The sequence below is a fragment of the Arachis ipaensis genome, chromosome B10, assembly GCF_059453495.1.
Source record: "Arachis ipaensis isolate K30076 ecotype BB chromosome B10, ASM5945349v1, whole genome shotgun sequence".
Classification (NCBI taxonomy): domain Eukaryota; kingdom Viridiplantae; phylum Streptophyta; class Magnoliopsida; order Fabales; family Fabaceae; genus Arachis; species Arachis ipaensis.
The window spans coordinates 122791620-122935798 of record NC_142435.1 but is presented as its reverse complement, the minus strand read 5'-3'; the positions used below and the strand labels follow the sequence as shown (position 1 = coordinate 122935798).

At 35.7% G+C, this 144179-nt stretch overlaps 3 protein-coding genes, 4 non-coding genes and 2 pseudogenes across 7 annotated transcripts; 3 read left to right on the top strand and 6 right to left on the bottom strand.

Annotated features, from left to right (window-relative positions):
• Nucleotides 1–11334: 11334 nt before the first annotated feature.
• Nucleotides 11335–11438, bottom strand: LOC148581560 (small nucleolar RNA R71). Its single transcript, XR_015895487.1, has one exon. It is a non-coding gene; the product is annotated as a small nucleolar RNA R71 (small nucleolar RNA).
• A 10006-nt stretch (nucleotides 11439–21444) lies between these two features.
• LOC148581559 (uncharacterized) lies at nucleotides 21445–27033 on the bottom strand (annotated as a pseudogene).
• A 754-nt stretch (nucleotides 27034–27787) lies between these two features.
• SDF2 (stromal cell-derived factor 2-like protein precursor) lies at nucleotides 27788–30566 on the top strand. The gene is made up of 6 exons (XM_016326043.3): nucleotides 27788–28209; nucleotides 28343–28489; nucleotides 28770–28910; nucleotides 29477–29526; nucleotides 29612–29741; nucleotides 30135–30566. Exons 1-6 carry the CDS (start codon nucleotides 28093–28095, stop codon nucleotides 30216–30218), a joined length of 669 nt encoding a protein of 222 aa, XP_016181529.1. The 5' UTR covers nucleotides 27788–28092; the 3' UTR covers nucleotides 30219–30566.
• A 29252-nt stretch (nucleotides 30567–59818) lies between these two features.
• LOC107624051 (U-box domain-containing protein 45) lies at nucleotides 59819–61888 on the bottom strand. Its single transcript, XM_021113147.2, has 2 exons — nucleotides 61152–61888; nucleotides 59819–60914 (listed from the first exon to the last, which is right to left on the bottom strand). The coding sequence occupies exons 1-2, from the start codon at nucleotides 61727–61729 to the stop codon at nucleotides 59969–59971; spliced, it is 1524 nt and encodes a 507-aa protein (XP_020968806.1). The 5' UTR covers nucleotides 61730–61888; the 3' UTR covers nucleotides 59819–59968.
• A 20569-nt stretch (nucleotides 61889–82457) lies between these two features.
• CLPB4 (casein lytic proteinase B4) lies at nucleotides 82458–88219 on the bottom strand. Its single transcript, XM_016325070.3, has 10 exons — nucleotides 87729–88219; nucleotides 87164–87382; nucleotides 86854–87091; nucleotides 86491–86686; nucleotides 86226–86280; nucleotides 85558–85708; nucleotides 84831–85139; nucleotides 84308–84573; nucleotides 83299–84228; nucleotides 82458–83157 (listed from the first exon to the last, which is right to left on the bottom strand). The coding sequence occupies exons 1-10, from the start codon at nucleotides 87987–87989 to the stop codon at nucleotides 82846–82848; spliced, it is 2937 nt and encodes a 978-aa protein (XP_016180556.1). The 5' UTR covers nucleotides 87990–88219; the 3' UTR covers nucleotides 82458–82845.
• A 25902-nt stretch (nucleotides 88220–114121) lies between these two features.
• LOC148581558 (small nucleolar RNA R71) lies at nucleotides 114122–114212 on the top strand (annotated as a pseudogene).
• A 4191-nt stretch (nucleotides 114213–118403) lies between these two features.
• LOC148581557 (small nucleolar RNA R71) lies at nucleotides 118404–118510 on the top strand. Its single transcript, XR_015897930.1, has one exon. It is a non-coding gene; the product is annotated as a small nucleolar RNA R71 (small nucleolar RNA).
• A 6042-nt stretch (nucleotides 118511–124552) lies between these two features.
• LOC148581556 (small nucleolar RNA R71) lies at nucleotides 124553–124656 on the bottom strand. The gene has a single exon (XR_015896429.1). It is a non-coding gene; the product is annotated as a small nucleolar RNA R71 (small nucleolar RNA).
• Nucleotides 124657–139073: 14417 nt separating this feature from the next.
• LOC148581555 (small nucleolar RNA R71) lies at nucleotides 139074–139181 on the bottom strand. The gene has a single exon (XR_015895648.1). It is a non-coding gene; the product is annotated as a small nucleolar RNA R71 (small nucleolar RNA).
• Between the last annotated feature and the right edge of the window lie 4998 nt (nucleotides 139182–144179).

The following is a 144179-nucleotide window of genomic DNA, read 5'->3' as shown; positions in this document are numbered from 1 at the left end:
GGTGGTTTGATCAGTATTGAGTTTAAGATCTCCTTGATGATGTCGTCCTGTTTGGTGTTATACTGAGTATATGATTCATATCGAGGTGTTAATTTTAAAGGTCTTCTTGTTGTCCCGAGCTTTATCGTCTTCTTTGAGTTGCGACTTGTCCGCTTTCCGAGCTTGGCAGAGTTCTTCGATATCGATTTGACCTTTTGCTTTTTCACGAAATTCAGCAAGAGTCTTTAGTTTGGCGACTGCAATGGCCTCTTGGAACTTGCCTGGTCGAAGGCCGCTTTTGAGAGCATGTAGGTGGACTTCAGGGTGGAGGTCTGGAATGCTCATGGCCACCTTTGTGAAACGGGTCATGTAGTCTTTCAAAATTTCATGATGGCCTTGCTTGATTGTGTTCAGATAATCCGAGTCATGCAGGTAGATAGCAGATCCAGCAAAATGATCCTCAAAGAGCTTGGCTAGTTCCTGAAACCGAGAAATAAAACCTGCTGGCAAAGCACAAAACCAATCAAGTGCAGGACCGTCTAAATAGGAAGAAAAGCAACGACATAAGACAGGATCGGAAGCACTGTTAACGATCATTATTGATCAGAATTTTTTGAGGTATTTGTTTGGGTCTCCTAACCCGTCATAAGGAGTTAGAGTCATTGGTAGGATAAACCTCAGCGGCAGTTCAAAGTTCATCACATCCGGCGTGAATGGTCCTACAGAGTTGTCGGGCTCCTTATTCTCGTCTTCTGGTCGGGCCTCTTCATTTTGCGGAGGACGAGTTTCTTGTGCCTGAACAGTTTCGGAAACATGGGATGGGCCAGATTGGTTCTCCTCATCTTCCAGTTGTCCGTGACAACCATTATTATTTTCGATTCAAGTATTATTCAACTCGGCAATTTGCTCAGCCATTCTCTGATTTTCTTCTGTCATGCGCTGGTTTGCCTCTGCCATTCGTTGATTGGCTTGTTGTAGTTCGGTCACCATCCGGAAAAGCTCGGACGGGGAAGGTGGATGTGCGTCAGCCATAGATAAAGGTGGTGGTATTAGGGCTGAACAAAGGGAAGGGTTTTATATTGTTTTCGGCCCCATAGTAGGTGCCGATTGTTCTTACTTGACTTTTATGTATAGCTCGGCCACATTGAACTCTGTCACCGAGCTCCTGAATGTTCCACTTCGAGCTTATTCTTGAGAGAAGGAGTACTTCGGCGTGGGACAAACAACAAAGGAGGGGAGGTACCTGCAAAAGGTACTCCGATGCTTAAGTCAGTACTTGTGTGTGATATTTTTCAAGGAAAAGGAATATTTCACATACCTCAGACGAGTTTCCTTGTTTTCTTTTATAGTCGTCCGAAGTATCCATAATTTGTCCGTTACCGAATTTATAGGAATGAAGTTTTAAGGATCATAATGTCTTGATCTAATTAATTGTGATTCTAATTGCCGACCTATAACATATAAGCCGAGCTTTTCGTAACCGATTTGTAACAGTTATATCAAATCCTTTTGTAGAAGAATTATTGTAATCAGTGAACTCTGCTTTTGTTATGTTTGAATTCTTTTGTGGTTGAATATTATTATCCGAATTGGGGCACACATAGTGTAATCTTTCAATGGATTTGATTTGTAGGTTAGTGATGTAGGAAACAAGTTTGAACTTATTTTTAAATTTTGAGTTTTTGGTTATCATATAAATGACATATAAGCTTATAGATCGTTCAATTTTTATTTGAAGTAATAGATGACGTTGAAGCCGTTTTCACCATATTGGAAAAAATGGTTTGATGATTAATGTATTTTGAGATAATGAATTTGTTCGGAAAAAGAAAACTCATAGTTGCCGATTGGTTTCATAATTACCAATGTTTTGGTAAATAGGACTTGGTTATTTTGGAAACCAAATTAAAATTGTATCACTTAATGGATAAAGTTTTATTGTTTTTGAATGTTCATCATTTTGATTGAGAACTAGAGGAGTCATAATGTATTGTTGATAATCATAAGTCGGATTTAGAAATGTAATAAGATTTATTTGACCTTTAGTTACAAAGGTGCAGGTAGGCATGTCTCGTTAAAACCTTTCCAAAAAAAATATTTTTTTTGGAAAAAATTTTGTGAGTAGAAAAAAGAGTACAAACATACCCTTGTCTTTTAGCTATAATAATGCTTTAAAGAGGAAACATTCCAGGTATTTGGTAAGACTATACCATCTAAATGTTGAAGAGAGCATGCTCCATGGCCAAGTATTTCAATAACTCGGAATGGACCTTCCCACTTAGCTGCTAATTTTTCATGAGATGAAGGTTGTCTTACTTGTTCGGTTCTTCGGAGTACAAGGTCATTTTTTTGAAATGATCGAAGATAGACCTTTTGATTATATCGCTGAGCTATATTATGTTGCATTGCTCGGTGCCAAAGGGTGGCTATATCTCGGACTTCTTCAATTGAATCTAAATCTAGCAATTGAACCTCTGAATGTGAGCGATGATCGGTGATTTGAGTGTGTAACAACGATTGAGAGATCTCCAAGGGGATCCTGGCGTCGGACTTAGAGACCAAGTGAAAGGGAGTTTATTTATTGGTAGAATGTATAGTGGTATTGTATCTCCAAAGAATTTTTGGGATTAATTGTGCCCACAATCCCTTAGCCTCATATAGTTTCTTTTTTAAAGCGTGTAAGATGACTTTGTTTGCTCCTTCAGCTAATCCATTAGTTTGTGGATGTTCTACCAAAAAGAAATATAAATGTATCTTTAAGTTATGTAAAAAGTAGGTAAAATTATGATCGACAAACTGACAAGCATTGTCAATGATAACCTGTTGAGTTATACCAAATCTGCATATAATATTTTTTCAAACAAATGAAACCATTTGTTGAGATGTAATGTTAGCTAATAGTTGCACTTCAATCCATTTTAAGAAATAATCAATGACAACTACTAAAAATTTGATCTGACCTGGTGCAATTGAGAAAGGGCCGATGATATCAATTTCCCATTAGTAAAAAGGCTAACTTACTTCCGAATTGTGTAGGAGATCGGCTGGCATATGTATTATTGGAGCATGCTTTTGGCAATTTGTGCAAGTCTTCACTTTTTGGAAACACTCTTTTTCTAAGCTCAACCTGAAGAATCCTGTGAGGAGTATTTTGGAAGACAAACTCTGAGCTCTAACCTGTGTACTGCAAATGCCTTCATGGGCTTCTAGTAGAGCAAGGTTGGCTTTAGATCTATTCAAGCATTTTAAAAGTGGGCAAGTATAACCTTGTCTATATAGGGTGTTATTTAACATTGTAAAGAAAGAAGATTGTCATCGAAACTTTTTTAAATCATCAACTTCTGGTGGTCTAGTTCTAGTTTTTAAATATTGGATATAAGGCCATCGCCAATCAAGAACCTGATCAATACTTAAGACATCGGTGAGATGTATGCTTGGTGTTACTAAAGTAGATTGCAATAAGGTAGTAGTATGTGATTGCGTGCTCGCTAGCTTAGATAAAATATTAGCTCTATAATTTTGTTCCCTTGGGATATGATGAATTTCAAATTTTAAAAAGTGAGAGATAAGGGTTTTGACAATATCAAAATATTTTATCAGCAAAGGGGTCTTTGACTTGGAATAATCGATTTACCTGCTGAACTACTAATAAAGAATCACAATGTACCTTAAGTTCAAAAATTTGTAGGTCTATTGCTAACCTTAAGCCAACAATGAGCACTTCATACTCAACTTAATTGTTGCTTGCTTTGAATGAGAAATGTAGAGAGTGTTCCAAGACAATCCATTTTCATCTTCAAGGAGGATTCCATCTCCACATTGTTGTGGGTTAGACGTACCATCAACATAAAGGGTCCATTCAATGTAGGGATCCTCGGGATGAGGAGTTGTAAACTCGATGATGAAGTCTGCTAGGTATTGGGATTTGATGGATCCTCGACTTTGATATCGAATGTCAAACTCAGAGAGCTCAGCAAACCACTTAATAAGTCGGCCGGCCAACTCTGGTTTAGTCAGTACTTGTTGTAATGGTTGTTCAGTCCGAACATTAATGACATGACTTTGGAAGTAAGGTCGGAGTCACCTAACTGAGAATACCAAAGCCAGGGTGAGCTTTTATATCTTCGAATAATGAAGCTTGCGATGTTGTAATGATTTACTGACAAAGTATACAGGCTTTTGGATTTTATTCTTTTATGTAACAAGAACAGAACTAATAGCCCAATTAGTGATGGATAAATAAAGATAAAGTTCCTCCCTATATTCAAGTTTTTTTAAAATTTAGGGTTTTGAAATAATAGTTTTGAGGTTTGAAAAAGCTTTTTCTCATTAATCATCCCAATTAAAATTATTTTTCTTTTTCAATGATTGGAAAAAATAAAAAGATTTAGAACCTAAGTAAGGTAGAAATCTTGATAAAACAGCAAGTCTCCCTGTTAATTGTTGGACCTCCTTTATTGTACGAGGGATCTTCATCTCTAACACAACTTGAAAAACTAAAGATCAAACAAGGAAAACTAAAGATTTTTCTTATTCGAAAATGCACAAGAAAAACAAGAAAAGACACAAAACAAGAAAAACTAAAGATCAAACAAGGAAAATAAATAAGAACAACTTGAAGATCAAGAAAGAACTAAGAACATGTAATTCGAAAAATTGAAAGAAAAATAAAGGCATGCAATTGACACCAAACTTAAAACATGAAACTAAACTCAGACAGAAGACTAAATTATGAGGTTATTGGTTTTTATTTATTTATTAAAAATTTCGTAAAGAAATTCAGAAAAATAAAACAAGGATTTTAAAAATTTTAACAAGAACAATAATAAAAGACTCAAAGACAAATCACAGATAATAAAGAAAAATAAAAATTTTTGAAAGTTTTTTGAAAAGAAAATAAAAGACTCAAATTTAGTGACTCTAAACCAACCAAAAAGGTAAATTCTTCATAATCTAAGCAACAAGATGAACCGTCAGTTGTCCAAACTCGAACAATCCCCGGCAACGGGGCCAAAAACTTGGTACACGGAATTGCAATCACACCTTTGCAACTCCGCACAACTAACCAGCAAGTGCACTGGGTCGTCCAAGTAATACCTTACATGAGTAAGGGTCGATCCCACAGAGATTGTCGGCTTGAAGCAAGCTATGGTTATCTTGTAAATCTTAGTCAGGAGATTAGTGATCAAAATGATTTTTGTTTATGAAAAGTAAATAATATGAATTGAATGTTACTTGTGATTCAGTAATGAGGAACAGGTTGAGGTTTCGGAGATGCTCTGTCGTCTGAATCTCTGCTTTCCTACTGTCTTCTTCTCCAAACACGCATGACTTCCTTCAATGGCAAGCTGTATGTTGGTGGATCACCGTTGTCAATGGCTACCATCCGTCCTCTCGGATGAAAAATACCAGGCACGGTTTTTGTACAGCTAATAAACTGTTGGATCTCTCGTCTCGGATGAAAAATACCAGGTACAGCTACCGCACGGCTAATCATCTGTTGGTTCTCACTTGTGTTGGAATAGGATCTCTTTATCCTTTTGCACACTGTCACTGTGCCCAACATTCGTGAATTTGAAGCTCGTCACAGTCATCCCATTCCAGATCCTACTCAAAAGACCACAGACAAGGTTTAGACTTTTCGAATCTCAGGAATGCTGCCAATTGGTTCTAGCCTCTACCACGAAGGTTCTAATCTCACGGATTCGAATGCTCTGTTGTCAGGAGATGCAAGTCAAACTCATGAATTAGAAACCCAAGAGATACGCACTCAAGCTGTCGCCCAATGACTATGTTGAGCTCAAATAGAATGGAAGTGGTTGTCAAGCACGCGTTCATAAATTTGAGAATGATGATGAGTGTCACGGATCATCATATTCTTTATATTGAAGTACGAGTGAGTATCTTAGAACAGAATCAAGCGTGATCGAATAGAAAATAATAGTAATTGCATTAATCCATTGAGACACAGTAGAGCTCCTCACACCCACCTATGGGGTTTAGAGACTCATGCCGTAGAAGATACAATATGAAATGTAAAATGTCATGAGTTTCTAAATGTATCTCTAAAAGTAGTTTTTATACTAAACTAGTAACTTAGGGTTACATAAAATGAGTAACTAGGTGTAGATAGTGCAGAATTCCACTTCTAGGGCCCACTTGATGAGTGTTTGGGCTGAGCTTTCAAGCTTCCACGTGCATATGCCTCATATTGGAGTTAAACGCCACCCTGGGTGCCAAAATGGGCATTTAACGCCAAAAATTATGCCAGTTCTGGTGTTTTACGCCAGAAAGTTTTTGGCTAGCTTTTAACGCCAGTTTGGGCTATTGAATCTCAAGCAAAGTATGGACTATTATATATTGCTGGAAAGCCCAAGATGTCTACTTTCCAACGCAATTGAGAGCGCGCCAATTAGGCTTCTGTAGCTCCAGAAAACCATTTAGAGTACAGGAGGGTCAGAATCCAACAGCATCTGCAGTCCTTTCTCAACCTCTGAATCAGATTTTTGCTCAGGTCCCTCAATTTCAGCCAGAACATACCTGAAATTACAAAAAAACACACAAACTCATAGTAACGCCCAGAAATGTGATTTTTGAATAAAAACTAATAAAAATATAATGAAAAGTAACTAAAATATACTAAAAACTACCTAAAAACAATGCCAAAAGGGTATAAATTATCCGCTCATCACTAATCAAGTTGTAAACCTGATTTTAGGTATGAAGCCGGAATCAATGAGTTTTTTTTGTCTCTTCTATGGATGCTTGTTTTTTATCCATACCAAGGTTGCGCTTTTTCCGTGCTATAGGTCGGATGGATGAATTTAACGCCAGCTTGTGAGAAATAATAGAGAAATCGATGCTGGGCATATCTACAGGGGTCCACACAAATAAATTTGCATTTTGTTGAAAAATTTGTTGGAGTGTATCCTTCTTATGTTCCTTCAGAGTTGTACTTACATAAGTGAACTTGTTTGGATCGTTAGTTAAAGAGATCTTTTGTATGTCCTCTGTTAGGGTAGGTCGATCTTGTAGCTCGGCTCGTGGATTAACTCAGCTAATGATGGGAGATCAAGAAAGTTGTGGACAATATTTATTTGTGCACCTATAGCTCAGTTTGAAGCAGGTGTTTTTAAATTGATGTTGTAGCAATGCCGAGCTTCATGATGATCACTGTGAATAGTTGCAATAAGGTTGTCCTACACATGAAACTTAACACACAAATGAATTATGAATTATAGCATCAAACTTATTCAGAAAAGGCGGCCAAGTATTAAGTTATAAGGACTAAAATAGTCAACCACAAGGTATTGAATATCCAAAGTTTTGGTTAGAGAATTCTCACCTAGTGTGATTTGTAACCACACAGATCTTAAAACTGGTACACGTTCACCTGAAAACCTTACTAAGTCTCCAATAGATGGTTGCAATATTTAATTGCTCAACTTCATTTTCTGAAATGTAGAGTAGAAAATGACATCGACGCTACTCCCGGTATCTATCAATACCTTATAGACTATTAGATCCCCAGTTGAATAGAGATTACAAATGGGTCATCTAAGTTGATTTCATTTGTATTGAAGTCGGATGGTTTGAACATCATTTATGAAAAGTTGGGAAGAGGTTAAGGATTGTTAATGGTACCTTCCACGGAGAGCATAGCTCGGTAGGTTCATTTACGACCAGAGCTCGTAATTCTACCATTAGCAAAGCCCCCAGATATACAGTTAATGACGCCTCGGTGTTGATTAGGTTGAGCATTAGTTGTTTTTTCCTTGTCGTAAGAAAATTGTCCGACAGAGCAATGGTTAGCTGAATATACTGTGCACTTTTGAATATGGCCGCCGATATATTTATCCAAATATCCCTGCCGAGCTAATCGTTTTAGCAGGGCTTTGGCAACAACACACTCGTCAGTAGTGTGTCCGTGTTTTTCGTGAAAAGCATAATATTTCGACTTATCTATGTTCTTCAGATCTTGATAGATCCCAGCCTTCCGAGGAAGTTTAATGAGTTTTGCATTCAAGATTTCTTTAATTATCCCCTCCCTTTTGGTGTTGAATTGTGTGTAAGAATTATAACAAGATGTTAACCGAAAGGATTTCTTGTTGTCTCGAGCATTATCATCATCTTTATTATTTTGGCCTTTCTCTGACTTTCAAACTTCGTGTAGCTCTTCAATCTCCATCTGACCTTTAGCTTTCTCTCAAAACTCGGTTAATGTCCTTAGCTTGGCCACAGTTATGACTTCTTGAAACTTTTCTGGGAAACGTTTGCTCTTAATATCATGTAGGTGCACCTCTAGGTGGAGGTTTGGGATGCTCATTGCTACCTTAGTGAATTGAGTAACGTATTCCCTAAGGCTTTCATGTTGTCCCTACTTGATTGTGTTTAAATAATTGGACCCATGTAAAATATATGGAAGAGGTAGCTAACTAATCTTCAAATAACTTGGCTATCTTGAAAGCGTGAAATAGAATCTGCAGGCAAAGAAGAAAAGCAATCAAGTGCAAGGCCGTCAAAAAAAGTAGGAAAATAACGATATAAAATAGGTCAGAAGCACTGTTTACTATCATTATGGAACGAAATTTTTTGACATATTTTTTTGGATCACCCAAGTCATCATAAGGGGATAGATTCATTGGTAATAAAAAATTTTTAGGCAATTGAAAATTTATGACATTTGCCGTGAATGGTCCAACTGTGTTGTCCAATTCATCGTCTTCATTGGCTGGTTGATTTGCTTCTGGTTGCTGAGTTTCAGAAATATGTGTTGGATCAGAATTGGCTTCCTCATTATTTGGTTATTTGTTGTAATCATCATTATTAGCTATCCTCCATGCATTGATTAGCTTGCTGTAATTCTGTTACCATTCGAAGAAGTTTGGATGGCGTGGGAGGAGGTTGTTCAACCATGAACAAATCTGAAAATTTTGGGGCCTAAAGAGAAAGGGTTTTTTCTGGGCCCCACGGTGGGCACCAATTGTTCTTGAGGGTTGACTGTGATATAGTTCGTCCTCCAACGATTGTTTGCAAGCTTTCCGTCTGGACGAGTTATACCTTAACACCAAGAGAACAAGGAGGTGAGCACCTACAAAAGGTACTACAACGCTCAAGTTAGTGAATGAATAATAAGCTTTGTATTCTAGTATTTCTTAAATCAACCTCTTACCTTTTGTTTTTGCTTATCCCTTTTATAACAGGGATAGGCGTTTTGTGGTTACCGAGTTATACTAGTAACGTATGAAGATATATGGTAACGTTTTGATATTTTTATGATATTAGTAGCCAACTTATAACGTTTATAGCTGACTTTATATTTATGTAACCGATTTATAACAGACATATCAAAAAAAATTTTACAGAAAACTAACTTAGGAATGTGTCTTAGGAAGTCGCTGAGATATGAGAATTGTGTGAGTGTGTTTTAGAAGAGAATTTCTAACCCTTTCAATCTTCACTTGATATATATATATATATATATATATACACGCAATCTTTATTTAACATGTAATCTTAGCCGTTATCAAAGTTAACAACTATTCGCGTCAACCTCATTTACTTCTCTCGACTTTGACCATACCCGAACTTGACATTTTCTGAATCATGACTTCAATAAAAGTCAAGGCTATAATATCGACCATGTAACAAAATGCCCCCTTTTACTACAACCTATACTTGAAGTGCATTTAGGTTTTAAAGATGCCCCATGATATATGAAGCTATAGAGTCTAGAGTGTTTTTTCCTCTCCCTGTTAGTATTTTCTTGAGGTGTAAGACTTTACTAGCCTGGGTGTCAACTAGAGGCTTTTTGAATGGGACAGGACTTATGGTGTCATATGTTTATAAGAGTCTATACTATATATATGTAAGGTAATATACTAAAAGAGTCTAAGTCTGGGTTAATACGCCTTACGTTTGTATGAATGGTGTAACTTTTAACTTCTTAATGTATGTATGAAGCCGTTGCAACATTATGTGATATATTTGGTTGTTATACGTTGCTATGTACATTGAATGAATGCCTGATCATCATCTTCTTTATGTAAGCCGCAAAACTAAACAAATACTACTAATCACTAACGTGCACATTCATAGTCAGTGTGATAGGCTCAATAATATATGAATTAAATAAAGTCTAGAGTCCATAGGTTGACAGATTAATAAATCCCGGCAATTAGGTTAAATTCTTATGAATTGTGTGGTTTTATAAATCAGAAACGTTCTTCAACTCTTTTCTTGATTAATTGACTAAGGGATTAATTTTTAATGAGATTAAAGAGAAATTAAATCACCAAGGGATTGGAGGTTGATTACTAACGGTTTGTCATAAAAGTATTTTTACATAATCAAGGTGGAAAGTAAAAAGTATTAATCCAAAAGCTTTAACATCTCCAAAGCCTTAACTCTTTTATTCATATTATTTCTCATATCTACTATTTTCTTACGCTTGCCTTTATTTAATTCCTGTTTATGCTTAAAGACTTTCAAAACCCTAATTTCCTAGTCTGACTAGATTAATCGATTAATTTTTCTTGCTTAATCCGTTAATCCTCGTGGGATCGACCCTCACTCACCTGAGGTTAATACTTGATTCAACCTAGTGCACTTGTCGGTGTTTTGTGGATTGTGAAATCTACCATCAAGTTTTTGGCGCCGTTGTTGCGGATTAATTGTGGTTAACAAACTATCGATCAATCTATTACCTAGATTAGACCTTTTAATTTTTATTACTATTTTTGTTTTTATTTCCCCCTGGGAAGTACTGTGAAGAGAGTTCCAATTTAATTTTCTTGTTGTTTTTGCCTATACAGAATAACAGGAATAGAGAACCACTTCAGTATGATCTTGAGATTGAAAGAATCTTCGGCAGCAGAGACAACAAGTTAGAAATCAAAGAGTTGAAGAAGAGACTGAAGAAGTGGTTGAGGAAGAATTCCCTGAGCCACAAATGGCAGAGAATGTGAATAATAATGTCGACACACCAAGGAGGATTCTCAAATCATACATTAATCCTAATCCAGATAGTTGTGGAAGCAGTATCATTGCACCTACTGTCCGAGCCAACAATTTTGAATTGAAGCCGCAGCTTGTCACATTGGTTCAACAAAACTGCCAATTCAGTGGAAGCCCACAGAAGGATCCAAATTTGTTTATTTCCAACTTTTTACAAATTTGTGATACGGTCAAGACAAATGGCGTCTCGGCTGAAGTCTATCGTCTGTTTCTCTTCCCTTTTGCTGTAAGGGATTGGGCTAAGCAGTGGTTAGAAAATCAGCGGAAGGAGAGTATAGCTACATGGAGGATTTGGTCACTAAGTTTCTAAACAAATTCTTCCCACCTCAGAGGCTCACCAAGCTCAAAAATGATGTTAAGACCTTCAGACAGCAAAAAGGAGAATCCCTATATGAAGCTTGGGAGAGGTTTAAAGAGATGCTCAGAAAATGCCCTGATGATATGTTTGCTAACTGGGTCCAGCTTTAAATTTTTTATGATGGGATCACCCTCACCTCATGGATAGCACTGGACACTTCGGCTGGAGGATCTTTGTTTATGAAGAAAACTACTAAAGAAGCACAAGAATTGATTGAGATGGTGGCCAATAATCAATATCTCTACTCATCTAAAAGATCATCAAAGAAAGGAGTTAAAGAGTTAGGTGCTTTGGATATACTCTTAGCTTAGAATAAAATTATGTCCCAGCAAATAAATACAATTACTCAGCTCCTAAGAGGAATACAAGTGTCGGCAGTGAGCTCTCAAGAGAATTCCTATGGTGTAAGTAATGGATTCTCTCAAAGTGAAGGCATAGAGTATTATGGACAATCGTCTCTAAGTGAATTACATGGACAACCCCTCAAGATACCCTCAGAATGACCCTTACTCCAACACCTTCAATCCAGGATGGAGGAACCACCCAAATTTTGGATGAAAAAACCAGAACCAAAGACCTACCTCGTTTAACAACACCCACCAACCCCATCAATTCAATAACACCCAACAGAATACCTTCAGCTATCACAACACCAGTAACCCTTCTTTGAATTATTCCCATCAATCACTATCCAACTCACAACCAGCCCAGCAAAATATCCAAAGGCTTTCTAATCTTGAGCTTGTCCTAGAAAAATTATCTTAAAGCACGCTAGCATTCATGGAAGAAACCAGAAGCTTTAAGGAGGAAACGAGAACTAATTTCAAGAATTAAGATACTTCAATTAGGAATTTAGAGGTGCAAATAGGCCAGATTACTCAACAATTGGAAAAGGCCACAAATGTACTTCCCAGTGACACCGTTGCAAATCCACGGGAGGAGTGCAAAGCTATTTACATGAGAAGTGAAAAGGTGGTAGGAGATGAAAAGAAGGAAGAAACCAAGAAGGTTCACTATTGGGGTAAGAAAGGAAGCTCCAGAGGATATTAATCTTCAAGAAGAACATGTACAGCCTACTCTCCAGCAACCTATTCAAGCCACATAAACCCTACCAAAAGAGAGAATCCCAGTGCCTGAGTACGTACCAAGAATTCCATATCCTCAAAGGCTCCAAAGGGAAAATACGTAGAAGCAATATTCTAAATTCTTGAAGATATTCAAGACTTTGCACATCAACATCCCATTCATAGAAGCTTTTGAAAAAATTCCCTTATATGCCAAATGTGTGAAGGATTTGTTGTCCGGGAAGAAATCCTTAAAGGGAGGCCAAACAGTGGTGATGACCAAGGAGTGCAGTGCCATTATTCAAAGAAACTTGCCAACAAAGAAGAAAGATCCAGGGAGTTTTCAAATTCCTTTCACTATTGGCAATACTACCTTTAACAGAGCTTTATGTGATTTAGGGGCAAGTATTAATCTAATACATTTATCTGTGATGAAGAGGTTACAAATTCAAGAGTTGAAACCCACCAAAATAGTTCTACAAATGATAGACAAATCAATCAAGCATGCACATGGAGTGGTTGAAAATGTCTTGGTCAAAGTGGAAAAATTCTTTCTTCCAGTGGATTTTGTCATTCTTGATACGGAGGAAGATGAGCATGCCTCAATCATTCTAGGAAGATCTTTCTTAGCAACTGGAAGAGCCCTTATTGATGTTGAAAAGGGTGAGTTAATGCTGAGGGTGCATGATGAATATCAAGTCTTTCATGTTTTCAAAACTAAGCATCATTCAAGTGATCAAGAGGATTTTATGAAGGTTGAAGCCAAGGATCTAAACTTGCAAGAAGAACCTAATGAATCACTTCCAAAGATCCTACCTTCATGCCCAAGCAAAATAGAAGAAAAGAAGGAGGTAGGGGAAGCTGGAAATTCAATTGAAATTAACAAGAGCTTGCAACTGAAGCCTCCCTTTGCAATCAACAAACCTCCTGACACCAACCTTAAGTTTGGTGTTGGGTGTACATCAAATACAGCGGAGGCCCCAAAGAAGAAAGTTTCTAGAGGGTGGAGGAACAAGAAGATTCCTACTGAAGACTTTTTACCCGGAGACAAAGTAGTTCTATCTCATCACCCACTATTGCCATACACAGTGAGTAGAGTTCTCTCCTTTGAGCATCTTGAGCTAACATATGATGACATAGGAAGGAAATTAAAGGTGAGAGGGGAAAGAGGTGAAGCACTATCAACCTCAACCTTAGCAAGGAATAACCGTCAAGCTAGTGATGTTAAAGAAGCGCTTGTTGGGAGGCAACCCAACATTTGGTATCTCTTTTCATTCGCATATTTTTGTTTTTCTTTACTGAATTCTTAGCAATTATCTGTTTTACATTATGCATAAACACTAAAAAGAAGTTTGGTGCAAGAGATTCAACTATAGACACATGATTTCCCATTAAGTTTGTATTGGTGATGCCCCTAACGTTGTACGCGAAGGCACTGCATACTACGCCAAAGAGGAGTTGTACGTACGCATGCATGCGTGTGTACGCAAAGCTAGGAATTTTGGGAAAGTGTGCATACGCACAAGCCTGTGCGCATACACAGAAAGCCCTCACGTACAACGTGGGAACTTCACGTATAATGTGAAAAAGGGGCTCGCTCCTAGGATTCTAATTTTGGTAAAGTGTGCGTAGGCATAGAAATTTTTCCACTATAACATGGAGGATCTCACTTACTGCGTAAAAGCTAAAGGTTTAATTTTATGCAAGTGTGCGTATGCACACACCTCTGTGTATGCACAAAAAGCAATTCACGCATAATGTGAATTTTCTCACGTATAACATGACAGTGGTAACTTGTTTCAGGGAACAAATTTAAAATCACATATAACGTGAACTATGTCAAGTAGTACTTTAAGGCATAAAATCATAGCTACTTCTTTCACTTAGCCCTACTGTACCATGTTCCACCTGAGCCACCATCCAATCCTCATATCTACACGTACGCTTGTGCTTAAGATCATTATTCTCACACCACATCCAAACCTAAGTTTGGTGTGGTGGTATTCATGCATGCAAGATAAAGGGCTACACCTCACTCTCTTCCTACTGCATCTCATGCATAAGTCCTTCATTCTATTTCATCTTATCATACTTCTTTATCTGGTGTTTCATAATTTTTTTCCAACAATAACTATCGCTTAAGCTTGTTTGTAGATGCAGTATTTGTAACTACTCAGGAATTTAGGAAATCTTGACAAGCTCCATCATCAAGACTATTGTTCCTATCAGGGTTGCATATATGTTCATGGAGTAAGTTTGGTGTGCTACACCAAATTCATATACCACTGGATACTTGGCCTAGTTCACATAGATGGCACCACACCAAGTTTGGTGTTGCCACATTCACCATGTAAACACAGTAACAGCCTCATTATCTTATTTTATTTGGGCTTACTTTTCATTATGTTATGATTTGGATTCTTTTAATTGAATAAGCATATGCATTAATTGAATTATTTCACTTGATAAACCTGCTCCATCACCATTATTTTTTCTTTTCTTTGATGCTTGAGGACAAGCAATTGTTCTAAGTTTGGTGTTAGAGGCTATGCTCTACATAGCCTAAAAGTTGATGAAGAAGATGATGATGAAAAGAAAGATAGTGAGAATTAAGGTTGTTTCTCTCTTTTTTAATAATATGCATGCGTATCAATTTTTTTTATCTTATATAATGCATTTAAGGCTTCTAATGGTCAAGTACATATTTTCACTTGTACATCACAACCCACAATTATAATTGTTCTTGCTTCTGAATATGAGTAATTAATCATGTGTTGAGAGGTTTAATAAAAGAATAGGGAATGATCATAAAAGAGCATGAAAATTTGAGTTTGGGAAACCAAATGAACTAAAAGTGTTCAACATTATTTGAGCCACATTGCTTGAAGCTTTAGTCTAGAGGACTATTATGGAATCTTTATATTTGATAAAACCTTGAAGAACCAACAATATAAGAGATAATAAGCAAGAAAAATGGGTTATAAGGGAAACCAAAGGCTCTGAGTACCATTGACTAAGGAAACTGAAAGAAAATAAGCTCAAATAGCATCCTATTCAAGTGCTTATGGTGCTTATATATCAAGCTAAAGGGATGAAGAACAAAGCATTTAGAAGTCACGGTTAGACTCATGGTGCAAAGCACTCCTCTAAAATGAGAAATCCAAAGGCTCTGAGCACCAATGGTGGGGAAGAATGAAAAGAAAAAATAAGCTCAAAGAGCTCCCCAACTATGTGCTTGTGGTATTTGTGTATCAAGCCAAAAGTTTGAAAACAAAATAATTAGAGTCACGGCTAGGCTCAAGGTGCAAAGCACCCAATGAACTTAAATGAGGGAAAGATAGTAAACAAGCTTGCTTCAAGGTGATGATTCAAGAAAGCGTTCCATAATCTAATCTAGATAGAAGCCTTGAAAGATTTTAGTCAATTGTATTGAACTGTGCATAAGTGAAACGGTTGTCCAGAATCATTTAGATTGCAATCTTTTATTCCTGTATCATAAGGTTAAGAATTTTTTATTAAGCCATGATTCTTTGGTCGCTTGAGGACAAGCAAGGTTTTAAGTTTGGTGTTGTGATGCATGCGCATCTTTAGTGTTTTTTCCTCTTGTTTTCAAGTGATTTATTGAGAATTTATGCTAATTAATCAAGGAATTTGAGATTTGAATGAATATTACTTTGATTAGTTGAATTGATTGATTACAAGAAGCTTCAGAAGAAAAACACAAAGAAACAGAATGGAAAGCATGCATACAGAGGGCTTTCTGGAAAAGAATAGAAGATGGAAACAGAAAGCCCCCTAGAACAGAAAGCTCTGGAAAGCAAAAAAGGGATCTTGGGCGTTGTACGTAAACAAGAGGGAAAATACTACATGAAAGGAGAAAAAGGAAGTGTGCGTATGCACAACCTGTGCGTACGCACAACTGACTATTATTAAACATTTCACGTAGTACATAGGCAATTTCACGTACTACGCAGAAGATGCGCGTACACACATGCATGCATACTGGTGCACGAAATTGTGATCACACTTTTCACAACTCCGCACAACTAACCAGCAAGTGCACTGGGTCATCCAAGTAATACCTTACGTGAGTAAGGGTCGATCCCACGGAGATTGTCGGCTTGAAGCAAGCTATGGTTATCTTATAAATCTTAGTCAGGAGATTAATAATAAAATGATTTTATTTATGAAAAGTAAATAACATAAAATAGATGGTACTTGTGATTCAATAATAAGGAACAGGTTGAGGTTCCGGAGATGCTCTGTCGTCTGAATCTCTGCATTCCTACTGTCTTCTTCTCCAAACATGCATGGCTTCCTTCAATGGCAAGCTGTATGATCCTCTCGGATGATATGGAAAGCCCAAGATGTCTACTTTCCAACGCAATTTAGAGAGCGCCAATTGGGCTTCTGTAGCTCCAAAAAATCCATTTCGAGTGCAGGAGGGTCAGAATCCAACAGCATCTGTAGTCCTTTCTCAGCCTCTGAATCAGATTTTTGCTCAGGTCCCTCAATTTCAGCCAGAAAATATCTGAAATTATAGAAAAACATACAAACTCATAGTAAAGCACAGAAATGTGATTTTTGAATAAAAACTAATAAAAATATAATAAGAAGTAACTAAATATACTAAAAACTACCTAAAAAACAATGCCAAAAAGGGTATAAATTATCCGCTCATCACATACGCACAGGTTGGATTTCAAGTAATACGTGGAGTTTCTCACGTACTACGTTAGATCAAGCATCTTAAGGAAATTGGCTCACGTACAATGGAGCTACTTCTCGTTGTACGTGAGCCCATAAATGAAACTCCAGTATCACTCTCTCAAGTCACGTATAACGTCGAACAACCCACGTATTACGTGGGCCTCACTGCCCCTTCCAAAACCTCAATTTAAGATTTTCTGTTCTTCAAAATTTTAACTCTTGCGGATCATTCACAATTAATGCTAACAGTTATTAAAGATCACAAGCAATCAAGAAAGATATCTTCTCAGTGGAGAATAATTTGAAAAAGATTTTATTCTGTTTTAGATTTTAATTTTTTTTTTAAATTTTAATTTGATTCAACTTTAGCTGAAATTAAAAAGAAAGATAAGATAACAAAATTTTAAAAATCAAAGAAAAAGATAAGATAAAGATTAAAGATAAAAATATAAACAAAAAAATTAAATTAAATGAAAAGATAACAATGAGACACCAAACTTAAAAATTTTGAAATTAAACAACAAGAATTTTAAAAAATTAAAAGGAAAAATACTAAAAGACACCAAACTTAAAAATTTTGAAATCAAAGACACTAATTTTCGAAAAATTAAAAAGAAAAAACACTAAAGGAGACCAAACTTAAAGATTTTGAAACCAAATAAGGAAAAACACAAAGAAAAATTCGAACACAAAGAAAGAAAAACAAGAACAATTTTCAAAGATTCAAGAAAAGAAACAAAAACCAAAGGGACACCAAACTTAAGACTTGACACAAGACTCAAACAAAAGAAAAAGATGACTAAAGATAAATTTTTGAAAAAGATTTTTTATTTAAAAAGTTTTCAAAAATTAACAAGAAAAGAAATTAAAAGAAAACTAGTAAAAAGTACCTGTTCTAAGGAGCAAGACAACCGTTAGTTTGTCAATCTCGAACAATCCCCAGCAACGGTACAAAAAACTTGGTGCGCAAAAATAAAACTCGCACAACTGAACCGACAAGTGTACCAGGTCGTCCAAGTAATATCTCAGGTAAGTGAGGATCGATTCCACGAGGATTGCCGGATTGAGCAAGCAGTGGTTATCATGCAGATCTTAGTCAGGCGAATAGAAAGTTGATTGTTGTTGTTGTAGGCGCATAAACAAAATAATGACGAAAGCAATAAAGAATTGATGTAGAAACAATAGTAAGAAATCAGTTAAGGCCTCGGAGATGCTTGTTCTTCCGGATTAGTACTTCTTACTAACTACTTTAACAATGAGTGATTCATTCAATGGCAAGGCTATAAGTGATTAAGCCAGGGGTAGTGGTCATTAATTTCCTCTGATCTAAACCAAACGCCCGAACAGGTCGGTCAATCTGGACGAGGGTGAAGCTTACGCAATTCAATCTCTGATGATCCTACTCAAAACGCTACAAACAAGGTCAAATCTTCTGGATCAGAGAATGAAGCTCTATGATTCTAGCCTTGACGCCACAGGGACCTCAATTACCCATGACTAACGAGATTTCATGTCACGTATCCCAATTAGCCCAAATAACTTGTTGGAACTTGTGATGTACTCTCAAGATGTAGCTCGATGCTATCTGGGTCAGGACTCGTAAAGAACTTATGTAGAATAAGGGGTCATACTTTCGTTTCACCTCAGCATAAAGATGAAGAGCGAGAATACATCATAGAATTGAATCAAACATATATTAAAGTAGAAAAGTAATGATATCAATCCATAGGAATGAGCAAAGCTCCTATCCTTAACTTAGGAGGTTTAGTTGCTCATGTTTTACAAAGAAGGTGCAAAGTACTATGTCTGTGCTTCTCCCCTCCTAGGAGACATAATCCTCAAGAGGAAGGAAGTTCCTTATTTATAGTAAATAGTAGACCTAAAAGATGTTAATTTAAATTTAAAAGTTACAAAAATATGACTAAGTAAGCTAAGGGGTGCTAAAATCCACTTTAGGGCCCATTTGGAGTGATTTGGGCTGAAGACTGGCATTCAACTTGGATTCTGGCACTGAACTTCGCTGGTCCTGCTCCCTGGCTGGCGTTGAACGCCAGTTTGGGCATTCAACTTGGGAGGTTGGTCCTGTTTGGGCGTTGAGGAGTAAGTTGGGCGTTCAACTCCCATTTTGGACAGTCCTTTCCAAAGAAAAGTATAGACTATTATCTATTGCTGGAAAGTCCTGGAAGTTGTCTTTCCAACACCGTTAAGAACGCATCAATTGGACCTCTATAGCTCCAGAAATGCTTATTTGAATGTTAGGAGGTCAGGACTTGACAGCATCTGCTATCCTTTCTTCAAAGTAGCATCCAAAATGTGAATTTTGCACTAAAACCTACTAAAACATAATAAAACTCAACAAAATATAACTAAAACACTAAGAAAATAGTACCAAAAAGGGTATAAAATATCCACTCATCAGCGAGTTAGTTAAGAATTAGAATTGACAAGTTTATTATTTAGACTAAAGATAAACTATCAATTCAAAGGGGCATATATTACTCGAGCAACATAGTTTCTGTGGTTGATGTGCAAAAACCGATCACAAATTGAAGGGCGTTAAGAGGGAGACTGTCGAAGGAGAAATCAAAGAAGAATTTTAAAATCCATGAAATTGGGCACGAACAGTTTTTTGGTGAATCTGGTGAGCAAGTGACGTGTCACAAAGTGATTGGGAATCAAGGTTGGAAATTCTTTCCAGAAACACACTCTAACAAACTCTCACATCCTAGTGACTTTTTGAGACGTTTGTCCTGAGTTAGTTTCTGTAGGATTTCTTCTCTTTCCTTCATCTTTACCAATTCTATATTTACATTCATATAATTTACTTTTTTTGCAAAGTTAATTTTATTTTTCTAGTACTTTAAATTCTTCATTTTTATCTTTGATACTTTTGAATTTCTATGAAAGTTCTTTATTTTTACTTTTGTAACACTTTAAGATCATGTGAAGTATTCTTTATGTTAAGTTATTTTTCTTTTTTGTTTTAAGTAAAGTTGATTCGTTTTATCTCATTAGTTTTTTTTTTTTTGTGACTTTTTATCTCATTAGTTATTTTTTGTAAAAGTTTTTTTTCTTTATTATTGACAAAATAAAGATTTTGATGCACATAAAACTGATATTCATAATGAGGAGTAGATTTCATTTTTAAATATTAAATTTCAAATCACTTGAATTATTCACAATCATCAAAATTATTTTGACATTTTAATTTGTTAATAATCCACATAAGAGTAATATATACCCACATCTAGGTTCTCTTACCTTTTTTCTACTCTTGGCCTCACTTCTCTGTACCTTTGATGAACTTATAGACTTATAGTCTTGTCTTTTGTATCTTCTATCTCTCCTTTTGAATCATTAGATTTTTCACTCTCCAAATTTTCTTTTTAATAAACCATATTTCACTTTGCTAGCAATGACTTTCCACCACTTTTAGAGAATTTTAACTTAGAAGCCGCCGTGTTTGGAATTTCTTTCTTATAAATTAAAATATTTTCATCATTAAAATATGAAAATTCTATGGCAAGTGATAAAATAGATATCGAATTTTGCTTCAACTTGCACATTTTAAATAGTTATTTAAATATTGTTAAGAAGAATCAGATTAAATGACCAAATTATTTGTTAAATATAAAAAAAATTATTTGTAAAATAACATAATACTTATCGTTTTTATCTTTAAAAATTATTTTTATTAACAATATAAATTTTTAGATACCATTTTAATTATGGATTTAGTTTTGATACACTGACACAGTTGTGCAATCACATCAATTTTTTTAGATAACTGTTTACACGGTCAATGTAAAAGATATTTATTTTTGTTGATATAGCATTACATAATTAGATGCACATGTAAAATTACTTTATACTAAAATATTACGTAATTAAATACACATGTAAAATTACTTTACTTTACACTGACAGTGTATCAAAATTAAATTCTTTAATTATTTACCCTACTTTTAGTAACGACTACTCCTTTTGGATCATACACACACACGATATATGACTCAGCTCGTAGACTCGTACGAGTTTACCTGTAATAAATTTTTTATAAAAAATATATATAATGTATAATATATATATATATATATATATATATATATTTACTCAAATATAGGCATTCAAATTTAACAATTTTAACATCAAAACACATAATAAATTAACATAATACTATAATTATAACAAGTATTCTAGACCACACATTCAAATCCTTCACAAGTAAGCATCTAGTTCAACATAAAACACACAATCAAAGTTTCATATAACACAACCAAAAAACAAAAGAAAACAACAAAGCAACAATTAAATGTTCTAATAAAGTAAACGTCTAAAGCTGAAATCCTCCAATATCTTCATCTTCCATGGCATCAACATCATTATCTTTACCATCTTCATCAGAAACATCATTTCTTTCAGATTCAGGTTCGACACGGCCAACAAAATCATCATCATTCACATGTTCATCTTCTTCCTCCATTAAATTTTGTTGTGGATCCCCAATGAACTCATTCCCACCTCCCTCACCCATATTGAATTCATTACTATTCATACTCGGAATAGAAAATTCATTACTATTTGGATCATCATTAGTATTTTCATTTGTTGGTAAGTGAGAATGCTCAACACTTTCAACAAGATTCTCATTAACATCTTCAGTTATCCACTCATCATCAGAATGCACTGCATTAAATTCAAGTTTCGGAATTTTTCTAATTTGCTTGCCCTTTAATTTCAAATTATACATAACATACACTAAATCATTCATTTTCTTTTGATGCAACCGATTTCTTCTCTTTGTATGAACCTAAAAACATATAATACCATTAGTTAATAAATTATAAATATACAATAATTAAAATTGAAATAAATAAAGAATAGTTCTAGGAATCACCATTTCAAATGCACTCCAATTACGCTCACAACCAGATGAACTACAAGTTAAGCTTAGAACTTGGATAACAAACTTCTTTAATTCTAGACAACTATCTCTATAAAAGTCCCACAACTGCAGGTAGCATGGTCTTCCTACTACTTTTTGCAGTTTCATTGCCAAAGAAGCCTCTAGCATAATGAAAGTCAGGAAGTTGTAGACCAATCTTTTTTCTTTCTTCCTGGTTAGAAACCAATTTTTTCAAACAACTATATAGACCAATCTTAATGTCAGCATCATCAACCATGAAATTATGATCATAGTGATAATGATTAATGAGGATTAAAATAATACGCAGCAACATGCAATGGCCTATGGAATTGGCTTTTCCACCTTCCATCAATAATTTTCCATATAGGTTCATAACTAAAAATAACAATGCAAATGAATAAGAATTAAAAAATAAAATAGATAATTGAATATAATAAGAAAACATGGTAACATGATACATTGATAATCAAATATTAAAACCTTTAATTAGTCAAGATTACCTCTTTTTAACATAACTAAAGTTAGTCTTAATTATTTCTTTGGCTTTTCTCATACCTTTAAATATGAAACCCATGGCTGGTTTTTCATCTGAATCTACCAAGCGAAGGACTGTAATGAGAGGAACAGCAGCCAAGGTAGTGAACTCGTAGTTTTTACCTTGACTCGAAAAGTTAGTTCAAAATCGTAAGTCATTGAATCATAAGAGAGAACGTAAACATGACTCGTAAAATATAAAATTAAAATTATAAAAAATCTGATAACACAAATCTACAAGTCAAAAGTCACAATTCATAACAAAGCTCAATAACTAATTACTTTGTGCATTATACCATAATATAAAATTTTCAATCATCTTTCATAGAGTATCCCTTCACTTTGTAGCATAAGTATTTAGTTTCTGAAATTTTTTTTAGAAGCAATAGTATTTAATAGTAGCTGGTTTATCAGTATGTACAAAAATGATCATATGAGGACAAATTCCCAGAAAGGGAAAGATCTTGGACAAAAAATGAAAATTCAACACTGCACATCTCTGAGTACAAAATAAAATCATGTGATGGTGATAGTGTTTATGGCAAGTTTTCCTTGCTAAGGTAATGCATGATGAATCTTCATCTTATGTTGCTTCATATGGTTGAGTTTATTGCAATGCTTAATTAGATTAATTCATCATTAACTTTGAAGCTTAGTTGATGAACGCTTTGTTGCATAGTTCCAAAAGCAAGATAACAAACTCCCCATGCCTTCACGTGCTGCACTGCTTTTTCTTCTTTGTATAACTTTAATAAACTCATCAGCACTCAAGTTTCCATCCCGGTTAGCATAAAAAACATGAAAAATTATGTCAGCAACTGCATCTGTAATAGTGATGCCACATACCAGTGATGCTGCTCTCTGAAAATCAGATTTTGTCAACTCTCCACTAATTTTCCCATAGTTGAATATGGCTAGGGAGAAGAATTCCAACTGCTTGCACAATTCTGCAAAGGCTTCAAACTCTTGAAAAGTGATTTTTATGTTTCTGAGATACGAATCATCGTTCATTTTCTCCACCTTATCCAACAGTTTATTTATATGATTGATATCAGTAGCTGCAACCAAGGAAAGTGCGAAATCTTTGGCTGAAATTATTCCTTTTCTGTTGTAGTCATAGTAAGCAAACTATGTCCAATGCCATGATAATAAATTAACAATTCAAGTTTTCAGCTAAATAAAATTCAACAAAAAAATTTAACCTGCAAAGAAGTAAAGAACAGCTTTATCGTGACTTGTGAACACAAACCAGTAAAATGAACAATCACTGAACAAGGGAGGCGAACCAGATTTAAGGCTTATCTAAAATCACTAAACAGGGGAGGCGAAAAGCGTAGTAGGCAGCAACAACCAACCATGAACACCGATAGTCAATGACACAGAGCATCAGCAATACTAAGTCAGCAACCTTCCAATGCAGTCACAGTTGCAATCAGAGAGAGCCAGAAAGGCAGAGATACACTCACAGGGGCACCGCGACAAGCCTTAGGTGTCACAGTAACACAATTTTTCTTCTCCGATTTGGTGATTTTAGAATTCAGAGGGAGTTCAGAGTTTAGAGGGAGGAAAAGTGATAAATTGAATGAGGTGAAAATTGAAAAGACAGTTATAGATTAAGGAAAAATTGTTAGGCTAAACGATTCAAGAAGAATTTGTAGGGACATTTACCTTCTTCACTTCAGATTGGGCTCTAAGGTTTGAATTGGTTGCAATTTGGGACAAAAAACCCGCTTCTGAAGCTTTCTTGAAACTGGAACGCAACCTCGCTGGAAAACTCGCGATTCTAGCGTTTGAGCGTGTTTCCTCGGCGATTCAACACGGAGTTGCTTCCTGGAAGATGAGAAGCATAAACGAGATGGGAGGGAGAAACAAAATCGCAGAATCATGCGATTCTACAAGTAGAATCGCGATTTTAACTACTTTGGCAGCAGCCTTAAGGCATATGACAATATTCTTCCATATCCTACTATCCAAGGCCATGTTTTGGACTCTTATTCCTTCAGGCATTAATACAATCTTAGTTGTCTTCCAAGCATCAGAAGTAAACATAGTCATCAATGGTCCTTTATTATCATGAAGACAAGTGGGAGTCAAATAGGCAGTGGCAAATCTTATGGCACCTGGTCGAATCAAGTCCTTTTCCTTTGTAAAATTCCTCAGCATGCTAATGAGCATACTCCTGGAGTAGATAAAACTGGTGATTTTTCTTCCCTTTTTTATAGTTGTTTCATGCACCTTTAACTTCTTTTCAAAATCTTCCAATATCAAATCAATGCAGTGCGTAGCACATGGTGTCCAGTACAAAGTTTTTCTAGTCTCCATTAATTTTTCTCCAGTAACCTTATAATTAGCAGCATTGTCTGTAACAATTTGGACCATATTCTCTTCGCCAACAAATTCTACAGCATCTTCTAGCATTTTGACAACTTTATCCGTTGTTTTTGATATGTCAGAAGTGTCCAATAAATAAAGGAAAACTATTCCTTTAGGCTTGTTCACCAAAAAAATTACAAATACTATGCTTTTTTTATCTGTCCATCCATCCGACATGATTGAACAACCAGTTCTCTTCCACTCTACCTTAAATTCTGTAAGTATTTCATCAGCATTGGTCACTGCTTTCTTTAATTGGGTTTCTCTTAACTCATGGTAAGAAGGGGGTTTGTAGCCGATTCCATATATCCCAACCATCTCACAAAACTTTAAAAACTCAGGATTCTTAATAACATTGAAAGAAATAGCACTTGTATAGAAAAATATAGCACATGGTTGATCACATCGTTCCTTTAGATCCTTCTTCATCATTTGATTTATTGTTGATTGAACTTGAGCCCCTTTTTCTTTTGTGACAAAGTTGCGAATATCTTTCCCCTTTTATTGAGAATTGTCCTTCTCCTTTTCTATTTGCTTAGGATAATCCTCATCGTCACCTAATCTTCTCTTTTTCAATGATGCTTTTTTAGCCTCCACACAAACTTTCAACATCACAGCCTTAACTTCTTCAGGTAATGAAGCACAAAGCTCTGAATCCTCTTTAGTACTGGCAAGATGATGCTTGAACCTATGAATTCCTCCCTTTATAGTCTTTGAGCAATAATTACACTTCACTTTTTTACCATTGCCTTGAACATCAATCCCATGTTTTCATCCTATATCACTTCTATTTTCAGTTGCATTTTTTCTCCTAGAAACAGTAGGTCTAGGAATACTAGGAACTGAAGACCCTGCCTCTAAACCAACAGTCTCAGACATTTTGTATTTTTGTCTCTAAATCAACAAATCAACAAACCAAATAATTAATTTAGCAAAGTTATCCACTTATCTTTATCCATCTCTAAATAATAATTAAAAATTATTTTAGAGTTATCCACTAAAATACAGAGTTTCAGATTCAGTTGCAAAGTTATCAAAGTTGATAAATAATAAATTCAAATTTCAGATTTCAATTGCCAAGTTATCCACTAGATTACTATCAAAGTTAATAAATTCATAACCAACACTAACAAGTAACAACTACAAATTACAAGAAGCTGCTATTAAGAACAAACTAAACTAATACTAACATTTCAGAGTTTCAATATTTCATATATTCAGATTTATTAACAAAAAATAACTAACTAAATAACTAACAGTCTAAGTGTTTAACACTAACATCTAACAACTAACAAGTCCAGAACCAATCAACCTATTATCTATTGATATCAGTAGTTTAGAAAAAATAATTAAGCCACACATTTTAGTTTTTTTGATACATTATTAACTTATTAAAGCATCAGTTTAATTTTTTTCCATCAAATTTCAATAACCAATTCTGTGTATGACTTTTTAATCCATATTTCATCATTTATGACACTAGAATTTAAACTAAAAAAAATTTAAAAAGTTAATATCAGAACCAAAATGGCAAAATTCATACCAAAATTATTGATATTTAAATTTGTTTAAAAAAATTACTTTGGAGAAGGAAACTCGGGCAGAACCGAAAAAGAAGAGAGGCAGCTCAGACAACCGGAATGGCGATCGAAACCCCTTGCCGAAGTGAAGCAGAAGTAGATCGGCAGTGCATAAGAAAGAGCCGCAGAACAGAGGCGAGGAACGCAGACCAAAGGCGAGGAACAACGTGCCATGAAGCGTCGAGTTCTCCGGTGTGGGGAAGAATGAGGCATCGAGAAACCTTCATCGTCAGCCTTCACCTTCACCGAGGAAGTGAGGAGTGGACATGAACGATGGTGGCGGCGATGTACCACGAGGAAGAAGATGGCGGGGGATCCGTTCGGCCTCCGACGTGGCGGCGCAGACAACGGTAGATGGCGGTGCAGACAATGGTGAAAAAGAACGATGAGCTTGGAGAAGAGAGTGTTAGCGCCGTTTGGGATTAGGGTTACCTTACATGAATGACGCCATTTCTCTCTCTCTTTTTTTTTTGGGGCCCAAAACGACGCCATTTTGGCGAAAATGGGCACCCAAATCAAATTCGTTGACTCGCCCTCAAACACGCGAGTTTGACCGAGTTTACCCGAATCTATCCAAAAACGAGTTTGTGTCCGAATTAACTCAATTTTACTACCTAAACTCGTAAACTTGTACAAGTTTAAGGACAACAATGACTGGGATGCTTATCAAGCATCTTTTCACCGCTCAACAACTTAATCACACTCGAGTCACACTTCTGATTCTCGCCTTCCCTACCAGATTAGCTCTTTCAAAGGCTCATTTTGTCTATTGAACCTGTTTTATGATTTCTGTATTTGGTTGATTGGGTCTTCTATAATTGTCTCCATGAACTTCTTTATTGCGCCATCCTCAAATCCTCCCGCAGGTAGTGAAATAGATATCTTTCCACCCTATGTTTTTATTTTGCCCCAATTGTTTCCTGAAATTATTGAAACCCAGGGGGAAGTGGGACACTGTTCCTGAAACGATGTGACACTGGGCCATGTCATGAGTTTTTCCTCTCTATGAGACGATAACCTGCATACAATGTCTCACTGGGCCCTAATAAAAATTCAGTCCAATATTGACCTGAACTGGGAAAAAATTTCTTCGGTCCAATAAGAGAAAAAAAGCATGTGTACCCCTTTCAGGCGTCAGTCCCCGTTATTTGGCCAGATATATCCAACCACTGATTTGGTTCCACGTATTGTGACCAGCCACGTGTTCAATATTAATTGGGCAAAGACATGTCACAACTCACAAAGCGTAATAGTGTGGAAGTCAAGCACAGCGTGTTAGAAGTGGTTAGTTAATAGTTAGTGACTTGGCGTTTGTAAGTCGTTCGTAAAAGAAAGCAAATCTAACGTGAAGAGTCTTCGAACCCCAGTTTCCGGTAACAGCTTTGAACCGTGGCTTCCTCAGGGACCGTCTCTCGCAGAAAACCACCTTCTTCTTCTTCTTCTTCCCAAACACCCGGGTCGACCCGAATCGTGTATAGAGAACCGGGTAGGCATTCGGAGTCCGAATTGCCGATCTGGCAGCGGAACTGGTTCATAGCTTTGCTGTTCCTCATGGCTTTGGGATTCTTCGGCCTCGCTCTCTTCCTCTTCCTTACCCTCGATTATGACGTCGGTGCTTCTCCATCCGCTTCCGCTTCCGCCTCTGCTGCCTCCTCGGAAGGCGTCGAGGTTCCATTTCTTTTTTCTTTTCTCGATTTCGTTGTTTGGAGAAGTGAACCTGTGATTAGGGTTAGGGATAGGGATGGGGATTTTGTTGATTGATTTTTTGACAATAGCTGCTCGATTTGGGGGGATCGTACAGGTGCACATCACTTATGGATCGGTTATAAAGCTTATGCACGAGAAGACCAAGTTTCGTTTGCATTCCCATGATGTTCCGTATGGTTCTGGCAGTGGACAACAATCGGTTACTGGTTTTCCCAATGTTGATGATTCCAATAGTTACTGGGTATGAAATTCCTTTCTTGCCTTCTACTAGTTTATTTTTTATTTTTCTATAAATAAGAAAATTGGTTTGATTAACTGGTGTGTGATGGTGTTGTGTTTTGAATATTGTGTCATGGGCAGTATCCGATGTATGATTATAGCTTAATAAGGACAAAGCAGTAACTAATAACTATTGTAGATTACTATGAGCTGAATTGTTAGGTTATAATAGACTTTGAAGCTTTACGGCATTTGGTCTTGACTCTTGAGACTTTAGCTGAGGTATGTGCATTGTTTTTCAGATTGTTAGACCTGAGCCAGGAACTTCTGCTAAACAAGGTGACACCATTAAAAGTGGTACAATCATTAGATTGCAGCACATGAGGACCAGGAAGTGGCTGCACAGCCATTTGCATGCTTCCCCAATATCAGGCAATCTCGAGGTATGTGGATGTTTTTCTGTGTGGTGTTGTATTTGCCTTGTCCATTTTATTGTTAATTGATTGATAATAACTGAATGAGGACGATTCAATTGCAATCTATTGATCCGTTCTAATTGATATACCTCCATCGCAGTCTGCGATTTTGGTTTCTGTTGTGCTTGTTAGGATTGAGGCTGGACTTGTTTTTATTTTGATTGTTTCACTTCTTTCCCCCCAACTTACAAGGGATCATGTACCTCATTTATGCACCAGGACATTGGTTATTTCCGTTATTAATTCCCTTTGGGATGCTATTTGTTCTTCAAAATTCAAATCAACGCTGACTGATATATGATTCATTGAAAGATTTATCGGGATTATCAGTTAGTGAATGCACATGTTCATTGCCTCACCTGCATCACTTAACTCTATCTAATAAACAAGCTTTAGTCCATTAATTTTGTGATTTTTTTAGTAAATCTTATTATGTTATGACTGGCATTTCCAAGAGTTATTTGCCTTTTCAATCCTTTTAGATTTGTTAGCACAAATGGATATCTGACTTTAACTTTCTGAATTGAAAATAGGTGAGTTGCTTTGGAGGAGAGTCTGAGTCTGACACTGGGGACTATTGGAGGTGAGCAACAATGAAAGTTATTATAATTTTTACATCTCAATATTTTGTTAGGTTCATAACATTATATTGGCTTCATTTTTATTAGGCTTTTTATAGAAGGAAGTGGGAAGACATGGAAACAAGATCAGAGGATCAGGCTTCAGCATGTGGACACCGGAGGCTATCTACATAGTCATGATAAGAAATACTCTCGGATTGCTGGAGGGCAGCAAGAGGTAAGAATTGGCATAGAATTTGAAAATATCCTATTCTCCTTTAATGAACTATTTTATTGATTTATTTATATGTTTATAATAATTTTTTTTGTATGGAAATTTTAGGACAGGCTAGGTAGAGAAAATCGAGAATTTTATGTGAAATCAGAAAAGTGAATTAAATACATAAACCATGAAATCATAATGAGATTTAAATCATAAAATTTTCTGACCTAGTAGAAATTTTGTAAATTGATTGATTCATTTAAAATTGTAATATCAAAAATTTTAAAAGTTAAATCAAGATTCTAGCTACCTTATGCCTTCAGCTAGTTATATATATTGATTACTAAATCGACTTTGGTTATCATTTGTTCTTATTTTCTTATGTAATGTGTTGTAAACTTGTACTAGGTTTGTGGTTTACGTGAAAAACGTGCGGACAATGTCTGGTTGGCAGCTGAAGGCGTCTACCTTCCTGTTACTGAAAGCAAATGAAGTTGATTACATTGATGCTATGTCGAACAGCACAATGGACTGCTGAAATTTTAGCTGCCAGCATTGGTTCAGATGTTAGATAGATGTAGGGAATAGGCTGTCTATTGAATCTAAAAATGAGGGGGGTGAAGTGAACGATTTTAGGATGATATGACCATATGATAGTAATACTTTGTCATTGGTTCACTTGTTATGCGATGTCCTAAGAGAACGGCAATTAACAGCAATTACTTTAATTTTCAAGTGAGTTTACAATTTTACTGATCAAATGAAACATTTGCTTGAACTGTTGAATTTAATTTAGTGATCCTATATAAATGTCACTTGTCATGTTTTTTGTTCTCTTAATTAAGTTCGAATGTATTTTTTACGTTCTATTTTTCTAACAATGATAGGGTGTTGCCTTGTTTTTATATAACATTAAGTTTGATAGGATACTAATATGTACGAAATACAAACTATTTTGAGTTCAACAAAAAATTTTCTATTTTGTGTGGTTAATATTATGCCATGAGGTTTTTGAAATTGTTAGTATTCGGTTTGCTATTGGGATTTTGAGGATGGTTGTAATACTTTTAGTCTTCTATTTTTGGCATGCATGCTCTTAGTCTTAGGCATATTATTCTCAAGAAATCCCAACCTTTTTGGTGTAATTGGATCGGAAAGTTAGCTGAATAGTTGATATGAATGACAGACAAATTTCCATATTTAAAGTTAGAAAATGAAAAACGTTTGGAAATATATGAATGGGTAAAGTACTGTTTTGATCTCTAACGTTTAGGGTGAATTTTATTTTGGTCTCTAATATTTTAATCATTCTATTTTTATTTCTAAACTTTTAAAATGGTATCAATATTATTCCACCATCAAATTTTTTACTAATATTTAACGAAATTGATGTACTATTAATAATATTGTTGTTAAAGCTATTATATGATATTTATTAATATTATTTTTCAATAAATACAGATAGTATATAACAATATAATAAATATAAACTAATTAGTTAGTTATTAAAATAAAAAAGATTTACTTTAATATAAAAATAAAATTAAAAAAATTATAAAAACATACTAAAATTTTATATACTTATTTAATAATAATCAGATTATAATTTGTTAAAACTTGATTGTTTTTAAAATATTAGTGAAGATATATATTTTAAATTTTAATTTTAGGTTTTTGATTATTTTATATTTTTTATTTATATGAGACCGATTTTGCCAATTCAACTAGTAACTCATCAGTTGAACTAATAAACCAATAAATTCGTAATTTAATCGGTTTGATTGTTGGTTCGGTTCTAACAACTATGTCCAAGAGCGATTCTTGATTATACTGTAGATTATTTTTTCCGCTATTAAAATTTATGCTAAATAAAAAAATCCTCCTTTTCCACTTTTTACCCATATTTTTTAGTTATTTTGTGTAATTTTTTTCTTCCTTCCTCAGACTTATTTTTTTTCTCTTTCTTTCTTTTTTTTTTTAAGATAATTTTTCTTCATATTTTATATATTCATACAAAATTTTTATATTATTTCGGTATTATTTCTCTATTGTTTTCCAAATTTTTAAGTATTGGTTATTATTTTTACCTGATCCAATACACCCACCAATCCGATTCGGCCCTTTAGTGCGACTTCGACCTTACCATACTAAACGAGCCCCATATTTGAGTCTCTAAACTCGCATTTGACCCAACTTAAAAAGCAATTTGCGAGTTATATGGGATTCAACTAGAGTTGTACACAGATCGGATCAGATATAACATATAATTCTATCCGATCTGCACTGCACTCATTAAATCGGATCGGATACGATATCTGCCTTTTTTAAATTGGATCTGTTCCGGTCCGATTCGCATACTTGTGGATTGGATTAGATCGGATATAGGGTATATTGTCCTAATTCAAAAAAATAACTTAAGGCCCTGTTTGGCTATTTTTACAAAAAAATGTCCAGATAATCTATTTTTTCACCTGTTTAAGCCTATTTACTCCTAAAATATTATCAATAAAAGTTCTCTTGAATAACAAAAAAAAAATAATAACGCAAGATCTAAGTTTAATTATTCTGAGTTGAAGTATAACATAAAAAATTAAAAACAAGATATCATAAACTATGCTATTTATATGAGACGTGCGGATATGCAGATTGCGGAGAAGAAAATAGATCGGATGCGGATAATTACCGCAGATATGCGGATATTATTTGATTCATGTGCAGCCCTAGACTCAACCTCCTACCATGAAATAGGAGTGACAACACTACCCGAATTTGCAGATACCCACTCTATCCCTATCCACTCGGGGCAAATAATTACCGGGACGGGTTTTCTACGGGGCGGGGTCTTGGGTGGGCAGGACGAAGTCGGATATATATATAATGTATGTAATATATGTAAAATAGTTAGTAAAATGATTAATAATATTATATCATATTTAAGTTTTTACTTTAATTTATGTTATGTGTGTGATAATGGTTATATAAATTTTGATATTTAACTCTATTTGTCGGATTTTAATAATTATAGGAGCAGATAGGCACGGGACGGGTTAAGGTTCAGCTTTTTACTACCCGCGGATAGGAGTGGAACGGATTTTATACGAGTTATTGTAGAGCGGAGCGAAGTCGGGTAGGCAAAAACCCGCCCCTACCATGAAGAAATAATCTTTCCAATTCCCAACTATAAAGGAGGTAATTGTTGCACCACGACTTGTGATGGAATCTCTTATCCAATAAGTTTCTCAAATACTCCTGTGTTCAAGTAATTTTTTGCTCCAAATTAATTTTGCTCTACTAAATTGGCGAAAGTTAGTGCACTCCAAAAAGAGTAAAGAAATGCAACACTCCTTAAAGGTTAACTTGCTATCAAAGGTTATCAAATAAATTGATTTTATTATTATTATTATTATTATTATGTCATGGCTTGAACGAACGAGCTGACACAGACAAAAAAAAAAACAAAAAGAAAAAAATTTCAGCCTTTCATTCAACACGATCCGAGACAGAACGACTATTACACCAGCGAAAAACTCAGCTGAACTTGATAAAACTCCTCTATTATTCCATAGTTGCTGATATGATATCTTCAAACATTTTTATTGTTGGCGGCGGCACTTCGACGATCGTTCTGGCTGGCAACAAATTTGGAGGCTCTTGAACCCACTACCTTCTGCTTCTGACCTTCCAAGCGTGAGAAATCATTGCCACCGAAGAGGAAGACGCATCTATCCATTGCCGCTACTGCTTTGCTAACTCCAAGCACAAAACCGATCTTCGAGAAGAACTCCTGTCTCCTCGAAGATGCATGGCCGCACTGATTCTCAGATGACGACACCCATGGCCAGCAGACTCCGTTAGACCTCCGCCGGCAACAAAGGGACACCTCGATTCGCCAAGAATTTTTCACCACTCTCCCCTAAATTGGAATGGTCGCTAAGAAACTTAGTTTGATGTGTGGGAGTCTCTGCCGCTATGTTTGGTCCTCTGAGTCTCTCTAATTTTATCTCTCTTGTTGGTTGGCTAAATTACCCGCTGCTATTTGATATTATTAGTTGTGAATGTTCGAAGTAATGAGATTCTAGCGATTGTATATGAGTTTGGTGTCATATATTTATTTATTTTAGATTTTAATCCAATATCTAAAACCTGTAAAAATAATCTAAAACTTATAAAAAAATTGTTAACATTATTAATAAGTTATTTTTTAAATTCAAACCGTTCATATAAAATATAATAATAAAAAGTTAAGATTTAATAAATTAACAAAGAGTGTAATACTCTAAACTTAATAAAAAGTGTTTAAGGATGATTCCTAAAATACCTACTAACTTTAGTAGTTGAAGTACTTTGTAGATATCTTCAATTGTTTTTAATTTTAGAGCTTTGAAGTTTGCACCATCGTCACTTCAGTCCAATCTCCATCATCAGATTGGAAAACAACCTTGGAACAGTTATTACAAATTTGTGTTGGAATAAGATTGACTGATTGAGGCGGAAAAAAAAAAGACATAATTACAAAAACATTTCTTTAGTGATATTTCTCTAAACCATAAACCCTTATGCAGTTTTATGAGCAACAGAAGTACAATATCCATTGTACGGTATTAGCAAACAAAATAATTTAGTTACCATTGCATAATCACATTGCATTTTACATTAACCCTTGATGGCCCCTGCCTCTTTATTGCACTTTGCACGAATCTTTAATGAATTGGTCCATCGGCACATGCTAAATGTCCAAAATATGCTCAATGATTCTATATACAAAAAGAATTAACTAGTTGCGTGTTTAATCTGAAACTTTCAATGATGTAGTTTTATTCGATAGAGCAATCTCAACTAGATTATGTCAAGCTACTACCTACTTTCATAAATTTCTATTTAGTGTAAAGTTTATTATTATTACTAACGTTTAATTATTGTTAATATATATAATTTTATCAAATTTTTAATTAAATTTACACAAATTAAAAAGTTTATGATTGAACTTCTATGCTAATTAAAAATTTATAATTAGATCATTATTATTTTTTACTTTTTTAAAAAATATAATAATCTTGAAATATTTACTTTTAGAATATTTCTTAATTCATCTTATATCAAACACTTAAACGAATATTTTAAAGAAATTGTATTTTTTGTAAAAACAAATAGTTAGAAGAATCTAAATGAATTTTCTTTTCTAATATAAAAAAAATAATTTTTGGATTTTCAAACTAGAAAAACCTAATTAAAAATAGGATTTAACTAATTTATGTCCTAAAGAAGAATTTTAAATATATAATAGGGTAAAATACTAAATTGGTCCCTTATATTTGGGTGTAATTCTATTTTGGTCCTTAAGGTTTAAAATGTCTTATTCGAATCCAAAAAAGTTTCATTTAACTTCAATATAATCTCACCGTGAGGTCAAAACTAAATAATTAACAGAATGTCCTACATGACGGCAGTATAAGAACAAAGTCAATAATTTGGAGAACAAATATAAGCTTCAGAAACACAAAATCAATCATGAATGCATTAATATATTTATTTATCATTCTCCTTAGTTCTATAGAAAATATTTCATTTAAATTGTAAGAAGAATTTTAAATAAATATATTGATGCATCCCGGTTGATTTTGTGTATCTGGAGCTTGTACTTGTTCTCTAGATTATCGACCTTGTTTTTGTACTGCTGTCATGTAAGATATTTCGTTAACGGAAATATTTGGTAATCAAAGAAAATCAGTCAAAAATAGCCATAACTTGCCTTATTTAGCATTCATTAATTGTCGCGACAATTAATGAATGCTAAATAAGGCAAGTTCTGGCTTTTTTTTTATTTCCCTAACATTACCCTTTCGTTAATTATTTAACTTTGACCTCATGGTAGGACTACATTGAAGTTAAATGAAACTTTTTTTAAATTTAAATAAGACATTTTAAATCTTAAAAACTAAAATAGAATTACGTGCAAATATAGAACCAATTTAATATTTTAGCCTATATAATAACAGAAACTTTTTAATTCTTTTGATGTATTCAATGTATTGAATACGTTAAAAAATTAATATTTATAATAACTTTTATAGAATATTTCTTTATATGGTATGTTTATCAAAATAAATAACTTAACTAATTTATAATTATATTTAATTAATTTTATTTATTTTTAATTTATAATATTTGATATTAATTGATTCTCACCCCAAATTAAAATTCTAAATGATACGTGGGAGAAATAGAGGCGGAGATCACGGAACTTTCAACAATCCCGATTCTTAGTATATGAAAAAATTTATAAAATATATAAAAGAACATTCATTTAGTATGAAAAAGAAACATTTTGTAGAAAAAATATCCTAATGCCTAGCATAAGCACCATCCACGTAGATATTTTAAATTCATCCAAAGGCATTTAGCTGGTTTTTGGCTGATATCCTCTTAGTTCCTAGCACTGTTGAAATCCTAAATATGATAAAACTATAATTTCGTAAAGAATAAATGAATAATTAAGTCTATTATTAATACATAAAAACTGAACTCTTGTAATAAGAGCACCTATAATGGTGAGTTTCTCTTTTACTTTTTTCTGACACATAGGAACTCTAACCATTGGAGGAGAGAAGGAATGAGTTTCCGCACGGGTCTCAAGGTGAGGGAGTCCCTCTAAACAGGAACTCAAGTTAACCAATAATAACTTGCCATTTGGCAAGTTATTTTTAAAAAATAATAATATAAAATCTGAAATAATTAAATAATTATATTAAATAATGAAATAATAATTAAATTAGTAATAATTATAATAAAAAATTATATTAAATAATTATATTTTTATTTAATTAATAATTTATATTAATTATTTAAAAATAATTAATTAGAGTAAATAATTAAATTTTTATTTAATTAATAATTTATATTAATTATTTATATCATAATTAATATTGAATATTATTTATATTATTATATTAAATTATAATTAATTAAATTTACTTACATTAAAAAATAAATTTAATTTTTACACCTTACAAAATAATTCTTAGTTGAGTTAGTTATTTTTATTTTTAAAATTTAAAATGCTAACGATATTATTAAAATTAGCAATTGTAAACACAAAACTATAAATTAGTGTAATCTCGAAGTATATATTGTGTATTATTATTATATATGAATTTATTTAATATTAATATCTTTTAATAGTGAATTATTTTTAAATTTATAAATTTAAATAATATTATTAAAAAAATCAATTACATTAATTTTAAGTATTTTAATTAATTAATTAAGTGAGACCACAACAGAGACTAAAGTTAGTTCCTCCTAATGGAGAAGAGAGAGATGCTTTGAGTTCCTATTTACCGTTTATAAGGCAAAAGCTGATGTGGAGTTACTTTTTATGACATGTAGATCATAAATAAGGACTGAGATGAGTTCCCTACTGGAGATGGTCTAATTTCACTCATCCAGCATTGTACTGTGTTAGTAAAGCTTTCTCTAACGTCAGAGCCATACGCAAGTAAGCAAGATGGAGATTTCATATTGAACCAATGATCCTCTTTAATCTTTATTGGGAATGAAATGCCTTTATAATTTTGGAAGCAAAAGGGGATCACGTTCAAGCCATTTAATTATGTTCATTATTAAGCGAGGTCTTTTTATGGCAAGTGGCTTTTCTTATTCACATTTCACACGACTGAATATTGATCCCTGATTTGTGTATTATCATTATGTTGAATCTATTTTATCACTTAAACAATTCAAGACTTAGCAGGCTCGAAAGGAAATTGGACAAATTTTGAGAAGGAGATTCGGTGCCCAACATTGTAGGAGCATTTTCTCGAAAATTTAAAAGGTTAGGTAAAAATAGATTAACGATTTTGATATTTTGTGCCACAGATATATACTTGTTAACAATGGTTTTAACTTTTAATGTCCACCAAAGTGCACATGCAGAATTTCCAATATTATGATATGAATGCATTATGGTAGTAAAGCATCATGTGGTGATTATGTAAAATACAACATGATTTATGGGTGGGTCTGTGCTGCTTTAACTCTATGGTGTATATCTTTAAATTGACAAAACAAGGCTATGCAACATACTTAGTGTAGGATCTATAGCTAAAAGACTGAAATGGAATATGGCAGCATGGTCCTTCCCTAAGAGCATCTCCAATGCATCAATTTTTCAAGTTTTCATTTCCTCTTTTTCTGACACAATAGAGTTTCAACTGTTGGAGAGAAAGAGAATAGCGTTTCTGACCTTTCGGATCTAGCGCTCTAATACCATGTCATAATACCATTCATTCCAAAAGCTTCAGCTGATGGAAAAAGATAACATTAATAATTATATCTCTAATACTTCCTAAACCTCCATTGTACACATTGTATAAATATTTCATTGGCTCCTCATACTTTCCCTAAATTAAAATATACAATACAAGGGGGCGTATTATACTGTTCCCACAATTTTAAAAAACACCATAAAATCCAATAATTAAGTATTACACCAAGATTTTTTCAATATACATAAAAATTAACTGTGATTTGCAAATGATAACTTGCCATATCTTTAAAAAAATAATTATATTAAATTATAATTAATTAAATAATTAAATAATAATTAATTAATTACTAATTATAACAATTTATTATAATTAGTAATTAATTAATTATTATTTAATTATTTAATTAATTATATTTTTATTTAATTAATAATTTATATTAATTAAATATATTAATTATTTAAATTATAATTAATATAAATAATTATAAAAAATTAATATTAAATATTATTTATATTAAATTATAATTAATTAAATTTATTTACATGAAAAAATAAATTTAATTTTTACACATTACAAAATAATTTTTGGTTGGATTATTTATTTTTATTTATAAAATTTAAAATGCTAACCACATTACAAATAATTTTTTTTGAATTTTAATATTTTTAATAGTGAATTATTTTTAAATTTATAAATTTTAATAATATTATTGTAAACAAAATAATAACTACATTAATTTTATCAAACTGACTGCAACCTTTTTCTGTCCGTGAGGATCCCACCAAAGCGCCTTCTAATTACTTTAATTAATTAATTAAGTGGGACTACAACAGGGACTAAAGTTAGTTCCTTCTAATGGAGAAGAGAGAAATACTTTGAGTTCCTATTTACTATTTATGACGTAAAAGCTGATGTAGAGTTATTTTTTATGACAGGTAGAGCATAAACAAAAACTAAAATGAGTTCCCTATTGAAAATGGTCTAACCTTTCCTATTAAAAGTTTATCCTTTGTTTTTGGCTATTTGCTTTATTAGATTTTTCACTAGACAAGCAATCATCTTTAATTGCTTAGTCAACATACACCTATGTTATTTTTGTAATCACCAATTATCTGCCACATCTATATTGACCTTGATCACCTTTGTCCTGCATGATATATATATAGTACACCTCAGTAGATGAAAGTTAGGGGAATTGAAAAAAATAATAATAATAATCCATGTACGATAAACTGAACCGTATTACGGTCTGGTTTGTGATTGAATCGGCTGATCGATCGGTCCGATCCAATTTTTAGAACGGTCCAATCCTTCTTGGTTGTCCAACCCCTCTCCAATAGTTTAACCCGCTTGCTCTTAGTAGTCAGTTAGACTTCTGCCGCCATTCGTCATTCTGCTCAACGGTCTTCGACTCTGTTGTGCTTCTGTCTTTCTTCTCAGACGGCTCAGAACGAAGACAATGGCTCGTTTTTATTTTTAATTATTCTTATGTTCTTTGTCCTTTGTTCAAAGCATTGATTTTTTTAATTCTGCTATTTTACTTAGATTGAAATTTGAATAGTTAAATAATTAGTTTTTCTTTAAATTGAATCATTGAATAATTAGTTTATTTTAATCTTTCGTTTTCATTCTCTGTATTATTTTTTGTTTCCTTGTTTTGGATTGAATCATTGAATGATTAATTAGTTTTAATTAGTTCATTGATTAATCTTTTGTTATTGTGCTAAAATTTTGTTAAAATTGTGATTACCTAAAAATCTTATTATTAATCTTAGATTCTTTATTTGAATTATGTTGAGTACATATCTAATACCTTCTATTTAAATCAATATAAATATAAATATTAAATATAAATAGTCTTCAAAGTAAATAAACATAATCCAATTATCTAAAATACTCAAGTCATAGTTATAAATAGTCCCATAGACAAAATAAATATATAATCCAAAGTTCAAAAACATAATTATGAATAGTCTTCAAAGTAAATTAAACTTAATTCAATACACTTAATTTTTATCTTCATCTTCATATAAGTCAATAACATCATTGGAACCAACTCCTGAAGAATAGCCTTCTCCTTTTGCAATATCTTCTTGATCTTTATCTTCCTCTAGAAAAAAGTAAATAAATATATTAGCAAAATAGTACATAATAATGTTCAAAATCACTCAAGTATGTATGTCATAAATATAATATACCAAAATCATCATATCCACATATCCAATTTCTGGTGCAAATCACCGCTTCAACATTATCTGACAACAAACGACTTCTATACTTATTCAAATCATGAGAACCCATGCTAAATGTAGATTCTGAAGCCACGGTAGTAATAGGAATGCTCAACAAATCTCGTGCCATTAGTGATAGTGTTGGAAAACGATGATGGTTGTCTTTCCACCATTGCAAAACATCAATGATTGCATCATTGCAAAATAATGTTGCCTCACTCAAATAAATATCCAGTTGGTTCTTTCCACTTTTCACTTCAGCTTCTTGATTACGGGACATCAAATCCTTGCATTACAAACAATATAAACATATCAAAAAGTATGAAAAATAAAAAATACATATAATCAAGTAGATAAAAATACTTACACCAACAATTTTAATAAGCTGAGTTTCAATTGCAAAAGATGTTGCTTGAGAAAAATTACTTGAAAGTTGGGAAAAACTCTCTACAGTTGTAGAGGAATTTTGGTCATAAACCTCAAAAAGCTTGTATAACTTACTCTTCACATGCTCCACTTTGTCTTTAGCACTAATAGGATCAATCTCATTATAGCAATGAACCAAAGTGTTGAGTTTAAATCTAGGATCAAGAACTGCCCCAAATGCAAGAACAACACTGTATTCTTTCCAATATTTCTTGAAATTAATCATCATTTTTTCTCCCATGTTCCTTATAAGCACTTCATCATTCTTCAAACTATTCATTAAAATAAGCTGGATTTACCAAACTTGTAAAAAATACAAGTTGGATATTGGGTAAGAAGTTCCAGACATCAACTTGGTAGTTTCGTAAAATGGTAACAAGAAATCACATATCTTTTCAGTTCTTCTCCACTCATCTGATGAAGGACAATACCCCCTAAACCCAGCTTCTTTTACTTTATACATCTCAAAAGCTTTCTTATAAGGAATAGCACTTGCAAGCATTGCATAAAGTGAATTCCACCTAATAGGAACATCTAAACATAATGCAGTCGTATACTCAAGTCCCTCAATATCTTCAAAACATTCTTTAAACTTAACCATTCGACTTTCAGATTTTCTCAGAAACTTAATACCCTCTCTAATCTTATACACTGCATCACCACATATTTTCATTCCATCTTAGACAATAAGATTTAAAATATGAGCAGAGCAACGAACATGAAAGAATTCACCACCACACAACAATGAACCATGCACATCCAAAGTACTTTTCAAGTGTTCAACACAAGTATCATTAGAAGAAGCATTATCCAAAGTAATGGAAAAAATCTTTTTATCAACTTTCCACTCAGTCAAAAGCGTAAAGATTTTAGAAGACAATTCAAATCCTGTGTGAGGAGGAGGCATATGACAAAAATTGAGAATTTTACTCTGTAATTTCCAGTTCTCATCAACAAATGTGCAGTCAAACATATAAACCCCTCATTGGTACTGGAAGTCCAAAGATCAAATGTTAAGCAAATTCTATTTGGAATGGAAACTAAAATTTTTTTAAGTTCCGCAGCTTCTCTCTTGTGGACTTTCACTATGTCAGCCTTAACCGTATTCCTAGAAGGAAGTTTCAAAGGTGGACTAATATATTTCACCCAATTTCTAAATCTCCTATCATCAACCATATTAAAAGGCTTATCCCCAGCAACTACATACCCAGCAAACATATCTCTAGCCACTCCTGAATCAATCTTAAGTGAACCCATTTTAAGTTGCAATTCTGCTATAGTCTGACCAATATCTTCATGCTTAATTTGAGTACAACTATCAAGATGCCGTTTTATAGTAGAAGTGCCATATCGCTTATCTCCAGCTTTAAACACTTTCTTGCATCCTTTACACTCAGCACATTCTACTCCATCCTTATCTAGACCGAGCTTTTTGAAAAAATTCCAAACATCAGAGGTTGCTGGTCTCAGCCTTTTCGAACTAGGTTCATCAACCTTGACCGGAGCAGCCTCAGAACCAACTCCAGTAGTAACAAGGTTACTCACAGTTTCAGAATTCATATTTCCTAAAATAAAAGTAAATGTAAATTTTTTATATGAACTAGGTTTTTCAACCATTAGCAAACCATACAAAAAATAGCAAACAATTTCTGAATTCGCATCAGATTCAAGTATTCAGCCAAAGATCAACCATTATCAACCATAATCAAAACTCAACCATTATGAAACAACACAAAAAACAAGAAACAATTTCTGAATCCGCATCAGATTCAAGTATTTAACCAAATATCAACCATTATCAACTATATTCAAAACTCAACCATTATCAAACAACACAAAAAATAAGAAACAATTTCTGAATCTGCATCAGATTTAACCAAATAGGCAAATATCAACCATTATCAACCATCATCAAAATTCAACCATAATCAGATTTAACCAAATATCAACCATAATCAAAACTCAACCAAATATCAACCCTAATTTACCTATATCAAACAGCACAAAACACAACAAACAAACCTAAATTGATGAATCTCAAACCCTAAGCCAGAAAATTTACCAGAGGAGACGAGGACCAGGACAGAGCCACAGAGGAGGCGAGGAGCAGCCGTGACGGAGAGCGAGACCAGCAGAGTCAGAGGACAAGACCCAGGAGCCCAGGATCGAGACCAGCAGGCAGCAGCGACGACGGCCAGACGGAGCAGCAGCGGTGGCTATAACCCAGTAGGCCACGACGACCGAAAATCGACGGTGAGAAAACTGACTCCGACTCAGCGACCGTCAGGGGTGAGGACGGAACTCTGAAGTTCGAGCTGACGTCGATGGACGATGGAAGTGAGAGACTGAGAGTGACGGTGAGGAGCTGAGGATGACCGAGTGAGAGACTGAGAGTGACAGTGAGGAACTGAGGAACTGACGGTGAGGAACGCAGGAACTGAGGAACTGAGGAACCAAGTGAGAGGGTGAGAGCCGTCGAGGAGACTGGAGATGACTGAGTATTGACGAGGAACTGAGGAGTGAGGAAGCTGCAAATCTGGAATTAGGGATTAGGTCTTGGCTCTTAGGGATTCATTAGGCCATTAGGGTTTCGGCCGTTTCGCTGGGGATATGGGGAATGGGGATTGGGTCGGGTCGGGTAGGGGTGGGTGGGTTCATGGGTTCTGGATCTGGGTTCATGGGTTCAGCACTTCAGCCAAAAAAAAAAAAGCATCAGCCTACCGGGGAAGCCCGCCCCGCCCGCCAAAGCCCACGGTTTAAACGGTTTGGGTTAGGCGGGCTTTTGTCTTTCGGCGGTCCCAAATTTCCAGCCCAACCCGCCTTTTTTGGCGGCTTACGCGGGCCGGCCCGGCGGATTAAGGCCCGTTTACCACCCCTAGGGAGAACCTATTATGCCACTATATTTACAAGAGGTTGATGATGCAACATGAAGAAGATCAACTAAAATAAGAAAGTCTACAATTTCTAGTGACTATGTAGTGTATCTTGCTGAGTCTGACTACGATATTTGTGGTGAAAAGAACCCAACGACGTTTTTACAAGTAATGAAAAGTCGTAATTTCAATTTATGGCTAGCTTCTATGAAGGATGAAATGAAATCTATGGCGGATCGGATAACCAAGTTTTGGATCTTGTAGAATTGTCTGATGGGGAAAAGATCATTGGCTGTAAATGGGTCTTTAAGACCAAGAAGGATTCATCAGGCAATATTAAGCACTACAAGTCTTTACTTGTTACCAAAGGATCTGCTCAAAGGGAAGGAGTTGATTACAAGAAAACATTTTCTCCTGTTTCAAAGAAAGACTCTTTCCGCATTATTATGACGTTGGTAGCACACTTTGACATGAAATTGCATCAAGTGGATGTGAAAACGATATTCCTTAATAGAGATTTAGAAGAAAATGTTTATATGAGACAACCCGAAAGATTTATCCCAAGTGCTGGTAAGGAGTTAGTTTGCAAGTTTAAGAGAGCAATGTATGGTCTTAAGCAGGCTTCTCAACAGTGATATTTGAAGTTTTACAATGTGATTTCTTCATATATTTTCTATCAATGTATATACTACAAGGTTGGTGGGAGCAATCATATTCTCATCTTATATGTAGATGACATTTTGTTTGCAACAAATAATTTAGAGTTGTTACATGAAATGAAATAATTTTTTTTAGACATTTTGATATGAAAGATATGAGTGATGCATCTTATGTCATTAGCATAAAGATTCATAGAGATAAACATAAAAGAATTTTAGGTTTATCTCAAGAAGTCTATATTAATAAAGTTCTTGAAAGATTTAAAATGTAAAATTGTTCACCAAGTGTAGCACCTATTGTGATAGGTGACAAGTTCTGCTTAGATTAATGTCCCAAAAATGAATTTGAAAATGAACATATGCAAAATATTTCTTATGCTTCAGCTGTTGGAAGCCTAATGTATACTCAGGTCTGTATAAGACCTGACATTGCTTTTGTTGTTGGCATGTTAGGAAGATATTAAAGTAATCCAGGAATTATCCATTGGAGAGTTGCAAAGAAGGTCTTAAGGTATTTTCAAGGGACCAAGGACTTCATTCTTATATATAAAAGAACCGACAATTTGAAAATTGTTGGATACTCAGATTCAAGCTTGGAGGGATGTGTTGATTCTAGAAAGTTAACTTCAAGATACATATTTATGCTTGTTAATCAAGCAATATCTTAGAAGAGTGCAAAACAATCACTTGTAGCCACTTCTACCATGGAAGCTGAATTTATTACTTGTTTTGAGGCTACATCACAAGGTGTTTGGTTGAAAAATTTTATCTCTGGGCTTAAGATCATCGATTGAATCTCTAGGTCATTGAGAATATATTGTGACAATTCTGCTGTTGTATTTATGGCTAAGAATAATAGAAGTAGTAGTCGAAGTAAGCATATTAACATTAAGTACTTAGCCATTAAAGACTGAGTTAGGTCTAATTAGGTACAGATAGAGCATATTAGTACTAAAAAGATGATAGCTGATCCTTTGACAAAAGACATGCCACTAGAATTATTTAAGGATCATGTTACTAGTATGGGTTTATGTTCTGTAATGTCACTTATATGACTTATGTTGTATATAATGTATTATATGACATATTTGGACATGAAATTCTTATCATTATTTGTTTCTAATTTAGTTAGTATATATGCGCATACATGATTGAGAATGACATAAAATTTAGTGAAGGATCTAGAATAAGCATTGAGCTTATTCATACAGAAATACCACATAAAAAATTTATTCAATTAGGAGATGTTATATTGTAATACATGTAAGGTAATACTTGATTAATAAAGACCTACCACTATAATTCGTGTAATTTATTTTAATTGTTTAAACATAGTTTGTAATCACAGGCTAGATGTAACAAATATTGGACCAGGGAGAATGTTAGAATTTTATTCTATTTGTGGTCTAATTTGTTAATATACAAATTAGTCTATGTGGTATTATAATTGTTAAGAAATTATACTAGTTAATTGTATTAGGAGTTGGTTTCTTTTTTGATGGAAAGAACACGAGTGTTTATTCTTATCATTGCAACAACAAACAAACACATTCTGATTCCATTTGACTTGTTGATTCAAAAATTGAAAGTTCCAACTTTCAAATTAAATCAAAGATTTTATGACTATAACTGGAGGTACGTAAATTACTGATTTTATAAAATATCTAACATAATCAATTCAACCGTAATTTAACTAAAACTATTTTTATAATAAATAATAAATAAATTATAAATAAACATACTAAAATATAATTATTGTCTAATATAAACATTAAAATATTTTTTAATTAAAAATACTATAAAAAAAATATGATCAACTAAAATTTTGTGATTTTATCAAAATACAAATTCAAAAATTTACTTCATGAATTTTAGTGATATATATATATATATATATATATATATATGTATCAGAAATTAAATATTTATACTGCCATTGATAAGTAAGATATTACATTATGGGTTATAGAACATCTAGACTCTAGCCTCCAAAATTGGATTAATTCAGAGAAAGCAAGAACAAAAGCACACCAGCTATAGTGACATATTTATAAAATTTTCAATATTCACAAAAGCACATCGGCATATCTTCACATCTTCAAAGAAATTGTAGTTCACAAGCACTCATCCTTATCTCATTAAGCGAAAAACATAGATCATTCAAATAGAAGCTCGTTAAATTAAAAGGCTAATTAATTTAATTGAGTTAATTTAATTCATATATATTTTTTATTAAATTAAAAATTATCATGATCAATATATGTTTTTTCCTATCAAAAGGTTGATAATAATTTTAATAATGATTAAAGTTTTAATAAAATTCACCCTCTAAGCTGGGACACCGTGTGTAAACCAAAAGATCAAGGCAGATTAGACATTCGCAAAGCTCAAAAAACAAATAATATTTTTCTCATGAAACTCGCTTGGGGACTCATGACGAAATCTGATAGCTTGTGGGTTAAGGTTTTCAAAGCCAAGTACGGCTGTGGTGAGAACTTAATTTCCAAAGTCCATAAAAAAGCCAACTACTCAAACGCTTGGAAAGGAATCGTGAAAGTCTGGAACCAATTTCAAAAGAATTTGATCTGAAGAATTGGGAATGGACAATCTATTACAGTTTGAACTGATCATTGGGTTCCAGGAATTACCAGCCTAAAAGATGTGTCTTTATGCCCTATTGCTGCAGATAGAATAGCCGAAAAGCTCTCAAGTTTTACTAATGGGGATGGGGAGTGGAATTGGGAGACGATAAATAGCTATTTCTCTGAAGATATTTCTGAGATTATTCGCACGCTAAAAGCTCCTCACTACTCTCTTGGTGCGGACTGTATTAGCTGGTTACCATATACTAATGGAGAATTTTCTATCAAATCAGCATATTCTACTTATTACAGTGGAGATGGAGAATCAGACACAAATTTTAAATTGTGTTAGAAAATTAAAGTTCCTCAAAGATTAAGAGCTTTCAGTTGGCTAATCTACAATAATGCTCTTCTTACAAATGCTAAGAGAAGAACAAGAGGTCTTACCATGGTTGGAAGTTGCTCCAAATGTCTGGATCATGAAGAAATTCTGTTCCATGTGCTGTGCGACTGTCCCTATTCCCGTAGTGTCTGGACTAGCAGGTCAACCAGTGCTCTTCCCCGAGGTTTCTTTAATCAACCTTTGCAAGATTGGCTAAAGATAAATCTCTTTAAGATCACTCAAAAAATTAGTGGGACTCCTTGGTCCACTCTCTTTGTTACTGTCTGCAACAATATTTGGAAAGCTCAGAATGATTTAGTTTTCAATTCGGAAATTTCTACCAGTCTTCATGTGCATAATCTTTCTAGTTATTTGGCAGAGCAATATGACAATATGATAAACCTCACCGAGAGCAGAAAAAAAATTCTCAACCCTACTAAAGCTTACCTTGTCAGTTGGGAACCTCCAGTGAATGGGTGCATAAAACTAAATGTTGACGGCTCAGTCATCCAACCCGCTGGTTCTGGAACTTATGGCGGCCTCTTTGGTAATGGAGATGGTAACCTCGTGGCGGGCTTCATGATGAAAATTGGAAGAATCACCATAACATTTGCAAAATTTGGGCCATCTACATCAGAATGAATCTAGCAGTGGAGCTGGGAATCAACAAATTACAGATAGAGACTGATTCTTCCTGTGCGTTGAAATAAATTGACAGGTCATCTAGTAGCCACCATCATACGCTTTCTCTGATTAGGGCCATTGAGGATCTCCGCAGTAAAATGACTTATGTGTCGTTTAAGCACGTATTTCGCGAAGCTAATTTCTGTGCTGATGCACTGGCAAAGCAAGCTCAGACAATCTCGACCGGCCTTCTCTGTTTTGCAGCTCCACCCCCTTTCCTGATGCCTCTCCTTGCTGATGACAAAGGTAGAAGGAAGAGTGTGAGAGTGTTGCCAGCGTAGTTGGCTTTTGTTTTGGGCCTTTGGCCCTCCTTTTTAATAAAAGAAAAAATATTTACAGTTAACTAATTTTTAAATTCACAACTTAAAAAATTAACTAAAGGCATCAAACTATAGTTTTAAAAATCGAATCGATTATCAAACCACTTTAATTATTAATTTATTTGTCTAATCTGTTAGAATTTTATTCTATTTGTAATCCAATTTGTTAATATAAAAATTAGTCTAGGTAATATTATAATTGTTAAAAAATTATACTAGTTAATTGTATTGGCAGTTGATTTATTCTTTGATGAAAAAAACGCAACTGTTCAAAATTTATATAATTTGGGTTTCTAATTCTGATCATTATAACAATAAACAAATATATTCTAATTCCATCTGGTTTGGTGATTCAAGAATTGAAAATTCTAAATTAAATTAAAGATTTTATGATTATGACTGGAAGTACGTAAATTGTTGATTTTATGAAATATCTAATATGTGGTATCAGAGTAAGATTACCTCTATCTTATCATTTCAAAATTGAATCATTGTGCGTTATTTTGATTAATTATTTTCAAAAGAAAAATACATAGTATAAATTTTAGAATAAGTAAGAAAAATCATTAAAATTAAAATTGACGCACCATGAGAAGAGGAAATAATAGATATTATTCTCTAAAAGAATCTTTTAAATTTGTGCCGTAGTTATTCTTCATAATGCCATAACTTTCTATGATTTCCATAAGTTTCCTCATTTTTGAATTAAAAAAATAATAAAATGGGAAACACTGTTTAATAAGAACCAAAAAGTGAAGAAGAACTGCTATAGCGTGTGTTACTTTAAGTTGTAATGGTTTTTCCCTACTATGTTTATATATGATTTTGTTAGTTCTTTGCCTCATTTCTTTTAATTTTTACGTTGGGCTGCATTTGAATTGCTATAAAATTGAAAATTTTGTTTTGGATGAGACTTGAACTTTGATCTTTCAAGTGTTATTAAAATGATTATTTACTGGATTATTTTCAATTTTGTTATTTCTTATGTCACTAAATTTATTTATTTGATGATGATGATTATATTTGCATGTAATAATAATTCTTTCGCTGCATATCATATTATGATTAATATATGATTTATTGATAAGTAATCATAGCATCTTTGATAATAATTATATTTAAAAAATCACACAAATATTAATATGATATATTTATAATTGTTGTGAATTATATAATAAACTTATTCACAGGAATTTATTATATTATTTACATATAATTAGGTTGAAATAGAAAATATTTTTTACTTCTTAATTAACCCACAGATATTAAAATGTAGTATTTTATTTTCTAGTTTTAACACGTGTATGTTAAAGTCTTCGTTTACAGGTAGATTTTAATGACACTATAATTCATAATTATTTTGATATGATTTGCATTGGCATGTATTATCATATGTTATGGATTTTGATGTGTCTATTTAAAGTTGAATAATGTTAGCATGATTTATTATTTGCAGCAGTAATGATATCTGAAACCGTATCTGAAGTTCGTTTGTTAAGTGGTGACAATTATAAAGAATAGAAAGATAAGGTTCTCTTTCACTTAGGGTGTGCAAACCTTGACTATGCTCTTCGTAGGGAAAGAGCCTCCAGCACCTACTGATGCTAGTACTCAAGTTGAAGTAGCATTATATGAATGGTTGAAGAAATCTAACCGTTTAAGTATGATGTTTATTAAGTCTGGTATCTCAACTAGTATCCGGGGTTCAATTCCTAATTACGGAAATGTCAAGGATTACATGAAGGCTATTGATGAACAATTTGAGTCTTCTAGTAAGGCACTTGCAAGCATCCTAATGGCACAATTGTCATTCGTGAGACTTACCTGTGTAAGGGGTGTGCGTGAGCACATCATGAGGTTGAGAGACATAGCAGTACAACTGAAAATTTTAGAGGTTAAGATCTCTGACTCATTTCTGGTGCATCTTATTCTAAATTTTCTTCCTGCCTAGTACAGACCATTTAAGATCTCTTATAACACACATAAGAAAAAATTGTCCATTAACGAATTACTGGTGATGTGTGTGCAAGAGGAAGGAAGGCTAATTCAAGAACTTGGTGAAGACAAATGAGGGTGGTAAACAGCAAACTTATAAGAAGAAAGGAAAAGGTATTGCATCCCATCCTATAAAGAAAGAAAGTACACGGTGTTTCTTTTGCAAAAAGAAAGGACATATGAAGAAAGAGTGCCCAAAGTTTAAAGCTTGGCTTGAAAAGAAATGTACTAACCTTTGTGATCTTATTCTTTCAGTGTGTTTTGAATCTAATTTTGTTGAAATATGTCATGACACTTGGTGGATTGATTCTGGTGTTGAAATTCATATTTCAAATACCATGTAGGGTTTCATAAGGAAAAGGAAACCGATAGAAAGTGAATGAGCATCTATATGGGCAATCGGATGCGTTCACGTGTGGAAGCCGTTGTAATATTTATGCTTGTATTAAGTACTTGTTGTATTTTAGATTTAGAAAGAACCTTTTATATTCCAGATTTTTCTAAAAATTTGATTTCTTTATCTAAGTTTGTAAAACAAGGATTATGTATAAATTTTATGACGATACTGTTGATTTTATTAAAAATTTTAATATTATTGGACGTGATACTTTAATTGGTGATTTATTTAAAGTCTATTTAGCTAATAATATTCCATTAGGTTTAATGGTTATATGTATGGTAATGGTATGAATAAAAAATTCTCCATGTTGTGCCAGCAAAGATTGGGACATATTTCCATTGGGAGAGTGAAGAAATTAGTAAGTGATAGGATTTTTGAACCTCTAGACTTTACTGATTTTGATACTTGTGTGAATAGAATTAAGGAAACCAAACCAAAAAATCTCAAAAAGGTGCTAAGAGGAGTTCTGACATATTAGAAATAATTCACACTGACATATATTGTCCTGATATGTCCTCAAGTGATCAGAAATACTTCATCTCTTTAATTGATGATTATTCATGATATCTGTATCTCTATATGCTTCATAATAAATACGAGACATTGGACGCTTTTAAAGTTTATAAAGTTGAAGTAGAGAAACAATGCGAAAAGCAAATTAAGATCGTGAGATCAGATAGAGGTGGAGAATTTTTGGGAGATATACTGGAAGTGGGCAAGCACTTGGTCCATTTGCAAAGTTTCTTCAAGAGCATAGTATTGTGGCACAACACACCATGCATGACACACCAAATCAAAATGGTGTAGTTAAAAGAAGAAATAGGACTTTGTTGGATATAGTGCGGAGTATGCTTAGCAATTCCAATATTCCTTTATCCTTGTAGAGTGAAGCTCTTAAGACAGCCGCATATATATTAAATAGAGTTCCAACTAAAGCAGTTGATAAGACGCCATTTGAATTATGGAAATGTTGGAAGCCTAGTTTGAATTATATACGCATTTGGAGTTGTCCTGTTGAAATTTAGGTTTATAATCCACAAGAAAGAAAGTTAGACCCTAAGACAATAACTGCCTATTTTATAGGTTATGCAAAAAAGTGTAAGAGTTATGTTTTTATTGTCCCTCCCATTCAAATAAAATAGTTAAATCTAGAAATACAAGGTTTTTAGAGCATGATGTGAAAAGTGGGAGGAATCGTTCTCTTAAGGTTGTTAAGAATGATAATATTTGTCAAACCTCTCTATGTACAAGAGTGATTGTTCAATACAATGCTCATACAAATAGGGTGAATGTAGAATAACTTATTAGTGATGTTCCACATCATGAAGATAGTGTTCAAATAGATCATATAGTGGAGGATCAAACCCTTCATAATAAAAATATTGTTCAAGAACACATTGTTCAAGAGCAACTTCAAGAAGAGGGAGAACTAGGGGTGTCAGGCGGGGAAGCCCGCCCCGCCCCACCCCGCCCTGCCGGAAGCCCGCTCTCTGGCGAGCTGGCCCGCCCCGCCCCGCCTATTCAGGCGGTCCCAAAATCCTAGCACGCCCCGCCTAATGGTAGGCTGGCGGGCTGGCGGGCTAAGCCCGCCTAATTAATTGTTTTTTTATAAGGTCTTCATGTTCCAACTAGAGAGTTTGGCTTGCATCTTGTCAATGATATGTTGAAAATGCTGTTTACTACACTTCTCGTGGATTAGCGGAACACCTAAGTATTTTCCCAAATTGCTAGTGAGGGGAATCCCTAGTTCTTGGCTAAGCTCTTCTCTAATATTGTGGTTCACATTTTTAGAAAAGAAAACGCACGACTTATTGAGGCTGACTTTTTGTCCTGAAGATTCACAGAAGATTTTTAGTGCCTCCTTGACAACACCAACTTAGTCCCAATTAGCTTGCGCAAAAAGGACTATGTCGTCTGCAGAGCAAAGATGAGAAAGATTAGGGCCATTCCTAGACAACTTTATAGGTTTCCATTTTTTATTTTCAATAAAAGAAAGGATAAGATGTGATAGTCTTTCAACACAAAGTACAAAGAGATAGAGTGAGAGGGGATCTCCCTGTCTTATTCCTCTGGATGGTGTGAAGGCCTCAGAAGGAGATCCATTCTAAAGAAGGCTCATGCTAGTAGGCGAAATACAGAGATTAATGAGTGTGACGATTTTCTCCGGTATTCCAATATCCCTAAGCGTGTCAATAATAAACAGCTAGTTTAATCTATCATACACTTTCTCCAAATCTATCTTTATGGCCATAAGTAATGTGCCTCCATTCCTGGTCCTTATAGTATGAACAACTTTCTGCGCAACTAAAATATTATCCACACTAACTCTGCCTGGGACAAAGCTAGCTTGGGTATTAGCAATCAAACTGTTCAAGTGAGGTTTCAATCTGTCAGCAATAATTTTAGTAACAATTTTATAACACACATTATAAAAACTAATAGGCCTAAAATGAGTAAAATTTTCAGGGGAATGGGTCTTAGGAATAATAGAGATAAGAGTCCGGTTGACGTGAGCTATATTCTCTGGCTCTCTAAAAATCAACTTTATCCACTCAGTAAGGGACTCAGCCACAATGTTCCAAGAATGTTGAAAAAACTTGGCAGGTAGCCCATCGCTTCCTGGAGCTTTCCAACTTTCCATACTAAAAACTGTCATCTTTATTTCCTCTATTGTGATTTCTCTTAGGAGTTGTTGCTTTCCTTCCTCTGAGATAGTAGGGAACCAACCTGCAATAGAAAACATAGGCAAATCAGGATTATATTGATCAGGTGAATATAAAGATTTGAAAAAAAAGGCTCCCATAGTATTAAGAGTATTCACATCTTCAATCCAACTTCCCTCATCATTCTTTAGAGTAAGAATTTTGTTTTTTCGTCTTCTTCCGTTAGCTTTCTGATGGAAGTACTTAGAGTTCTTATCGCCAAAATTTATCACATTACATCTAGACATTTATTGCCAATAGCTTTTCTCCTGAATAGTAATAATCTCATACTCCTTCCAAAGATCCTTCTATAGCTTTTCTAAGAAAGGATTCGTATTGAAGGAGAGGCTGCAATTAATACCATCCAACCTTTTGAAAAGCCTACGCTTCTTTTAAAAAATATGGCCAAAAGTGTGAATATTCCAATATTTGGCATTTCTCACAAAAACTGAAATATTATCTAAAAGGTTTCCTTGTTTGTCCCAACTCTGTTTCACCAGATTGTTGTAATCTTCATGAATTAACCAAGGTGCCAGCAAGCGGAAAGGTCTCTCCCCTCCTTGGACAGTGGCGATGTTGAAATCGAGGATAAGTGGTAAGTGGTCAGACTTGAGCTTTGAAAGGTGTCTAACCCCCTGCTGTCGAAAACAAACTACAAAAATCATAATTACAAATGAATCTGTCCAATCTTCTCTTGACCTTTCCTCTCTGCCAAGTGTATGGTGGGCCAGAGAAGTCTAAAGAATTTAAATTGCAATTTCTCATGCAACTAATGAATCTATTGGTATCTTGTGAGAGGTTAGAGTTTCCCCCGGTATCATCCAAAGTGGCAACCGAGTTAAAATCCCCTCCAAGACACCAAGGGCCATTAATTCCCATAGCTAACTCTTCTAACTTATTCTAAAGGCTGCTTCTATTTCTTACATGAGGGCTACCATAAATAGCAGTAAACCACCATGGTTCTCCTTGTTCATATCTAACTTTCAAGTGCACAAACTGTTTCTCAGTGACCTCAGGTTCGATATTCCAAAGAGACTTGTTCCAAAGGCACCAAATGCCTCCTGCAAAATCATCAGCGTCACTAATACACCAGGAATCGAACCCTAGCTTCTTGATAGTAGCTTCCGCTTTATGCCCTGGAATATGAGTTTCCAGTAGAAAAATTAAGTTAGCATGATATCTATAAACAAGGTCTTTAATGATAAAAGAGAACCCTTTAGAGGCAGTTCCTCTGCAATTCCAAGAAATAATATTCATGATAACAAAGGGATAATGATAAGAAAAATCCTCCTAAAGAAACCAAGAATTTAAGCCTCCATAGGCCTGTGGTCAGGAGAAACAAGCTCCTTCTTTCTCTCGAGAGTTAAAGCAACTCCTTCTTGGGATTGGACATCCATCATGCTTTCATCCAGGTATAATTCTACCGGGTCTGGTGGCTCCTGTAGTTCACCAGCACTCTACTGTCCATAGGCTCCTCCGCCCATGAATTTTGATATAAGGGCAGTGGTGTGGGGGTCAGAGAGGTCAGTGATGTTCAGATGGGACTCTTGTTTGCTTCTAGCAATTTCTTTGCTTAATCTGAAAAACTGTCTCCAGTAATCTTGATGTTTGCCTTCCTTCTCTTTTGAAAAATTTTTATGCTCATTTTGAAGTTCTAACTTATTTGGTTTCAAACCTGGTTCAGCCTTCTGTTTCTCCTTTGTTTGATGATTTTGATTTGGTTTATTTTGTATTTTCTTGCTTATGTCAGCGCCCTTCTCCTTAATGATGGTGATGGCTTGTTTCTGTTTCTGTGCAGATCTTGCATTATTTGGTTGATTATTCTGTTTGATATGGACCTGCGTGTAATTTCTTTTCTTTTCCATATTTGGTTGGCTAGTTTTTCCTCCGTTGTGGGCCTGCTGACCCTCTTTTCCTTGATATTCCTCTGGCAAAATCTGAAATCTGGATGCACTTCCACCTTCCTTTTTTTTCTTTTGGAGTATCCTCCATTTTCGGCTTATTCCTTCTTTGACTTCTCTTAACTAACATCCATGGACCAAACAAATTTTCTGCTTGATTTTCCTCTCCAGCAGCAACGGTCTCATTATTTAAAGCAGATTCTTCTCCTTTTTTGGAAATGTTCTTTGGGATTTCAATGTCTGGATTCTGATTCAGTGTGACTAATTGCTCTTTCCTATTTTGTAGATTCTTGCTATTAATGGTTTCCTGATTTTGCTCCTTTTCCTTTTCAGCATTTTCCGCTAATCCTCTATCTCCACTAACCGCCACCGCTGCCACCGTGGGGCTGTCACCTGGTGATTCCTGACATTGATCAAGCTTGCGACCGTATCTCCCGCACTTGAAACAGATTTGATGAAGGCCGTCGTATTCGATGTGGAATTCTTTTCCTAAAGCTGAGAAAGAGGGAACTAACTTGTTCCTTAGATCAATCTCAATGCAAATACGAGCAAATTTTTCTCTAGAGTGGATGGAGGTTAATTCGTTAACTTTAAGCATTGTACCCAAAGATTTTTCAATCTTTCAGAGGAAATATTTGTTGTACAACTCTGCTGGTAAATTAGGAATTCGTACCCACACAACAATTTTCTGCACTTGTGTCTCCATTGACATAAAGAGGGGTCTCCATCTTTGCACAAGGTAGTGGTCCGCTATCATCCATGGCCCTTCAAACAAGGCATGTCCATAGTCTTCTTGACTTCCGAAGCTCACGAGAAAGAAGTTTTTCACTAGATCCATGACCCAGATAGAGCCTTTCTTAGCCCACCTTCGCTGCACCCGTTGGTCTATAGCCTGGAGATTAACCAGTTTTCCAAAAGGCTTGACAATTAAAGAGAACTTCCATGGTCGACACCATTCTTCATATTCTTCTAGAGACACCTCAATATTAGGCTTTGGATTGAAGGGAGCCTGATTCTCTATATTCATATCCATGGAGTCGGATTCAGCGATATAGTCCTCTGCCACAAGTTCAACAATTTCATCAGGATTTAGGTTTTCAAATCCATCGTTGACTACCACATCACGATATGATTTGATTGGCTGTTGATCAATTTCTGGGACAATGGTGTCCCTAATATGCTGATCGGTTGTAGGAGTTTCATCTGATTCCATCTCTATTTCTGTAGACTTGTCTTCAATGCCTTCTATGGGGTCGTCATACTGATTAGCCCCGTCCATTTTTACTTTTTTTGTGCTCCTGGTTCCTGGTGATGAGGTCTTCTTCTTTCGGCGATCTCTTGTCGACTTCAAAAGGTTGGTTTTCGGTGCTCATAGGAAGGTTTCTGATTAAATACTTATTAAACTATTCCGACGAGCGATTTTTAATACATTGATCGTTGATATGTGTAGTTAACTGTAAATATAGCAATGTAGGATTGAATATTTGAATGAATGCTTAAAACTTCAAAGCATGAAAATTAAATTCATTTTAATTTGGTTACTTCGGTTGTTGAAATCCCAAGACACAACGTTTCCCCTAATCAATGAAGAAACCACCATGATGAAATAGGTGCATAACATTTATATGATTTAGCTGTATAGTACAGGACTAACCAACCAAACCCCCTGGTAATATTAATTAGAAAAACAACTCAAAATTTGCAGAATTATTTTTAATATGGAAGTAGAGATAGTGTTTTATTTGAATATTGATATTTGAAGTGTATTATATTATTGTGAAAATATTTAACACGCTCTCTATGTGTTTTAACACGTTTTCTGCGTATTGACTGGAATGTTGCCACGTATTCAACACGCCTCCACATGTTCAACACGCCCTTCACGTGTTGTAACATGCTTCTTACATATTGATTTTTCACCTACAAAATTTATTCATATGTAATTACACCCAATAATCCAATTTTTAATAAAAACACTAATATTTTTTCTATATAAAAAGAATTAATCCAAAATTTGAGACCACTTAGCCCAATTAACAGTTTTCTCGGTGGTCCAAACTAAAAATATCATATACAATACATAAAAAATAACCAAACTCGTTGTTTCCTTTTAATGATATAAGTACATTTTCTAACTTCTTTGGGTTTGACGAAATGAAATTACAATAAAATAGAGGCAAAGCTTTTACCATCCAATCGATGGTTGTTGGAATTAGCTTCATTCTACATGCTAACATAGCATCTGAGTTCTGTTTATGCAGGATATGTTATGCAATGTTATGTACGACAATCATTAGGGTTTGTTTGGAAGAATTTTTAAAAAAATATTTTTTCGAGTTATTTTCTTTAATTTTATAAAAAAGTAAAAATAATTTTATGTTTGGATATTTTATCTAAAAAATTTTTTTATCTATTAATTATATTTAAATATAATAATATAAAAGTATTTTTTGTTTATTTATTATCTGAAAATATCTTTTTTTATAGAATTTTTTTTAAAAATATGTAAATTGTAATTTTTTAAAAAAGATATTTTTTTACATTTTTTTAAGTGCTTTTAATTTTACTATTAGAAATTTATCAAATACGCTAAAAATTAAAAAAAATATTTAAAAAATATCTTTTTTTATTAATTTAATGGCATTCAAACAAATACAATATTATATAAGATAAAATACTGTTTTAATTTTTAAACATTTTCGCTAAGTTCTAATTTTGCTTTTAATGTTTAAAACGTTTTATTTTTATTCTATTTCGTGCTATTTTTATTTTCTGAAAAAATTAAATGAATCATTGTATCCATTTACGTTCAATTCACCATCAAATGAAGCTTTAACCTAATCTAATTAAATGCATAACCTTAATTAGTAACTGAAATTGCATCAGCCACCACAATGTGATGACAATATGACATTGGTTTCAATGTCGCATGCTACAACAATACTAGATATATATTTAAAGGAAAAGTATGGTTGATAATGAAAATATTAAATAATGTGAATAATGAATATATTGAATATTCAATTTATTAGGTGTATGGATGGTTATTTTAATATTAAAATTTATATAGGTAATTTGGGATATATTGTATTTTTACTTTATTGGATCAATTTTAAAGTTCATTGTTCACATTGTTCACAAAAGTTATTGTCTACCTTGCAAAGTTTAAAACACACTAGCTAGAAATGGGTCCACAGTGAGCAATTCATCAGTGCTCATGAGGTTGTCATTAATAGTAATAATGCATAATCAATGAAGGACTTTTGTAATCATTATCAGTATAGGTCTGCAATAAAAATACCTGCCGTGCCCATACTGGTAGAGCCAACAAGAAGCCACGTTCCCAAAATGCATAAGCACAAACTGTACACAATTTAATACTAAGATGTGTTCAGTGTAAGAACATGCTTCAAACTGAAAGAAATCTAGTATATATGCAAATTTGGATGAAGGGTTAAGAATAGAGCATAAATTGTTATTCATGAAAAATTACCTTTCTCATTTGTCAATTGTTAACTTGTCAATTGTCGGTTTATACTTTAGCACATCCAAGTGTACGGTACGGAGCTTCTTGAAACTTGGCGTCTCTATGATTATAATAAGAGGGAAAAAACAGGAAGAAAACTCGAATGATTGTTTGACCTTTTCATGTTGAAAAACTTGTCTAAATATTAACACACAATTAGTTATTAGACACGGTTTTGTTTTGTATGAATTTTATAGCCAGAAAAGTTAATGGTAGCAATTAGTGGTCACATCATTGTCTGTGATGCAATTACAAATTCTCAACTTTACTCTGCCATCCAACTAGGAAAAACAATGTATCTCAAATAATTGAAGCCCGCTTTTGGAACCACGGGCACAGGGTATGTAACCAAATTCAAAGATAGTGAAAACCAACCCTGCATGTGATAGAAAAAGTAGCATAACAAATTCTTTTAAATCTAATAATCTACTAATATATTACGTTGATATTCACACCACAAGTCAACAAAATTTAAGCCCCCAGCAGAGGATAAAAATACAATACAAAGGACTATAGAGAATAGTGTACAGACCCCACAATAAACGTAATCTAACGTGTAATGTAGTGCGGAGAAAATGGCATTGATACATGTTTGAGACGAACAGCTCATTATTTCATTCAACCAGATCCAATATTAGATTATAGATCTATGGTCCGTCTGTGTAAAGGAAACGAGTTCGGCAACCTAGGTCATGTGGCTATAATAAAAAAAAAATCTAAGGTAATTAATGAATGAGTTCTTTATCTGACAAAATTAACAGGTAACAATCTCACTGCAAATACATAATTACATTCAACTATCTTAATACTAAGATTCCTGAAAAATCAAGTGTCAACACATGGGATAGATTCTCAAACGGCAGTGAACAGTTCCTGTTTATATGGAAGATGAAATATGACCGACACCTTTCCAATACCAACTACAATTTAGAAATAAATAATAAAACAAATAATCGAGCCAACAGGAAGACAAAAATGTGTTATGGTTGGAAAGTGATTCCTTGATCCTTCATTGTATGGATGCTTGTAGTTGTAGCAGTTGTATGAGTGAAGCAACCTCAAAAATTTCCAGTTTTCAAGCCAAAATAGAATCTATTGTTAGCGTTTAGCACATGCTCCTAAGAAACAAAAGAACAGAAAAGTATTTCAACTATTATTATTATTATTATTATTATTATTATTATTATTATTTATTATTATTATTATTTAGACAAACAATCTACAAAACCAAAAAGCTCAAAAAAAGACTACAATGAGAAGGCTATCTTTCATGGTTCTCAGCATCTATAGTTGGTTAAAATGGCAGGCTCTTAGAAGTTGAACTTGAAGTAAGTGAAGCCAAATGCTGGGATGGAACAAAATCTTGACGCAAGTTGGCCCTCTTGACAATTTTCCTCATGTTGTTTTGCAAACTCTGTTGGACTAATTGCTTCACTGCTTTCTTCTCCTCACTCATCGTATCTTCCTCCTCCTCCTCTTCCTCCAAATAGCCTTTACCTCCTCCACCCGAAGCCTTCGTAAAAGACGGCGACGCGCTGAAAATAGGCGCAGAGATATCGGCCCCCAAGCTTCCTCGACCATAGCTTCTAGAAACTTGTTTCCCTTTGTCCGTCCTCAAACATTCCAAGATCCTTGAGGCCCTTTTCTGTGCCAATGTAGAACCAAGAAGGGTCAATTCAAGCAGTGATGATCCAATCCCAGCCTCAATCATGACCTGCCTGTCGCTGTAGGATTTGTGTGCCATAATCATCAAAATGTATGACGCCTTCTCTTGGCACTCCGGCGAATCCGTCCAATTCAACACATCCACCAGAATGAAGATCGAATCCTTTACAGCACTGATAGCTTTCCTGCCCTCTGGAGTTGGAACCAGATTGCTTAGAATCACAAGCACTCTCTCACTCACTTCCATGTCTCCAATTGAACTAACCAAAAAGGGGACCAACTCAGTTTCCAAAATGAATGAACTGTTGGTTGGAAAGATTGATAGATTGTACAGAGCTCGAAGAGCATCTTGCTTGGCTTGGTGGCTACATTCGTAATCCAAATCTTGAAGGGTTCTAACTAGGAATGGAATTGCACCAGAGGATCCAATTATTGGTTTATTTGAATCCAAAGCACTCAATCCAAGGAAATTAGCAACAATTGCTTCAGAAACTGATGAATTAGTAGCATCCGGTGATTCAATTAACTTCAACATCTTGTGAACAGCACCAACTTTAACGATGGCTGCTTTGTTTCTGTTACAAGCCACCCAAACGAACATCAAATTTCACATTCATTGTCCATTAAAATCAAATCACATCAACTATTGACTAAGAATTGTTGTGTAAGCCAAAAAAATAAAATAAAACGAGTAATGTATGTTAACAGAAAATGACATTAAACAATTGAAAGAAAATGAATATACTCGTGATAGAAATAATTAGGGATTGAAAAAAAAAGATAATAAAATAGAACTTAAGGAGAAAACTCACGCATCGTTGCCGATCCCGAGATTGAGCAACGCATAGAGCGAAGCAATCTGAGAATGAACGTCTTCGGAATCGAGCATTCCGACGAGCGGAGGAATAGCTCCAAGCATAGCGAGCGTTCCCCTAACTTCCGATCGTTCCTTCGCAAGCGACCTCACCGTCGTCGCCGCCATGCGGCGCTTCGCCAAGTCCTCTCCCTGCTGCAGGTCCTTCACCACTTGCTTCAGCTCCACCAGCGCCTCTTCCTTCTTCTTCGCCTCCGCCTCATTCTCGCACCCCGTTAAGTTCAGCAGATCCGCGAGCTTCTCTGTTTTCTGATCTGGCCGGTTCTCCCTGCGGCTGCCGGAGGCCAGACTCGCTGTAGAAGTTGCGGCGGAGCTGGATCCTTCATCGTCGTCGTCGTGGCGCTGATGGTAACCGTAGCGTGAGGTGCCGCAGCTGACGGCGTCGAGAACGATCCGGCGGATGGAGGAGGCGGAGATGGAGTTCCAGCGGAAGTGGCCGGCGGTGGCAGCATTCTTGGCAGGGTGGCGGTGGTCGAGTACGACGGATCCGACGTTGTTCCGGTGACACTTTGCCATTCTCCGGCAGACCTACATTGCAGACAACAACACCGCAGAGATAAAAAAAAGGGTTTATTATTTAAGAAATAAATAAACTAATGTATTTTTTTATTTTTATTTTTTTGTTTCCAGTGTAGTGAAGCAGCTTCTCGTTATTGTTCTCTGCTCCTCCTTTTTCTTTCTTTTATTGAGAGTGCTGAATTAGTATTAGTGAGTGAGAGAATCGTTGAGTCCACGTTTGATTGTTACACTTTATATAGCTGTGACGTGTGTATCTGTGAGAGTGCATGCAGGGAGCGAAAATAGATTCTGCTACGAAAAATAATTTGACATCTTTGTAACGCAAAATAAATATAACAAGGGTTTTTTATATTAGACCAACTACGCATACAAACTTTTTTGCTAAATATATTTAAATAAATTAGTTTAAGTCTAACAAAAATCAACTTTAGATTAGAATGTATGTAAACATATCTTTTTTTTTTCTCTCTCTTAAATAGTGCTAATGTTATTATGAAAAACAATTCTTTTCTTAGAATCAAAATCGCAATATTTAAAATTCAAACTAAATTAAAAATCTCTTAAAATCGTTGCGAAAAGTTAAGAAATTTTCAAAGTTAAATTCGAGATCATCACCAAGAAACATAGAAAGAAAACACAAAAGATTCATCACCAAGATATTATTCACAAATAGTCCAATTTTCTCACTTTTTTTTGTTCTCATTTCGATCGCAAAACACTACATAGTCATAATTCTATTTATTTCGTACAATCATTTTTCATGTTCTTGCCTTGAAGTACGTATTACTGTTCTCATTATATGCTTCATTTGGTGATAACTATGTTAGATCGGTGTAAAAATATTACGTAGTGTTTGTCGTATAGTTTAACCTGTATTTACATGTGTTTGAGGGATTTGAATATGTTTTTGTGCATGTTTGAGTTTCGAACTGAGTTTGTCGATAGTAATTATTAACAACTTTCAGTTTGTATTTCGGTGTATTTCATTTGTGTTTCGGTGCATTTGGCTTGTTTTTCAGTATATTTTGTTTGTCTTTCAGTATATTTCATGAGAATTGAGCTTTGTGCTGTTATCCTCTTTATGCTGTAACTAGATAACAGAATATTGTTTTTGTACAAAATATGTACAAAATAACTCAAATATGTATAAAATAACATAAATGAACAATATTCTGTATATATTCATTTATGATCACATAAATGAACAATATGTACAAATATATACAAGATTCATTTATGATAATTTTTAAAACATGAGTGAGGTCAAAAAAATCATTGTTCAAGAGTTGGAATTTGGTGGTTTGATGCATATCTCTGCCATGAATGTGTCACATAAGCTATTGAACACAATTGACATATTCATTTGATCTGTCTCGTAACAGACTGGACACACAGTATGATGTAATCAACATCATCTAAGAAAATATAGCAGCTGTCCTTGACTTGAGTGCATATGGTAAAAATTTATTTTCTAATATATTCTGTAAATCCAATTTCAGTGTATTATCAAATTATTTCTGTGTTATTAAAATATTTTTGCTGCTTTTGCAGGGCCCCGCAAAAAAAAGATTGAAGAAAAAAAATTCATAAGGAGAATAAAGAAGTTGTTAGAAGCTTACAAGGCAAGACTTTATCGCAATTATCAATCTCTATAATGGTGATGAGTGTTGATGGGGAGGAGAATCAAATGAAATTAAAGAGGACATTCATCCTCTACATTCAGATGTCCTTCTTGTTGGTGACAATGGTAAACAAACTTTTTCCGATTTATATGCTGCCCATTCTTCACATGGAAGCAATATGTAAATGGAATTGGGGTGGTTGTGTGTTCAACTTCCTCATAAAAGGCATTAGAGAGCACACATTGAAAAAGAAATATGCTGTTAATGGCTACCTCTTTGCTCTAATGATGGTATATTTTCATGAATCAACACACAAAAATAGGCCGATGGATGCAATTTCTGGACAACCGTGAGTCCAACATTAGACCAGGTAATTACTGGTTGAAAGAATAAAAGCTGAGATCAAAGATGACATGGTAACTCAACTGAATTCCTTCCTTATTTTTGGTGTATTTGTTATAAATATATTGTGTAAACAAATATTTGTTCTGTTTTAAGAAATCGTAAAAACAGCACAGCTGAGAAAACAACTAAAAGAGAAAAAGAAGGAAAAAAGGAATGAAGAAAAGAAGGAAAAGAAGAAGAAGACAATTTCTTCTAAAAGTGAAAGTGTTGCTGAATCCGAGTCTGATTCTGAAAATGATTCAAAGGAGATACTTAAAAGAAGAAAACAACCTAAAAGAATGGCAAAGAAGTAAGTATTTTTTTTTGGTATATTTTTTACCATTTTATTGTATATTTGCCTGATGATTATTTACTTTTTCAGGATAGAATTCAAGAAAAGAAAGTACGTTACTAAGGATTCATCTTCCTAAAAGAAAGTGAATCTGATGATGAGTAAGATTCAAAAACTATCATTGAAATATTGTGTTTTGTTGTTTCGTCAAAATTTATTTATTAACAGGATTTTTTGAATGTATTGTCAGAAGTGAACAAAGTGAGGAAATAAGAAAAAAAAAAGATAGAAGAAAAAAAAAATTCACAAGTCTATAAGGAGTAAATATTATTTTTCAGTGTATTTGGTTTGTCTTTCGGTATATTTCATGAGAATTAAGGTGCACTTAGTGCTCTTGTTACCTTTTTTATTTTATCAATTTTATTGTGTTTATTTACTGGATGATTATTATCTTTTCCAGAATAGAATCCAATAAAAGGAAGCATGTTATTGTGGATTCATCTTTCGAAAAAAAAAAGTAAATCTGATGATGAGTAAGATTCAATAACTATCATTGTAATGCTATGTTTTTCATTTTCGTCAAAATTTTATTTATTGACAGAATTTTTTGCATGTATTGGCAGAAGTGAAGAAAGCGAGGAAATAAGAAAAAGAAGATTAAAGAAAAAATAAAAAACCTGCAAAAAAGTAATTATTATTTTCGGTGTATTTTGTCAATTTTATCATGTTCATTTGTTTGAAGATTATTTACTTTTCTAGGATTGAATCCAAAAAAAGAAAACATGTTATTAAGGACTCATCCTCCCAAAAAGAAACTAAATCACATAATGAGTAAGATTCAGAAACTATCTTTGTATGTGATGTTTTTCAGTGTATTTTTCAAAATTTTTTTTGTCTGATGATTGTTTGCTTTTTTGGAATACAGGAAAAAACTACCGATGTTCCACAAACTGGGCTCCACTCCACGGAAGCTCACTATGATTCTTCACAAATGTAAGATTCAATGTCTGAAATTCTTTCTTTGCTAAAATTTTTTAAAAACTGATGTATTTACTCTAATTTTACTGAATAATATTTATTTTATCTTTAGAATGCCACATGTAAATTTGAAAAGTAAAAATGATGCTGTGTTTTAAACACAATCAAGCTATTAGAGCAGTGTAAATCAACCAAGTGATAACATGTAATTTTTGTGTTCTCTTACCATTTTTTTAATTTTGTGCTACCATATTCTGCTTCTGAATTCACACACACACACACACACATATATATATATATATATATATATATATATATATATATATATATATATATATATTTTTAAATTTCTTTAAGATTTTATGCAAGAAAAAAAAGTCAAGAAAAAAGAAAAAATTGCAACTATATAAGTTCTCACACAATAGAAGTTGTGTTTTTATTGAATGCTTGAGGTGTAGATGTGAGATAATTTTGGTGTATTTTAGGTTCAAGGAACAAGAAGAATTATTGAATGAACTAGCTCCTGTTTAGGAAGGAATAATAGAATCCTAAAGGACAAATGACTATTCTTTGAAAATAGACTCATTCTCAATCAAAATCACTGGACATGTGAGTTTTCCAATTCACTTTCAATGTTCTATTCATTGAGTTAATCATTTGCACTTGAATGTTTACTCCATATTAACTTTTTTATTTTTGTTTTCCTTAGAGTTCCACTTTAAGTATGTGCTCTTCCTTCGGAAACACCTGCCTCAAGAACTCCCCAAACTTAACAAATTACTGAAAAGTCTTTTGGAGAGAAAAATATAGAAGAAGAAACTATTAATGCATAAGTATTACTTAAATTCCTATTCTAATATTTTTGGTATATTTAGTTTCTCTTTTGGTGTATTGCTTCTGTTTTGAGGTGCACTTGGTGTTCTTATCCTCTTTTTGTTGTAACTAGGCAACAGAACATTGATTTTGTCTATTTTGAGGGACTTTGTTGATGTATTTATTGTAACTAGCCGATAAATATTTGTTGTAGTGCTTCTGTTGTCATTTTGTGAATGTTTTATTGAGTTTCATGTCTTTTTAAATAGCAGTGTATTTGGTTCATATTTCAGTGTATTTCATGTAATTGAGGTGCACTTGATTTGCTTGTATTAATTAAATTTCTTTTCTGTAATCCTGCAGTCCTCCATGACCTCAACAAGAATCTCATGAGAAATTAGCTCCTACTCATGTGCAAATTCTACTTAATAAAGTTCTTTTTCAATATTTTCTGTGTATTCTTAAACTATTTTATGTGTCACCATGCAGTCGTCCACCTACTCAAGCCGTGAATGATGGTATAATGTTGATTGCCAATGCTGCATTAAAGAATGACTTTTCTACACCATCAATCAAGTGAGAAAGCTACACTTACTCAAGAGGGTGAACCACCAGCAGACAAGGAAAAATCTCAAGACAACCCAATATTGGTGGAAGAGTTGAAAGAGTTAGTTAAGATTATGAATATTGGGGTTGCAACAACATTAAATTATGCTAAGCAAAAAAGTCCCTCACCAGAAAAGGTGAAGCCTACATTGAGTTTCCTTGACAAGTTCAAAACTCCCGTGAGGCAAAAGGAAATAACAGACGATCTTAAGGAGAAATGCTTTCATTGGGTCACAAATATCAAGACTAATGATGATGGATGCTCTAATGAGTGGGAGACGATTTTTAAGCTAAAGCATAAATCTCACCTGAAAATAACCAGAATGCACTTTAATTCTTTAAAAGTCAAATCAGATATAAAAAACCTGGTAATACTAGAATAACATTAATGATTTTGTTATGAGTTGTTTCATATATGTATTAAGTTTGGTTTTTTGTTTTCGTAGGTTGTCTCGGTAATGTGTTAAATTCTGAACAACAAAAAATTGAAAGATTTGGAAAACTTATATATTGTCTCCCCCTGATATTGTGGTAAGCTGTAGTACATTAAAATTTCGGTGTATTTTTAAAATATATTATTTGTTGTAACTGTTTCTTTCAGTGTATTATACAAATTTTATAGAATTCCGCATTGGTGAGTCATGAGGGCAAGTTCATTCATCCAAAGACTAACAAGTGCTTCCAGATTAAAGACTATCAAGACTACATTCCATTTCTAGACAAGAAAAAACTTGCATCTCCATCCATTTGTAAGCTTTCTTTTATAAAGCTTCTTGAATAATTCTTATATTAGGTACCAATTAAATTAAAAAAATTTTCTTTCAGACCAAACTTCAGATATTTCCCCAATTTGTTATGCGCAGCATTAGTGAATATGGAGGCGGATGCTGAAAAGAAAAAATTTCATGTTCTTGACACATTAAACAAAAACTCTCCTTCGAAAGACAGAATAGAAATTAATAAATTTGTTATAAATTTTTTATTTGATACAAATTTTTGGTTCTCTATAAATTCTCTTGTTTCTATCTGTTTGAAATAAGGTGCACTGGTAGTTCTTGGAAAAAGAAAAGTAAATTCTATAATACACCGAATTACTTCTGAAATACACCGAAATCTATTTAAATAAACATCAAATTCTATAGTTTGAAATTATTCATTTTGGTGTAATTTAGTGTTAAATATAGAATTTCTTATACTTGGCTTATTTTGGTTTTTAGAGCTTTATAATTTCACAAATGAGGGTGTTTGCCGGAGAAGAACCTTCGGTAGACAAGGATGTGAGTGTCGAAACACCATACATCAACATCAATGGGCAGCGAACACAGTATGTAATCTTTCTATTTAATAAAATTTACTGTATTTTTTGTTATTGTCCTATTTTAATGTGTTATTTTATTTTTTGTTGAGTTTAGCAAACAATAATAACATTTTGTGATGACAAAAATAGAATTAATTGGGTTAATAGTTCAAAGGTGTTTTGATGAAGTTGTTTAGTGTTACAGGTCCAAATTGTTAGTAAGCAGCCTAAACAATGAATCCAAGAATTTGAACCAAACTATAAGTCCAGCCCATTGTTTTCATGAAGGAAAAAGCAACCTCCAGCTGGTGTTGATGTAGTGCTTCGGGCAAAGTTCAAAAGGAAGAGAAGAGCTCACTTTTTCACCAAATATCAAAGAAGAAAAAGGTGCTTTACCTTTCATTAGGTATAAAATCAGAAGAAAGAAAACCTAATCTTGGAAGCCAATGTCTAATCGAAACACAATCAGAGGTTAAAGGTAATTTATTTTCATTTACATATAAGTCAATTTCTTGCTATTTTCTCCTTCCCTCTGCACCACCATTTCAAGCAATATAAGAAAAATAGTGGCTACTTTAATCTGATGTGGATCAATGGTCAAAATTATTGCTTGGAGCCAACGCACAAGATTAAGGGCTTTGATTTGGAAAATTCATTGAGAAATCCAAGATCTATGAAGCTGCCGTTACTCATCCTTCACTGCATTGCTTATTTCTGAATCCAAATCCCTAATTTTTGGGAATAATTGAAGAAAAAGGAGGTAAGATTTTAACTGGTTCAAGATTCAAGGAGTTGACTTGTGAAGCAAACCCTAGTTGAGAAAACAGAGCTAACACAAAAAGAAAAATCATCTTCATTTCTGCTCAACAAGAGAGAACCCGAGAAAAGAAAGGAGAGAAACCTCACAAATCTAAAGTTTGAAGTCTTGGAAGCATTAAACCTACACAAAAGGCAGCATTCCGCCACGATTGAAAGCCATATTTGAGAGTTCAGAATCTGGGTTCAGCATATAAAGTTTGAGCTGTTAAACATCATCTCTTTCATGGTTTATCATTAAGTATTTTGTTTGTATATTGTATCTTTCTTTGATTATATTCAGTGGTAAGAGGCATATAAGTGAGGCATTAAGAAAAAGTCATTGAGAGAAAAGGCATAGAGAGAAACTTGGAGAGAAAAGCCAAGATTTATTTCTTGTCTCTTTTGATTGTATTTCTATTTTACATCTTGTATCTGAAGTATCCCTTGCTAAGTTGGATAAGCACTTAGTCTGTTGAAAGTCTAGGAAGTCGCCTAGCCAAGTCAAGTTTAGGTTGAAGCTTGATTTGTCCTAGATAGGATTAGGTTGAATCCCAGTGAATTGGTGTATGTAATATTTGAAATGATAGTAAAAATTTCACCACTGTTGTGGTAGAGATTGGATGTAGGTTGCATTGCACGAGACAACTGAACTAGGATACATGGCTGTGTCATCTTCTTCATCTATGCTCTAATTCCGTTTCTCACGATTTATAAGACAAAATAAAATTATCTCATGTATAATCCATCTCACAGATTGAATAGAAGCTAAGTTTTATTTTCTAGTTCGAGGCAGAATTAATCAAGTTTAAAAGAAGGCTATAGATTCAACCCCCTTCTCTAGACCATCAAGAACTTTCAATTGGTATCAAGAGTTAGGTCTCAAGAATCAAGCTTCACACCTTGGAGGAAAGGTCTAATGGCTAACAACTTGGGTGAAAACGCTGTGGCCTAGACTTTAACAGAGAGTCAGTCAAACAACAAGACTCTGTTCTTTAATGGGAAGAACTATGCTTACTAGAAGGAAGGGATGATGATCTTTATTCAATCAATTGACTACAACATATGAAAAATCGTTATGAATGGTCCTAAAATTTCAACCAAGACAAGTGCTGATGGAGTGGTGACTCCAAAGGAAGAAGCCGAATAGAATGATGAACACAAGAAGAAAATCGAGTTAAATGCCAAAGTCATCAATTTGATGCTCTGTGCTATCCATTTTGAGGAATATAGGAATGTATCTAAATGCGAGACGACAAAGGAGATTTGGGATAAACTCCAAGTCACACATGAAGGTACCAAACAAGTCAAAGAAACAAGGATTGATTTGCTGCGAAAAGAGTGTGAAACGTTTTTTATGCAGGATAGAGAAAATATTGATGAGATGTTTAAGAAGTTCTCAATCATCATAAGCATCTTGGATGCTATAGGCATGACTCACACTGAACAAACTCTTGTGAAAAAAATCCTTAGAAGCCTTACAAAAGAATGAAAAACAAAAGCTACTGTCCTAGTTGAGAGCAACAGCCTAAGTCCTTTAACCTATGACGTGTTGAGAGGCAAGCTTCTAGCATATGAAACCACACACACCAGCCAAGACACAAAAAAGAAAGGAGTGTCCCTAAAATCAAAAGTTAAATCATTAGATGATGACTCCAATAATAGTTTCTAAGATGATGAAATTGTCTTTTTTGCTAGGAGATTGAGAAGGTTAATGAGGAGTAAAGTCAAGTACAAAGGATCAAGTTCAAAGGAGAAAAAGAAGGACCTAAGCAAAGTCATCTGTCACCAATGCAAGGAGGCAGCACACTTCAAGTACAACTGTCCAAAACTCAAGAAAGAAGACAAGTCGAAGAAAGAAAAGAAGAAAGTGCTCATGACTTCATGGGATAATCTAGAGAATGATTCAGATGAGGATGAAGACTCTGAATATGAAGCACAAATTTTTTTTATAGCTGGTCATAATCAATTAGATGAGGTAAATTACTTTGACTTGTCTATTGAAGATTTACATGTTATTATTGATGATCTCATCCACCATTCTAAAAAATTGTTGAATAAATATAATAAATGTAAGTCTAAAAATGAAACTTTGAAAGCAGAAAATGACTATTTGAAAGAAAAAGTGAAGGAAACTGAACGTACTATTGATTTTATTAAAGAAAACAAATTTTATCTGAAATTGAAAAATTTAAAGGAAAGCATGTGGTTAATCCTTTTCAAGAACTCATTGTTGAAAACAAAAGATTAAATGAAATGATTAAAGGGTTGAACAATAATTTAGCAAAATTTACACAAAGTTTCAGTAACTTGGACAAATTACTTACTAATCAAAGACCATTGTTTGAAAAATCTGATTTGGGTTATGTGACAAAAGATGATGCAGTTGTTTCAAAATCATTCATTAAAATCGAAGCATCAACCTCAAGAAATAAACCCTCATTTCTACTAAAAGACCTCTTGAATTGCTACATATTGACCTCTTTGGTCCAACTAGAACTCAAAGTCTAGGTGGTAAACACAATGGCTTAGTGATTGTGGATGAGTATACAAGATTTAGTTGGATTCTATTTCTTGCACATAAAAATGATGCATTTTCAGTCTTTGAAGTGTTTAGCAAAAGAATTTAAAATGAAAAGGATTTAAAAATAGCTTCTATTAGAAGTGATCATGGTAAAGAGTTTGAAAATTAATTTTTTGAATCTTTTTGTGATAAACTTGGAATTTCACATCATTTCTCTTGTCCAAGAATGCCCCAACAAAATGGTGTTGTGGAAAGAAGACATAGAAGTATTCAAGAAATGGCTAGGGCCATGTTATGTGAAAGTGAAGTCCCTAAGTTTCTTTGAGTTGAAGCCGTGAGTCCATGATGCTATTTCTACTCAAAGAGAGAGAACCCGAGAAAAGAAAGGAGAGAAACCTCACAAATCTAAAGTTTGAAGTCTTAGAAGTATTGCACCTACACAAAAAGGAGCATTCCGCCAAGATGAAAAGTCACATTTGAGAGTTCAGAATCTGGGTTCAGCATATAGAGTTTGAGCTGTTAAATATCATCTCTTTCATGGTTTATCATTGAGTATTCTGTTTGTATGTTGTATCTTTCTTTGTTTATATTCAGTGGTAAAAGGTATATAAGTGAGGCATTAAGAAAAAGCCATTGAGAGAAAATGCATAGAGAGAAACTTGGAGAGAAAAGCTAAGATTTATTTCTTGTCTCTTTTGATTGTATTTCTGTTTTGCATGTTGTATCTGAAGTATCCATTGCTAAGTTGGGTAAGTACTTTGTGTGTTGAGAGTCTAGAATGTTATCTAGCCAAGTCAAGTTTAGGTTGAAGCTTGATTTGTCCCAGATAGGACTAGGTTGAATCTTAGGAAATTGGTGTATGTAATATTTGAAATGATAGTAAAAATTCCACCGTTGTTGTGGTGGAGACTGGATATAGGTTGCATTGCACGAGGCAACTGAACCATGATACATGGCTATGTCATCTTCTTCATCCCTATTCTGATTCTGTTTCTCACTATTTATGAGACAAAATAAAGTTGTCTCCTGCATAATTCATCTCATAGACAAAATAGAAGCTAAGTTTTATTTTTTGGTTTGAGGCAGAATTAATCAAGTTTAAAAGAAGGTCATAGATTTAATCCCTCTTCTCTAAGCCATCAAAAACCTTCATTTTTGTTTTTAGATATGATTGTGTAATATATGTGATGAAATAGCTGGAGATTCATTGATCCGAAAAAGATCAAAAAGAGAAAATATTCATGGATGAATTGGAAATAGGTAACTATCTTTAAAAATAAAAAACTCTCAATTACTAAATTAACGGAGTTTAATAAAGAAATTTCTTTAAACTGCAGGAACAAGTTGGTCATTTCAGAGTCAAATATGATTCACTCATTCTATTTGACAAAATGAATTAACTCAGAGATAAAGCCATTCAAGAATGTGAAGCCATCAAACTATCCAAGCCATTTGTTGTATTATTAAGTCCTTACTTTATATTGAAATCAGGAGATATTGATAGTACTTAGTTTGAATATTGTAAATTGTTAAGAATTTCTATACTAGTTGTGTATTGAATTATTTATGCATTGTATAGTTCAATTTAAGCTTTTCATAAATTTTCTTTGTAAAATTAAACTTCTATGAGCCTGTCTGTACTGTATTGAAATGCTGTTAATCTGAATGAATCCAAGTTCAAAAAAATAGAGTAAAAGAAGAATAAATTCTATAATACACTGAATTGCTTCAAAAATACACCAAAAATTATTCAAATAAACACTGAATTCTGTGTAGTGTATATTTAAAACAAATAAATATCATCAAATAATTGAAGAAATTAATTTCAAAACATTGTGAAATATAACAAAACAAGAAAATATAAACACTAAACCTCATTTCCATAAAAGATAGAACATTACATATATTATACCGAAATTGTGTCAAATAACAATGAAATAGATTTGTAAACACCCCGAAAATCTATCTTATTCTCTTGAATCTCTGAACTGATAATTCATAATATGTCTATGATAATGGCTAAAATTTGACTACACCACTGAACCACCATAAAAAAGGTTCAACTGCAAAATGTAAATCATATATTAGCAAAACTATTAACATGCACAAACTCAATTTTTGCTGTTTAAAGAACATAAGTTTTACCTCATTTAGAGCTTTCTTTTTCTTTTTCTTTGCAGCATGTGCAATCTGTTTTTCAATTTTCGATCCCAATCTATTTTTCGGACGTCCTCTTGTTCTCACATGCAGAGGGCTTTGAAGCTCGTTAATATTTTCCAACAAAGCATCATCGTGAGATAACAAACATTTCTCTTTTCTTTTGGCTTTGTGTTCTTACATCTCAACCATAGCATGATCATAAGCGCGGTGCATAGTCTCAGTCAACTCCTCAGATTTTGATGGAAATTCATAAATATTTTGTGACCCAAACACCAAATCGTCAAATCTCCTACTTCTTGGCTCCAATAGAGGCTCGTCGTGGCTACTCTTGATATGTGTGTGCCTCCTTTTTACGTTCTTACTCTATCGTTCCAATATATATCTTGGTGATATTTTATTTACTCGTTCAAAGCTTAATGCGCTTAGAGAGTGATGGCACAATATCCCTTTTGACTTGAATAATAAGCATTGACATTTAACTTGAGATGATATCGCATCATATGTAACTGCAAACTTGTTGAATGTTGAGTTAGAAACCTGTTTTACAACTTCATATACCATATAGCCTAGAGCAGACTGCGTTGATCTTGTGATGCAATTCACCTTTTCTTTAAATTGTGCTTGGAATTTTCTGAACTTCTCATGGGTATATATATGCTGAAATTGAGCTTCTATTGAGGATTTTATTGCACAAGGGATGACAGTATAAAAATCTGCAACATTTGATTCTCTCTCTCTCTCTCTCTCTCTCTAGAAAATTATCGTAGTGTTTGATGAACTGGATAAGTGAGTTGTTGCGCGTAATAAACTTGTTAAAAAAAAGCATCATGCTCTCGCTCCTTTGTGTGCTTTTCATCCCGGTCCAGAAGTGGTGATCGAGATAAACTGTAATCCATAAATGACGATCTTCGAAAAGCTCTAAAAAAATCAGAAAAATACCTAAATCAAAACTAAAATACACCGAAAGACGTAAAGTTTGACACCTCTACTACACAAGCAAAATACATAAATATTCACACACTAAAAGTAATAACATCACTTAATCCTAATAAAGACGCCATTACCAAAAAGCCACTTGTTGTCCCCAACACCATATTTCTTTAGAAAATTATTCCAATTCCTATCAAATGATTCTTTTGTAAAAGAGTTCCAAACAACATGACTCATCTAATGTTTAATTTCTTTGTGTCGCTTGTAGCCATTTAGTTTACTTGGGATCTTCTTCATGATATGCTAAATATACCATCGATAAATTGTTGTGGACATACAAGCCTCAATAGCCCTTTGCATCGATGCGCATTGATCGGCAAGAATGCCTTTCGGAGCATTTCCTCCCATGCAACGAAGCCAACATTGAAATAACCATTTGAATGATTGAATATCCTCGTTTTTCATCAAAGCACATCCCAGAAGTGTTGACAGACTGTGGTTATTCACCCCAACAAAAGAACCAAAAATCAGATTATACCTGAATACAACAACACAGAAATAAAATCATATAAACACCAAAAAACTATCTAAATACACCAAAAGTAATACCAAAATACACATACACCAGAACATCATATTACCTGTTTGTATTGTAAGTGGTATCGAATGAAATAATATCTCCAAAATACTCACAGGCAGCCCTACTTCTTGCGTTGGCCCAAAAAGCAATCTTAATTGACTGATTAACCTCAAGTTCAAGTTCAAGAAAGAAATTCTAATTCTTCTTTTTCATTCTTAAATAAGTATTTTCCAAATTCTTTTACATTAGTTCCGAAACATTCTGCACTTCTCTTGTGATGTAATTTCTCACATCTTTTTCAATAAAATTTAATTCACGGTGACCCTCTTCTGTTGCGACAAATGATTGGTATGTTTTGCTTAGTCTGATTCTGGCTTTCTCGTTATTCTCTATTGTACCTCGTACAGACAGGCTTAATTGCCTGTGTTGTTTAAGCATCTCTACTTGATTTGGACAGCACGAATGTGAATGATGCAACACAACCTTCAAAATGATCCAAACACTAACATCCTTTAATATATGTATATAAATTCTTGCAGGATAATTTAATCCACCTGAGGGATTTGTCTTCTCAGTTGGAGATATATTTGATTTTTATTTTCCCTTTCTGATACATGTAATCAATTGGTTCTTAATTTTATTTTTTTTATTTGTGCTCCAAATTTTTGTAGAAAAATCTGCAAGTTTAGAATAATCAATGTAGAAATTTTCAACTTCTTCAAGCATGTTAAAAGTTATCCCAACCTTTGGAACAAGCTGCTCATCAACATCTCACAGAAACTAAAAAATATACCGAAATCATTCCAAAATAAACCATATTAGAACTAAAATACACCGAAACTGAGAATGAAACATATTCATCAAAATAATAAAATCACATTCAGAACTTGTACATTACATTCAAATTCAAACCATCAGCCATACACAACAATTTTCACAAACAAAAACAAATTGATTCAACTACAGAATCATAAACTACTAACAAACTACATTAACTAGATTCAAACCATAAGTCACCACTTGATTCGATTGAAAACAATAATACAATTTGTACTGATTCAATTGAAAGTCTGAACCTATAAATACACTAAAAAATGTCCAAAATACATAGAAAGAATTCTAAAATACACCAATTTATAATCAAAATATACCAAAACGTGACGGAACAAATTTATCACAATAATAATATAGATTTAGAACTCCTACATTACATTCAATTCAAATCTTCAACCATAAACAGCAATTTTCACAAACAAAAACAATATTATTCACGTACAGAATCATAAACTACTAACGAACAACATTAACTAGAATCAACCTATACATTGGCCACTTGATTGGATTCAAAATAATAATCCACTTCGCTCTGGTTCAATTGACAGTTTGAACTTGAATAATCCATTATCTTCGACAACGAAATAACTGTTCAAACCTGATTTCACAACTTGATTTCAAAAATTTTGATCCAAATCTTCATATCAGATAAAAGAGCATTGAACTTGAACGAAGAGAACGCAGAGAACATAGAGAAGAAAGAGAAATGCAGAAAACGTAGAGATAGAACATAACGTAGAGACGCAGAAAACGGTGAGAAAATTCGAAAAAAGAAACGAAAGTCGCATAAAAAAGGTAGTTATATATTCGCACGTTGAGTCAAAAGTTTGTTAGAGATAGCAGCACGTGAGGTGAATTAGGTCAAAGCTACTTGTTTGTTTGAATGACTTGTATATAGAGATTAATTTTTTTTATATACATTTTTCCAGAGTCGATTAAATCAGTAATAGAACTGTTTTTCACCAATTATTTAAATGGTTAAATATTGATTAAAAGTTTTTAAATTGTAAAAAAATATCTTGTACTTGGAGCAAATGATGAGAATCGAAAAAAATATTTATTTATTAAAAATTAATTTGCAAAAGATTTCTATGTTTTGTATACAGCATTTATAGAAACGATTTTAATCCGTACTATCATAAACAATTTAAATACTACTTATTGAATGAATTTCATCTATAAAAAAGTGATAATGCTACTCTCAAAATTACTAACTCCATTTTTTTCAATCAATTTTTTTAATTATTTTCAAAATATTCTTTTTAGTCTCATCAAGAACTTTTGTAACTGTCATGAGTTCTTGATGAAGAAAGCCCCTTCTAACCTTTATCTTGTAATTATTATGTAATTAATTCTTTTTTCTTTTAATTTTGCAATGAATTTGAATACTTTGATTTGCATTTTCTTTTTTTGAGCTTGTTATTCGATTTGTTGACTGGTTTATACTATTATTCCTTGATTTGCTCCACGGCCAGTAACAAAACCAAATTAAGATCACAATTTGTTTTTTAATATTCTACTCTTGAACCATGGACACCTAGCAGTTGTGCAAATGTAGAAGATGCATGATGGACACACTGAAGCAAAATTTGAGTTTAGAAGTGTACAAAAGGAAATTGAGGAAAAAGAGAAGGTATATTTTGGAAAAAATTATGAAAAAATGATTGAACAAAATTACGTTACTAAAATATATTCATATCAACGCATGAGATAATTCGGTGATGTCAGGAATAAAATATTTTACGACATAACTAAATTTAAAATATTAAAATCTAGGCGATTAGAATTATTTCAGACAAAGTCAATATGAAATCTAGAAATTGATTCTTATTTGCAGTTCAGAATACATAAAAGTGCAGAAAATAAAAAATGTACTACTATTACCTAATAAATGGACAAACTTCTCAATTGTCATGATTTTTTGTGTAGGGGTTGGACGACAGAGAAAACAGGTATAAAAGTTGAATGAAGTAATAATTTGGCCGTTGATTATTTTTTAAGAAGGATAACGCGATTTTTTAAAATAAAAATATTTTATTTTATTTTTTGTTTTTTATTTTCGTGACATAACGTAATTTTTATGAGTATTTTTACGTTAAGTTTTGACGGAAAATAATGACATGTCAGGTTACATAATTGAGCTGTTACATCATGTTTGTTGAGGTGGTTTTTATGTGTCAACGTTGGACAATTAAAAATAGACAGAGGCCTAATTATTTCTAAATTTAAATTAGTTGAAAGTTTATTTATCTTTATTCTTTAAACAATATCTTTTTCAAATTATTTTTATTTATTATATTAATATTTTTTAATAAATTATTGGCTATATAGTATAATAAATACAAATTAATTAATAAATAAATTATTCCAATTTAAAAATAGTATTTATTGTGAAACTAAATATTATTTTTAAATTTAAAAAATTCATTAATTAGTTTGTACTTATTATACTATATATTCATAATTTATTGAAAAAAGAATATTAATATAATAAATAAAAAATAATTTGACTTCTAACCAATTTGAATTTAGAGGCAATTAGGCTTTTGTCTATTTCTGATTGTCCACGTTAGCACATAAGGGCCACCTCAGCAAACATAACGTGACAGCTCAGCATGTAACCTAACACGTCATTATTTTCTGTCAGGATTTAACGGAAAAACACCCACAAGAACCACATTGTGTTACGGAAATAAGGGACAGGGGCCAAAGTGAAAACGCTTTTATTTTAAAGAATTGCGTTGTCATTCTGAGAAATAGACAGAGACTGAATTAGTAGTTCGCTTTATAAAAGTTCTATGTAAGTGAAGTATTTATCTTTTAAAGAATTATAAAATTATTGGACAATAATAAACTAGGGTAAAATATGCTTTTTTTTCTTAGCGTTTGTGATTTTTTTCAAAAATACTCTTAACGTTTAGTTTTATTCAATTTTGTCGTTAATGTTTTCGATTTATGTCAAAACTACCCCTAAACGTTAATTCCATATAAAATTTTAGGGACAAAATTAAAAACTTTTAAGAGTAAGTTTGACACAAATTGAAATAGTTAGGGACAAAATTGAATGAATAAAAAATGTTAGGGACAAAATTAAATGAAATTAGACGTTAGGGATATTTTTAAAAAATATCGCAAATGTTAAAGACAAAAAGTATACTTTATCCTAAAAACTAATTAATATATCATAGTGACATTGTTAGTTTTTTATTTACTAATTAATACTTATATTGGTCTTTAAGTTACACTTAGGTCTTAATCTAATTCTAAAAATTATGTTGGATTAGTGTATTTTAGATAAATATAAATATAGACACAAATATAGAAAGAGACATAAACATAAAGGTAGACAAAATTAAGAAAATATTCACATGATGATATTTTCATATGAAAATGGTATTATGAATCATTAAATGATTCAATGTTATTTTCATGTGAAGATATTATCTTAAAAATATTTACCAATTTTTTAATATGTTTAGTAATAATACACAAAATACACTAATATAAATTAAATTATCTTTTACCATCATTACCACCACTGATACTTCAACATCAGTCCAAATTACTAATAGCAAAAACTTTATTTCAATAATCAATTCAAACATTCTTATTTTTTACACAAAAACAAAATAATTGGAGCAAACATTGAAAAGGAAAAAAAAACAAAGGTGAGAGGGAAGGGAAAGATTGAGCCAACAGATGGGGAGGAGTGAAGTGGAGGCGGTGTAGAATAAGGAATGCGACGGCGGTGGGCAACACGACGATAGTTGGCTGTTGCTTCAATACCAGGGACCTCACCTAAATTGAGTTTGGCGACTGAATTTGTAGATCTAAACAAGGATGGAACCAAATTTAAATGGTGGTAGAGTTAAGGCGAAAAATTTAAATAAATAATAGAGTGAGATAGAAAAGATAAAAAGAAGAGGACGCATAGGCGTGACGGAGAAAGCAAGAAAGAAGAGCAATGACAGAGAAAAGAAGGAGGGAGAAACAAAAAATAATGAGAAAATGAGAATTAAATTGATAATTTTAAAATTAATTAAAAATAAAAAATCAAATTCGTTGTTTATAAATTGTATCTTAATGTCCTAGTTTTAAGGAAGGACATTGAAAATGTTTATTTTATATGTAATTATATATTATAGTGTTTGAAAATTTATATCTTAATTAATAAACAGTGAATATGTACCATCTTATAAATGGTAAATTATATTGTAAAGATTTAAGTTTACAATATTTTTTTTTATGGGATAAAAGAAAGATTGAAAAAGGTAAGATTCATATTTTAAACAATAATAAAATAATAAAAAATAACTATAAAAAAAATTATATTTTCTTTTTATACAACTTTAATCTACATAGTAGAGTGTCCCTTATAAATATAGACATTAATCAAATGTTGCTTAAAATTAATTCATTGAATTTAATTCTCTAATTTAACATTCATGACATTAATTCTTAACTTTGTGTAATTATAAAATCGTTAACGACATTTTAAAATAAATTGACAACCGTCACGATGAAATTCTAACTGTCACCAAATTAAGACTAAATTAATTAAATTAAAATTTTAAAAATCAAATTCCGACACGAGTAGTATCTCTTTTTAATCAAAGGATTTTTATGTTGTGAGAGAGATGAAGGCTTGGGAAGAAAGGAAGGCAGTTAGGAAGGGGAGGGCGTTGGGAAATGTGAGGACCGGGAATTGTGGTGGGGGCGGTGTAAGGTAAAATGGTGACACCGTCGCCATTCGTTAATAATGGCCGCCAGCTAAGATTCAGTGAAGATGGAAGTTTCTTTGTGGGGTCCTTTTCACCTTTTAATCAGTGCCCCATCAGTAAGCAGTAACCACACCTCATTTACTGCTACTACTAGTACTAGTACTCTATTTCTCATAAATGAACATAAAACATACTACTAACTGTACAGGTTTTAGATTTAGTTATTTACAAATACGTGCACCATTATAGTACTTTACTTAATGAGCCGGCAATTGCAGGATTAGCTCAATTTGTGTTTTGTATTCGACTTTCTTTACTCATTAGGTATGGATGGTGGTCAAAGGTTCAACATACAATAGCACCGACAACTAAACCATATCGTTAATTATGTGGGGTGGGATATTAGGATGAGCCATTTTCACCCAACTCATTCAACTTCAATAATGTTCTATGCTAGTACTAATACTTTAATACTTGTTCACTTCCATCAGTATTCAACAATAATTCTATGCTGAGGAATACTTCTTACAAATATACTAAGATACCATTCTCCAACAACTTTGCCTTTGAGTTACACTCGGTAAATCTTTCATATACAGTTGCATGTGCTTCTTTCATTGTGGTCGCACTATCAAAAAGTACACGCACTATTTGAATGATCATCATTCTAACTGAGCAATGCCTTCATTTTGTGCATGAGTAGTAATATGGCAATGGACCCTTATACCAACCAATGATTATTTCACTGCATCATCTTAGAGTTGCTGCTACTTTTTTCGGCTGATTCTTTTGAGACGGATAAACATTGGATCTAATACTTTGTAATGGTAATCTGGTGTGTTTTTCTCTAATATAGACGTTATTTTTTTAAAATTTTAATTGAGAAATAAAATTTGTTAAGAAATTTAAAGGTCAGGACAAATAAGAAGGAACAATTTGCGTTGATGTAATTTTTTTTATTTTATCGTAAATCAAATCAAAGGGTTGGATTAAGACATTTAAAAAAAAACCAATTTTATGATGCCTATGACTTGACACATAAATTTTGTCTAACTTTCTTTTTGTAATAAGTTTTGAATTTTTAAAAATTATTTATTTTTATATCTTTTAAATTAAATATTAATTTTTAACTCTTTTTAGTAAATAGATACTACATTTTAGACACCATAGCATTCACCTTTAAAAAATTTTAAAATACAAAATGCTAAGTCTAAGGGTCAACTTTTTGCATATTAAAAAAAAATAAATCCAAAATAACAAATTTGAGTGTCGAATTTATAAAACAATATAAAATGTGTTAAAGGAAAAACTCTCCCTCTAATTTCTTTAGCCGTTGGTCCACAAAGGTGTATTACACCCCTCAATACAATATTCTTGCACAACACAGTTACAATGTAAAAAATAAAAGCAACTTTTTTCAGGGGAAGCAAACAGATATTGAAATATTCACATTTGAAAAGAAATTACAACTAGTACTTTTATAGCGGTACTTTTTTTATTGTTAATTTTAACTGACAATGTTTGAAAGCTCATCCATATTCTATTAAGGATCCCGATGGGGATAGATATCGCATTCACTGCAGCCATGTTGCGCGCATCACGTTCTCTGTTTTCATTAATGTCACTCACATATGTTGTCTGCACTATAAATCTTGTGAAACCTTGCACCCTTTCTTTCCTTAACCAAGCTAATATAACTTTCAATCTATTCCAATAATGTGCACAACTATTATTACATCATAATAAAAAGAGAAGCCAAATTATAAAGCAACTTTGTCTTCTATCTTTATTATTTTGTTTTTGGTCCGGTGTCATTTACTCATTTTTATCTTCATGTACAGAGTAGAAGTAGTCCGTGTACTTGCTGGACTGCTTTTTATTTTTTGCTCCGGCTTCCTGGACTACCCAAAAGATACAAATTAGCTGAATAGGGACGTAACTTGGACCCTTACAATGGAGATATATAAATAAATGGATTTGAAAGCCCCGAAATCGAAAAAAAAAAAAAATAGACGGGCCGAAAGAAACCTTGAAGTTTAATTTCATAGACTTTACAATCTATAGAAAATCACGAATAACTGTACAAAAAAAAAAAAAAAAATCACAAATAAGACCTAAAGTAAACGGTACCGTATGTCCCTCTGTATCGAATTCGAACCAAACCATCATCAGTTCATCACTACACTAGGGGTCAAAAACTCATGTCTTCCATGTCCCAAAAAAAAGAAAACTTATATGATAAAAGATAATAACTTTATGGATTCGTCATTTCCTAAAAAAGATAATTACACATCGTGAATTTCGCATGCTTCCTTTTGCTTTTGCATCACGCTTTTTGAGAATATGATCATCACTACTCGTTTGTCTGTGTTGAGCATACAAAGACGAAAAGGGCGAAGAGCCTGGAGGAGCCGAAGGGGAAAAAAAAGATCCCATAATTCCAGGAACATTTAAGAGTAACCATATTACAAAAGTATACATCTAAAATAATAAAATTAATAAGAGTATGAACCGTGTGCACCTATACTACCATGTTATCGCGTGTGATTAAATGAAGCCTCCATTTGAATCCAATCACTAGTCATTGGCAACCATGGCAGCAGCAGCAACAGGACTGTCCAGCTTCCTAACAAGCAGTCTATCGAGGCCAGGACGGTCCTTGGCTGACGGAGACATGTCAGCATCAACAATGATCGAGTCCTCTTCTTTGAAGTCTCCCCTTAGAACTCCCATTGCAATTTCATTCTCAACCAGTTGTTGTATCACTCTTTTAACTGGTCTTGCCCCGAAATTTGGATCAAAACCCAATACCCCAAGAAGCTCCACAGCTTCTTTTGTGAAGTGAAGATCAATTTTCTTCTGCTTGAGTCTGCCCTTCACTCGTTCCATCTGCGGTAAGAAGATGAGTATTAACATTCATCTCAATTGGACAGTCTTCAACTAGGATTTATAACATAGATAATCATAAGAAACAACATTATATCCTAAAGGTTTGAAGGGATATAAAGGTAATATCAGCAGATAGTCTACCTGAAGCTCCACTATGTTGCTAATTTGTTGGGAATCCAGAGGTTGGAAAACAATATATTCATCAATGCGATTCATGAACTCTGGACGAAATGTTTGCCTGGCCAGCTCAACAACTTGTTTTTTCATCTGTTCATAAACTGCATGTTTGTCCTCTTGTGTACTACGGAGGGTCTCAAGTATGTAATGTGAGCCAATGTTTGAAGTCATAATCACTACACAGTTCGTGAAGCTAACGGTCCGTCCTTGAGAATCGGTAATCCTTCCATCATCCAACAACTGCAGCAAGATATTGAAAACATCATGGTGTGCCTTCTCTATTTCATCAAATAGGACCACGCAGTAGGGTCTTCTCCGGACCACTTCAGTTAGCTGGCCACCCTCTTCATAACCAACATAACCAGGTGGGGCCCCAACTAAACGTGAAACAGCATGCTTCTCCATGTACTCACTCATATCAATTCTAACAAGAGCATTTTCTGTGTTAAACAAGTAACCAGCCAAAGCCTTGGCAAGCTCGGTTTTGCCAACACCAGTTGGGCCCATGAACATGAAGCTCGCAATTGGCCGATTAGGGTCAGACAACCCAGCTCTTGAACGACGAATTGCATCAGCCACAGATTTTACAGCAATATCCTGACCAACTACCCTCTTATGAAGAACCTGCTCCAACATGACCAACTTTTCCCTCTCTGTCTGTTGGAGATTTGATAATGGTATACCAGTCCATTTGCTTACAATCTCAGTAATATCAAGGTCAGTGACCTCTTCCCTAAGTAATGATTGTCCAGACTTTCGAAAGTTAGTGAGGTTGTTTTCAGCTTCTTCTAGTTGACGTTGAAGAGACATCAGAGTTCCATACTTAAGCTCAGCAGCACGGTTCAGATCATAATCACGCTCAGCAGCTTCCATCTCTAGGTTAACCCGGTCAATCTACATATATGTTTGAAACATTAAGATAATCTTTAAGGTTAAAGAATCTACTGCAATGGCATAACAGATGAAACATTACCTCCTCTTTGATTGATCTTATCTTAGTCATTAAAACCTTTTCACTGTCCCACTGCTCTGTTAATTCTTTTTGTTTCTGTTTAAGCAAACTCAAATCATGTTCAAGCTTGCTCAATCTTTCTTTAGATGCTTTATCAGTGTCATTTTTCAGAGAGAGTTTTTCCATCTCCAATTTCAAGACTGCTCTATCTATCTCATCCAATTCTGTCGGCTTAGAGGTGATCTCCATCTTCAGCTTCGCAGCAGCTTCATCAACAAGATCAATGGCTGAAACCGAAAAACTAAGTTAGATATTCGAAACTACGGAGGTTTTCCAAGATGGTTGGGGAGACATGCATTCACTCATGCTTCTAGAAAAAATAAATAAAAAAAGAACACAATAATATGAAGGTTAAAGAAGAGAAATAAAGTTTTTCTTTCGGAAAGGGAAATTTATACTGTTCTTGTTAGGACTATCTGCTATATACTAAATTGTAAATTAATGGGTCATCCCCTATCATTTAAGTTCTGGCGTCGCAGCTTACCTTTGTCAGGTAGGAAGCGTTCAGTGATATATCGATCTGCAAGAACTGCTGCTGAAACAAGCGCACTATCTGATATTTTGACTCCATGATGCAACTCATACCGCTCACGCAACCCACGAAGAATGGATATTGTATCCTCAACAGAGGGTTGACTGCAAAACACTTGTTGAAATCTACGCTCAAGTGCAGGATCCTTCTCAATGTACTTTCTGTATTCATTCAACGTAGTTGCTCCTATACATCGAAGTTCACCTCGTCCAAGCATTGGTTTCAACAAGTTTCCAGCATCCATTGCACCACTAGTAGCCCCTATTGGTAAATGAATAAACCAAAAGCACCATATTAATTGGGTGAATTCCAGAACTTAAAAAGAAAAAAGGAGTAGAAGAAGGAGGAGGGTGGATGATGAATTGAAAGGTCAATACAAGCTGATGATGTACAAACTTGCACAATATTTTCTGTGTTCAATCAGTTTATCCAAAAAGGTTAAATGTCCAGCAAAGTCAAAATATTTTTCAAACTAGATTTGCTTTGACTGAAATAATCAATGAATTTGTTCATAAATTGTTCATAACCTATATATATATATATATATATATATATATATATATATATATATAAGTAAAATAATCAGGGCTGATGAAGGGAAAGGGACAAAATGAATTCTTATAAATTAAATAGAAAGTACAAAATACACTCAAAGGCTTACTGAGAGCAAGGTACTAACCTGCACCAACAACTGTATGAATTTCATCAATAAACAAAATGATTTGTCCATTTGATGCAGTAACTTCCTTAAGGACAGCTTTCAGCCGTTCTTCAAAATCTCCACGAAACTTGGCACCAGCAACCAATGAACCCATATCAAGGGAGATCAACTACAAAACCCCCAAGAATAAAAGCAAGAATTTAATACCAAGTTAGCCAAGAATACTGCAATGATATATTTTGTGCTGTGTTTGTTTATAGGTACAGGACACAGAAACAAAATCATGTTTGGCAAATAAGATATGGACAGAGACATTATATCCAGAGATGAATTAGTGTATTTTGTGAGACACTAACAAAAGACACAACTTATTTTTCATTTTTCTTTCATTATTTCTATCAAATTTTCAGGATTATATTTTTTTTCCTGAACTTTTTGTATGGAAAAAAATAAGAATAAATTAGACTTTTATAATTTGTTCTAGTTTATCACCAAACAAAATATAAAAACATTAATTTTTGTGTTTCTCTCTTTAGTGTCTCGTTCTCAGTGTTGTGTCTCAGAACCAAATGCAGCCTAATGGACCAACGGCTCCCTGCCATGAACCCACTTGAATTGTCCAACCCTATAGTGGACCCTCACAGCACATAAGTTATTTATATAAGGAAGAGGTAGTAGGACCCAACCTTGCGGTTCATCAATGGTTCGGGAACATCTCCACGTACTATTCGTTGAGCTAATCTGCAAAAGAATAAGAATATTTCTGTAACAATCAAATGATCGAACAAGTCTGATGTTAAACAGTTGCACTCATATATTAACATACAGTTATAAAAGACCTAAATTATGCGAAGTGAAGAATAAGGATGCAGTATAACATACAGATATAATACTAAGAAATCATATTTAACAACACAACTGGGGAAAAATGACACATTATACTATACAAACCCTTCAGCAATTGCAGTTTTCCCCACTCCAGGTTCACCAATAATAACTGGATTGTTTTTTGTTCTCCTCGACAATATCTGTATACAGCGTCGAATTTCATCATCTCGACCTATGACAGGATCAAGCTTCCCACGCCTAGCAAGTTCAGTCAGGTCATTTCCATACTTCTCCAGTGCTTGATATTTTCCCTCGGGATCTATCCACAGTTATTTCCAATAAGTGAAAAAAATGTTAACAACAAATAGCAATCACAGAGGAACAATGGATTTACAGTGTAAAGATAAGTCAAGGTTTTAAAAAACAGAACAAATTTCTCCACCCAACATTGTCACAAATAAGAAATCTTTGAACATAAACTCATACTTTGATCAGTCACTCTTTGACTTCCACGAACAGCTTGTACAGCATCCTTCAAAGCCTTCTCGCTAAGATGAAGATTCTTAAATAATTGTTGCCCAAATCTCTTATCTGAAGAAAAGGCCAGCAAAAAATGCTCCACAGATACATATTCATCACCCATTTCTTTCTTGTGCTTTCGAGCATTGTCCAAGAGAGAACCAAAATGTGAACCCACAACAGGACCTGTCGTGTCACCCATAACCTACCGAACGAAAGCCACAATTGAGAATTTTCTAAATTACCAACCAAAAAACCATATCACCATAAATCACACCTTTGGCTGCTGAGCGATGAAATCATCAGTGGCCTGTAGAACAGATGTGTTGTCCAATCCGGCCTTGGTAAATATCCTTCGAGCCAAACCATCTTTTTGCTCCAATAGAGCTTTCATTAAGTGCTCAGTTTCCACCACTTGCTGTTTACTCTCTCGTGCAGCATCGACAGCACCAACAATTCCCTCCCATGCCATTTCAGTGAATTCTGTCTGTGTTATCTGATTCAATATTTAAAGAAATAAAATAAAACGGAATCAGCTAACTTAAGATTCAGAAAATTACTCTCTCGGTGAACACAACTGTTCAACTCTATCATTAGCTTATTTGTGTCAAGCAGTATGCAACGCAAACAAATTCTTTAATCCAAATCAACCAAAAAAGAGAAGAATGAACAATCCAATTATTTAACTTTCTGTTCATTATAACATCAAGAAAAATGCCTCCAATTCCAACGTCCTAAACTATCTACAGCTAACATTGAAAAGAAGTTGATTAAAGAATACATTGTGAACTGTGAATTGATGATTCAAATGAAACCGAGGAAAATGAAAATTGGTGAAAAACCTGAGAGCTTGCTGTGGAGCTGAAGGAGGGACGAGAGGCATGGAACCCGCGAGTGAAAGAGAGGGACAGGAACTTGGCGGAGGCCACATTGCCGGCGTCGAGAGTGTCGATGGTACGAGGCCAACAGATTGAAGGAGTGGTGGCATGAGCATGAGGGAAGGCTGAGGCGGAGCGACATCGAGATAGTAGGTTGCGGCTGCGAGAGGTTCTGGCGGCGGTTACGGCGGCGGCGAGAAGGGGCTTGGTTCTTCTTGTTGCCATCGACGACGAGAGCCAAGGAGATATTGAGCTGCTAGCTTCTTGGGACGATACTGAGAGAGGTTTTGGGTTTTGATTTGAAGATTTATGAGTTATGATGCCTAAAACATGATTCTAGAAGCTTGGGGAAGGGGCAAAGGAGCTCACTATAGAAAGAATGCTGGAATGTTCTTTCACTCGTCGAAGATCCTATTTTGTGTCAAAACATTAAACTGATCTATGAAATTGCAGTCGGATTTCTGAAATTAATAGGTATTTAAATATATTTTTAAAGTTATAATTCCTAACATAATATTTAGATTAAAAAAAAGGGTAAAAATTTAGTTAGATCTGTTAAATTATTTAATAATTTTTAATTATTAATTTTATATAAAATTATATATAAAATTAACTACACCTGAATTTTTATTTTAAAAAAATATAATAATAAAAAATATGAATAAAAATAGAATAAAAAAGTGAATTTTTTATTATTTAAGTTAAAAAATATGTAAATATTAATAAAATTATTAATTCATCTTTTGATTAATAAAAAATAACAAAAAATTTAAAGATATTAATATAATTTTATTTTATTATAAATTTTTTTCTTCTAAGACACTTTCTGTTCATTATTTGTCGTTGAAAAGTTGAGTTAGACGGATTCGTGCCACGCTGGCATTGTAACAACTAGCTAATGTGATAAAAAAAAATATATTTTTACAATTTAGTCTCTTTTCTCTTTTAAAATCCTAATTCCTAAATTACCTTCACTATCTGCAGATCTTCCTTTATCTTCTCTTGTGTTTTCTTAACTGCATGCACCGTCATGTTCTCCTACTGTCACTTCTCCAGCGCACGGGCGACTTTGCCTTCCGCCTCTCCCTCCTTCGGTAGCAGTTCAAGAAGTTTGCACTCCTCTTAGACACTGACACCAACACCTTTCCTCTCTTAGACGAAGCTCTCACGTGTCTTGCCAAGGCTTAACACATTCTCACCGACCCCAAAGACACTAAATGTGGGACACTTTCTGGACGGTGTGCCCGTATTGCTGGAAAATGATCTTAATTTAATGTTGATTAGTAACAAATTTGGATTTCTTTATGTTGTTGTGCATGATAAAAATCACATATACAAGGAAAAAAAATGTGTTAGAAAGGTATATATCAAATGAAAGTTTTGTTTCTGATAACTTCAACTTTGATATGGCTGATATATGGAGAATTGCTAATGATGCTAGGGGCAAATTGAATCTAGATGCTCGTTCTGATTCAAGTGACTCAGACAAATCTTAGCAAGTTGTTTCTGTTCACGAGTTTAAAAGTATTATTTCTAGCAATTATATTACCAATACTTGTCGAGACAATATTTTTGGAAAAACTCCCTTACTTGGTGTCAGTAAAATACTCTAGCAATTATGTATATCTTTTAATGGCACTAAATAATTTAGATTTGTTTGGAGAATTAGATTTATGCTCAATTGCTTTGCACTAAATTAAAAATGAGACTGTGTAAAGTAGCAATATCATTAATGTGATTAGCTTTTGTTCTTATATTTTATAATAACTCAACAATTTTCTAAAAGTATGACTTTTTGGGTTGTCCAGTGATATTCATGCACCTTTGCTATTATTATTATTATTATTATTATTATTATTATTATTATTATTATTATTATTATTATTAAACGTTTACTCAATCTTTTTCTCTAAAAAATACTACCCAATAAAAAAAAGACAAAAAAAAAAAAGGAAAAATTCAAGTTAAAGCAGCTATGAAGGAAAAATAAATGATTTAGTAAGTTGATTTTTATAGAATATTTTAGGAATATCTATTAAACTACATGACTTATAAGATAAAAGAAAAATATAAAGAATTTAAGTAGCTCATCAAACAGACTACTTTTTGAATTCAAAGGCAATGGAGCATTACAAATAGACCAACACATGGGAAGGGAACTACGAGAGTGAAGACTGTGGCAAAAAACATAGTTGAGAATAGGATGATGAGAAAGAAGCAAGGAGTGCTTCTTCATGCTAATAATGATTTAGGTTTGAATATAATTTAAAGATAATTTGGGGATTAGGGTTTTAAAAAGGGAAAAAGGGACTAAATTGTAAAAATAAAATTTTTTTTGCCACATTAGCTAGCCGTTACAGAGCCAACGTGATAGGAATCAGTCCAGCTCAACTTTCCGATGGTAAGTGATAGATAGAAAGTGTCTTAGGGACTACTTTGAGTCCTGGAGTGCAACTTCGAGGACAAATTTGAATAACTATTAACTTTAGGGATCACTTTGAGATTTAACTCTATTTTGTACACAAAAAAAAAAAAACTTACAAATTTATTATTTATTCTAAATCCTAACATTTTAATAATACTCTTAAATAATACACTCACTACAAGAGAAATATGTTTTAACGACAAACTTTTAGTGACAATAACATAATGGCTACTAATTCTTTAATTTAAGTTATGTTTTTGTGACAATTATATATTTACCATTATTACTATATATTATAATGACAATTGTCATTATTGTCACTAATAGATACAAAAAAATTATTTTTAGTAAATAAATTTTAGTGGCCAGAGTTATAGTCAGTATTATTCTCATTAAAATAATTTTTTATAACAATTGTCAAAAGCTTAGTAATCAAAAGCTTCGCAATCAAAAGCTTACTTATGGCAATTATCACTCACTTTTTATAATTTTCTAGCTGTTGTGAGATCAGAGAGAGTGTAGTTTTGATTCAGAGAGTAAGAGAAACAAAGAGATTATTCTGAGAGAAGATAGATCTCGTTGCCGAAATCCTAAGCTTGTTGTGGCTACTGCCATTACCGCCATAGTTCATCTGTCTCCTCCACCAATATATTTCCAGATCTGGTAGCAAGCGCCTCTTCCATTAGTACATCTCCGTTGCAAATGATGTTGTCGCACTCATCACACCTTCACAACACTGCACCTCTTCTCAAACACACTTACCGTCGATCTTTCACCTTCGCAACACCGCACCTCCGCCGCTTGCACCACCGTCGGTCTTGCGCGTAGACGCACAAGATCATCGCCGTCGGTAGATATTCTCTCTTTATTTTTTTATTTTTTATTTTTTATTTTATATTTTTGCTAATTTTGAAATTCAGTAGGATTTTGTTGTTGTTGCCATCGTCAACGGTTATTGTTGCTCCTCCATGGCTGCCATTTGAAGTAGGTAACGACCACTACTTCTCCCTCTCGGTATATTTTTCTTTTTATTTTGTACTGGTACTTGTAATTGCAATTAACTGTATTTTGTTTGTAATTTGTACATTGTCGATTTAAATAATTTTAATTGTAGTTGTTGAATTTTCCTTTTGTTCAATTAACTGTTTGATTTCAATATTCAGAAGCTTGAGTTTTTATTTTTAGTTTTATCTTTTTTTTAGCAAGTTATTGTGCTTTTCTAAAGGCCTTTATCCATTTTTGTTTGCTTTTCTGAATGCCTCCTAGCACGTGGATCTCAATCAAGCTCAGCCCAAACACTCACCAAGTGGGCCCCAAAAGTGAATTTTTGCACTAAAAAACTGTTTTACAGCTGTTATGTAATCCTTAGTCATTAGCCTAGTATTTATTTGAGAACTTTTACACTTTTAGGGAACAATTCGGAGGAGAGATCGAACACTTCTAGCATATTTTTTAATTCCACATTGTATTTTCTATCAGTATGAGTTTCTAAACCTCCTAGGTTGAGGGAAGGAGCTCTATTGAGTTTTATGGATTAATAAAGTACTACTGTTCTACTTCAATTCGTGTCTGATTCTCTATTCTAAGATGTATCTTCATTCTTCATCCTTATGAATGCGTTGAACTAGCATAAGGTTATCTCATTCTACATGGGTTCAGAGTGAGTCTTTCATCGGACAATGATGAACCACTAGCTTGATTATACATCTCTTAGACGGCTAGTGTGGAATTTATAACCCACAAACTAACCGGCAAGTGCATCGGGTCGTACTAAGTAGTACCTCAAGTGAATGAGAGTCGATCCCACAAGGATTGATGGACTAAGCAACAATGGTTAAGTGATTTACTTAGTTAGACAAACAGAAAAGAGTGTTTAGAGTTTAATTGTATCAAACAATAATTCAGAGAATCAGGAAAAAAGCAGTAAATTGAGGTGAAATATATATGGAGAAAACAGTTAAAGTTTTAGAGGTATCTATCTTCCGGATTGACTTTTCTTACTAACTATTTTAATCATGCAATATTCCATTCATGGCAAACTATATGTGACTAAACCCTAATTCCTTAGACATTTTTAGTCTCCTCTAACCTTCATCAACCGCCAATTCCTTGGTCACTTAATTCCAATTAGAGAGTGAAGTTTAATTCTAGTTTATATGCCATAGAAACCCTAATTACCCAAATATAAGAGGATTATATGTCACATATCCCATTAAGTCCAGATAATTAGAAATTAGGAGAAATTGTTTTCAAGTTGTTGTTCAAGTAAAGAGCTTTTCCAAGTTATACAAGAACTCAATTAGAATAAGGGTCATACTTCCGTTCCACCCAAATTCATAAGATAAAGAACGAAAACAATTCTTGAAATAGAAAACAGTACATGAATTAAAATAGAAAAATAATAGTATCAATCCATACAATAGACAGAGCTTCTAACCTTAACAATGGAGGTTTAGTTGCTCATGGTTCAGAGAGAAAACTAGGGTTCTGTAAAACTGTAAAGTGCGGAATGAGGTAGAAGAAAAGAGATGAGCCGGAGCCCGAAGGGCTGATTCTTTTTCCTTTTATATCTAATCCTAATTAATGTAAATTATAATTTCTAAAACTAAATAATATCTTTTCCTATTTTAAAACAAAAATTAAAGTTTAATCAGAATAAATGAAAGATCTCGTGTGGCTTGTGCATAGGCATGGGGACCACTTAAAAACCTGAATTTGGCGCCTAACTTGAGGAGAGACTGCGCCTTACTTGAAGTGGGCAGCAAGGAATGGCATGGAATGCTTGAGTGCTGCGCCTAACTTGAGGGGATGTTGCGCCTTACTTGAAGCCATCAAGACCAATGTTGCGTGTTGTTGTTGTGCCTTGCGCCTAACTTGGGAAATCTCAAGTTAGGCGCAGCTTTGGCAGAGCTCCTTCAATGCTTGTCTCTTGTCCTGGCGCCTAACTTGAGATTTCTCAAGTTAGGCGCCACCTTGGCAGCCTTGGAGTTATGCATACTGTTGATTTTGGTGCCTAACTTGAGAAACCTCAAGTTAGGCGCCACCCTTACTGACTTGGTGGAGAAGAAGTATGGACTATTATACATCGTTGGAAAGGTCTCTGGAAGTTAGCTTTCCAACGCCACTAAAATCACATCCATTGGACCTCCGTAGCTCGAGTTATCCAGGTTTGAGTGCAGAGAGGTCAGGGTTGACAACATCATTTGCCTTCTTCTCTTTTTCTGCAGAAACTCCATCAAATCTAGCCGAATGCTACCTTAAATAAACAGAATTGCACACGACTCGAAGTAGCATCCATAGTAGTTAAAAGATAATTAATTCTTGATTAAACTCAACAAATTGAATGCAAATTTACTAGGAAAAGATAGGAAATATGCTCATGTATCACAACACCAAACTTGAATTGTTGCTTGTCCTCAAGCAACCAAAACTAACATAGGCTTAGGATGTGAATTTGCATGAGAGTGAGAGTTCAATTAGCTCATGCCTCTTCTTGAAGTGGGGTTTACAACTGCAATACTGAATAGTTTTGGCATCTCACTCTCCTTTGAATCAAAAGGATGTCACTGTCATTCGAAGTTAGAATTCAGATAATATTATGAATTCTCTAGTCTTTTATACTTCAGTTTAATCCTTGAACACAGAAAATTTCCTTTAATTCTCTTTTATTTGGTGCTTTACACTTTGAGCCTAGCCGTGACTTTAACTGCTTTGTCTCAAGGATTACTTGACACAAAAACACCACAAGCACTTAACTGGGGAACTTTCTTTAAGTTCTGATTTTTCTTTCAGTTACTCCTAGACAGTACAGTGGTACTCAAAGCCTTTGGCATACTCTGTTAAATGCATTTGATCTCGACTCTTAGTGCTCTGTCTCAAGGATTACTTGACACATTCACACCACAAGCATATGACTATGAAACAACTCCTTCAGCTTTTAATCATGTCTGACCTCCTTAGTCATTGGTGCTCAGAGCCTTGGACCTTTTTTTATTTTTCTTTTGCTGTTTCTTTTGTTTCAAGGATTAAGCTTTCACTTACTTCAGAGAATTCATAATAGTTCTCTAAATTCTTGTTCCTTATACATCAACATCTTCTGATTCAAATTCAATTATGCACGGTTCATGTCATGCATTTAGAATCACAAAGAATACCACCATATTTAAGTAAATGAGACTACTCTTTGTTATAAACTCTATTTCTCATGCACTACATCTTTTTCTTTTTCTTTTGAATTCAAGCTCAGTGAGCAATACATGAGACACTTTTCGAAATTAAAAACAAATAACAGAATAAAAATATCAAATTAAACTAGAACCTAGAAATTGAAATAACAAAGGATCATGCAATAACTAAGACAAAACAGCAGAAAACAGGAACATAACATAGTAAGAACGGGAGGGAATATAGAATGAAAGGAACTCAACCACCTCAGTTATCCTAGTGGCCATTTTATTCTTCAGGCTGTGCTCCTTCGTGAAAATGATTTGCCTCCCTTTGGTGCCACTAAAATAAACCGAAAATCCACAAGCGAAGCGACAACACCAAACTTAAAAGTTTGCTTATCCTCAAGAAAGAAAGAACTGAAAACAGAGAGGGACATAAAAAGACGTACGAAGGAGTGAAAACAAATATTATTGCAAAAAGAGAACAAAATGATAAAAGGACAAGAGAGGTTAATATATATATATATATATATATATATATTTGTTCCTTTAACCCGTGCCTAACTTGAGTTTTCCTTGCGCCTAACTTGGTGCACAAGTTTGGCCTTGCGCCCAACTTGCTATGAACGGCGCCTAACTTGAGGATTTGTGTGCCCAACTTGCCTTGAGTCCTCACACCTTGCGCCTAACTTGAGAATTTTCAAGTTAGGCGTGAACCAGGCAGCAAGAAATTCCTTTGTGCGCGTCATGTGGTGCTGACGTAGCGGAAATTGACGAGTTAAGAAATTATTATAAGAGATACGTTTCAAGTACAGTTCTTAACCAACCGAAAATCTGTTTATAAATTTAAAAAGGGTTGTCACAAAATTAAAATTAAAATACTGGGAGTATGAATCCAGGTTGTCTTCCAACGAGTTGCAGAAAGGTGTGCTATTTTATTAATCAGATGTTTTCTAAAATGAGTTGAGTTGGTAAACAGGAAATTAAATTAGAGAATTTATGTAATTTAAATAAAGACCTTGACTGGGAGTAGATTAGTTGGAAGCCCTATTCTTGTTGTAGTACTCTCAAGATTAATTGGTAATTGAAGGTTCTGCTTAGTTATCCTTTACTAGGTAGAGGAAAGTCAAGCAAGTTAGAAAGCTATTTCTGGTCACAAGTCCTAATCCTCTCCCTTGGGAAGGACTAGTGTCAATGACTAGAGGGCGATCCAACAATAAACCTAATTACAATTTTTCTTTTAAGTAATCCAACTCAAGGTTTCCTTTCAATCATCTCCCAATCAAGTTATGGAACTACTCGCTCATTATGAATGTAAGTTTCACAAAATAAGGAAGAGAAATACTGAAAGACATAATAAATAACAATCAAAAGGATCAATTAAAAATAAAAGTAATTCTTGTATAAATAAATTCTAGAAATAATCCAAGAGCAACTCTGAGTAAATAAAGAACATGAAAGAGTAAGTGACAAGTAAGGAAACAAACTAGAATGACGAAGTCTTGACGGAGGTAATAACTCTTCTCAATGTTCCAATCCAAAAGCAATAAAGTCAAAATCCTAAGAACTATGAATGTGTAGAGAGAAAACCTAGAGGAGAGGTAAAATCAGATCTAAAAACTAAAACTATGCGGAATGAATGTTCTCTTTGGTCTTTGCATGTTTCCTGGCTCTAATCTGCTTTTCTGGGCCGAAAACTGGGTCAAAACAGGGCCCAAAATCGCCCCTAGCGAATTCTACAGATTCTGCAGATCGCGCATGTCACGCGATCACGTCATCCAGGCGTTCGCGTCATCCAGCGTTTTGCCTTGCCACGCGTGCGCATCGTCCACGCCTTCGCGTCACTGGTGCAGTTTCCAATCCGCGCGGTCGCGTGGGCCATGCGTCTGTGTCACTGCAATTTCCTCTATATCGCGTGGCCGCGTGAGCCATGCGCCCGCGTCACTTCTCGCTGGTCATCTCCTTAATTCCTTGTGTTCCTTCCATTTTTGCAAGCTTCCTTTCCAATCTCCAAGTCATTCATGCCCTATAAAGCCTGAAACACTTAACACACAGATCACGGCATCGAATGGAATAAAGGAGAATTAAAATACAAAATTAAAAGTCTCTAGGAAGCAAGTTTTCAACCATGAAGTATTTTTAGGAAGGAATTATAAATGCATGCTCATTTAATGAATACGTGGGTAAAGATTTGATAAAACCACACAATTAAACACAATATAAACCATAAAATAGTGGTTTATCAACCTCCCCACACTTAGATATTAGCATGTCCTCATGCTTAGTTGAAGGAGATAAAATAAATGAGTGGGAACATGTAAAACTCATGCAATGCAATGCAACCTATATATGTGAATGCAACTATATGATTTTTGTCTACCTGGTTAAAAGTAAATAAGCTCTTCAAGACAATCACAAATGAAATTCCACTAATTCAATTCTTATACAGTAAGAACAGATAAAAATGCAAGAAGGTAGCTCATGAAAGCATGGAACATATAATTTAAGCATTGAACCCTTCACTGATGATGTATGTATGCTCTAATCTCTCTAGTGTATAGGGTAATCACTCTATCCTTCTCCAATCATGCTTTCTAATTTTTGTTCTTCACCTAACCAATCAACATTTAATATACCAATACAAACATCATGAGGTCTTTTCAAGGTTGTAATGGGGCCAAGGTAAGGGTAAGGATACATATATGGTTAAGTAATCTTTATAAATTGAATCTTTAATTATCCTAAGCTTTAACCCACACATATGTACATTTTATATAACTTAAATCTCATACCTAGCTACCCAAAATTTCTCTTTCACATTCCTTACTCATGTATCAACTTTTATTTTAATTTTATCATACATGCATTGATCTTTGAATTCTTAACTTAACATTGGGGTAATTTTGTCCCCTTAATTAATTATTGAATTTTTTTTAACATAAATATAAAAATAAACATAGCTTATCAATGCACATAGATGTTTAATTCTTATAGTTTCACATGAGCAGGTACCCAAATTCTTATAGTTTCATCATGACACATTTCCTTATTATCTTTTGTTCCCACAATTTTCCCATACTTAATTAACATACAATTCTATCCTAAGCTAACCAAAGATTCAATTGGGATATATAATTATTTTTTTGCTTAAGGCTAGTAATGTGGTAAAATAAAGAACAAATGGGATTTAAAGGCTCAAAGTGGCTAACAAAGGTAATTGGAAGGGTAGGCTTAATTTGGATAAGTGAGCTAAACAAATAATGGCCTCAATCATATGCAAGCATATAAATATATTAAACATTGGACGTATAGGATGAAACAAAATATAAATTACAATCATAGAGAAGTAAACACACAAGAATAAAATAATTATGGTTAAATAATGTAACCATGTATAAAGGCTCAAAGTCTCACAGGTTGTGTGTTCTTTAGCTAAAAAACCATGTTCCAAATACAACTTCAAGCAAATTTAACACAAAAGTTTAAATTAAAATTAGTGAAATTTTGTTCTAAAAATAGGGTCTTAGAAGAAACTTATTGTCTTTTCAATCAAGTAGAACATGCATGCAACTATGTAATTTATCCTATTCTACAAAAGAAAAACTAACTAAATATCCTATTTTATTAGTGTTAGGGAAGAGAAATTACCTCCGGAAGTCAGGTACTGACCGACCTCCCCACACTTAAGGCTTTGCACCGTCCTCGGTGCCATTTGTCAGGAACAAAGGTGGGCTGGTAGCAGTATCTCCACAGTTGGGACCGTCATGGCTCCCAGTGCTGGTAAAGAAAGTGGAGTCCGAGGTGTCTGAGTCTCTGTATTTTCCCTTAAGTAGCTCCTTGAGGTATGTGAATCGGCGCTTGTTCCGGCGCTCTCTTAGCTTTGCTTTGTGTTCCTGCCGATCCAACCTTTCAAGTATCTGATGGAGCAGTTGAGTGGTTGTAGGTGCTTGTGGTGTTGAAGGGGGAATCTCTTCAGCCAGTTCAGTAGGCTGGCTTGTAGTGGCTGCTGAAGGTCTGATATATTTTTTGTTAAGGACATACTGATCTTCCTGTGGAAGCATGGCTTTGGTGTCCCCAGCTCTGTAGGAGACTCCGGTTGCTGAGACAAGATCTGAGACCAGGGCGGGAAAAGGTAAGTTGCCCGCGATTTGTACGTGTCCAATAGCACTCCGGATGTGTCTTGGTAGGTTTAGAGGCTGGTTTGTAAGGATGCACCATAGTAGAACGGCCATGTCTGCAGTGAAGAAGGACTCGTGGGTGCTCGGAAAGACGTAATGGGACATAATCTGTGCCCATACTCGAGCCTCCAAGGTAAGTGCGGAAGCCGATATTCCCTTAGGACGGGAACGATGGTACCCGTAGATCCATCTGCTGCCAGGTAGGGCGATAACTCTGAGAACAGCGTCCCAGTCAAATTGGTACATCTGGCGCTTGAGTGCGGCTTTTTGAAATGCGTCCAGTTCTTCTGGAGTAGGGGGAAGATCTAGAGCTCGTTGAATGGCCTCTTCTGTAATGGGGACTTACTTCTATCGGACATAGACAGACTGCAGGGTTGGCAGGTGAAAATTGGAGTAGAACTCTACTACCCAAGAAAGATTAACCTGCCGTGGCTGTCTCTGGAGGAAACCCGATTGTTTTCGTGCAATTTATGGCTCAACAAATTCAGCAATATGGTTTGGGAGGATAAGAAGGTGTTCGTTGTTGTAACTCCTTTCTGCCAGGATGGGGAACATCTGCTCACAGTAGCGATTGATAAATCGCGCAATGTCCTTTACCGGGAAGGCTTTCTCTTTATCATCAATCTTTATAATCCTCTTAATTCTTTTTGTTGAGGGTTTAACTGCAGTTGAAGAAGGCTCCGTCACTAGTGCTCATTTTGTTCCTCTTCTTGTTGTTGATTTGGGAGTAGCTTTCTCCTTGCCTTTCTTGGTGGCCATCCTGAAAGGGAGAAAAGAGAAAGTATGTCAAAATGTCAAGGGGTAGAGCAAGGAAGAGGATGGTATGGGTGGTAATCAATGCATATTAAAGATGAATGAAGTTAACACATGGTCATGACTGCATGTGAAAAACTGTCATGAGGAATATAGTAAGTGCATAGGGTGACAATTAAATGCAAGGTGTTTATTGGCATGCAGGCAAAGGCATGAGTAGCATAGATCAAGCATTCAATGTCCATGTTAAATTACCACAGAATTCAAACTAACAACCTGTTTCGAATAACAATTATATTAAATTAATAAAATATAAAAAGGATTTTGTGAAAAGCAGGCATTTAGAGTAAAAAGAAATAAAAAAATAGTGCACAATGCCATACATGCGTTTTTACAAACACATAGCATGCAAGGTAGGCAAGCGATTGAAAATAATAAGTGGAACATGCAAGCAACCCTTTAAAAATTAACATAAAATTGCCAAACAAGTTCTTAATAATCCACAAGCAAACCATAGGGAATAATAATGACCCTACTAAATATCTAACACCAATTAAAAGAAAAAGAAAGAAAAAGAAAAACATAGATAATACAAGTAAAAAGAAAAAGAAAAGAAGAAGAGAACATAAATTAAGAAGAAGGATAGAAAAGTAAAGAGGGAAGAAGAAAAGAAAAACCTTGTTAATGGTGATGAGAGAGAGAATAGAAAGTGAGAAAGAAGGAAGGAGGAAGAGAGGGAAAGAAAATAATGAGGGGGAAAAGAAAAAGTAGGATTTGGGGAAGAGAAAGATAAGATATTTGGCAAATTAGGATAAGCTGTGCGGCACAGGCGACGTAGACGCGTGGGGGACGCGTTCGCGCGACTTGCACTTAAATGAATTGATGCGGTCGCGTCAGTCACGCGGACGCGTGACTCGTTTTGTGCTACTGGCGCGAGGGAAGCCTCGCGCTCGCACAACTCTCTGTTTAAAACTTATTTTTGCCAAAATCCAGGGTGACGCGGTCGCGTGATCGACGCGATCACGTGAGTGGCCACTATAGGGATATGACGCGGACGCGTGAGCCATGCGTCCGTGTGGTATGGCTTGTGCGTGCAGCACCCGTCTAGCACCACTCTAGCACAACTTTCGGTCATGCACCCTTTCTTACGTCGATTTTCAGGTCACGCGTTCGCGTGGGTGACGCGGACGCGTGGGAGGCATGTTTCCCATGTGACGCGGTTGCGTCAGCGACGCAGTCGCGTGGGGTGATTTGTGCCAAAGGCACGCCTCCAGCCACGCTCCCGCATGACTTTCTATTCGATTTCGTATTCTCTCTGAGCCACCTGCGACGCGGACGTGTCGGCGACGCTGTCGCGTCGCGGCTCTCCCTCTTTTTTTTTTTTTTTAAATAAAAGTAAAAATGTGCAAATGCAGATGCAAACTAAATGTGCTAATAAAGAGAAGAGTTATTGGAAAAAGAAAACTAAGAATAAAGAAAGGAACGATCATACCAGGGTGGGTTTTCTCCCACCTAGCACTTTGCTTTAACGTCCGTAAGTTGGACGCTCTACTAGCTCAGTCTTCTGTTGTGAATGGATCCTCCAAGAGGAGGATATCTAACTCCTTGTTTTTTGTCACCTTCTCACCATGATATAGCTTCAAACGATGTCCATTAACTTTGATGAGTTCAGAGCTTGAAGGATGACTTAGGTGAAAAACTCCGCACATCTCAGCCTTCTTTACTCTGTATGGACCTTCCCATCTTGATCTCAACTTTCCTGGCATGAGCCTCAGTCTAGATTTGTAAAGGAGGACTAAGTCCTCAGGTTGGAACTCTTTCCTCTTGATGTGCTGATCATGTACAGCCTTCATCTTTTCCTTGTACAGCCTTGAGTTCTCATAAGCTTCTAGGCGAAGGCTTTCCAATTCTTGCAGCTGCAACTTCCTTTCAGCTTCGGCTTTCTCAAATCCCATGTTGCACTCTTTTACTGCCCAAAAGGCTTTGTGCTTTATTTCAACTGGGAGATGACAGGCTTTTTCATAAACTAAGCGAAAGGGGCTCATCCCAATGGGTGTCTTATATGCTGTTCTGTATGCCCAAAGTGCATCTTGTAGCTTGGTGCTCCAGTCTCTTCTATGAGATTTGACTATCTTCTGCAATATACGCTTTATCTCTCTGTTTGACACCTCGGCTTGCCCATTAGTCTGAGGATGGTAGGCTGTTGCTACTTTATGAATTATTCCATGCTTCTTCAGTAATCCTGTTAGTCTCCTATTACAAAAATGGGTGCCTTGATCACTCACGATTGCTCGCGGTGATCCAAAGCGACAAATAATGTGGTTTCTAACAAAGGAAACAACAGTGTTAGCATCATCAGTGCGAGTAGGAATTGCTTCCACCCATTTAGAAACGTAATCTACAGCTAACAATATATAAAAATAACCATTAGAATTTGGAAATGGACCCATGAAGTCAATGCCCCAAACATAAAAAATTTCACAGAAAAGCATAATTTGTTGAGGCATCTCATCCCTCCTGGATATATTACTAAATTTTTGGCATGGGAAACAGGATTTACAAAATTTAGTAGCGTCTTTAAAAAGAGTAGGCCACCAGAATCCACAGTCCAAGATTTTTCTAGCTGTCCGTTGAGGGCCAAAATGTCCTCCACTCTCAGATGAGTGATAGGCCTCTAAGATGGACTGGAATTCTGATTGAGGCACACACCTTCTAATTACCTGGTCAGCGCCACATCTCTATAAATATGGGTCATCCCATATATAATATTTGGACTCGCTTTTCAGCTTGTCTCTTTGATTCTTAGTAAAGTTTGGAGGAAAGGTGCGGCTAACTAGATAATTAGCTACAGGTGCATACCAAGGAACTACCTCAGATACTACTTGCAGGTTATCAAAAGGGAAATTATCAGCTATAGGAGTGGAGTCATCCTTAATGTGCTCAAGGCGACTCAAGTGGTCTGCCACTAGATTTTAGTTTCCACTCCTATCCTTTATTTCTAAATCAAATTCTTGTAGTAGCAGTATCCAACGCATAAGCCTTGGTTTGGATTCCTTTTTAGCTAATAAATACTTTAGAGCTGCGTGGTCTGAATATACTACTACTTTAGTACCAAGTAAATAGGCTCGAAATTTATCCAGAGCAAAAACAATAGCAAGAAGCTCTTTCTCAGTAGTAGTGTAATTAGACTGAGCAGTGTTTAAAGTTTTAGACGCATAAGCAATTACAAAGGGGTCCTTACCTTCACGCTGAGCCAACGCTGCTCCTACTGCATGGTTGGAGGCATCGCACATGATTTCGAATGGCTGGCTCCAGTCAGGTCCTTTCACAATTGGAGCTTGAGTCAGGGCAGTCTTCAGTTTATGAAACACTTGTTTGCAATCCTCACTGAACTCGAACTCAATATCTTTCTGCAGTAATCTGGATAAGGGAAGTGCTACCTTACTAAAGTCCTTAATGAACCTCCGGTAAAAACCTGCATGGCCAAGGAACGAACGGACTTCCCTCACAGAGGAGGGGTAAGGTAAACTAGAAATAACATCCGCTTTTGCTGGATCTACAGAAATGCCAGTATTAGATACAACATGTCCTAGTATAATCCCTTGTTTAACCATAAAGTGACACTTTTCAAAATTCAATACAAGAAAAGTAGCTGGTGCATTGCACAAGCCAAAGGGCATTCTCTTATAAGCATAAGTCCCAAAAGGACAGGTGAAAGTAGTATTTTCCTGATCTTCAAGAGCTATATGAATCTGGAAATAACCTGTATAACCATCTAAAAAGCAATAATACGATTTACCTGACAGGCGATCCAGCATTTGATCAATGAATGGAAGAGGATAATGATCCTTACGAGTGGCCTGGTTTAGGCGCCTATAATCAATGCAGACCCTCCAGGCGTTCTGTACTCTGGTTGCAATGAGCTCTCCATGCTCATTCTTCACTGTAGTGACTCCCGACTTCTTGGGTACCACTTGTACTGGGCTTACCCATTCACTATCTGAGATGGGGTAGATGATATCTGCCTCTAGTAGTCTAGTCACTTCCTTTTTGACAACCTCCAAGATAGTGGGATTCAGTCTTCTCTGGGGTTGACGAACAGGCCTAACTCCCTTTTCTAAAAATATTCTGTGCTCACAAACTTGAGGGTTGATGCCTACTATGTCTGCCAGACTCCACCCAATTGCCTTCTTGTGCCTCCTCAGCACACTAAGTAACTGCTCTTCTTGTTGAGAAGTGAGTTCCCGTGCAATGATAACTGAAAACTTCTACTTGTCCTCAAGGTAAGCATATTTGAGGTGTGGAGGGAGGGGTTTTAATTCTAGCTTCTGCTCATGGTCAGGCTCTGGATTGTCTGGAGTTGGTGACAATGGTAAAGTACTTTCATTGTCCTCAGAAAGTGTCCCCACACTCGGACTTTGTCTTATGTACTTCTCTGCTAACTCCTCCTGGTGAATTTTAGCTACGGTTTCATCTATGATGTCACACTGGAGGATAGAATGATCTTCTGGAGGGCGCTTCATGACTCCATTCAGATTGAAGCTTATTACTCGGCCGTCTATTTCAAAAGAGTATGTTCCTGAAAAAGCATCCAATTTGAACTTCGAGGTCTTCAGGAAAGGTCTTCCGAGTAGGATTGATGATGGCTTCTCTGAGTCATTTTGGGGCATCTCCAGGATATAAAAATCAATGGGAAAGGTGAGCCCTTTAATGCCCACTAATACATCTTCAGCAACTCCAGCCACTGTAATAATGCTTTTATCTGCTAACACAAAACGAGCTGCTAACTTTTTTAAGGGAGGGAGCCTCAAAATATCATATATAGACAAATGCATTATACTCACACATGCTCCTAAATCACACATGCAGTCAGAAAATACCACACCACCAATAGTGCAATTAACCATACATGGACCTGGATCACTACACTTTTCAGGTATACCTCCCATTAAAGCAGATATAGAACTACCTAAAGGAATAGTCTCTAATTCATTAATTTTGTCTTTATGTATACATACATCTTTTAGAAACTTTGCGTATTTAGGTACTTGTTGAATAACATCAAAAAGGGGAACAATTACCTCAACCTTTTTGAATATTTCTACCATTTTAGGATCAGGTTCCAACTGCTTCTTGGGCTTCCTTGCAAGTAGTGGAAATGGAATAGGAATGGCATTTTCTACATTGTCTGTGCCCTTTGGTGCTTCTTCCTGTGATTGAGCTTTTTCTTCTTCAGCCGTGTCCTGTATTTCCTCTTCCTCCTCAATATCTTCTATTTCCACTACCTCTTCAGCTGAGGTGTGTTCTGGTGGGCTTGGCTCCTCCTGATTCCTCTCTTGCAATGTGGTTCCGGACCTTAGGGTAATGGCATTGATGCCACCCTTTGGATTGGGTAATGGTTGAGAGGAAATTCCACTGGAGCTTGCCTGTTGAGTGTTTGAAGTATTGGGTGGTACCAGCTGAGAGATGAGAGCTTGTATAGAGGACGCTGGGCCATTAAGTGAACTTTTCATGTTCCTTTGTCCTTGTGCAATGGATTGAAGAGTATCGTCACTCGGAGAAGAATTAGATTGAATGATCTGTGAAACTTGTTATTGGTTGTGTTGTGGTCCTTGGGACTGCCTTAGGTGAGGTGCTCTGTAAGGCTGGTTCTGGTTCTGCTGCCTGTTGTTGTTATTATTCCACCTCTGATATCCTTGATTATCTCTGCCTCCTCTGTTATTGTTGTCCCTCCAATTCTGGTTAGAATTGTCCCTCCAATTCTAGTTAGAGTTGTCCTGCCATCCATGGTTGTAACTGCCACCTTGATTGTACCCTTGGTTGGGGCGGTCATAGAAGTTATGAGTGGCTGCCTGATGAGCGGAAAATTTATACGCTTTTTGGCATTGCTTTTAGTATGTTTTTAGTAGGATCTAGTTACTTTTAGGGATGTTTTCATTAGTTTTTATGTTAAATTCACATTTCTAGACTTTACTATGAGTTTGTGTGTTTTTCTGTGATTTCAGGTATTTTCTGGCTGAAATTGAGGGACTTGAGCAAAAATCTGATTCAGAGGTTGAAGAAGGACTGCTGATGCTGTTGGATTCTAACCTCCCTGCACTCAAAGTGGATTTTCTGGAGCTACAGAACTCGAAATGGCGCGCTTCCATTGCGTTGGAAAGTAGACATCCAGGGCTTTCCAGTAATGTATAATAGTCCATACTTTGGCCAAGAATAGACGACGTAAACTGGCGTTTAACGCCAGCTTTCTACCCAAATCTGGCGTCCAGCGCCAGAAAAGGAGCCAAAACCAGAGTTGAACGCCCAAACTGGCACTAAAACTGGCGTTCAACCCCAAGGAGGACCTCTACACGTGCAACACTTAAGCTCAGCCCAAACACACACCAAGTGGGCCCCGGAAGTGGATTTATACATCAATTACTTACTCATGTAAACCTTAGTAGCTAGTTTATTATAAATAGGACCTTTTACTATTGTATTAGGTATCTTTGGTCTCAGTTTTAATCCATTGTTCATCTTAGGAGACTACTGATCACGTTTAGGGGGCTGGCCATCTCGGCCATGCCTGGACCTTCACTTATGTATTTTCATACGGTAGAGTTTCTACACTCCATAGATTAAGGTGTGGAGCTCTGCTGTTCCTCAAAGATTAATGCAAAGTACTACTGTTTTCTATTCAACTCATCTTATTTCGCTTCTAAGATATCCATTCGCACCCAAGAACGTGATGAAGGTGATGATTATGTGTGACGCTCATCACCATTCTCCCTTATGAACACGTGCCTGACAAACACTTCCGTTCTACATGAAATAAGCTAGAATGAATATCTCTTAGATCTCTTAACCAGAATCTTCGTGGCGTAAGCTAGAATGATGGTGGCATTCAAGAGAATCCGGAAAGTCTAAACCTTGTCTGTGGTATTCCGAGTAGGATTCAATGATTGAATGACTGCGACGAGCTCCTAACTCGCGATTGCAGGGCGTTAGTGACAGACGCAAAAGGATAGTAAATCCTATTCCAGCATGATCGAGAACCGACAGATGAATAGCCGTGCCGTGACGGGGTGTGTGAGCATATTATTCACTGAGAGGATAAGATGAAGCCATTGACAATGGTGATGCCTCCAGACGATTAGCCGTGCCGTGACAGGGCATTGGATCATTTTCCCGAGAGATGACCGAAAGTAGCCATTGACAGTGGTGATGTATCACATAAAGCCAGCCATGGAAAGGAGTAAGACTGATTGGATGAAGATAGCAGGAAAGCAGAGGTTCAGAGGAACGAAAAGCATCTCCATTCGCTTATCTGAAATTCCTACCAATGAATTACATAAGTATCTCTATCCCTATTCTATTATTTATTATTCGAAAACTCCATAATTATTTTATATCCGCCTGACTGAGATTTACAAGGTGACCGTAGCTTGCTTCATACCAACAATCTCCGTGGGATTCGACCCTTACTCACGTAAGGTATTACTTGGACGACCCAGTGCACTTGCTGGTTAGTTGTATCGAAATTGTGACAAATTATGAATGTGTAATTACGATTACGCGTACCAAGTTGCTCACGTGCCAGGAATATTTTGAGCCTGGACATCACAATTTCGTGCACCACTGCCACAGTGTTGTCTTCCTGCTGGAGCTGCGGATATTCATCAGTATAATGGCTGTAATCGGCACAGATCCTACACACTCTCTGTGGGACTAACTGTTGGCTTTGCTGTGCTTGTTGTTGACTCAACTACATCTGTTTCAGTAAGTTGGTCATTTCACATATACTCTGAGCCAGAGCAGTAGTTTCTTTGCTAGAAGATACCTCTGCAATAGCCTTTGAGCGGCTTTGTTTCTGCCTGTGATTCCTTGTAGACTCAGCCAAGTCGCTGATCAATTGCCATGCCTCATCAGTGGTCTTGTACCTTTTCATAGACCCATTGCTAGCACTTTCCAATGTGGTCTTATCTTGGGGCCTCATGCCCTGTGTGATGTAGCTGAGCAACACTATCTTGTCAATCATATGGTGGGGGCATGCTTCCAGAAGGTTGTTGAAGCGCTCCCAGTATTCATAGAGAGTCTCAGATTCGTCCTGAACAATCATGGAAATGTCTTTCCTCAGTTTATCAGTAACTTCAGCTGGGAAGAATTTTTCCAAAAATTCTCTTCTAAGCGTATCCCAGTCAGAAACGGTTGCTGCGGGTTGAGTATAGTACCACTCTCTTGCTTTTCCCTCAAGAGAGAACGGAAAAGCTTTCAACAGAATAGAAGTTTCATCTGCACCATCGCGCCTGACAGTAGAACATAGGGGTGTTCGCGGTGCGGTTTGGTTCGGTTTTAAGAGAAATGTCATCCGATCCGATCGTTTAATTAAACTGCGGTTCGGTTTAGTTTGGTTTTTTTGTCGAGGCCATCCGAACCAAACCAAACAAATTGGTTTGGTTTGGTTCGGCTTATTCGGTTTTTTCAATCAATTCAAAAAAAATATCAATACTATTACAAATTACCAAAGTTGCAAGAACAAATTAGAAAGAACATAACCAAACTAATTCATTGAATGGCATTACTGTAACAACACAAATACACAATCCACATCATTGACGAAACTTAACTTTCTTTTCAAGTTAATCATTCTCTAAGTACATAAAGATGTGGTACACAAGTATCCATATTTGCTCAACACACTTTCTATTTTTGAATTATTGCACATCACCACAAACAGTAAAATGTTTGCCATCGGGAACATTTATATCAACAAGAGAAGGCAAAGCTTTCAACATTTCTCTGGTTTGCAATACAATCTGGAATGCATAACTAATACAAGAACCAAGACAAAACAAGCAAAGTTAGTAAGTGATAACACTTAAAGAAATTCAAAGTTATTAATGAACTCCTATGCTTAAGTACCATTTGTGTAAGCACTTTTGATTCTTGAAATCATCCATCATTTTCTTCACAAAATCCAAAGTAACAACATCCCCCTCTATTCTTGCTCCTGAATATTGTGGCTCCACATCTAGCATAAAAACAAACTCCAAGTTCTCTTCTCATATCCTGCCAAAGACCAATACCAGATAATGAACAACAAATACTAGAAATCAACAACAATGAACAAATAATTAAAAAAACAGATGCAGAAACACAACAAAATAAAATTACCAGCATTCAGCAACAATGAACAATGAACAACAATCAACAACAATGAACAAATAATGAACAACAATCAACAACAATGAACAAATAGATTGAGCAGAAATTGAATACAAATAAATCACAAAATCAACTCAAAACAAGCAAAAAAAAATTAAACCCAGTAGCTCAAAATCACAGAATCAGAATTATTAATAAATTAAATCATAAAATCAACTCAAAACAAACAACTAAAATTAACAAAATCAGTAAACAAGCACAGTAACTCATTAGTATTATTAACAAAATTGCAAAACAAGCAAAATAAGTGCAGAAAATCAAAAATCAATTCAGAATCACATAATCACAGAATCAGAGAATCACAGAATTTGAACTAAGCAAAACAAGCAAATTTGAACCCAGCAACTCAGAAGTACAGAATCAGAGTTATTAAGAAGAAAATAACAAAATCCTAAACAAATCCAGCAACTCAGAATCACAGAAACTATAATTAACAAAATCAAACCTTAACTATTTCATAATTATAAACCTAATATGTCTAATTAGCTTCAGATACATAGAAGGAGAGAAAATCAAACCTGAAGTCAAGTGGATGGGAAGGAGGAAGAGCACTGGAAGAGGGCCAACCGGTGCCTGCTGTGTTGTGGGTGGGAGATTGAGCAGTGCTGTGTTGTGGGTGCCTGGGTGGCCAGAAACACTGCTACGCCTGGGTCAGTGGGTGCTCTGCCGGGTCAGTGGGTGCTCTGCTAGACTGCTACGCCTGGGTGCGAGGGTGGTGCTGGTGCTGGGTCTTCGTGGTGCTCTGTCCGCGAAGAGGTTCGACGGCGTTGGGAGGAAGGGTCTCTTGCGGCGCTGGAAGGTGCTGCAACGTGAGTTCGCTGCCGGCCTCGAGACTCAAGAATGGGGTTTCACTTTCGAGGGGGAACGGTGCAGACTGTGAGGGCCTGAGGGGAGAACGCAATGAGGAGATCGGCAGGTTTCACTTCCGATTGGGGTAAAGGGGAACGGTCACTCTGAATGGGGTTAGGTCACGCTGGGAGACTGGGAGTGGGAGGCGTGGGGTTAGGTCACGGAGCTGAATGGGGAATTGGGGGTGGGGGGTGGGGGTGTGGTTATTTTAGGGTTTTTAACTTCACCGGTTTGGTTGAGGTTTTCATGGTTAGAACCGAAAACCGAACCGAACCGCAAAAAAAAACTGCCAAACATGTTTTTTTTTGGTTTTTTTTTATTTTTGATTTGTTCGGTTTTCGATTTTTTCGATTCGATTGGTCGGTTTAGTTCGGTCCGGATCGGTTTTGAACACCCTTAGTAGAATAGGCTGCTTGAAAATCCCTCAGGTGCTTGATAGGCTCTTGAGCAGGTAAGCCATGAAACTTAGGCATCAAGTTGAGCAGTGCAGTCTTTATTTCAAAGTCTATAGCCACTGCTGGATGATGCGCTTGAAACGGTTGCATTGTAAAATCAGGGGCTCCAGCCTCCTGGATAGTAATTCTCCTAGGTGCTGCCATGTCACCTACACGTAAATCAACCGAATCAGCAGAAAGGAAGCTTGTTTCTTCCTCAAGTGACGTTTCAGATTTGCCCTCAGAGAGGACTAACTGACGCCGAGCTTACCTTAGTCGTGAGATAGTTCTTTCAATCTCAGGATCAAATACTGGCAAGCTTGGATCAGGAAGATAACGCGTCATTTAACGAAAGAAACATGTAGCTCATAGTAGCAAAAATAAAATAAAATACAAATAAATAAATTCCAATCAATAACTTAGCACTCTATTGCAACTCCCCGGCAACGGCGCCAAAAATTGATGTGGCAGAAATTGACGAGTTAAGAAATTGTTATAAGAGATACGTTGCAAGTACAGTTCTTAACCAACCGAAAATCCGTTTATCAATTTAAAAAGAGTTGTCACAAAATTAAAATTAAAATACTGGGAGTATGAATCCCAGGTCGTCTCCCAACGAGTTGCAGAAAGGTGTGCTATTTTATTAATCAGATGTTTTCTAAAATGAGTTGAGTTGGTAAACAAGAAATTAAATTAGAGAATTTATGTAATTTAAATAAAGACCTTGACTGGGAGTAGATTAGTTGGAAGCCCTATTCTTGTTGGAGTACTCTCAAGATTATTTGGTAATTGAAGGTTGTTCTGCTTAGTTATCCTTTACTAGGTAGAAGAAAGTCAAGCAAGTTGGAAAGCTATTTCTGGTCATAGGTCCTAATCCTTTCCCTTGGAAAGGACTAGTGTCAATGACTAGAGGGCGATCCAACAATAAACCTAATTACAATTTTTCTTTTAAGTAATCCAACTCAAGGTTTCCTTTCAATCATCTCCCAATCAAGTTATGGAACTACTCGCTCATTATGAATGTAAGTTTCACAAAATAAGGAAGAGAAATACTGAAAGACATAATAAATAACAATCAAAAGGATCAATTAAAAATAAAAGTAATTCTTGTATAAATAAATTCTAGAAATAATCCAAGAGTAACTCTGAGTAAATAAAGAACATGAAAGAGTAAGTGACAAGTAAGGAAACAAACTAGAATGACGAAGTCTTGACGGAGGTAATAACTCTTCTCAATGTTCCAATCCAAAAGCAATAAAGTCAAAATCCTAAGAACTATGAATATGTAGAAAGAAAACCTAGAGGAGAGGTAAAATCATATCTAAAAACTAAAACTATGCGGAATGAATGTTCTCTTTGGTCTTTGCATGTTTCCTGGCTCTAATATGCTTTTCTGGGCCGAAAACTGGGTCAAAACAGGGCCCAAAATTGCCCCCAGCAAATTCTGCAGATTCTGCAGATCGCGCATGTCACGCGATCGCGTCATCCAGGCATTCGCGTCATCCAGCGTTTTGCCTTGCCACGTGTGCGCGTCGTCCACGCCTTCGCGTCACTGGTGCAGTTTCCAATCCGCGCGGTCACGTGGGCCATGCGTCTGCGTCACTGCAATTTCCTCTATATCGCGGCCGCGTGAGCCATGCGCCCGCGTCACTTCTCGCCGGTCATCTCCTTAATTCCTTGTGTTTCTTCCATTTTTGCAAGCTTCCTTTCCAATCTCCAAGTCATTCATGCCCTATAAAGCCTGAAACACTTAACACACAGATCACGGCATCGAATGGAATAAAGGAGAATTAAAATACAAAATTAAAAGTCTCTAGGAAGCAAGTTTTCAACCATGAAGTATTTTTAGGAAGGAATTATAAATGCATGCTCATTTAATGAATAAGTGGGTAAAGATTTGATAAAACCACACAATTAAACACAATATAAACCATAAAATAGTGGTTTATCAGGTGCCTAACTTGAGAAACTTCAAGTTAGGCACCAACCCACCCGAGAGTGATGCCTCCTGGTACGCAGCATATGGCACCTGACTTGAGATTTTCAAGTTAGGCATCACCCAAATCTGAATCAATATCCTCCCGGGTGTCCGAAACTCTGTATTCAGGAACCTATTTCTGTTTCAATGACTCTACATGATCCAAACACATGTAAAGCAAAGGAAAAACAGTAAAAACTCAACTAAAACTAAATAAATAACAAAATCAAACCAACAGAAATCAAACTAAAGGATGCGAAAACATTAGGTTGCCTCCCGACAAGCGCTTCTTTACCGTCACTATCTTGACGATCAGCTCCTCTAAGGAGAAGGATCCTAGGGGCTCAGCTCTTCACCCCTCAATGTGAACTTCTTTCCTGTGCTCCCATTGATCAACTCTATATGCTCAAGAGACAGGATCCTATTCACTGTATGAGGCAGGATTGGACATGCAGTGAATACCACGTTCATTCCTGGGGAGAAGTCTTCAGTGGGGATCTTTTTGTTTCTCCATCCCCTGGGTACTTTCTTCTTTTTGGGAACCTCCTCCTTGGTGGATGATGCATTCCCGACACCAAACTTAGGTTTGATGTCAGGAGGAATTTTATTGATTGTCACCAAAGGAGGTTTGAGCTGCAGATTCTGCTGTGCATCATCAGGGAGTTCTTGAAGGTTTGGATCAATAAGCTCAGTCTGCATGCATCTCTCTTCTTCACCTGCTGAATGTATATCTTTGAAGACATGAAAGACTAGTTGCTCATTATGCACTCTAAGCACTAATTCACCTTCTTTCACATCAATTAGAGCTCTTCCAATGGCTAGGAATGGTCTTCCTAGGATGATAGAGGCATTCTCGTCCTCCCCCATGTCAAGAATCACAAAATCTGCTGGGAGGAAGAACTTACCCACTTTGACCAAGACATTCTCCACTAATCCATATGCAGGCTTTAGAGATTTATCTGCCATATGTAATGCTATCCTTGTGTGTTGTACCTCTTGGATTTGCAACTTCTTCATCATAGACAAAGGCATTAAATTGATGCTTGCTCCTAGATCACATAACGCTTTCTCAAAGGTTGTGCTCCTAATGGTGCATGGAATTTGAAAGCTCCCTGGATCTGACATCTGACATCTTCCTTAGCAAGTTATTCTGAATTATGGTACTGCATTCCTTAGTCAGGACCACTATCTCATCTTCTTTTAAAGGATTTTTCTTTGACAATAGCTCCTTCATGAACTTGACATAGAGAGGCATTTGCTCCAAAACCTCAGCAAAAGGAATATTGATTTGCAACTTTCTGAAGACTTCCAAGAACTTTGAAAACTGCTTGTCCTTGGTCTCCTTTTGAAGTCTCTGAGGATATGGCTTTTTAGGCTTGTACTCAGACGCCTTAGGCAATGTAGGATGAGTGTTAAGAGAGACTGGGAATGGATTATCTGCACGCCTAGGAGGGGTGTGTTCCACCTCCTCTTTCTTCCCCTCTGGAGCTTCTTTTTCAACTGGCTCCTCATTAACTTGTGCTTCCGTACTTGCCACTTGTCCACTTATCATGGTAATAGCCTTACATTCCTCTCTTGGATTCTCTTGGATTTGAAATTGTGTTACCAGGAAGGCTATTAGTGGTCCTCTGATCAGTTTTATTAACTTTTGTGGCTAATTGACTCACCTGAACCCGCAAGCTCTTGATTGATGCTTTGGTTTCCTGTATAAAGCTTGCCAATATTGCTTCCAAATCAATGTTCTTCTGGAACTGAGAAGTTGCTTGTTGAGATGACTGAAACTGGTGGTTATTAAAATTATACTGTTGAAAACCACCCTGAGAATCATTATTAAAATTCTGTAGTCTCTGAGGTTGCTCTCTCCATCCAAAATTTGGATGATTTCTCCATCCCTGATTAAATGTCTTGGAATACGGATCATTATTTGGATTTCTAGGAGCATTCCCTATGTAGTTGACCTGTTTAGAAGGAAATTGAGCATAATTATAATTCTCACCTTGCATAAAGCTACCAGTCATGTCATAAGGAGCCTCTTGAGGTGCAATCTGAGTATTAACAGCTGAAACCTACATCCCACTCAATTGTTGAGTAATCAGATTCATCTGCTGAGTCAAACTTTTATTCTGAGCAAGAAGAGCATCAAAAACCTCTACTTCCAAAATGCCTTTCTTTTGAGGGGTCCTAGAGTTCATAGGATTCCTGTTAGATGAGTAGAGATATTGGTTGTTAGCAACCAACTCAATAAGCTCAGTAGTCTCCTCTGGTGTCTTCTTCATGTGCAATGAACCACCTGCAAAATTATCTAAACACATTTTGGACATTTTACATAAGCCCTCATAAAAGATATCCAACTGAGTCCAATTAGAAAAAATGTCTGGAGGGCATTGCCTAGTCAGTAGCTTGAATCTCTCCTAGGCTTCATAAAGGGTCTCACCATCTTTCTGTCTGAAATTCTGAACCTCCACGCTCAGCTTAGTCAGCTTTTGTGGTGGGAAAAATTTAGTCAAAAATCTAGTGACCACCTTGTCCGAAGTGTCCAGGCTCTCCTTGGGTTGAGAATATAACCACAGCTTTGCTCTATCCCTCACAACAAATGGGAAGAGCATGAGTTTGTATACCTCAGGATTCACTCCGTTAGTTTTCACAATATCACAAATCTGCAGAAAATTAGAAATAAACTGATTTGGGTCTTCATGAGGAAGTCCATGATACTGGCAATTTTGTTACACAAGAGTGACTAGCTGTGGCTTAAGCTCAAAATTGTTTGCAGCTATAGGAGGCACCACAATGCTTTTTCCATAAAGATCTGCATTGGGAGCAGTGTATGAGCCAAGCACTCTTCTAGGTTGCTCATTCTCAATTGGATTTGCCATATTGGCATTAGCAGCATGATTATGATCCATAGTGGACTCTACAGCCTTATAAAGTCTTGCTTGTTGCAAACGCTGCCTCAAAGTCCTTTCAGGTTCAGAATCAAAGTCTAAAAGAGGTTCCTTGTCTCTGTTCCTGCTCATAAACAGACAGAAGACAAGAAAAGATGGGACTCTCTATGTCAGAGTGTAGAGAATTCCCAGTGAGGTAGCCTGTGTAAAATAATGAAATAAAAACACTTACTACTTAATGCTAAAAATTTTCAAAAATAATGATAAAAAAGAAAGCTAAAAATTTTTAAATTTTCAAAGAAAATTAACCAGAAAAATTAAAATAAAATTAACTAGGTAACACCAAACTTAATTTCAGAAATTAAGGAAAAATACTAGTACTAACCCCTTTTCAATTAAATGGTAAATATTCCCTATACCCAAAATTCTGAGTTTCATGTTACTCACTTCCAGAGACACGTCAGATCTGGGACATCCCAAATCATTATTTGCGTCCAATAGGATTTGAACCTATACCAAAGGTTTAGAAGACCTCTGTCCCTTCAAAATTATAAGACAAAATAAAAAAAATTATTACTAAAATGCCTAATCTAAGCAATCAAACAACCAACAGTTGTTAATCACAGTAAACTCCGGCAACGGTGCTAAAAACTTAGTGTGGAATTTATAACCCACAAACTAACCAGAAAGTGCACCGGGTCGTACCAAGTAGTACCTCAAGTGAATGAGGATCAATCCCACGAGGATTGATGGACTAAGCAATAATGGTTAAGTGATTTACTTAGTTAGACAAATAGAAAAGAGCGTTTAGAGGTCAATTGTATCAAACAGTAATTCAGAGAATCAGAAAACAAGCAGTAAATTGAGGTGAAATATATATAGAGAAAATAGTTAAAGTTTCAGAGGTATCTATCTTTCGGATTGACTTTTCTTACTAACTATTTTATTCATGCAAGATTCCATTCATGGCAAACTATATGTGACTATACCCTAATTCCTTAGACCTTTTTAGTCTCCTCTAATCTTCATCAACTGCCAATTCCTTGGTCACTTAATTCCAATTAGAGGGTGAAGTTCAATTCTAGTTTATATGCCACAGAAACCCTAATTACCCAAATATAAGAGGATTATATGTCACGTATCTCGTTAAGTCCAGATAATTAGAAATTTAGGAGAAATTGTTTTCAAGCTGTTTTTCAAGTAAAGAGCTTTTCCAAGTTATACAAGAACTCAATTAGAATAAGGGTCATATTTTCGTTCTTCCCAAATTCATAAGATAAAGAACAAAAATAATTCTTAAAATAGAAATCAGTACATGAATTAAAATAGAAAAATAATAGTATCAATTCATACAATAGACAGAGCTCCTAACCTTAACAGTAGAGGTTTAGTTGCTCATGGTTTAGAGAGAAAACTAAGATTCTGTAAAACTGTAAAATGCGAAATGAGATAGAAGAAAAGAGATGAGCCGGAGCCCGAAGGGCTGATTCTTTTTCCTTTTATATCTAATCCTAATTAATGTAAATTATAATTTCTAAAACTAAATAATATCTTTTCCTATTTTAAAATAAAAATTAAAGTTTAATCAGAATAAATGAAAGATCTCGCGTGGCTTGTGTATAGTGTAACAGCCCAAACCGCCCGCTAGCACGATATTGTCCGCTTTGGCACACAAGGCCTCACGGTTTTGCCTTTGACAATAGGGATGATAGCCAAAGCCCCCCACACTTACTCGTCAAAACACGTCATGCTAGGGAGAGGTTTCCACACCCTCATAAGGCATGCTTCGTTTCCCTCCCCAACCGATGTGGGACCTTACACATAGGCGTGGGGACCACTTCAAAACCTGAACTTGGCGCCTAACTTGAGGAGAGGCTGCGCCTTACTTGAAGTGGGCAGCAAGGAATGGCATGGAATGCTTGAGTGCTGCGCCTAACTTGAGGGGAGGCTGCGCCTTACTTGAAGCCATCAAGACCAATGTTGCGTGTTGTTGTTGTGCCTTGCACCTAACTTGAGAAATCTCAATTTAGGTGCAGCCTTGGCAGAGCTCCTTTGATGCATGTCTCTTGTCCTGGCGCCTAACTTGAGATTTCTCAAGTTAGGCACCACCTTGGCTGCCTTGGAGTTATGCATACTGTTGATTTTGGCACCTAACTTGAGAAACCTCAAGTTAGGCGCCACCCTTGCTGACTTGGTGGAGAAGAAGTATAAACTATTATACATCGTTAGAAAGCTCTAGAAGTTAGCTTTCCAACGCCACTAGAATTACGTCCATTGGACCACTGTAGCTCGAGGTATTCAGGTTTGACTGCAGAGAGGTCAGGGTTGACAGCATCATTCACCTTCTTCTCTTTTTCTGCAGAAACTCCATCAAATCCAGCCGAATGCTACCTAAAATAAACAAAATTACAAACGACTCAAAGTAGCATCCATAGTGGCTAAAATATAATTAATTCTTGATTAAACTCAACAAATTGAATGCAAATTTACTAGGAAAAGATAGGAAAGATGCTCACGCATCAACGGCTAATCCACGACTTCATTGGGGACTTCTCAAGACACCAGTTCAGCCGAGGTATAGGGAGATTAGGGTCTTTGTGGTAAAGGCTAAAACCAAAGGCGCAAAATTCTCTGATCTGGAAGATTCGACCTTGTCTGTGGCGTTTTGAGTAGGATCATCAAGGAAAATAGACTGCAGGAGCTTCACCCTCAATCAGACTGGATCCACACTAACCCTGGGGTTCAGATCTGGAGGAGCATTGGCGACCTCTCAAGAAAGGCATTGATCACATACAGCCTGTCATAGAAAAAATCATTCACAGTTGGAGGAGACAGTAAAACCGAATTGATCCAGAAGAATAAAGCATCTTCGAAGCCTTAACCATCTTCTTATAATTGCTTTCACCATTAATTGAATAACGTTTTCTTTATTTTAATTTTATGCACTTTAAACAACCAACCAACTTTTCTATCCGCCTGACTAAGATCTACAAGATAACCAAAGCTTACTTCAAGTCACAATCCACGTGGGATCGTCCCTGACTCACTCAGGTCTTACTTGGACGACCCAGTGCACTTGCTGGTTCAGTTGTGCGAAGTTTAATTCCGTGCCCCAAGTTTTTGGCGCCGTTGCCGGGGATTGTTCGAGTTTGGACAACTAAAGGATTGTCTTGTTGCTTAGATTAGGTATTGTTTTTAATTTTGTTTGAGTCTTTTAATTTTCTTTGTCGAAAAAATAAAAAAAATTTAAAATTTTTCAAAAGAACCTCTGTTTTCTTTATTAATCTTTATCTTTTGTTTGAGTCTTTTGTTCTTGTTCTTGTTAAGTTTGAATTTCTTGAGTCTTTTTTCTAAAAAGTTTCAAAAATAGTGTCTTTTGTTTGAATCTTGTGTCAATATTTAAGTTTGGTGTCTTCTTGTGTCTTTTCTTTTAAAGTTTTCGAAATTGGTATCTTTAATTGATGATGTATGCATGCAAAAGAATGTAACTAAGGATGCAATGTAAGTGAAAAGAAAAGAAAAACTAAAATTAACCATGGTTGGGTTGTCTTCCAAAAAGCGCTTCTTTAATGTCACTAGCTTGACGTTGAGACTTTTAGGTCAGGAGTCGGATTGTTTCATGGCACCTTTCGCTAGAGCCATCCTCTATCACTGCCAATGCCTCTTTGGCTGTTCTTTTTTGTAATGAACCTCTAGCTAATGAATCAATAGTAGTTCTTGAGGTTTGAGAAATTCCATCATAAAAGAATTGGATCAGAAGCCATTCGTGTAGGTCATAATGTGGACATCCTCCGAGCAGTTTTTTATACCTCTCTCATGCTTCAAGGAATGATTCACTTTCTTTTTGGGAGAAGGAAGTGATGTCCTTCCTTAATCGGACCAAACTTTTGTTATCTGCTGCCATTCTCTCTTCCTCTTCTCCTTGCATGCAAAAACACACAAAAAATTAAATGTAACTTGCGAAATACAAGAATAAGGAAAGAAGGAAGAAAAAATCTGAACAAAATAACAAAAATACAAGAAAAGAAAGGAACAAAAAATAAAATAAGATCTAAGTTAGGATTTAACCAGACATATGTTATCAATCTCAATTAATCCCTGGCAACGGTGCAAAAAATCTTGATGAGCAAAAATTAAAGCTCACGGATACCGACAAGTGTACCAGATCATTTAAGTAATACCACGGTGAGTGGATATTATTCTCACAAGGATTAACGGATTGATGCAAGCAACGTCTAATTAAATATCTAATTAGATCGATCAAACCTTAGAATTAGAGCTAGATAAATGAAGATTGTGAGTTGAGTTTTAGGCTAATTCTGAAATTCATTTTCCCAAATATAAAATCAGAATCCAAGACAAATTAAAATATTTTCCAATAGTTTTAACCCTTATTGATGAAGAAAAAAACTCAATCTTAAAAAAGTAAAGAAGCATGAATTAAAATAAAGAAAACACTTACATTATTAAACCTTAAACCAAATAGAGCTCCTAATCTCCAACAGAGAGGTTTAGTGATGACTCATGATAAAGAAACTAATCCTAATTATGAGAGTGTGATCTTTCCGTCGATGATTCTCCTCTCTGTGAACAAGATTCACTTATTTATGTCTTAAGTTTTAAATTCAAAACTAACCCTAATCTTTATCTTTCAGAAAGATAAGATAGTTAGCTTCCTACTTTCAAATTCAAATCAAAACCATAATTCAAATCCAATCTAGAAACAAATACTAACAACCAAATCTTTATCTTTCTAGAAGGAATTAATGATAACCAATCTCTTAAATCGTCAATCTTCGGATGTGATTTAAGGCTTCTAATGATTTGATAATTGAATTTGGGCCTTGTTAAGTGGTGAAGAATTGAATCCTAGGAGTTGAGCTTGAGGCACGCCGGGCTTGCATCCTTGAATATAGGCGTAGGCCCAATTGCACCTTCCAGAGAGCTTGGATGCCGGGCTTGTGTTGAGAGAAGTCGGGCGTGGGTGTTAAGAAGGAAGGCATGCCGGGTGTGCATGATCACATGAAGGGGACGCCGGGCTTGCATGTGCAGCCGCCGGGCGTCCATGTTAGGCTGAGGAGGACTATCGGGCGTCCTTGTTTGAATACTTGGGTGTCTAGTTTGGACTCGGTTAAACCGTCCTTGAACTGTATGTGTGTTTTCTTGTCAAAAAGCTTTTAATCCTTGATTATTTTTGGCCAAAAACCTTGAAAACACAATAATACTAACACAACTCCAAATATTTTATTAGTTATGAGAATCCAGTAAAAAACATAAGAAATTTGCTTTAAAATCTAAGAAAACTTAAGAAAACAAATGAAAAAGAACCCTAAAAATAACTTAAGATGACATGTCATCAACTCTTTCTGTTGTGCATCCCCAAGAGGAACAATGATGAGCGGATATTTTATACATTTTTTGCCATCATTTTCATATAGTTTTTAGTATGTTTGTTTAAGTTTTATTAAGTTTTCATAGGTTTTAGTGAAAAATTCACATTTTTCGATTCTACTTTGAGTTTGTGTGTTTTTATGCAATTTCAGGTATTTTCTGGCTGAAATTGAGGAGTTGGAGCAAAAGTCTGATTCAGAGGCAGAGAAAGCACTGCAGATTCTGTCAGGATCTGACCTCCTTGCGCTCGAAAGAGCTTCTCTAGAGTTACAGAAGTCCAAATGGAGCGTTCTCAACGGCTATGTAAAGCTAACATCCAGGGCTTTCCAGAAATGGTTAATAGTTTATGCTTTGTGATGAGTGGATAATTTATACGCTTTTTGGCATTGTTTTTAGTATGTTTTTAGTAGGATCTAGTTACTTTTAGGGATGTTTTCATTAGTTTTTATCTTAAATTTACATTTCTGGACTTTACTATGAGTTTGTGTGTTTTTCTATGATTTCAGGTATTTTCTGGCTGAAATTGAGGGACTTGAGCAGAAATCAGATTCAGAGGTTGAAAAAGGACTGCTGATGCTGTTGGATTCTGACCTCCCTACACTCAAAGTGGATTTTCTGGAGCTAAAGAACTCAAAATGGCGCGCTTTCAATTGCGTTGAAAAGTAGACATCCAGGGCTTTCCAGAAATATATAATAGTCCATACTTTGGCCAAGAATTGATGACGTAAACTGGCGTTCAACGCCAGCCTTTTGCCCAAATCTGGCGTCCAGCGCCAGAAAAGGATCCAAAACCAGATTTGAACGCCCAAACTGGTACAAATACTGGCGTTCAACTCCACAAATGGCCTCTGCACGTGCAACACTTAGGCTCAGCCCAAACACACACCAAGTGGGCCCCGGAAGTGGATTTATTCATCAATTACTTACTCATGTAAACCCTAGTGACTAGTTTATTATAAATAGGACCTCTTACTATTGTATTAGACGTCTTTTTGACCATCTTTGGTCTCAGTTTTAATCCATTGTTCATCTTAGGAGACTATTGATCTCGTTTAGGGGGCTGGCCATCTCGGCCATGCCTGGACCTTCACTTATGTATTTTCAACGGTAGAGTTTCTACACTCCATAGATTAAGGTGTGGAGCTCTGCTGTTCCTCAAAGATTAATGCAAAGTACTACTGTTTTCTATTCAATTCATCTTATTTCGCTTCTAAGATATCCATTCGCACCCAAGAACGTGATGATTATGTGTGACGCTCATCATCCTTCCCCCTTATGAACGCGTGCCTGACAAACACTTCTGTTCTACATGAATTAAGCTAGAATGAGTATCTCTTAGATCTCCTAACCAGAATCTTCGTGGCGTAAGCTAGAATGATGGCGGCATTCAAGAGAATCCGGAAGGTCTAAACCTTGTCTGTGGTATTCTGAGTAGGATTCAATGATTGAATGACTGTGACGAGCTTCAAACTCGCGAGTGCTGGGCGTTAGTGACAGACGCAAAAGGAGGGTGAATCCTATTCCAGCATGATCGTGAACCGACAGATGAATAGCTGTGCCGTGACAGGGTGCGTGAGCATATTATTCACTGAGAGGAGGGGATGTAGCCACTGACAACGGTGATGCCCTTGCATAAAGCCAGCCATGGAAAGGAGTAAGACTGATTGGATGAAGATAGCAGGAAAGCAGAGGTTCAGAGGAACGAAAAGCATCTCCATTCGCTTATCTGAAATTCCTACCAATGATTTACATAAGTATCTCTATCCCTATTTTACTATATAATATTCGAAAACACCATTATCACTTTCTATCTGCCTGACTGAGATTTACAAGGTGACCATAGCTTGCTTCATACCAACAATATCCGTGGGATTCGACCCTTACTCACGTAAGGTATTACTTGGACGACCCAGTGGACTTGCTGGTTAGTTGTATCGAAGTTGTGACAATTATATATTGAGATCAGAGCACCAAGTTGCTCACGTTGCCGGGGATTGTTTGAGCCTGGACATCACAATTTCGTGCACCAAGTTTTTGGCGCCGTTGCCGGGGATTGTTTGAGTTTGGACAACTGACGGTTCATCCTGTTGCTCAGATTAGGTAATTTTCTTTTTGTTTTCTTTTCAAAAATTTTTCAAAAATATTTCAAAAATTTTCTCATCTGTTTTTGAAAAAAAAAATAAATAAAAATGTTTTCAAAAAAAATTTTATTCAAAATTTTTAAGAATGGATTCTAGTGTTTCATGAAGCATGTGAAGCCTGGCTGGCTGTAAAGCCATGTCTAAATTCTTTTGGACTGAGGCTTCCAAACCATCAGAGGTGAGTTACATACTTGATAAATGATGAGCAGCAATTTGTTATCAAGATCAATATACTCTGATGTTAAAATGCTGAAGCTTGGCTGGCCATTGGCCATGTCTAGTGTTTTGGACTGGAGCTTTCATTGAAAGCTTGGCTGGCTAGTGAGCCATGTCTAATTCCTGGACTGAAGCTTTAGACTAAGAATGCAAGATTCCTGGAATTCATATTAAAAATTTTGGAATCCTTATTTTTCTTTTTCATATAATTTTCGAAAAATATAAAATAAAAATCCAAAAAAATTAGAAAATCATAAAAATCAAAAATATTTTCTGTTTCTTGTTTGAATCTTGAGTCACATTATAAGTTTGGTGTCACTTGCATATGCATCTTGCATTTTTCGAAAATATCATGCATTCATAGTGTTCTTCATGATCTTCAAGTTGTTCTTGGTAAGTCTTCTTGTATGATCTTGATGATTTTTTGTTATGTGTCTTTTCATGTTTATCATATGCATTCTTGAATTCTTAGTGCCTAAGCATTAAAGAATTCTAAGTTTAGTGTCTTGCATGTTTTCTTTGCATTAAAATTTTTTTCAAAATTGTGTCTATGATGTTCATCTTGACATTCATAGTGTTCTTGGTGTTCATCTTGACATTCATAGCATTCTTGCATGCATTCATTGTTTTGATCTAAAAAATTTCATGCATTGCATAATTTTCATGTTTTTCATAAAAATTTCAAAAATAAAAAAAAATATCTTTCCCTTTTTCTCTCATCAAATTCGAAAATTTGAGTTGACTTTTTCAAAAATTTTTAAAATCAAATTGTTTCTTATGAGTCAAATCAAATTTTCAATTTGAAAATCTTATCTTTTTCAAAATCTTTTTCAAAAATCAAATCTTTTTCAAAATTCTTAGTTATTTTCGAAAATTCCAAAAATATTTTTCAAAAAATCTTTTTCTTATTTTTATACCAAATTTTCGAAAATAACATAATCAATTAATGTTTTGATTCAAAAATTTGAAGTTTGTTACTTGCTTGTTAAGAAAGATTCAAACTTTAAGTTCTAAAATCATATCTTGTGATTTCTTATGAATCAAGTCATTAATTGTGATTTTAAAAATCAAATCTTTTTCAAAACTAATTTCAATCATATCTTTTCAAAAATATCTTCTTATCTTATCTTTTTCAAAAATATCTTTTCAAAATATCTTTTCTAACTTCCTAACTTCTTATCTTTTCAAAAATTGTTTCAACTAACTAACTAACTTTTTGTTTGTTTCTTAACTTTTTCAAAACCACCTAACTAACTCTCTCTCTCTCATTTTCGAAAATATCTTCCCTCTTTTTCAAAAATTTCTTTTTAATTAACTAATTATTTTTATTTTTTATTTTTGATTTCAAAAATTTTCGAAAATTACTAACATTTTTCAAAAAAAACCATTTTTCAAAAATCACTAACTCTTTTTCAAAATAATTTTCGAAAATTATACCTCCCCCATCCTATTCTAATTATTCATTCATATCCTAACATCTCATCTCACATCTCTTCCATCCGTACAGTTGTGCTTCTTCCTTTACATCACATTCTTTGTCTCCCCCTCTTTTCTTCCACTCACAAAGGGATCCCTATACTGTGGTATAAAGGATCTCTATTATTATTATTATTTTTCTGTGCCTTCTTCTTTGTCATATAAGCAGGAGTAAGGATAAGAACATTCTTGTGGAAGCAGATCCAGAACCTAAAAGGACTCTGAAGAGAAAATTAAGAGAAGCTAAAATACAACAATCCAGAGATAACTTTTCAGAAATTTTCGAACAGGAAGAGAATATGGCAGCCGAAAATAATAATAATGTAAGGAAGATGCTTGGTGACTTTACTGCACCTAATTCCAATCTACATGGAAGAAGCATCTCCATTCCTGCCATTGGAGCAAACAACTTTGAGCTGAAACCTCAATTAGTTTCTCTGATGCAGCAGAACTGCAAGTTTCATGGACTTCCATCTGAAGATCCTTTTCAGTTCTTAACTGAATTCTTGCAGATATGTGATACTGTTAAGACTAATGGAGTAGATCCTGAAGTCTACAGGCTCATGCTTTTCCCTTTTGCTGTAAGAGACAGAGCTAGATTATGGTTGGATTCTCAACCTAAAGACAGCCTGAACTCTTGGGATAAGCTGGTCACGGCTTTCTTAGCCAAGTACTTTCCTCCTCAAAAGCTGAGCAAGCTTAGAGCTGATGTTCAAACCTTCAGACAGAAAGAAGGTGAATCCCTCTATGAAGCTTGGGAAAGATACAAACAGTTGACCAAAAAGTGTCCTTCTGACATGCTCTCAGAATGGACCATCCTGGATATATTCTATGATGGTCTGTCTGAGTTATCTAAGATGTCATTGGATACCTCTGCAGGTGGATCCATTCACCTAAAGAAAACGCCTGCAGAAGCTCAAGAACTCATTGACATGGTTGCTAATAACCAGTTCATGTACACTTCTGAAAGGAATCCTGTGAGTAATGGGACGCCTATGAAGAAGGGAGTTCTTGAAGTTGATACTCTGAATGCCATATTGGCTCAGAATAAAATATTGACTCAGCAAGTCAATATGATTTCTCAGAGTCTGCATGGAATGCAAGCTGCATCCAACAGTACTCAAGAGGCTTCTTCTGAAGAAGAAGCCTATGATCCTGAGAACCCTGCAATAGCAGAGGTAAATTACTTAGGTGAACCTTATGGAAACACCTATAACTCAACATGGAGAAATCATCCAAATTTCTCATGGAAGGATCAAAAGCCCCAACAAGGCTTTAATAATGGTGGAAGAAACAGGTTTAACAATAATAAACCTTTTCCATCATCAACTCAGCAACAGACAGAGAACTCTGAACAAAATGCTTCTAATTTAGCAAATCTAGTCTCTGATCTATCTAAAGCCACTGTAAGTTTCATGAATGAAACAAGGTCTTCCATTAGAAATTTGGAAGCACAAGTGGGCCAGCTGAGTAAAAGGATCACTGAAATCCCTCCTAGTACTCTCCCAAGCAATACAAAAGAGAATCCAAAAGGAGAGTGCAAGGCCATTGACATAAGCGCCATGGCCGAACCTGTGAGGAGAGGAGAGGACGAGAATCCCAAGGAGGAAGACCTCCTGGGACGTCCAGTGATCAATAAGGAGCTTCCCTCTGAGGAACTAAAGGACTCTGAGGCTCATCTAGAGACCATAGAGATTCCATTGAACCTCCTTATGCCCTTCATGAGCTCTGATGAGTATTCCTCTTCTGAAGAGAATGAGGATGTTACTGAAGAGCAAACTGCCAAGTTTCTTGGTGCAATCATGAAGCTGAATGCCAAATTGTTTGGCATTGATACTTGGGAAGTTGAACCTCCCTTGTTCATCAATGAACTAAGTGATCTGGATCAACTGACATTGTCTCAGAAGAGACAGGATCCTGGAAAGTTCATAATACCCTGCACCATAGGCACCATGATCTTTAAAGCTCTGTGTGACCTTGGTTCAGGGATAAACCTCATGCCCCTCTCTATAATAGAGAAACTGGGAATCTATGGGGTGCAAGCTGCTAAAATCTCACTAGAGATGGCAGACAGCTCAAGAAAACAGGCTTATGGACAAGTAGAAGATGTATGAGTAAAGGTTGAGGGCCTTTACATACCTACTGATTTCATAGTCCTGGATACTGGAAAGAAAGAGGATGAATCCATCATCCTAGGAAGACCTTTCCTGGCCACAACAAGAGCTGTGATTGATGTTGACAGAGGTGAAATAGTCCTTCAATGGAATGAGAACTCCCTTGTATTCAAAACTCAAGGATCTCCCTCTGCAACCATGGAGAGGAAGCAGCAAAAGCTTCTCTCCAAGCAGAGTCAACCAGAGCCCCCACAGTCAAACTCTAAGTTTGGTGTTGAACTCCCATATCCAAACTCTAAGTTTGGTGTTGGAGAGTCTCAACAAAGCTCTGCACATTTGTGAGGCTCCATGAGAGCCTACTGTCAAGCTATTGACATTAAAGAAGCGCTTGTTGGGAGGCAACCCAATATTTATCTAATTCTTATTTTTATTATTTTTCATGTTTTCTTAGGTTCATGATCATGTGGAGTCACAAAATAAATAGAAAAATTGAAAACGGAATCAAAAACAGCAGAAGAAAAATCACACCCTGGAGGAGCATCTGTCTGGCGTTCAGCGCCAGAACAGAGCATGGTTCTGGCGCTGAACGCCCAAAATGGGCAGCTTCTGGGTGCTGAACGCCAGAACAGGCATGGTTCTGGCGTTCAACGCCAGAAATGGCACACAAATGGGCGTTGAACGCCCAAAATGGCCACCAACCTGGCGCTGAACGCCCAGAGTTGGGTACAAAGGCATTTTTACATGCCTAATGGGTGCAGGGATGTAAATACCTTGACACCTCAGGATCTGTGGACCCCACAGGATCATCTCAGGATCTGTGGACCCCACAGGATCATCTCAGGACCTGTGGACCCCACAGGATCCCCACCTACCTCCACTCACTTTTTCTCACCACTCTCTTTCACACAACCCCATAAACACTCTTCCCTAAAAACCCCTCACCAATCACCTCAATCTCTCTTCCCCACTAAACTTTCACCACTCACATCCATCTCCTCTTCCCCATAAACCTACCTCATAAACTCCACCTACCATCAAAATTCAAAACCAATTTCCCACCCAAACCCACCCATATGGCCGAACCTTTACCCCTCCTCCCTTCCCTATATAAAGACCTCCATTCTTCATCAAATTCACACAACACACCCCTCTATACCCTTCTTGGCCGAAACCACATCTCCCTCTCCCTCTCCATATTTCTTCTTCTTCTTCTTCTATTCTTTTGTTTATTGCTCGAGGGCGAGCAATATTCTAAGTTTGGTGTGGTAAAAGCATAAGCTTTTTGTTTTTCCATTACCATTGATGGCATCTAAGACCGGAGAATCCTCTAGAAGAGGGAAAGGGAAGATAAAAGCTTCCACATCCGAGTCATGGGAGATGGAAAGGTTCATCTCCAAAGCCCATCAAGACCACTTCTATGATGTTGTGGCCAAGAAAAAGGTGATCCCTGAGGTCCCTTTTAAACTCAAAAGAAATGAGTATCCGGAGATCCGACATGAAATTCAAAGAAGAGGTTGGGAAGTTCTAACAAATCCCATCCAACAAGTCGGCATCTTAATGGTTCAAGAGTTCTATGCCAATGCATGGATCACCAAGAACCATGATCAAAGTAAGAACCCGGATCCAAAGAACTATGTTACAATGGTTCGGGGGAAATACTTAGATTTTAGTCCGGGGAATGTGAGGTTGGCGTTCAACTTGCCATACATGGAAGAGAACGCACGCCCCTACACAAGGAGAGTCAACTTTGATCAAAGGTTGGACCAAGTCCTTATGGACATATGTGTAGAAGGAGCTCAATGGAAGATTGACTCCAAAGGCAAGCCGGTTCAACTAAGAAGATTGGACCTCAAGCCTATAGCTAGAGGATGGTTGGAGTTTATTCAATGCTCAATCATTCCCACTAGCAACCGGTCTGAAGTTACTATAGACCGGGCCATCATGATCCATAACATCATGATTGGAGAAGAGGTGGAAGTTCATGAGATTATACCTCAAGAACTCTACAAGGTGGCTGACAAGTCCTCCACTATGGCAAGGTTAGCCTTCCCTCACCTCATTTTCCACCTATGCAATTCAGCTGGGATTGACATAGAGGGAGATATCCTCATCAAAGAGGACAAGCCCATCACTAAGAAAAAGATGGAGCAAGCAAGAGAGCCCAGTCATGGAGCTCAAGAGGCGCAAGAAGCTCATTTCCATGAGATCCCTGAGATGCCTCAAATGCACTTTCCTCCACAAAATTATTGGGAGCAAATCAACACCTCCCTAGGAGAATTGAGTTCCAATATGGGACAACTAAGGGTGGAACATCAAGAGCACTCCATCATGCTTCATGAAATAAGAGAAGATCAAAAAGCAATGAGGGAGGAGCAACAAAGACAAGGAAGAGACATAGAAGAGCTCAAGGACATCATTGGTTCCTCAAGAAGGAAACGCCACCATCACTAAGGTGGATTCATTCCTTGTTCTTCTTTCTTCTGTTTTTCGTTTTCTATGTGCTTATCTATGTTTGTGTCCCCATTACATGATCATTAGTAGTTAGTAACTTTGTCTTAAAGATATGAATGTCCTATGAATCCATCACCTCTCTTAAATGAAAAATGTTTTAATTCAAAAGAACAAGAAGTACATGAGTTTCGAATTTATCCTTGAACTTAGTTTAATTATATTGATGTGGTGACAATGCTTCTTGTTTTCTGAATGTATGCTTGAACAGTGCATATGTCTTTTGAAGTTGTTGTTTAAGAATGTTAAATATGTTGGCTCTTGAAAGAATGATGACTAGGAGACATGTTATTTGATAATCTGAAAAATCATAAAAATGATTCTTGAAGCAAGAAAAAGCAGCAAAGAACAAAGCTTGCAGAAAAAAAAAAGGGGGCGAAAAAAAAAAGAATAGAAAAAAAAATAGAAAGAAAAAGAAAAAGCAAGCAGAAAAAGCCAATAACCCTTAAAACCAAAAGGCAAGGGCAAATAAAAAGGATCCCAAGGCTTTGAGCATCAGTGGATAGGAGGGCCTAAAGGAATAAAATCCTGGTCTAAGCAGCTAAACCAAGCTGTCCCTAACCATGTGCTTGTGGCGTGTAGGTGTCAAGTGAAAACTTGAGACTGAGCAGTTAAAGTCAAGGTCCAAAGCAAAAGAAGAGTGTGCTTAAGAACCCTGGACACCTCTAATTGGGGACTTTAGCAAAGCTGAGTCACAATCTGAAAAGGTTCACCCAATTATGTGTCTGTGGCATTTATGTATCTGGTGGTAACACTAGAAAACAAAGTGCTCAGGGCCACGGCCAAGACTCATAAAGAAGCTGTATTCAAGAATCATCATACTGAACTAGGAGAATCAATAACACTATCTGAACTCTGAGTTCCTATAGATGCCAATCATTCTAACCTCAATAGATAAAGTGAGATGCCAAAACTATTCAAGAGGCAAAAAGCTATAAGTCCCGCTCATTTGATTGAAGCTATGTTTCATTGATAGTTTGGAATTTATAGTATATTCTCTTCTTTTTATCCTATTTTGATTTTCAGTTTCTTGGGGACAAGCAACAATTTAAGTTTGGTGTTGTGATGAGCGGATAATTTATACGCTTTTTGGCATTGTTTTTAGTATGTTTTTAGTAGGATCTAGTTACTTTTAGGGATGTTTTCATTAGTTTTTATGTTAAATTCACATTTCTGGACTTTACTATGATTTTGTGTGTTTTTCTGTGATTTCAGGTATTTTCTGGCTGAAATTGAGGGACTTGAGCAGAAATCAGATTCAGAGGTTGAAAAAGGACTGCTGATGCTGTTGGATTCTGACCTCCCTGCACTCAAAGTGGATTTTCTGGAGCTACAGAACTCAAAATGGCGCGCTTCCAATTGCGTTGAAAAGTAGACATCCAGGGCTTTCCAGAAATATATAATCGTCCATACTTTGGTCAAGAATTGATGACATAAACTGGCGTTCAACGCCAGCCTTTTGCCCAAATCTGGCGTCTAGCGCCAGAAAAGGATCCAAAACCAGAGTTGAACGCCCAAACTGGCACAAATACTGGCGTTCAACTCCACAAATGGTCTCTGCACGTGCAACACTTAGGCTCAGCCCAAACACACACCAAGTGGGCCCCGGAAGTGGATTTATTCATCAATTACTTACTCATGTAAACCCTAGTGACTAGTTTATTATAAATAGGACCTCTTACTATTGTATTAGACGTCTTTTTGACCATCTTTGGTCTCAGTTTTAATCCATTGTTCATCTTAGGAGACTATGGATCTCGTTTAGGGGGCTGGCCATCTCGGCCATGCCTGGACCTTCACTTATGTATTTTCAACGGTAGAGTTTCTACACTCCATAGATTAAGGTGTGGAGCTCTGCTGTTCCTCAAAGATTAATGCAAAGTACTACTGTTTTCTATTCAATTCATCTTATTTCGCTTCTAAGATATCCATTCGCACCCAAGAACGTGATGAAGGTGATGATTATGTGTGACGCTCATCATCCTTCCCCCTTATGAACGCGTGCCTGACAAACACTTCTGTTCTACATGAATTAAGCTAGAATGAGTATCTCTTAGATCTCCTAACCAGAATCTTTGTGGCGTAAGCTAGAATGATGGCAGCATTCAAGAGAATCCGGAAGGTCTAAACCTTGTCTGTGGTATTCTGAGTAGGATTCAATGATTGAATGACTGTGACGAGCTTCAAACTCGCGAGTGCTGGGCGTTAGTGACAGACGCAAAATGAGGGTGAATCCTATTCCAGCATGATCGGGAACCGACAGATGAATAGCCGTGCCGTGACAGGGTGCGTGAGCATATTATTCACTGAGAGGAGGGGATGTAGCCACTGACAACGGTGATGCCCTTGCATAAAGCCAGCCATGGAAAGGAGTAAGACTGATTGGATGAAGATAGCAGGAAAGCAGAGGTTCAGAGGAACGAAAGCATCTCCATTCGCTTATCTGAAATTCCTACCAATGAATTACATAAGTATTTCTATCCGGAGATCCGACATGAAATTCAAAGAAGAGGTTGGGAAGTTCTAACAAATCCCATCCAACAAGTCGGCATCTTAATGGTTCAAGAGTTCTATGCCAATGCATGGATCACCAAGAACCATGATCAAAGTAAGAACCCGGATCCAAAGAACTATGTTACAATGGTTCGGGGGAAATACTTAGATTTTAGTCCGGAGAATGTGAGGTTGGCGTTCAACTTGCCATACATGGAAGAGAACGCACGCCCCTACACAAGGAGAGTCAACTTTGATCAAAGGTTGGACCAAGTCCTTATGGACATATGTGTAGAAGGAGCTCAATGGAAGATTGACTCCAAAGGCAAGCCGGTTCAACTAAGAAGATTGGACCTCAAGCCTATAGCTAGAGGATGGTTGGAGTTTATTCAATGCTCAATCATTCCCACTAGCAACCGGTCTGAAGTTACTATAAGACCGGGCCATCATGATCCATAGCATCATGATTGGAGAAGAGGTGGAAGTTCATGAGATTATACCTCAAGAACTCTACAAGGTGGCTGACAAGTCCTCCACCATGGCAAGGTTAGCCTTTCCTCACCTCATTTGCCACCTATGCAATTCAGCTGGGATTGACATAGAGGGAGATATCCTCATCAAAGAGGACAAGCCCATCACTAAGAAAAAGATGGAGCAAGCAAGAGAGCCCAGTCATGGAACTCAAGAGGCGCAAGAAGCTCACTTCCATGAGATCCCTGAGATGCCTCAAATGCACTTTCCTCCACATAACTATTGGGAGCAAATCAACACCTCCCTAGGAGAATTGAGTTCCAATATGGGACAACTAAGGGTGGAACATCAAGAGCACTCCATCATGCTCCATGAAATAAGAGAAGATCAAAAAGCAATGAGGGAGGAGCAACAAAGACAAGGAAGAGACATAGAAGAGCTCAAGGACATCATTGGCTCCTCAAGAAGGAAACGCCACCATCACTAAGGTGGATTCATTCCTTGTTCTTGCTTTCTCTGTTTTTCATTTTCTATGTTATGTGCTTATCTATGTTTGTGCCTTCATTACATGATCATTAGTAGTTAGTAACTTTGTCTTAAAGATATGAATGTCCTATGAATCCATCACCTCTCTTAAATGAAAAATGTTTTAATTCAAAAGAACAAGAAGTACATAAGTTTAGAATTTATCCTTGAACTTAGTTTAATTATATTGATGTGGTGACAATGCTTCTTGTTTTCTGAATGTATGCTTGAACAGTGCATATGTCTTTTGAAGTTGTTGTTTAAGAATGTTAAATATGTTGGCTCTTGAAAGAATGATGACTAGGAGACATGTTATTTGATAATCTGAAAAATCATAAAAATGATTCTTGAAGCAAGAAAAAGCAGCAAAGAACAAAGCTTGCAGAAAAAAAAAGGGGGGGGGGGGGCGAAAAAAAAATAAAAAAAAATAGAAAGAAAAAGAAAAAGCAAGCAGAAAAAGCCAATAACCCTTAAAACCAAAAGGCAAGGGCAAATAAAAAGGATCCCAAGGCTTTGAGCATCAGTGGATAGGAGGGCCTAAAGGAATAAAATCCTGGTCTAAGCGGCTAAACCAAGCTGTCCCTAACCATGTGCTTGTAGCGTGTAGGTGTCAAGTGAAAACTTGAGACTGAGCGGTTAAAGTCAAGGTCCAAAGTAAAAACAAAGAGTGTGCTTAAGAACCCTGGACACCTCTAATTGGGGACTTTAGCAAAGCTGAGTCACAATCTGAAAAGGTTCACCCAATTATGTGTCTGTGGCATTTATGTATCCGGTGGTAATACTGGAAAACAAAGTGCTTAGGGCCACGGCCAAGACTCATAAAGAAGCCGTGTTCAAGAATCATCATACTGAACTAGGAGAGTCAATAACACTATTCGAAATCTGAAGTTCCTATAGATGCCAATCATTCTGAACCTCAATGGATAAAGTGAGATGCCAAAACTATTCAAGAGGCAAAAAGCTATAAGTCCCGCTCATTTGATTGAAGCTATGTTTCATTGATAGTTTGGAATTTATAGTATATTCTCTTCTTTTTATCCTATTTTGATTTTCAATTGCTTGGGGACAAGCAACAATTTAAGTTTGGTGTTGTGATGAGCGGATAATTTATACGCTTTTTGACATTGTTTTTAGTATGTTTTTAGTAGGATCTAGTTACTTTTAGGGATGTTTTTATTAGTTTTTATGTTAAATTCACATTTCTGGACTTTACTATGAGTTTGTGTGTTTTTCTGTGATTTCAGGTATTTTCTGGCTGAAATTGAGGGACTTGAGCAGAAATCAGATTCAGAGGTTGAAGAAGGACTGCTGATGCTATTGGATTCTGACCTCCCTGCACTCAAAGTGGATTTTCTGGAGCTACAGAACTCTAAATGGCACGCTTCCAATTGCGTTAGAAAGTAGACATCCAGGGCTTTCCAGAAATATATAATAGTCCATACTTTGGCCAAGAATAGACGACGTAAACTGGCATTCAACGCCAGCCTTTTGCCCAAATCTGGCGTCCAGCGCCAGAAAAGGATCCAAAACCAGAGTTGAACGCCCAAACTGGCACAGAAACTGGCGTTCAACTCCACAAATGGCCTCTGCACGTGCTACACTTAAGCTCAGCCCAAACACACACCAAGTGGGCCCAGGAAGTGGATTTATGCATCAATTACTCACTCATGTAAACCCTAGTGACTAGTTTATTATAAATAGGACCTCTTACTATTGTATGAGACGTCTTTTTGACCATCTTTGGATCCTGGATTGTATTCTGATCCTGTGATCTCGTTTAGGGGGCTGGCCATCTCGGCCATGCCTGGACCCTTCACTTATGTATTTTCAACGGTAGAGTTTCTACACTCCATAGATTAAGGTGTGGAGCTCTGCTGTTCCTCAAAGATTAATGCAAAGTACTACTGTTTTCTATTCAATTCATCTTATTTTGCTTCTAAGATATCCATTCGCACCCAAGAACGTGATGAAGGTGATGATTATGTGTGACGCTCATCATCCTTCCCCCTTATGAACGCGTGCCTGACAAACACTTCTGTTCTACATGAATTAAGCTAGAATGAGTATCTCTTAGATCTCCTAACCAGAATCTTCGTGGCATAAGCTAGAATGATGGCGGCATTCAAGAGAATCCGGAAGGTCTAAACCTTGTCTGTGGTATTCTGAGTAGGATTCAATGATTGAATGACTGTGACGAGCTTCAAACTCGCGAGTGCTGGGCGTTAGTGACAGACGCAAAAGGAGGGTGAATCCTATTCCAGCATGATCGGGAACCGACAGATGAATAGCCGTGCCGTGACAGGGTGCGTGAGCATATTATTCACTGAGAGGAGGGGATGTAGCCACTGACAATGGTGATGCCGTTGCATAAAGCCAGCCATGGAAAGGAGTAAGACTGATTGGATGAAGATAGCAGGAAAGCAGAGGTTCAGAGGAACGAAAAGCATCTCCATTCGCTTATCTGAAATTCCTACCAATGATTTACATAAGTATCTCTATCCCTATTTTACTATATAATATTCGAAAACACCATTATCACTTTCTATCTGCCTGACTGAGATTTACAAGGTGACCATAGCTTGCTTCATACCAACAATCTCCGTGGGATTCGACCCTTACTCACATAAGGTATTACTTGGACGACCCAGTGCACTTGCTGGTTAGTTGTATCGAAGTTGTGACAATTATATATTGAGATCAGAGCACCAAGTTGCTCATGTTGCCGGGGATTGTTTGAGCCTGGACATCACAATTTCGTGCACCACTTTGCTTCAGAATTGAAGGTCTAAAACTGGCATTCAACGCTAGCCTCCAGCCCTATTCTAGCGTCCAACACCCAAGGGAGAAGAGACCAGCGTCCAACGCCCAAAAAGGACCCCCTAGCCAGCGTTCAACACTCTAGAGGCCTCCTAGCACATCGATCTCAATCAAGCTCAGCTCAAACACTCACCAAGTGGACTCCGGAGTGGATTTTTGCACTAAAAAACTATTTTACTGGTGTTATATAATCCTTAGTCATTAGCATAGTATTTATTTGAGAACTTTTACACTTTTAGGGAACAATTCGGAGGAGAGATCAAACACTTCTAGCATATTTTCGAATTTTACATTGTATTTTCTATCAGTATGAGTCTCTAAACCTCCTAGGTTGAGGTAAGGAGCTCTACTGAGTTTATATATTAATAAAGTACTACTGTTCTACTTTAATTTGTGCTTGATTCTCTATTCTAAGATGTATCTTCGTTCTTTATCCTTATGAATGCATTGAAATGGCATAAGGTTATCTCATTCTATATAGATTCAGAGTGAGTCTTTCATCGGACAATGATAAACCACTAGCTTGATTATCGATGAGCGGATAATTTATACGCTTTTTGGCATTATTTTTATTATGTTTTTAGTATATTTTAGTTAGTTTTTATTATGTTTTTATTAGTTTTTAAATAAAAATCATATTTATGGATTTTACTATGAGTTTGTGTGTTTTTCTGTGATTTCAGGTATTTTCTGGCTGAAATTGAGGGACCTGAGCAAAAATATGATTCAGAGGCTGAAAAAGGACTGCAGATGCTGTTGGATTCTGACCTCCCTGCACTCGAAGTGGATTTTCTAAAGCTACAGAAGCCCAATTGGCGCGCTCTCAATTGCATTGGAAAGTAGACATCCTGGGCTTTTCAGAAATATATAATAGTTCATACTTTGCCCGAGATTTGATGGTCCAAACAGGCGTTCCAAGTCAGCTTAAGAATTCTGGCGTCAAAACGCCAGAACTGGCACAAAAGCTGGAGTTAAACGCCCAAACTGGCACAAAAGCTGGCGTTTAACTCCAAGAAAAGTCTCTACACATGGAAGCTTCAATGCTTAGCCCAAGCACACACCAAGTGGGCCCAGAAGAAGATTTTTGCATTAATTACCTATTTCTGTAACCCTAGGCTACTAGTTTTCTATAAATAGGACCTTTTGCTATTGTATTTTCATCTTGGTTCTTCAGGTTCCCTCTCTGGGGCCGAAGCCAATGACCACCATGATCACTTTTGTATTTTCAACAGTGGAGTTTCTACACACCATAGATTAAGGTGTGGAGCTCTGCTGTTCTTCATGAATTAATGCAAAGTACTATTGTTTTTCTATTCAATTCACGCCTACTTCTTCTCTAAGATATTCATTCGCACACAAGAACATGATGAATGTGATGATTATGTGACACTCATCACCATTCTCACCTATGAACGCGTGACTGACAACCACTTCCATTCTACATGCAAACAAGTTTGAATGTGTATCTCTTGGGTTTCTAATCTAAGATTGGAACCTTCGTGGTATAGGCTAGAATTATTGGCGGTCATTCCTGAGATCCGGAACGTCTAAACCTTGTCTGTGGTATTCTGAGTAAGATCTGGGAAGGGATGACTATGATGAGCTTCAAACTCGCGAGTGTTGGGCGTGTGACAGACGCAAATGGATCAATGGATCCTATTCCAACATGATCGAGAACCGACAGATGATTAGCCGTGCGGTGACAGCGTGCGTAGAATATTTTCACTGAGAGGACGGGAAGTAGCCATTGACAACGGTGATGCCCAACATAAAGCTTTCCATGGAAGGGAGTATGAATTATTGGAAGAAGGCAATGGGAAAGCAGAGGTTCAGGAGGAACAAAGCATCTTCATACGCTTATCTGAAATTCTCACCAATGAATTACATAAGTATCTCTATCTTTATTTTATGTTTTATTCATCTTTTAATTATCAATCTTCCATAACCATTTGAATCTGCCTGACTGAGATTTACAAGATGACCATAGCTTGCTTCAAGCCGACAGTCTCCGTGGGATCGACCCTTACTCACGTAAGGTATTACTTGGACGACCCAATGCACTTGCTGGTTAGTTGTGCGGAATTGTGACAAAGTGTGATTCACGTTTGAGAGCTCCAAGTTCTTTGGTGCCATTGTTGATGATCACAATTTTGTGCACCAAGTTTTTGGCGCCGTTGCCGGGGATTGTTCGAATTTGGACAACTGACGGTTCATCTTGTTGCTTAGATTAGGTACTTTTCTTTTTATTTTTCAGAATTTTTAAGAATGAATTCTAGAGCTTCAAGGTGATGTTCTTATCATCACAAAAGCTGATTAATTCTCATCAATTTAGCTGTTGAATGCAATGTCCTGCTGAAGCTTGACTAGCCATGTCTAATCCTTTTTGGACTGAAGCTTTAGACTAACATTGCATGATTTCTGGAATTCTTATTAAAAATTTGAATCCCTTTATTTTCTTTTCCACTCAATTTTCAAAAAATCACAAAAAAAAAAAAATTTATAAAACCATAAAAATCAAAAATATTTTATGTTTCTTGTTTGAGTCTAGTATCAATTTTAAGTTTGGTGTTAATTGCATGTCTTTATTCTTCTTGCATTTTTCGAATATATGCATTATGTTCTTCATTGATCTTCAAGTTGTTCTTGATGATTTCAGTGCTCTGATCTTTAATTTCTCTTATTTTGTATCTTTTGTTGTTTCTTACATGCATTTTCAAATCGCTATAGTCCTTAGTACACAAACTTCTAAGTTTGGTGTCTTGCATGCATTGTTTATTTGATCTTAGTTGCATTCTTTTTATTATTGTTTCTCATCATTTAAAAAAAAATTTAAAAAAAACTTTTAAATTGTGTCTTTTCAAGTCAATAACACAGAGAATTGAAGATTCAGAACATTCAGCAGAGGAATTACACAGAAAAAGCTGGCCGTTCAAAACGCCCAGTGAAGAAGGAAAACTGGCGTTTAAATGCCAGCCAGGGTACCTGGCTGGGTGTTTAATGCCCAAAAAGGTAGGATTTTGGGAGTTAAACGCCAGGATGACACTAGAGGGAAGATTTTGTTTTTAATTCAAATCTTTTTCAAATTTTCATAATTTTTCAAAATCAAATCTTTTTCAAATCATATCTTTTCAATCATATCTTTTCAAAATCAATTTCCTTTCAATTTTTTTTTATTTATCATTATTTTTCAAAAATCCTTGCTACAATTAATAATTTAATTCAAAATTTTCTAGTTGTTACTTGCCTATTAAGAAAGGATCAAAAGTTTTAATTCTAGAATCATATCTTATAATTTCTTGTTAGTCAAGTAATCAACTTTAATTTTAAAACTTTCTCTTTTTAATTTGATCTTCAATCATATCTTCTCAATCATATCTTTTCAATCACATCTCATTCAAAATTAATTTTCAATCATATCTTTTTAATTTCTAATTTCAAAATCTTTTTCAAAACCACTTAATTTCTTTCCCAATCTTAATTTTCGAAAATCTCAATCAAATTTTCAAATTTCTTTTTATTATCTCAAAAAAAATTTTTAATTTAGTTTTCAAAAATTCTTCCCCTCTTCTCACATCCTTCTATTTAAGGGACTAACACTCCTCCTCAAGGTGCAATTCGAACTCTATCCCTCTTGATAAGTTTGAATTCTCCTCTCTCTACCTCCTCCTTCTATTCTTCTTTTCCTCTAACACCTCAAGGAATCTCTATACTGTGACATAGAGGACTCCATACTTCTTATCTCTTTCATATGAGCAGGAGTAAGGACAAAAGCATTCTTGTTGAGGCTGATCCTGAACCTGAAAGGACCTTGAAGTGAAAGCTAAGAGAAGCTAAAGTACAACTCTCTGTAGAGGATCTAACAGAACTTTTCAAACAAGAAGAAGTCATGGCAGCTGAAAATAACAATGCCAACAATGCAAGGAAGATGCTTGGTGACTTTACTGCACATACTCCCGACTTCTATGGGAAAAGCATCTCAATCCCTGCCATTGGAGCAAACAACTTTGAGCTTAAGCCTCAATTAGTTTCTCTAATGCAAAAGAATTGCAAGTTTCATGGACTTCCATTGGAAGATCCTTATTAGTTCTTAGCTGAATTCTTGCAAATCTGTGACACTGTCAAGACCAATGGGGTTGATCCTGAGGTCTACAGACTTATGCTTTTTCCCTTTGCTGTAAGAGACAGAGCTAGAACATGGTTGGACTCACAACCTAAAGAAAGCCTGAAATCTTGGAAAAAGCTAGTTAATGCCTTCTTGGCAAAGTTCTTTCCACCTCAAAAATGGAGTAAGCTTAGAGTAGAAGTCCAAACCTTCAGACAGAAGGAAGGTGAATCCCTCTATGAAGCTTGGGAAAGATACAAGCAATTGATCAGAAGGTGCCCTTCTGACATGCTTTCAGAATGGAGCATCATAGGTATATTCTATGATGGTCTGTCTGAACTATCCAAGATGTCATTGGATAGCTCTACTGGAGGATCTCTTCATCTGAAGAAGACGCCTGCAGAAGCTCAGGAACTCATTGAAATGGTTGCAAATAACCAATTCATGTACACTTCTGAAAGGAATCCTGTGAATAATGGGACAAATCAGAAGAAAGGAGTTCTTGAAATTGATACTCTGAATGCCATATTGGCTCAGAATAAAATATTGACTCAGCAAGTCAATATGATTTCTCAAAGCCTGTCTGGAATGCAAGCTGCACCAGGTAGTACTAAGGAAGCTTCCCCTGAAGAAGAAGCTTATGATCCTGAGAACCCTGCAATGGAAGAGGTGAATTACATGGGAGAACCCTATGGAAATACCTATAATCCTTCATGGAGAAATCATCCAAACCTCTCATAGAAGGATCAACAGAGGCCTCAACAAGGCTTCAACAACAATAATGGTGGAAGAAATAGGTTTAGCAATGGCAAACCTTTTCCATCATCTTCTCAGCAACAGACAGAGAATTCTAAGCAAAGCCATTCTGAATTAGCAACCATAGTCTCTGATCTAATTAAAACCACTCAAAGTTTCATGATTGAAACAAGGTCCTCCATTAGAAATTTCAAGGCACAAGTGGGTCAGCTGAGTAAGAAAGTTACTGAACTCCCTTCTAGTACTCTCCCAAGCAATACAGAAGAGAATCCAAAGAGAGAGTGCAAGGCCATAAACACGTCTCACATGGCCGAACCTGGAGAGGAGGAAGAGGCAGTGATTTCCACTAAGGAAGACCTCAATGGACGTCCACTGACTGAAAAGAACTGAAGATTGATGGTTTAGAAGTTATAGTAAACTCTCGTTGCAAGTATAGTTACTAAACCAAGCAATCAACCTTTCTTACAAACGTTTTGGTTGTCACAAGTAACAAACCCCTAAATAAATTGATAACCAAAGTATTTAAACCTCGGGTCGTCTTCTCAAGGAACTGTAGGGAAGTATGTTCTTATTATATTGGTTATGAAGATTGTAAATTGGGGTTTTGAAGGTGGGAGCAAGTAATTTAAATTGCAATGAAAATAAATAAAAGACTATAAAGTAAATAAATGACCGTAAAACACACCTTTGGCAAGGTATGAGAAGTTGGAAGTCCTATCCTAGTTATCCTTATCAATGATGATAAAAATTGAATCTTAATTCCACTTAGTTAACCTTTGCTAGAGTAAGGGAAGGTCAAGTGACTAATTAGTTAGATCCTCAAATCCTAGTTAATCCCTAAGGAAAGATTGGGATTATTGAAGTTCAATTCAATTAGCAAAGATAACGATTATCAATCATGTTGAGTTTGATAACTCCAGAGTTACTGATTTCTTAACCAAGACCAAAAGGAGAAAAATAAATCTACTGGAATAAAAATGTCTTCAGATTGGAAATAACAATAACATAAATAAAAGAGAGCAATAATAAACTGAAATACCTCAAATAAGATTAATTCAAAAGAGTAATCTGTAACATAGAAGAATTCATAAATTAAATTGAAAAGATAAATAAAAAGGAATGTTGAACCTGATAGAAAGAGATAATCCTGAAAGCGAATAAAATCCTAAATCTAAATCCTAAAAGAGAGAGGAGAGCACCTCTCCCTCAAAACTACATCTAATTCATGAATTGTGTATTGTGAGCTTGTTTATGAATGGATGCATTCCCCCACTTTATAGCCTCTAATCTGTGTTTTTCGGGCCAAAAACTGGGTCAAAAACAGCCCAGAAATCGCCCCCAGCATATTCTGGTACGTTCAGGTCGCGGCAAAGTGATGCGGAGGCGTCATCCACGCATTCGCACGGATTGCAATTCGCAGATGCGACGTGGGCGCGTCATTCACGTGTTCGCATCACCTAACTTCGGGGAATCTATGGCAAATTATATATCAAATCGAAGCCCCGGACGTTAGCTTTCTAACGCAACTAAAACCGTGTCGTTTGGACCTCTGTAGCTAAAGTTATAGCCGTTTGAGTGGGAAGAGGTCAGGCTGGACAGCTTTAGCAGTTCCTTCAGTTTCCTGTATTCCTTCCACTTTTGCATGCTTCCTTTCCATCCTCTGAGCCTTTCCTACCCTGTAATCTCTGAAATCACTTAACACACATATCAACGTATCTAATGGTAATAAGAGAGGATTAATATTAGCAAATATAAGTCCAAAGAAGCATGTTTTCAATCATAACACAAAATCAGGAAGGAGAATGTAAACTCTTGCAAATAGTATGAATAAGTGGGTAAATAGTTGATAAAAACCACTCAATTGAGCACAAGATAAACCATAAATAGTGGTTTATCACTGACCTCCAAGGAGTTCCCTAATGAGGAACCATGGGAATCTGAGGCTCACACTGAGACCATAGAGATTCTATTGAATTTACTTTTGCCATTCATGAGCTCTAATGAGTATTCTTCCTCTGAAGAGGATGAAGATGTTAGTGAAGAGCAAGTTGCTAAGTATCTTGGAGCAATCATGAAGTTAAATGCCAAGTTATTTGGTAATGAGACTTGGGAGGATGAACCCCCCTTGCTCATCAAAGAACTGGATGACTTGACTAGGCAGAGATTACCTCTGAAGAGACAAGATCCTGGAAAGTTCTCAATACCTTGTGCCATAGGCACCATGACCTTTGAGAAAGCTCTGTGTGACCTAGGATCAAGCATAAACATCATGCCTCTCTCTGTAATGGAGAAGCTAGGGATCATTAAGGTACAAGCTGCAAGAATCTCACTGGAGATGGCAGACAATTCAAAGAAACAGGCTTATGGACTTGTAGAGGATGTCTTGGTAAAGGTTGAAGACCACTACATTCCTGCTGATTTCATAATCCTAGAGACTGGGAAGTGTGTGGATGAATCTATCATCCTTGGCAGACCCTTCCTAGCCACAGCAAAAGTTGTGATTGATGTTGACAGAGGAGAATTGATCATTCAAGTGAATGAAGACTACCTTGTGTTTAAAGCTCAAAGATATCCCTCTGTAACCATGGAGAGGAAGCATGAAGAGCTTCTCTCAACACAGAGTTAGACAGAGCCCCCACAGTCAAACTCTAAGTTTGGTGTTGGGAGGCCATCATCATGCTCTCAGTATCTGTGAGGCTCCATGAGAGCCCACTGTCAAGCTATTGACATTAAAGAAGCGCTTGTTGGGAGGCAACCCAATTTTTACTTATCTATGTTAAATTTCTATTTTCTTTTGTTAATTTATGTTTTTTGTAGGTTGATGATCATGTGAAGTCACAAAAATAATTGAAAAAGCAAAAAAAAAAAAAAAAATAGAAGTAAAAACAGAACACCCTGGAGGAGAAACTTACTGGCGTTTAAACGCCAGTAAGGGTAACAAAATGGGCGTTAAACGCCCAGTCTGGCACCATTCTGGGCGTTTAACACCAGAAATGGGCACCAGACTGGTGTTTAACGCCAGGAATGGGTAAGAAGCTGGCATTAAACGCCAGAAATGGGCAGCAACCTGGCGTTTAACGCCAGGATTGGCAGAAAGGGGCATTTTTGCACGGCACTTGGTGCAGGGATGAGATATCCTTGACACCTCAGGATCTGTGGACCCAACAGGATCCCCACCCACCCCACCTCTCTCTTTCTTCTTCACCCATTCACCAATCACCTCAATACCTCTTCCCCAAAAACCCCTCACATATCAAATCCCACCATTCTCTTCACCACCAACATTCATCCTTCATAAAACCCCACCTACCTCACCATTCAAATTCAAACCACTTTCCCACCCAAACCCACCCATAATGGCCAAACCATAACCCCCTCTCCACTCCTATATAAACCCATCTTCACTCCTTCATTTTCACACAACATACACACTACTTCTCCCCCTTGGCCGAAACACTAAGCCCCATCCATCTCCTCTCTTTCTTCTTCTTCTACTCGCTTCTTTCTTCTTTTGCTCGAGGACGAGCAAACCTTCTAAGTTTGGTATGGTAAAAACTAAAACTTTTTTTGTTTTTTCATAACCATTAATGGCACCAAAGGCCGGAGAAACCTCTAGAAAGAGGAAAGGGAAGGCAAAAGCTTCCACATCCGAGTCATGGGAGATGGAGAGATTCCTCTCAAGGGTGCATCAAGACCACTTCTATGAAGTTGTGGCCAAGAAGAAAGTGATCCCCGAGGTCCCGTTCAAGCTCAAAAAGGGTGAATATCCGGAGATCCGACATGAGATTCGAAGAAGAGGTTGGGAAGTTCTCACCAACCCCATTCAACAAGTCGGAATCTTAATGGTTCAAGAGTTTTATGCCAATGCATGGATCACCAAGAACCATGATCAAAGTGTGAACCTGGACCCCAAGAATTGGCTTACAATGGTCCGAGGGAAATACTTAGATTTCAGTCCGGAAAATGTAAGGTTGGCATTCAAACTTGCCCATGATGCAAGGAGATGAACACCCATACACTAGAAGGGTCAACTTTGATCAAAGGTTGGACCAAGTCCTCATGGACATCTGTGAAGAGGGCGCCCAATGGAAAAGAGATGCAAGAGGGAAGCCGGTTCAAATAAGAAGGCATGACCTCAAGCCCGTGGCTAAGGGATGGTTGGAGTTCATCCAACGCTCAATCATTCCCACTAGCAACCGGTCTGAAGTTACTATAGACCGAGGCATCATGATCCATAGCATAATAATTGGAGAGGAAGTAGAAGTTCATGAGGTTATATCCCAAGAACTCTACAAGGTGGCGGATAAGTCTTCTACTTTGGCAAGGTTAGCCTTCCCTCATCTCATTTGTCACCTCTGCAATTCAGTTGGAATTGACATAGAGGGAGACATCCTCATGGATGAGGACAAGCCCATCACTAAGAAAAGGATGGAGCAAACAATAGATCCCACTCATGGACATGAGGAAATCCCTCACCATGAAATCCCTGAGATGCCTCAAGGGATCATCAACACCTCCCTAGGAGAATTAAGTTCC

Coding starts and splice junctions, on each gene's coding strand:
- SDF2 (XM_016326043.3), top strand. CDS start 28,093: ATGGCTTTGGGATTCTTCGGCCTCGCTCTCTTCCTCTTCCTTACCCTC. Junction 28,911..29,476: donor CAATATCAGGCAATCTCGAG/GTATGTGGATGT, acceptor AATTGAAAATAG/GTGAGTTGCTTTGGAGGAGA. Junction 29,742..30,134: donor TTGCTGGAGGGCAGCAAGAG/GTAAGAATTGGC, acceptor AACTTGTACTAG/GTTTGTGGTTTACGTGAAAA.
- LOC107624051 (XM_021113147.2), bottom strand. CDS start 61,729: ATGGCAAAGTGTCACCGGAACAACGTCGGATCCGTCGTACTCGACCAC. Junction 60,915..61,151: donor CTCGGGATCGGCAACGATGC/GTGAGTTTTCTC, acceptor GGCTTGTAACAG/AAACAAAGCAGCCATCGTTA.
- CLPB4 (XM_016325070.3), bottom strand. CDS start 87,989: ATGGCAACAAGAAGAACCAAGCCCCTTCTCGCCGCCGCCGTAACCGCC. Junction 87,383..87,728: donor GCTCCACAGCAAGCTCTCAG/GTTTTTCACCAA, acceptor ATATTGAATCAG/ATAACACAGACAGAATTCAC. Junction 84,229..84,307: donor TAAGATCAATCAAAGAGGAG/GTAATGTTTCAT, acceptor ACATATATGTAG/ATTGACCGGGTTAACCTAGA.